Source organism: Staurois parvus, unplaced genomic scaffold (genome assembly GCF_062004578.1).
Source record: "Staurois parvus isolate SC_StPar_1 unplaced genomic scaffold, SC_StPar_1.0 ptg000444l, whole genome shotgun sequence".
Lineage (NCBI taxonomy): Eukaryota > Metazoa > Chordata > Amphibia > Anura > Ranidae > Staurois > Staurois parvus.
The window spans coordinates 3,790,584-3,896,707 of NW_028318240.1; the positions used below are offsets into that span (position 1 = coordinate 3,790,584).

Consider the following 106,124-nt stretch of genomic DNA (forward strand, 5'->3'; position numbering starts at 1 on the left):
ATGACTGCAGGCAAATGAAGATTTCCAAAATGGCCGCTATATATACCTCGACCATTACACAGTGCTGGCTGGCTGGCTGCTGATTGGCTGATGCGATCACATGTCGTTGAGGAATGCATTATGGGGCAGCGCGCCTTGTCTGCGCGCCTTCCCCGACATCCCCGCTCCGTCGCCGCACATGTCAGCCGCCATTTTCGGAAAAATTTCGATTCGCGCGTCCGAATTAGGCTGTTTTTCGGATTCGGCACGAATCGAAATTTTTCCGATATTCGACTCGAATTCCACTTCGGATGCTTCGATTCGCTCATCTCTAATAGTAAGGAAACTCATTTACAGTCACAAAAAATATCCTATACCTTAAGGAGTGGCGTTTTTATTATCTTTATATTGGGTAGCTCACCTATTTTTATCTATATATTTATTTACGAAATATATTTATTAAAGGTTGTCACCTATAGGTGTGAACATAAATATAAGATATGCACTGAAGAATAGTTTTTTACATAACCAATATTGAGTACATCATTTTATATCTTTTAACTATTATGTAATTTCATGTATGTATGTGGAGCGTTTTATAATCTTATTATACTCATACAGATATAATTTGGATATTTTTTGTGTATTTTTATGGATTATTATTTTATATACACATAATTCATTATTATTATTTTATAGACATATACTGTTTTTTATATATACAGTCTGTTTATAATGTTTAATATTAAGTATTTAATGCCTGATGACTAATTATATTTGTGGTCTGCGCATGCTATGGAGATCTCTAGCCAATTGAGACTTGTAGTTCCACCACTTCATTAAACATACTGAGTAATACTTATAACAAACAAATGAGGGGATATAATTAATTTTGGGAATCAAAGCAAGAGATCTAAACAATCTCCGCTATTTAAACAAAAATATACGTGTTTATTTAACCATCTAAACACATAAGAATTAGTGGCTCAATACATAGATCCTGTATAGATTGAGTTCACATGTCCTTTCCCACTGAGAAAAATCCCCCATAGAAGTCAATGTATTTTTGGTCTTCTTCAAAATGGCCACCGCGCGGACGATCTGCGCATGCGCGAGCATCCCACGATGACGTCACGATTGTCTAATGAGCATGCGCCGCCCACACTATATAAGAGATGTCACTGAGAGCAGTCAGCTTCCTTTGATAATGTGCCATCGCACGAAACATGTCAGGAAGTTGCTCTCAGTGACTCAGCCACGTGGATCCCTCATCTGGCCAGATGCCAACAGAAATTTAAAGTGTAAGTGTCACTATTATCTTTTTATACAAATTTTTGTTGCACTATGGACCTATTTGTGCTTGGGCTCTTTTATCTTTGAGCCCACCTCCTAAAGGACCCCCTGGGATGACATATTGATCACTGGCACCCTCTGGGAGATTGCACCCACCTGATATTCATCTGTGTTTTTGAGCCTTGGATCCTGGATGACATCTAGACCGCTGGCTCCCCCTGGTGGATCTGGATCGCATAACCTGGATATATTGGCTGAAATACTACTATTTCTGGTGGCGTTCTTCAACAGATCTGTGTTCTGGATGCCCAACCCCAGATGACCTAATAACATCTATTGTATGCGCAATATTAAGCGCTATCTGGTTAGTGCATTCTACAGCTATATTTATCACCGAAGTCACCATACTATGATTTAAATATCTAAGAGACTGTCACGACTCATCACCTACCTGTATTATTGTTGAATATTCATTTATTATTTGAATCATTTTGGCTAAACAGAGACGATATTTAAGCACACTTTGAGGATATTGTTGAGTAACTTAAGCGCTGCATGGTATATGATATTTGAGTGATATAGAAGGTTTAGAGGGGATTACTTTTCATGCTAGCTGCTTCTGCCCCATAGATCTAGTGCTCGTTCTTGTCTTTGATATTTCAACATGTAGCTCCCGCTAATTGGGCAGCTGTACACAAGTCTTTTTTGTTTTGTGAGTGACTGCAACTAGGGACAGTCCATGGGTATGCAAGATTTTGAGGGCTCCTGCACATGGCTGTATGAACGTATGGAAATTAAGATCTTGCTGGCAGAAGATGGCTGCAAGACCCTGCAGAAAATTTGAAATATAATTTCAGAACTAAAAATAACAATCAGTAGCCAATCAAGTAAATTAAATATTGCATATGAATATAATTTTTTTCCAGCCAGCTGGTAGAAACTCTAGTTTCCCTTTGAGAAATGATAATTCTCATTAGCCAATGTGAGAACATGGGACTTTAGGTGTCCTTTTATGAAACAAAGATCAGCGGCGATCCTGAGGATCATTGCTGATCTCCGATCATTAGTGGTTTAGAAAATGGAGATGATCAGTGAAGAACATGTTCTCCACTGATCATCTCAGCACACAGATGGCCAGTGTATGAAGGAGCGATGTCAGCCCTTCACTGGTGATCTGTGTTCTCCCTCCAGATTCTCCAGCCCAGGCTGGAGAATCGGAGGAACCGCAAACTAAGCAGCGATAATTTACCTCTGTTTAGTATACGGTGTTTGGCTGATCTCTTCCTGCAATCTCACTAGATTATAGTAACATCAGCCGTTTTCCAGTGTTTGTAGATCGTTCTCCCTTCATTCGGAGAACTGATCTACACCGCTTCATAAAAAGGCATTCACAGGAGAACTGTGTTCTCTGAGAATGCCGGAGAACTGAGCAGCGGTCTTTTACCACTGCTTGATAAAAGAACACCTTAGTGTCTGATATCAACTGAGAGATGTATGAGGATTGTGAGATATGAGAAAGGAAAACAATTGGCTGCCAGCAATCCTATAATCTATATTAGGAATAATAGACACTTTATAATTGGCAGTTAATATACTAAATTCTTCAACCAAATATCTATAATTTATTGCACTGTTTTGTAATGTTTGCTTTGTATCTGTTTTGTGCTGGAGCATTGTATGAATAGATATGGATCAAAGTGCAAAGTGGGAGTCACCTTGGGAGCAAACTATGCAGCCAATCCATTAAAGGGAAAGTAAACTTTGAAGGAATGAGCTTTTGCCACCTCCATCTGCATTTTAATGGCCCCGTTACAATTAATTTTTGCTGTGGTTGTGAAACAAAGCATCCAGCTATAAAATGTTTTATACCAGCCTTATAAACTGCTATGTAACTATGTAAAAAAAATTAACCCTTTTCCTATACCATTGTGCAGCACTATTGGGTTAAATATCCTCATAAATGATCCAGTAATAAGAATATTTATAATACAAATAAAAAGAAGAAGGCCTGGAGCTGGAGGCGAAGCTTAAGTGAAAGGCAGACGTGACTAGGTTTTCAGTAGGATGTGTCAATTGAAGGGTTAATATTACAATTTGTTTAAAGTTGCAGGAGCTTACCTGATTGGAGAGAGAAGAGGTGGGGTAGGGTGGACAGGGTGGGATCAAGCTGGAGTAGAAGGGGTGGTGACCTTTGCCTCATGGTCAGTTGGAGTGGTGTTGGTGAGCTTTTCCCCCCCCTTTCTAAGTTTATGTGTAGGTTGGTCCATTTCTTTGTTGGTTTCTTTTTTGTGATTTTTCTCTTCGTTTACTTTCGGTATCGTGCTGACCATAGTACTCTTTGGAATTTGTTCTGAGTACTTTTTATAGCAGCTGGCTGGGGTCGCAGGGTCTTCGAAGGTAAAGGTTTGGTAAATTTGGAAAATAATTGGGTTGGGCCCATCACAGGTATAAGCGTACCTTCCCTATCTAAGCTAAGGCATTAAGCTACTAATGGTTGAGGGGCTGTATCAAGGATGGATTGATAGTTAAATTGTCCTCGAGCCGGTGTAGTTGTGGCTGATTTCCTTTAGGTGGAATTGTAGGAGATACAGCTGGTTGGTATAAATAAAGGTGCCTTCCAAGACCCTAGACCTATAAGAGGTCAGTCTTTGTTAGGATCGTTGTAATAATTTCTATAATGAAACAATTTTTGAAAAAAGGTTGTATTTTGTAAATTTGTATGTTGTTATTTAATAAATGGCGGCGATGGCCTTTTCAACCCCAAAAACCAATGTTTCTAGTGGTTTGTTTTAAGAAAAAGGGAAATTTGGTAGGGTGGGGGAAGGGCTTAGTAAAGTCCACACAGCCGCAATACATAGCAATACCTTAGTCATGTGCAATACAATTAATAATTTAGTGAATTCAACATAAAGTCCACTACAAAACACAGTCTTGTTCCTTTTCCAACACGTGCCACCATCTGTGCTTGGTCTAATAATAATAGGTGACCACACCACCACCAGATATCTACTCGCCTTCTCTATATGACCTCACATCAACTGTTCGGTCATATAGTGCTTATTTTCCCTTTCATGGGCACTTTAGATGTCACTTGTATGTCCCCGATAAATATACACAGCCTCCCGCTCACCTCCTCCTCAATCACCTCAATCACCTCAATCACCACTCCATCACATATATAAAACTTTAGATAGTGCTTTATCCCTAAAAGTTTTAATTTTATCAGAAAAACAGATGCACTAACTTGCAATGGGTGCCAGATCGCACATGATGTTTACAGCGTGTACATAAGATACAGCGGACCTGTGCAATACTGGCCCCACTGCTATGATTTCTAATCCATCCAAGGTCTCGCCCCTACACGTTTCATCACCCACACACGTGACTTCTTCAGGGGGATTGTGAATCACTGCTGCTTGCTTTTGCACCCACTTTACACTTGCAGCAAAACAGCTATATGGGTGTATAAACATGTGGCACAAATGATCCCCTGTCACGTCCACCAGGTAGTAACACCCCCTGAGCGCAACCCATGCAAGTCAATGGGGCCAAGCTGCAACCTTCCCACAAACCCATGCAATGCATGCGGTTTGGGAGTGGTGGTGCGGGATTTTAAAATCCCTAAATGAAGGATGAAAAGATGAGAACAAGCAAGGTGCATGAGGGCACCGCCACACGCCTGAAAAACGGGCTGGGCATTTTTGTGCATTTAAGGAACATGCATGATTTTGTATGCGTTACTGCAACACAAAAAATGTGAAACTACTATAAGAGAGGATGGAGGCTAAGAGAGTGGAGAGGGGAGGTCACAGCAACCCACCCAGAGCGAAGTCAGCCTCTCCTTCTTTGCCTCCACATTCGTGTCCCATGGCAAGGTGAGACAGGAAGAAGAGCAGTCTACTTCACTCCCCAGCGGAACAGCACTGACTGAGGTGTGTTTTCAGCCTCAGAATTGGCTCTCTTCCGCCCACAGCAAGCAGGAGAGAGCAGACTCCTACCTTCAGCAGCTATCGGCCCCTGCTCCTTCTGACAGGAGAGACACTGCAATCACACCTGTAAGTGAGCAGCTGAATAGCCAAGCACGCCGTGGTGTCCATGCAAAGCTGCACCAGATTTTGCAGATCTTCCTTATTGTGTCCATCCCTTTGAAGTATAGTGGGGTAAATATTGTGTCCATCCCTTTGTAGTATAGTGGGGTAATTATTGTGTCCATCCCTTCGTAGTATAATGGGTTATTATTGTGTCCACCCCCTTGCAGTATAGTGGGGTAATTATTGTGTCTATCCCTTTGTAGCATAGTGGGGTAATTATTGTGTCCATCCCTTTGTAGCATAGTGGGGTAATTATTGTGTCCATCCCTTTAGAGTATAGTGGGGTAATTATGGTGTCCATCCCTTTGTAGCATAGTGGGGTAATTATTGTGTCCATCCCTTTGTAGTATTGCGGGGTAATTATTGTGTCCATCCCTTTGTAGTATAGTTCGGTAATTATTGTGTCCATCCCTTTGCAGTATAGTGGGGTAATTATGGTGTCCTTCCCTTTGTAGTATAGCGGGGTTATTATTGTGTCCATCCCTTTGTAGTATAGTGGGGTAATTATTGTGTCCATCCCTTTGTAGTATAGTGGGGTAATTATGGTGTCCATCCCTTTGTAGTATAGTGGGGTAATTATTGTGTCCATCCCTTTGTAGTATAGTGGGGTAATTATTGTGTCCATCGCTTTGTAATATAGTAGGGTAATTATTGTGTTCATCCCTTTGTAGTATAGTGGGGTAATTATTGTGTCCATCCCTTTGTAGTATAGTGGGATAATTATTGTGTCCATCCCTTTGTAGTATATTGGGGTAATTATTGTGTCCATCCCTTTGTAGTATAGTGGGGTAATTATTGTGTCCATCGCTTTGTAATATAGTAGGGTAATTATTGTGTCCATCCCTTTGTAGTATAGTGGGGTAATTATTGTGTCCATCCCTTTGTAGTATAGTGGGGTAATTATTGTGTCCATCCCTTTGTAGCATAGTGGGGTAATTATTGTGTCCATCCCTTTGTAGTATAGTGGGGTAATTATGGTGTCCATCCCTTTGTAGCATAGTGGGGTAATTATTGTGTCCATCCCTTTGTAGTATAGTGGAGTAATTATTGTGTCCATCCCTTTGCAGTATTGCGGGGTAATTATTGTGTCCATCCCTTTGTAGTATAGTTCGGTAATTATTGTGTCCATCCCTTTGCAGTATAGTGGGGTAATTATGGTGTCCTTCCCTTTGTAGTATAGCGGGGTTATTATTGTGTCCATCCCTTTGTAGTATAGTGGGGTAATTATTGTGTCCATCCCTTTGTAGTATAGTGGGGTAATTATTGTGTCCATCCCTTTGTAGTATAGTGGGGTAATTATGGTGTCCATCCCTTTGTAGTATAGTGGGGTAATTATTGTGTCCATCCCTTTGTAGTATAGTGGGGTAATTATTGTGTCCATCGCTTTGTAATATAGTAGGGTAATTATTGTGTTCATCCCTTTGTAGTATAGTGGGGTAATTATTGTGTCCATCCCTTTGTAGTATATTGGGGTAATTATTGTGTCCATCGCTTTGTAATATAGTGGGGTAATTATTGTGTCCATCCCTTTATAGTATAGTGGGGAAATTATTGTGTCCATCCCTTGAAGTATTGTGCGGTAATTATTGTGTTCATCCCTTTGTAGTATAGTGGGGTAATTATTGTGTCCATCCCTTTGTAGTATAGTGGGGTAATTATTGTGTCCATCCCTTTGTAGTATAGTGGGGTAATTATTGTGTTCATCCCTTTGTAGTATAGTGGGGTAATTATTGTGTTCATCCCTTTGTAGTATAGTGGGGTAATTATTGTATCTTTCCCTTTATTGTATTTTGGGATGAGTAATGTGTGGGGTTAATATCCTTTTGTAGTATAGTGGGGTAACGATTGTGTCCATCCCTTTGTAGTATAGTGGGGTAATTATTGTATATATATCTTTAGTATAGTGGGGTAATTATTGTGCCAATCCCTTCGTAGTCCTTTGTTGATTAGGGAAGCTGATTATGGACCACTCTACCATTGTTGATCTCTAAGAGTTTTTATTTTAATTACAGACCATTACAGTCAGTTCTAGACAACCCACCCATTTTTATTCTATTTCTAGGTTTTTGTTACCTGTTTGCCAAGTTTTTTTTTTTTTTTCCAGGAGATGACTTCTCTATTTCTACTTATCATCTCCAACTACAGATACTACATCGGAAGGCTGTGTCACCTTTTCCTCTGGGACATGCAGGTCAGGTTATTTTACTTCAAATGCAAGCAGAGAAATACACATCAGCATGTTTCCCTAGTAAAACACACACAGCACACGGTTAACCCTTTGACTGCCCCAGATGTTAACCCCTTCCTGCCCAATGTCATTGATACAGTGTCAGTGTCAGTTAGTCAGTCCCCCCTCCCCCCCAGTGTCAGAATGCCCGCCGCAGTCCAGCTATAAGTCGCTGATCGCCGCCATTACTAGTATAAAAAATAAATAATTCCAGTATATATACCACCATTTGTAGATGCTATAACTATCACGTAAACCAATTGATTTACACGTATTGGGATTTTTTTAGCAAAGACATGGAGCAGGATACACTTTGGCCTAAATTTATGACAAAATTTGATTTTTTGTTTATTTTTAATCCTTGTCACAAATAATGGAAGTGAACCCTGCAATAAAAACGCTGCAAACTGTGCAGCCAAAGTAATCCATCAAAAAGTATCCGACACTCAAAAGGGATCTTCAGTATCACCGGATCATACAGCTGCACCTCCAGTAATGTTATGCACAGGGGCGGACTGACCATTTGGAAACTCAGGCACTGCCCGAGGGCCCGGCATCAGTAGGGGGCCCCATGTGATGCCCCTGGTATGTTTTTCATAGGCTTTTTTGAGTTTGGGGAAGGACACAGGGGCCCCATGATCCCCTATTGCCCGGGGGCCCTATGAGTTGTCAGTCCGCCCCTGGTTGTGCACCTTATCCAGTGCAGAAAATGCAGCAAAGGATCTTATGTTGGCAAAACAGGACAGAAGTTGCGAACAAGGATGAATTTACACAGACATACCATCAAGGAACATAAAGAAGATGACTTCTGCCCACCTGTGGGACACCATTTCACACAACCAGACCACACAATGGGAGACCTCAATATCTTAGTTCTTAAAGGAAATTTCAAACTGTTCAGGAAAGGAAAACTTTTGAACTAAGAATAATATTTCTATTTGATACAAAAGATAACGGTCTTAATTTGGACATGGGATTCCTCACTCATTGTCCAACAGTTGTACAACCCCCTCTGTGACTGTTGTCCCCCCAGTCTTTGCTTTTGCTCTCTCTTATCTCTAGTATACTCCTAGTTTTATAACCATTGCTGTGTACACTTGTTTGTGTTCTGGTTTTTTTTTCCCCCTCAGAGACTGTTTCTTTTACGCTCCATGTACACGGGACACTTCTGAATGATGGAAACTGACTGCTGGAAAACGTAAGTTAAAAAACGTAAGTTTAGCTGCGTTTGCATACCGCGTTTATGTGTGTTTATGAGCGTTTGCTTTTAGAAGTGTTTTTTAAAGATAACCTCAGGAGACCTTCCAGAATGCGCTGAAAAACAGTAAATAATTAACTATTTTAGACATTTTGAGAGAAATAGAGAGAGCAGAAGCAGAGAGAGCAGTATTTGTTGAGATTAGCTGTCTTTTTTTATGGTGTTTGGATGTGTTCCAGCTCATTTCTGTGCAGAAATTATTGCAGCAGTGTCTAGAAAGAGTGAGGGAGAGAAGATAGATAGAAAGATAGAGGGAGAGAGATATGAAGAGAGAGAAAGAGGGAGAGAGAGAGAGAGAGAGAGAGAGAGAGAGAGAGAGAGAGAGAGAGAGGGGGGGGGAAGGGAGAGAAAGAGATATAGAGAGAGAGAAAGAGAGAGAGAAAGAGGGAGAGAAAGATATCAAGAGAGAGAAGAGAGGTATAAAGAGAGAGGGAGAGAAAGAGAGAGAGAGGGAGATATAGAAATAGAGAGCAAAAGATAAAGAGGGGGGAGAGAGAAAAAGAAAGATAAAGAGGGAGGGAGAAAAAGAGAGAAAAATATAAAGAGTGAGATAAGAGGGAGTGATAAAGAGGGAGGGAGAGAAAGAGATCAAGAGAGAAATAGAAAGATAGATAGATGGAAAGAGATAGAAAGAGAGTGAAAGAGATAAAGAGGGAGGGAGAGAAAGAGATATAAAGAGAAAAAGATAAAGAGGGAAAGAGATCAAGAGAGAAAGAGAGATAGGAAGATAGAGGGGAGAGATATAAAGAGAGTGAAGAGATAAAGAGAGAGGGAGGGGGGGAGAGAGAGAAGGAGGGGAGAGAGAGAGATAAAGAAGGAGGGAGAGAAAGAGATAGAAAGAGAGAGAGAGAGAACGATAGAAAATAGAGGGAAAGAGATATAAAGAGAGAAAAAGTTAAGCTTGAAAAAAAAAGGGTTACACTTGAAAACCAAGAATCCCGAGTGGCACAGTTATCGTCTAAACTTTTACAGCCAATGTATGATGGCAGCAATAATGGGCGAGACATACACTGAGCACTAGTTACTGACCTGTCAGATGACTAAAAAGTACTGCATATGTTTATGACACCATTTATGTCATAGAAATGTCTTTGCTTGCGTAGTTGGAAAATAGGTAAACCTTGAACATCCTGTAATCAATATACAACGATCTATAGCTGTCGTTTTATGAGCATATTCTGTTCTTAGAAGTTGACAAAGTCAGTGGGTCCTAGAAAATGAATTAGTTAATCAGCCGTCCTTAACCCCTTGTCTACCAAGACATGTTTATAAATGGCCTGGTATACAAGGGGTTAAAGCAAGCTCACAGCTGTTGCAACCATGAGCTTGGTGTGGGGTTTTAGAGCTGAGCGAAGGGCTTTCAGGTAAAAGTGATCCAGGAAGTTGATCACTTTTATGGGCTCTGAGGGAGTGTCCGTCCCAGTGGCGGAACCTGTGGATGTTCTTCTGGAGAGCCTGGGACCATGGCAAAGGGCTCCCATAGTGAGAGCAGGAGGTTATTGGGGAACATTCGTTCACTGAATCCCCCTACAACTGCATTAATTATGTTACGTCGGGTTCACAGCTGTCTTTTCTTGGCTACTGTATCTGCGGATGCAGCTAATCAAGCACAACCTGTGCTTGATTAGCTGCAGTGGAAAGTAAAGGTAGACATAGGGGGTATAACAGACCCACAATATCCTTATAAAGAGGACTTGTCATATTATGTCACTCACAACATTCTTGTATACTTTGGACTTGTTTTTCTTACTGGTATTGTCTTTACCCCTCTCCCTTTCTGTGACATGTACCCCTCACCAGGGGCGGACTGACAACTCATGGGGCCCCCGGGCAATAGGGGATCATGGGGCCCCTGTGTCCTTGCCCAAAGTCAAAAAAGCCTATGAAAAAGGTACTAGGGGCATCTCATGGGGCCCCCTACTGACCCCGAGCCCTCGGGCAGTGCCCGAGTTTCCAAATGGTCAGTCCACCCCTGCCCCTCACCCTTATGTTTGGTCCTACTGTAACTCCCCTTTTGTGCCATGATTTCATTCAATTCTTTGGTATTGGGTATTGTTCAGTACAAAGACCTTCTTAAAAGCAATGTCCTATAACATTAGAGGACAGATATCCTCAGTTAAAAGGGATGCAATTCTAAAGCTGGTCATGCACTGACAGATTTTTTTTTTGTTCATCCTGCAATTCAACAGATTCCTCCATCCATACCTAACAGTGTGGATAATTGGATATTGTATTCTGACAATCAGCACCACTGACAACCAGAATACCCAAACAGTGCCTGCACCTGATTAGATGCAGCTGCTCTTTGACCATCAGTTTTCTGCATTGGCTCCTTTGATTTTCTGATAGGACCACCCAATAATCAAATTTTGACTAGTTCAATCTATGGCTTCTATGAATGAAAAGCACTCTACGAACGGAGAAGGTGGACCTTTCAATTAATCATTCTTCTTCCGTTCATAGATCCTATTTTATTTTAGAAAGTGCGGTACTGGCTTCTATGAATGGAGGAGGAGCTGGGCAGAAATGGCAGGCATAGTCAGGCACTCTTGACAAGAGTCTGTGACAGCTCCCACAGTTCTATTACCTCACTTGACCAGAAGATTATGACAGCGGAGTGGGGGTGGAGCATGTACAGAGGAGAATTTCACCTAACACAAAGAGTATCAGCACGAGGGACACATTATAAGTTATGTCCCTTGTGATGATTTTCTGTGTATTTTATTGTAACTATTTTGGCTTTAAACATAACTACACCCCTTCCCCCATCCGAGATAACCTCTCCTGTACCTACACTTCATGTGGCAACAACACAAATTAATATACAAGTGAATACAGTACAACTGGCCACAACAATTCACAATTTATGTAAATCCCCCCTTCCTAACTAATATTACCTGGGATCTAACCTCGTCCCAGGCACGTTTGCTCATCAAAACAAAATAAATAAATAAATGAACCCTTTCATGATGCAGGTGATGAGTATTCCTCTCTTGCCTGATTAATTATGGTGTCTGAAAAGTTCAGGAAATACATCCCCACCCAAAAAGACAACCCCCCCCCCCAAATAAAACCCCATTCCCATAAACAAAAATCACCCCTCCCACATAGGTAACATCATCCCTACTTCTTACACATAAATACCTTTCCCACCACTGCACCTCCCCTTCTATCACTGCTCACCTCATTATTCTTATAGCAGAAGAATCCATCATCACACACAGTCATTACATTTCTATCAGTGCTGCTGCCTATTTACACCCCTGCTTCACCACAGTTTTCCTCTATTGCCTGATTAACTATGTTGTCTGAACAGTTCGTGAAATACACCCCCCCAACTAAAAAGACAACACCCTCTGCAAACCCCCCCAAACAAAACCCCATTCCCATAAGCAAAAATCACCCCTCCCACAAAGTTAAAATCTTCCCTGCTACTCATGCAAAAATACCTCCACCAAGAACCAAAAAATACCTCCAACACCAAAAACCAAAAATACCTCAAACACCAAAAACCAAAAAATACCTCAAACACCAAAAACCTTCCCCTCTCGTAGCAAGCAACCCTCACATCACAAATACCCCATAATGACCTCTTCACTCCCTGAAACCCTTTTCCACCACTACACCTCCCCTTCTATCACTGCTCACCTCACTATTACAGCAGAAGACTCTATCATCACACACAGTCATTACAGTTCTATCAGTGCTGCTGCCTTTTTAGCCCCCTACTCCACCACAGTATTCCTCTCTTGCCTGATTAACTATGTTGTCTGAATAGTTCAGGAAATACACCCCCACCAACCAAAAAGACAACACCCTCTGCCAACCCCCCCCCCCCCAAACAAAACCCCGTTCCCATAAACAAAAAGATTACCCCTCGCACAAATGTAAAAGTTTCCCTACTTCTCAAGCAAAATACCTCCAACACCAAAAACCTTCCCCTCTTCTAGCAAGCAACCCTCACACCACAAATACCCTCAAAGGCAAGTATACTCAGCTCACTGCTGCACCCCCTGTATCCCTTGTCCAATGTTCACCTATTCTATCTTTGTCCACCATTCTTCTCTGCACTGTCAGTACCCCTTATCCACTGGTCCCCACTGCACCTCTCTTCCATTACTGGTCACCTCTGCACTCCCTGCAACCCTCTTCCACTTCTGGCCACCTCTGAACCCCTAAACCCCTCTTCTACCACTGGCCACTACTGTACCCTTCTTCCAATATTGGTCACCTGTGCATCCCCTGTAACCTTCCTCCCCAACCAATCACCTGTGAACCACTTTTTTGTCACCTCTGGACCACCTGCAGTCTTTTTCCATGCATGATTACCTCTTCACTCCCTGTAACCCTTTTCCACCATTGCACCCCCCTTCTATCACTGCTCACCTTTCTATCAGTGTTGCCTATTTATCTCCCTGCTCCACCACAGTTTTTCTTAATAGAGCTAGGGCTAGCAGCAACCATTGACAAAGCAACAAAAATAGTGAGCAACAGTAGCTTCAGAATCAAGGACAAAAAAATTGGGGCATGAGCCCATACTGTAGGCTGAGGCAAAGCAAATTAAATTGTCTGCAGCAGCTAGAACTGAGGCTGAGTTTGGCTCCTGGCATGCATGGGCAAAGTATCAGCAACTGGTAATACTGTATTGTGCTATCACTGCCAATTGCTAAAATGCATGTGCAAGCATAACATGCAATGTACAGATAAACAAGTGTGTGCAATAAATGTGGGGGAGGATGTCACCAGCACACAGAGGATCACCAAATGTGGGTCCAAAAGTTTTAATGAACGATCACATAGTTACAGCAAGGCAACATTTTGGAGTCTCGCAGGACCCCTTCATCAGGCATGTGATCTTCATCAGGCATTGGTCACATGCCTTCATCAGGCATTGGTCACATGCCTGATGAAGGGGTCCTGCGAGACTCCGAAACGTTGCCTTGCTGTAACTATGTGATCGTTCATTAAAACTTTTGGACCCATATTGGTGATCCTCTGTGTGCTGGTGACATTCTCCCTTGCTGATTCTGTTCGGTTCCGGCCGATGGTCGCTGCAGCACCCACTTATACATACCACCATTTTTAACACAGGAACGTGTGCATTTGGATTGTACACTTGCAATAAATGTGGGGCACACTTAGAGGCAGAAGCAGAGCTTGAAGCTTGTGGATCCCTGTGGCCCCCCCCCCTGCTACCACCCACCGCTTCTGCTACGTCAAGATACTCCAAGTAGCTAGAGTTATTTCAGAGCTTTATTTACACATTGAGAGGGTAATTCAAATGATTTTGGAGAAACTGTCCACATTGCGACATACCTCTCCAATTCTTTTGAATACCCTGGAACAGGGGTAGGCATCCTTTGAGCGGTGGATATCTACCTCAGCAACATGAAAGAGATCAAAGATCACTGAGGCCCTGAGCCCTTTCTTCTAAGTAATTAAAAGGCCTAGCTAAATAGAAAAGAACACTTAGAAAAATATAATAAAACAAAGGCCACTGTAAAAACATAAACTTAGCCTACCTTAAAAATGGACAGTGTCAGTCAGTAGGGCAGTGGGTGGTGTCAGTAGGGCAGTGGGTGGTGTCAGTAGGGCAGTGGGTGGTGTCAGTAGGGCAGTGGGTGGTGTCAGTATGGTAGTAGACTTTGTCAGTAGAGCAATGAATGGGGTCAGTAGTGTAGTGAACGGTGTCAGTAGGGCAGTGGACGGTGTCAGTATGGTAGTAGACTTTGTCAGTAGAGCAATGAATGGGGTCAGTAGTGTAGTGAACGATGTCAGTAGGGCAGTGGACGGTGTCAGTATGGTAGTAGACTTTGTCAGTAGAGCAATGAATGGGGTCAGTAGTGTAGTGAACGATGTCAGTAGGGCAGTGGACGGTGTCAGTATGGTAGTAGACTTTGTCAGTAGAGCAATGAATGGGGTCAGTAGTGTAGTGAACGATGTCAGTAGTGTAGTGGACGGTGTCAGTATGGTAGTAGACTTTGTCAGTAGAGCAATGAATGGGGTCAGTAGTGTAGTGGATGGTGTCAGTAGGGCAGTGGACGGTGTCAGTATGGTAGTAGACTTTGTCAGTAGAGCAATGAATGGGGTCAGTAGTGTAGTGAACGGTGTCAGTAGGGCAGTGGACGGTGTCAGTATGGTAGTAGACTTTGTCAGTAGAGCAATGAATGGGGTCAGTAGTGTAGTGAACGATGTCAGTAGGGCAGTGGACGGTGTCAGTATGGTAGTAGACTTTGTCAGTAGAGCAATGAATGGGGTCAGTAGTGTAGTGAACGATGTCAGTAGGGCAGTGGACGGTGTCAGTATGGTAGTAGACTTTGTCAGTAGAGCAATGAATGGGGTCAGTAGAGCAGTGGACGGTGTCAGTAGTTTTTTTTAATTTTAATTTTATTTTTTACCATTTAATTTATTTTTTTTGTACAATTGTATTTTTTATCAATTTTTAGCAGGCCCTGTTGGGGGGCTTTGGTGAAATCTCAGGGGTTTAAACAGATCTCTGATGTTTCACCTTTGAGATTGAGAAAGAAGATTAAGGACACATCCCTCAATCTCCATCTCTGCAACCTCAGCTGCATACAATGAATGAACAGGAATAGCTCTGTACAGAGCTTCTTGTTCACTCACAAACTGAAGCATAGTAAACACATGCTTCTGGTATGAATGAACACGGAAGCGATCGGTACTGATCCCTTACTGTGTTTTTCAAAAAAGGAAGGAGTGGGTAAATGACATATTTACTTGCCCCTTTCCCTGCTCTCCATCCTGAAACATCCCCCGCAATGAAGGAGGGAGGGGGTCAACAGAGGAACACACAGGGAGTCCGGTCAGCAGAGATGAGCAACCTGGGCAGGAAGGGTGTCATTTATAGAAACTGATCCTCTCCATTCCTTCTGCAGCTACACAATGCAGGCAAGAGGGAGAAGCTTTTCAGCTGCTGTAGGAGAAAAATGGAGGGGATTGGGTCTTATTTGCTACCCCGCTGCCCCTCCTTTCCAGGTGTAAATCAAGACATAACAGGGAGGCTGCATGGGCCCCCTGGAGTATGGGGCTGGGTTGCAATTGCGACCCCTGCGACCCTTGACACTACACCAGTAGTTACAGGTCCAGTTAAAATAGCATGATAGCAATAAGTTCTTGTGTTTGGCTTGTAAATTATTAAATTATACAGGATTTATATAGCGCCAACGGTTTGCTCAGCGCTTTACAATATAACGGGAAATATCCATCATTCTTATTGCTAACTGTTTGAAGCTTTGACAAGTAAGGCAGCCTCTGTTGTGTGGGGGAATAGCAATGGTTATTACTTGATAAAGACATTGAGATTGATTTACTAAGAGCAAATAGGGAAAGATTCACTCCCAGAGCTTAGTGGTAAAATTTCACTTTGCAAATAATACCCACTCACATGGAAGGAAAATAAAAACAGCTTTTTTGTTTGCACATGATTGGATGATGGAGCACCTCTTTGTTCCTCCCGGGACCTCCTGCTCTCTAGCTCCCTTGTCAAAGCCTCCCATGCTCACCTCCAGGTCTTCTCCTGAGCCTCTCCCACCCTCTGGAACTCCTTTCCCAATCTGTTCGACTATCTCCTACTCTGTCCATTTTCACACGATACCTGAAAACCCTTCTCTTCAGAGAAGCCTATCCTGCCTTCATCTAACAACTTTACTTTTATCTTCTCCATCAGCACCCCCCCACCCCCCCACAGTTATTGCCTTTTATATTACTGGACCCTCCCTTTTCCCTTTTAGGTTGTAAGCTCTCTGATTCCTCCTGTTTTGGATAGTATTGTAATTGAACTGCCGGCCCTCATGTTGTAAAGCTCTGCGCAAACTGTTGGCACTATATAAATCCTGTATAATAATAATATCAAAGCAGAGCTTTGCCACATTCCCTAAACTCTGCGGACAATGCCCTTGCAAAGTGAACAGCCTATTGGACTTTAGTAAATCAGCCCCATTATTTGCAGAATATGGCTTCTTCTTAATTCCCTGCAGCCCCCTCCAAACTCTTTGGAACAAATTGTGGTGTTTCTACAAAGGGAGCATGTTGAGACTAATGTACTGTAGTAACCTGCATATGCCTCCTGTTATCTCCTGACGAAGTAGACCTTTGATCTTAGAAATACATAGAATATTTATTACAGCCTTCACAGATCCCCTCTCTCCATTGGACGCAAATTCAGGATAACATCTATTAGTTAACTATTGATTCTTAAAATACGCTGTGCCAATCACAGCCAGTTAGTCAATGAGGAGATGTGGGAGTGGAAAAACCCAGATACTCCTGCGCTTAGGGATGGGTTCTATGTCGTAAAGACCACACAACGAAATTCTTGAGATATGCACGCCATGCCGCCCTCAAAAAACCCGGGAGTCCAGAAGTACTAATAGAGAAAAACAAAACAGAGGGCGCACCGGCTTGTGCATTACTTTTAAAGTGTATTTATTAAATATAAAAAAGTATTCTACTCACAATAGTAAATAAATATAAGGCCCATCATGAAGGGACCGCTCTGTCCAATTCGCACTGTGTTTCTGTGTTATAATGAGAATGATGGACATCCAAAATGCTGACACGTTTCGAGGACTAGCCTCTTCCTCAGAGCCTCTATTAGTCAATGAGGAGAGAGAAGGGGCAGGTACTGTAAGTATAGATATGTTTGTTATTTAAAAAAAAAATAATAATAACCTTTACAATCACTTTAATATTCAAAGCAAACTCACCCATCCACCCATATTCCCATGCTTTATTTTGCTGAGAAATCATTTTGGAAAACACCCCCTGGCATTTCTGATAGTGGCCATCTTAAATAAGGGCAAATTATTTATGTTGCATTTACTTCCTGGAATCTATCTGCTCTTAGCTCAGGCATTGGCTGAACTGAGAACCCTCCCCCCCCGAAGAGTTTAAAAAAAGTAAATGTGTCATAGTTTCCTATCCATTTATGAAAGCTAGCAGCATAAGGATTATGGTTAGCACTTCTGCCTGGCAGTACTTGGGTCATTGGTTCGAATCCCAGCCACGGCACCTCCTGCCTGGAGTTTGTATGTTCTCCCTGTGCCTGTATGTGTTTCCTCAGGGTATCCCAGTTTCCTCCCACAATCCAAATACATGCTGGTACGTTAATTGGCTCCTGTCTATATTGGCCCTAGTCAGTGTATGTATGAATGTGTATTAGGGACCCTAGATTGTGCACCCCTTGAGGGTTAGGGACTGATGTGAATGTACAATATATATTTAAAAGACTGCGTAAATTGATGGCGCTATATAAGTACCTGAAATAAATAAATACAGAAATAAAATAGTCCATGTTAATTAAGAGAGTGAAGTTCTACTTTAGCAAGAAACTAATGGTGGTCCTCAATGATACTCACATTACATTTTTATGCCCTTTACAGCCTTGGCTCCATTGATTTCCATCATCACGATTGACCTCCTGTTTCTTGGAGTTGTAATATAAGCGTTGTGGAATTACATTTGGTTTACGTGAACCTCTGGGGTACTCTCTTCTTTCCCCTGTCACTTTTTCCCATAGCCTCATCTGATTCTTTCCTTCTTCCCTCTAGGATCCTAGCTTCTTTTTTCCCCCCTCATCTGTTTTCTCCTACATACAAGTGACCCTTCTCCTACAGTTAGCTGTGTAAAAACCTCTTTGAGTAAGTTTCACCTTGCTTCATTACAGTCATCTACTTATGGGTTTCTTTGTGACACTACTTTGTTTGTTTCTTAAATCTACCTCAGTTTGTTGCTACAAGCCAAGGTCCCTCTGTCCCAGGGATTACTCCTCCAACACTTGTTGATTAATCATTTGCACTATGTATCAGAGATAAACCATTATGTTGATGTTCTTTCTATCCCCCCTTCTGACGAGGGTTGAGAATTTGCATAGGCATTTTTGTAAGCAATCTGCTATATTCTGTATGTGCAATACTTTTTTCTCTCTTTCAATATAAACAAATGGAAAGAAAAGAAAAAAAAACAGTTAAAGCCGAATTTTACGTATGGAAATGTATACATAGTTACATTTGTTGTCATATATATAAGTGATGACTAATAATTATTATTGTAATTATTATTATACAGGATTTATATATTATTATTATTACACAGGATTTATATAGCACCAACAGTTTGCTCAGCGCTTTACAATATAACGGGAGACAATACAGCAACAATACAGTTCAATACAAGAGGGATAGGAGGGCCCTGATCCTGGGAGCTTACAATCTAGGAGGGAGGGGCTAGTGGTACAAAAGGTAGTAACTGTGGGGGATGGACTGATTGGAAGAGTAGAAGATTCCATTATTAGCTGAGGGCAGGATAGGCTTCCCTGAAGAGATAGGTTTTCAGAGATCGCCTAAAAGTGAGCAGAGTAGGTGATAGTCTGATAAATTGGGGTAGAGAGTTCCAGAGGATGGGGGAAGCTCTGGAGAAGCCCTGGGGACGAGCATGGGAGGAGGAGACAAGGGAGCTAGAGAGCAGGAGGCCTTGCGAGGAGCGGAGAGTTCGGTTTGGGTGATATTTAGAGACAAGATTGGTGATGTAATTTGGGGCAGAGTTATAAATGGCTTTATATGTTATTGTTAATGGTTTGAATTTTATCCGTTGGGCAATGGGAAGCCAGTGGAGGGATTGGCAGAGAGGGATGGTGGACACTGAGTGGAGGCCAGTGGAGGGATTGGCAGAGAGGGGTGGAGGACACTGAGTGGAGGCCAATGGAGGGATTGGCAGAGAGGGATGGAGGACACTGAGTGGAGGCCAGTGGAGGGATTGGCAGAGAGGGGTGGAGGACACTGAGTGGAGGCCAGTGGAGGGATTGGCAGAGAGGGGTGGTGGACACTGAGTGGAGGCCAGTGGAGGGATTGGCAGAGAGGGGTGGAGGACACTGAGTGGAGGCCAGTGGAGGGATTGGCAGAGAGGTATGGCAGATACAGAACGGTTAGTAAGGTGGATGAATCTGGCAGCAGCATTCATGATAGACTGAAGAGGGGATAGCCTACAATGAGGTAAGCCAATGAGGAGGGAGTTACAATAGTCAAGGCGAGATCTAACAAGGGAGTGAATAAATTGCTTAGTGGTTTCCGAGGTTAGGAATGGGCGTATCTTGGAGATGTTGCGGAGGTGAAGTCTACAAGATTTGGACAGTGAATGGATTTGGGACTGTTAGTGTTACTATGGAAATAGGAGTACACCAATTCAACGCAAAACTCCTTCAATCCAACCAAATTCTCTCGGAGTAACTTGGTTCATCCAGAGAGATGCATTTATTGTATTCCAGAATTAATGATAAAATCCTATAGAGTATTTGTAAATATTACAATGATCGGAAGACATTAGAGTCCCATTTAAAATACCGGTACTTGGTTGTTTTCTGTCATCACATACATAGAAAGATAGAAAGACTACACATCCAGCATATACGTCCAATCTATATTATACACCTAGGTAACTTCCATGTATGCAATAATGTACTGTATACTACACTCTAGACCTCTGCTTTCCTAATAATGATTTTTTAGATCATGATCCCTTTCTTAACAGCTGAAACCTCCCCTTGAAAAAAACAGTTATTAGTCCTGGAGAGGTTCCTGATTGGCTGATCTCACACTTTTGATCTTGTTGTTAAACAACACCAAAATGAGCCTACTTGTAATTACTGGAAATACCCAATAAGGTCACTTTAGTGTTTACTAGGTTACCCTTTGAATGCTATTTCCCATGAAGACCCCCTCAAGCCCAATTACCTTCATTTGATGATTTTTGTAATGCTTATGGTCACATTCTTTATTACTCCTAAATTGGTACACAATGTATCCTTTGAAATGTTAACTTACCACAAATAAGGACACAAACGTTTAACTTACCCCCTAGATTTTTAAGACCTCTTTCATATCTAACCCTCCTTTTACAACCCCTTGTAAAAGTTTAATTGGACAACCAGCCATAAACAGGTCCATCCACAAATGCCAAGATAAGAAATTTTCCCCTTGCATAAAATTAACATAACTCAAAGCCAATACTCTGCCCTTTTGATGCATAAAATGGACTTGTTACTGGCTTGTGCATGTACATCTAAGAATGTATCTATGTGTATGTACACATATACTGTGTATGTGTATATATATATATATATATATAAAACACATTACACATTCAATATAATACAGCATTGGCCAAGCTTGGGCCGATTTACGTTTGTTGGTACCATATCTGTGGGATCTCCGTGGAAGCTGGAAATCATCGCAGTAGTTACTGCTACTCCAGTGATCTCTCCCTAGCTTCCGGGTCACAGTTTTTCAAGGAATGCAAAGCATTCTCTGATTGGACTAGGTGGAAAGGTGGGCGGGGTGGTGACATCATGATCTCCACCCTGTCCAATCAGAGAACATCTTGTATTCATTGAGAAAGTGCATTCTCTGGTGCTTGTACTTAGCAAGCCAACTCCTTCACAATACAGCAGGGCAGCCACTCGGCATGGGACCAGGAACCTAGTGGAGATCACTAGAGTAGTGGTGCCTGTTATAGTGATTTCATCACTCTACAGGGATCACATAGGAATGGCACCTACGTACTTGCATTGGTCCAAGCTCGACCAATGTAACTATGTAAAATTTGCCACACCTGGAATTCAGATTTAACAATTTGTTCAAGCAAAAAAAAAAATGGATTAGGAAAAAAAACATATGTTTAATTTTGGTACAGTCTGAGCTACATTTGTACATACATACTGTATTTCCAAATTACAACATTTTCACCAGCACTAAGATTATTCTGGATAACCTTATCACCATTAAATCTGATCTAAAGCCAATCATTAAATCATTGTGTAGGCAGGTGCAGTCTGTACTCCCCGACCGAAGTGGCAGAAGGTGAAAGAAGTTGTGAGGAACTTGATTCCTCTATGTCTTCCTGAAGTCACCAGGAGACAGCTGTATGATTGGACACTGGCACCCCACGTAACTCCACTGGCCATCTTGCTCTAGGCCCATGGCTTTAAGTACCATCTCTGTGCTGATGACACACAAATCTATCTTCCTCCTCCTCACCTCACCCCTTCAGTCTCCTCTCACATTACTAACCCACTAAGTGACATATCAGCATGGATGTCACTCCACTTCCTCAAACTCAATCTTTCTAAAACTGAGCTCATACTATTCCCTTCAGCCCATGCCCCCTCCCCTGACTTCTCCATCAAGATCAATAATGCAACCATCAGTCCCTTTCCTCATGCCAGGGTACTAGGTGTAATCCTAGACTCACATCTGTCCTTTCAGCCCCAAATCCAATCGCTGTCCAAATCATGTAGACTTCACCTCCGCAACATCTCCAAGATACGCCCGTTCCTAACCTCGGAAACCACTAAGCAACTTATTCACTCCCTTGTTATCTCTCGCCTTGACTATTGTAACTCCCTCCTCATTGGCCGACCTCATCACAGGCTATCCCCTCTTCAGTCTATCATGAATGCTGCTGCCAGACTCATCCACCTTACTAACCGTTTTGTATTTGCCATCCCTCTCTGCCAATCCCTCCACTGACCTCCACTCAGTGTCCTCCACCCCTCTCTCCCAATCCCTCCACTGGCCTCCACTCAGTGTCCTCCACCCCTCTCTGCCAATCCCTCCACTGGCCTCCACTCAGTGTCCTCCATCCCTCTCTGCCAGTCCCTCCACTGGCCTCCACTCAGTGTCCTCCATCCCTCTCTGCCAATCCCTCCACTGGCCTCCACTCAGTGTCCTCCATCCCTCTCTGCCAGTCCCTCCACTGGCCTCCACTCAGTGTCCTCCACCCCTCTCTCCCAATCCCTCCACTGGCCTCCACTCAGTGTCCTCCACCCCTCTCTGCCAATCCCTCCACTGGCCTCCACTCAGTGTCCTCCATCCCTCTCTGCCAGTCCCTCCACTGGCCTCCACTCAGTGTCCTCCATCCCTCTCTGCCAATCCCTCCACTGGCCTCCACTCAGTGTCCTCCATCCCTCTCTGCCAGTCCCTCCACTGGCCTCCACTCAGTGTCCTCCACCCCTCTCTGCCAATCCCTCCAATGGCCTCCACTCTGTGTCCTCCATCCCTCTCTGCCAGTCCCTCCACTGGCTTCCCATTGCCAAATGAATAAAATTCAAAACATTAACAATAACATATAAAACCATTTATAACTCTGCCCCAAATTACTTCACCAATCTTGTCTCCAAATATCACCCAAACTGTCCTCTCCGCTCCTCCCATGACCTCCTGCTCCTCTAGAGACCTCCTACTCTCTAGCTTCCTTGTCTCCTCCTCCCATGCTCATCTCCAGGACTTCTCCAGAGCCTCCCCCATCCTCTGTAACTCTCTACCCCAATCTATCAGACTATCGCCTACTCTGCCCACTTTTAGGTGATCTCTGAAAACCTATCTCTTCAGGGAAGCCTATCCTACCTTCAACTAATTCCTTCAACGGAATCTTCTATTCCTCCTACCAGTCCATCCCCCACAGTTATTATCTTTTGTACCACTAGCCCCTCCCTCTTAGATTGTAAGCTCCCAGGATCAGGGCCCTCCTATCCCTCTTGTATTGAACTGTATTGTTGCTGTATTGTCTCCCGTTATATTGTAAAGCGCTGAGCAAACTATTGGTGCTGTATAAATCCTGTATAATAATAATAATATATAAATCCTGAATAAAAATAATAATAATATATAAATCCTGTATAATAATAATAATACTAGGCGCAGTCTATTTAAGATGTCAGCTCCTGGGTTTGGCACATTTTATGCAAGTGGTTAGTGTAGGGGCAGGCTCCCTGTCTGGCACGGACAATGCCAAACTAAAGATTGAGATTTTAGAAGAAGAGACAGCTGAAGTTCTGAATATTTTCATATATTTATTATATAGATGAAGTGAGACAAATAAATATTTCTTCCTGTTAATTATTAACAAAAGCTGTGATGTCCTGTATAGGTTTATAATACTAATGTCCTTGAAGCTATCTTCTAATGATTCACATGTGCATTAACCTACGCTTGAGACAAAGATCACTTAGATATAGACTATGGTCACTTTACTAGCTTTGACACTAGGCAGATACTAAGACGAAGGGATCTACTGATTGCCTAGAAGCAAGCTATGTGCAAACACCATGGAAGCCAGAACATTCATACAAATAACTCTACTAGTAGCCGGTACGTAAATCATGAAATGTATACTTTTTTCCATGTATCATTTCAGTATACTTTTTAACCATTCAAAATTCAGCTATATGTTTATTTATTTAATTTATTTATTTCAGGTACTTATATAGAGCCGTCAATTTATGCAGCACTTTACATATATATTGTACATTCACATCAGTCCCTAACCCTCAAGGGGTGTACAATCTAAGGTCCCTAACCCACATTCATACATACACATACTAGGGCTAATTTAGACAGGAGCCAATTAACCTACCAGCATGTCTTTGGAGTGTGGGAGGAAACCGGAGTACCCGGAGGAAACCCACGCAAGCACAGGGAGAACATGCAAACTCCAGGCAGGAGGTGCCATGGCTGGGATTCGAACCAACAACCCTAGAACTCCCAGGCGGAATTTCTAAATTTTGGTTATAGTTATCTGTATGGTAATTTTTTAAGGAGCCTTGCAACATTTCAGAAACATCAATTTAATGATCATTGAAGGAATATTTACAATTCTGTTTTTTATTTTTTTTCACCAGTATGCAAAGCTCAGGGTAAGGCTCCTTTCACACAGGCTTTCTGATCAGGTTCGCTTGTCTGTTTTCTAGGCGGACCTGATCGGAAACTCCATGCAGCTGTATGGGTGAATTTAAGCACTTGGCCTCCGGAAGGTTTTGCCCCCTTCATGACCAGGCAGGGGTGGACTGACAACTCATGGGGCCCCCGGGCAATAGGGGATCATGGGGCCCCTGTGTTCTTGCCCAAACTCAAAAAAGCCTATGAAAAAGGTACCAGGGGCATCTCATGGAGCCCCCTACTGACCCCGGGCCCTTGGGCAGTGCCCGAGTTTCCAAATGGACAGTCCGCCCCTGTGACCAGGGCATTTTTGTTATTCAGCACTGCGCTAATTTAACTGGCAATTGCTCAGTCATGCAACATTGTACCCAAATTACATTTACCGTATTTTTCACACCATAAGACGCACTTTTTTCCCCCCAAAAAAGGGGGGGAAATGTCAGTGCGTCTTATGGAGCGAATATGGAGCGGCCGGTCCGGTATTTCCACTGCAGCCGTGTCAGAATACCGGGCCGGCCGCTCAGCTCTACAGCGGGACCTTATAGAGATGACTGCTGAACTTTGGGGAGGGGGGTAGCGGGTACCTGAATTTGACAGATACCCGCTCCCACTTCCGTGGAGTTGTTCTTTCTTCTTACCCGTTCCTCTATCCAGCGGCGCGGTCTTCCCGGCTTCTGTAGTGTGGGCATGACAGCCGGGTGCCAATTGAGCATGCGCAGGAAGCGGTGCTTTTTGTGAATGGTAAGGCGGCACCTGGGACACATGACAGATCCCAGAAGCCGCCGGACCAATCACAAAGCGCAGCGCTTCTCGCTCATGCGCACTGGGCACCCGGCTGTCATGCCGAGCGCCATTACAGAAGCCGGGAAGACAGCGCGCGGCTGGATAGAGGAACAGGTAAGATGAAAGAACAACTCCGTGGAAGTGGGAGCGGGTACCTGTCAAATTCAGGCACCCACTCCCCCCCCTCCCCAAAGGTCAGCAGTCATCCCCTGTACTATCCACAGTCTCTGGTCATCCCTGTGCTGTCCGCAGTCTCTGGTCATCACTGTGCTGTCCGCAGTCTCTGGTCATCCCTGTACTGTGTCCGCAGTCTCTGGTCATCCCTGTACTGTGTCCGCAGTCTCTGGTCATCCCCTGCACTGTGTCCGCAGTCTCTGGTCATCTCCTGTACTATGTCTGCAGTCCATTAGTTCAGAATTTTTTTTTCCTGTTTTCTGCCTCTAAAACCTAGGTGCGTCTTATGGTCAGGTGCGTCTTATGGAGCGAAAAATAAGGTATATCCTTTTTTTCATACAGATAGAACTTTCTCTTGGTGGTATTTGATCACCGCTGGGTTTTATTTATTTTTATTATATAAATGGAAAAGACTGAATATTTAGAAGAAAAAAAATTCTGTTATAAAACATATCCAATAAAAAATCAAAAAGTCAAATTTCTTCATAAATGTTGGCCAAAATGTATTCGGCTACATGTCTTTGGTAAAAAAAATCTCAATAAGTGTATATCAATTGGTTTGTGTGAACGTTATAATGTCTACAAACTAGTGTATATACAGTATATTGAAACGTATACAGCTATGACACTGTACTGGTAATGGCAGTGATCGGCGACTTATAGTGGGACCGTGATAGTGTGGCAGGCAATCTAGCACAAACAGACCTTCGCTGGGAGGTACTCTAACTGACACTGACTTCAATACTGACACTAATACAGTGATCAGTGATAATACTATACACTGTCACTGTACTGACACTGCCTTGGAAGGGGTTAACATCTAGGGGCAATCAAGGGATTAACTGTGTGCCTAACAAGTGTAATGTGTGTAATTACACTTGTTAGGCATACTACTCCGTGTACAGAGTCCTGTATGTTTGTACACACAGGACTCTGTTCTGTGATTGGCATAAACCATTGGCCAGGACCTGCTGACAAAATTATGGTGTGTCCATCCATAGTATAGGTTGGCAGAGGATGAGCGCATGCACATCCCAAACCCGATAGCATACCAGCAACGTTTATTTACTAGGGGATCATGGGGCCCCTGTGTCCTTGCCAAAACTCAAAAAAAACCTATGAAAAAGGTACCAGGGGCATCTCATGGGGCCCCCTACTGACCCCTGGCCCACGGGCAGTGCCTGAGTTTCCAAATGGTCAGTCCGCCCCTGGTCACAGTAAATCTACTGTGACAAAGCAGAAAGTAGTTAAACATGCTCCTGTCTGTTTACATTTGCTTACCTTTACGTCCCTCCATATCTGTAAGAAAAAAACAGAGAAGGACTGCATCCATTTCCACTTCCACCTAAACGTGACAGAGTTTTGTGATAACAGTGCTCCTTGTCCCTAGTATGTGTATGTATGAATGTGAGTTAGGGACTTTAGATTGTACACCCCTTGAGGGTTAGGGACTGATGTGAATGTACAATATATATGTAAAGTGCTGCGTAAATTGACAGCACTATATAAGTGCCTGAAATAAATAAATTCACAAAAAGAACATTGGGGAACTTGAGACAGAGAAGGGCAACTAAACTGATACGAGGCATGGAGGAGCTCAGCTATGAGGAAAGATTAGAGGAACTGAATTTATTTTCTCTTGAGAAGAGGAGATTAAGGGGGGGATATGATCTCCATGTATAATACATAAGGGGGGGATATGATCTCCATGTATAATACATAAGGGGGGGTATGATCTCCATGTATAATACATAAGGGGGGATATGATCTCCATGTATAATACATAAGGGGGGATATGATCTCCATGTATAATACATAAGGGGGATATGATCACCATGTATAATACATAAGGGGGGATATGGTCACCATGTATAATACATAAGGGGGGATATGATCACCATGTATAATACATAAGGGGGGATATGATCTCCATGTATAATACATAAGGGGGGATATGATCTCCATGTATAATACATAAGGGGGGATATGATCTCCATGTATAATACATAAGGGGGGATATGATCTCCATGTATAATACATAAGGGGGGATATGATCTCCATGTATAATACATAAGGGGGGATATGATCTCCATGTATAATACATAAGGGGGGATATGGTCACCATGTATAATACATAAGGGGGGATATGATCTCCATGTATAATACATAAGGGGGATATGATCACCATGTATAATACATAAGGGGGGATATGGTCACCATGTATAATACATAAGGGGGGATATGATCACCATGTATAATACATAAGGGGGGATATGGTCTCCATGTATAATACATAAGGGGGGATATGGTCACCATGTATAATACATAAGGGGGGATATGATCTCCATGTATAATACATAAGGGGGGATATGATCTCCATGTATAATACATAAGGGGGGATATGATCTCCATGTATAATACATAAGGGGGGATATGATCACCATGTATAATACATAAGGGGGGATATGATCTCCATGTATAATACATAAGGGGGGTGTCAGGGATCGCGGCGTCCTGTCGGCCGGCGCATGCGCACTGGCGACGGCTCACGCCGGGACACAGGCACTAGGTCCCGGCGAGCCGTGGATGACAGGATGCCGCGCATGCGCAGTGGGACCCGCGGGCGCGCCTCGGGCGGCCAATGACAGCCCGGGGGCGCGTCCCGAGCGGCCAATGACAGTGCAGGGCGCAATATTTAAAGATGCCCTGCACTGTCAGTAATTGCCGCAAGGTCTATCTGAGTTCCTGAGTCCTGTACCTGTGTTTTTGACCCTGATTGACCCTGACTACGCTGCCTACTCCTGTGTTGACCCGGAGTGTCCTGACTACTCTGCCTTCTCCCATCCTGACCCTCGGCTTGTTTTGACCCCTCTACAGACTGACTTATCCTGCTGACCCTGCGTGTGACCTGACTACTCTCCGCCTGCCGATTCTGTACCTCGCCTACCCCACGGGACCCCCGCTCGTGATCCATCCTGCTAGGTCCTGCCGTCCTCCTCACATCTGGCTCTCCCGGTACCAATACATCCCCGGAGGTTGCCCCTGCCACTGGTGGGCCTGCTCGGAGGTCGTGACCTGGTCCCGGTCATTTTCAAGTCCATCCCCACCATCAGGGGCCCTGGTGAAAGCACAGACCGGGACTTAGACTCCACGCTTTGGGTAGGTCTGTCAAGTGGGCTGCCAGGGGCACCACCTGGCGGGTTCTAACAGTACCTTGCGGCCATGACAGAGCCAGGAAGAGGACCGGCGTCCCTAGAGGATATATGCCAGCACCTGGCGACTCTGACCCAGGCCTTCCAGAATTTTCACAGCCGCTGCACCCGGCTTGAGGACCGCATGGAGTCGTTTGCCACCCAGACTCCCCCTGCTCCAAGTTCCGCAACAGCGGAATCACCCGCTGCTCCAGCATCCGGAGCAGTTGCGGCACCCCTAGCTCCCGAACCCCGCGTTCCCCTGCCGGAACGATTCCGTGGAGACCGAAGCCGTTTTCGGGCCTTCCGGAACGCGTGCACTTTATTTTTTGACCTGCAGCCCCGCACGTTTTCCGTCGAGACCGTCAAGGTGGGGTTTATAATCTCTCTCCTTCAGGATGAGCCCCAGGATTGGGCTCACCGCCTGATGGAGAAGCGTGACCCCCATCTCGATTCCGTGACTGAGTTCTTTCAGGCCATGGCCGTCCTATATGACGACCCCCAGCGGGCTGCCTCTGCAGAGGCTACTCTATACTCTCTGCGGCAAGGCCGCCGGGCGGCCGAAGAGTATGCGTCTGATTTCAGGCGTTGGATGGTAGATACCAGATGGAACGATGCGGCATTATGTCACCAGTTCCGCATTGGGCTGTCTGAGTCTCTAAAAGACGAATTAGCACGAGTAGGACTACCGGACTCTCTTGAGAAACTGATAGAGTTGGCCATCCAAATTGACCGCAGACAGAGAGAGCGTCGCCTGGAAAGGAGTAGCCAGGGACAAAGGGTGGCATGGATCCCACCGAGAGAAGCAGCTCCAACCCCAGGGAGCCATGCTCGGAGCACGGAAGCAGGGGACACCTCAGAACCCATGCAACTGGGACTGGCCCGCTCCACTTTATCGGCCGAGCAACGTCAGAGGAGACGATCGCAGAACCTATGTCTGTACTGTGGGGAAGCTGGTCACCAGGTGCGCTCCTGTCCTGCAAAAATGAGTAAGTCCGCTTCCTGTTTTCCTTTACCTACGGAAAGGGGTGACCTATCTAGTTACCTGGCAATACCTGTGTCGTTACAGCTTCCCGGAGGAACCCTGTCGGTGACCGCAATCATTGATTCGGGAGCATGTAGTTGTTTCATTGATCTTACTTTTGCTCACCGGCAAAAGATTCCCCTCCAGACCAAAGAAAGGGGGTTTAACATCTTCCTGGCAGACGGGTCTAGCATAAAGTCGGGAGTGGTGGATCAGGAGACTCCCCCTATTTTTACCACGATGGCTGACCATCATCAGGAGTTCCTCCGTCTGGATGCCATCGCATCCCCCCTTTTCCCAATCATTCTGGGGCTTCCTTGGCTGCGGGCCCATAACCCCCAGGTTGATTGGGAGAAGGGAACGGTTCAGTTTCGGTCACCATACTGCCGGGATCACTGCCACGTCCCAGGGCCCGTGCCTCCCCGGTTTCTCCTATGCATGGATGGTGATATGGATCTGTCTCAGGTTATCCCTCCGGCCTACCACGATTTCTTAGATGTGTTCAGTAAGCGAGGAGCAGACATTCTTCCCCCACACCGTTCCTACGATTGCCCCATAGACCTCCTACCCGGATCTGAGATTTCATTCGGTCGCATTTTTCCTTTATCGGAACTAGAATCAGGGGTTTTGAGGGAGTATATTGATGACAATCTGCGGAAGGGATTTATTCGCCCGTCCACGTCCCCGGCCGGGGCTGGGTTGTTTTTTGTAGAAAAAAAAGACAAATCGTTACGGCCCTGTATTGTCTACCGAGACCTGAATAAAATCACAGTAAAAAATCGCTATCCGTTACCCTTAGTCCCTGAGCTCCTCCAGAGGTTAGGGTCAGCAGCGATTTTTACTAAATTAGACTTGCGGGGGGCATATAACCTTGTACGTATCAGGGAGGGGGATGAATGGAAGACAGCCTTTCGTACGAGATTCGGTCATTTCGAATATTTGGTGATGCCGTTCGGGCTCTGTAACGCACCGGCCACCTTCCAACACTTTATTAACGATGTCTTTCGTGATTTCCTCGATGTCTTCGTGGTTGTCTACCTAGATGACATCCTGATATTTTCACCCTCACTGGAGGCTCATAGGGAGCATGTGGCAAGGGTCCTAACACGTTTACGCCAACACGGGCTTTACGCCAAGGCAGAAAAATGCTGTTTTGAACAGTGTGAAATAACGTTCTTGGGACTGGTCCTCTCTCCCGCGGGGGTCGCGATGGATCCCCAGAAAGTCACGGCGATCTTAGATTGGCCAACACCCACCGATAAGAGGGGGGTACAGCGTTTCATTGGATTCGCAAACTTTTATAGAAAGTTTGTCAGGAACTTCTCAGGGCTGGTCTCCCCAATCACGCAACTGACTAAACAAGGGACTCGTTTTAAATGGACCCCTGAAGCCCAGACCGCGTTCGACACGCTCAAGAAATTGTTTACTTCTGCTCCCATTCTCTGCCATCCAGATTCTTCTCTTCCATATGTTTTGGAAGTGGACGCCTCCGAAAACGCGGTAGGAGCGATTCTTTCCCAAAGGAGTGGTACCAAGGAGTTACTGCATCCCGTGGCGTTTTTCTCCAGGAAGTTGACTCCGGCGGAGCGCACTTACGATATTGGAGATCAGGAACTCCTGGCCATCAAGTCCGCTCTAGAAGAATGGAGGTATCTCCTGGAAGGAGCCACACACCCAATCCTAATATTCACGGATCACAAGAACCTCGAGTATTTAAGGACGGCGAAACGACTGAGACCACGCCAGGCGAGATGGGCTCTTTTCTTCTCTCGGTTTACCTTTCATATAACGTACCGACCTGGGTCTAAAAATACAAAACCAGACGCTCTGTCCCGCATGTTTGAGGACCCCGACGATACGGTGTTACCTGACACAATTTTGCCATCCGGAAGCTTCCTCGTCCTGCAAACGGAACTTCGCTCCAGACTGATTGACGCTTCCGTTGGACTGCCAGTCCCGCCTGGGTCGCCTCAAACTTTCGTCCTGGGGCACTGCCACGACCATCCAATGGCAGGGCACTTTGGGGTGGCGAAGACCCTGGAGCTACTACGGCGCTCATTCTGGTGGCCAAACATGGTCAAAGACTGCGAGCGCTACGTCCAGACCTGTCCCACCTGCCAAAGGAACAAGCCCTCCAGAAGCAAGGCCTGGGGATTGTTGCGTCCATTGCCGATACCCAAACGGGCCTGGCAAATGATTGCCATGGATTTTGTAGTCGAACTCCCACCGTCTCAAGGCTACACTGCTATAATGGTGATCGTGGATCGCTTTTCAAAGATGGCTCATTTCGTGCCCTTGGAAAGAACCCCGTCGGCACCGGAGACTGCACGGATATTCATCAAGGAAGTAGTAAGGCTACATGGGATACCCGAAGACATAGTATCGGATCGGGGAGTCCAGTTCACATCTAGATTCTGGAAAGCCTTATGTGAAGCATTAGGAATCAAACTGTCACTGTCATCTGCTTACCATCCACAGACCAACGGGCAAACAGAAAGGACCAATCAAACATTGGAACAGTACCTCAGATGCTACACCTCCTATCTCCAGGACAACTGGCTAACACTGTTGCCTTCTGCAGAGTTCGCCTATAACAACTCGAGCCACTCAGCGACGGGACAATCACCGTTTTTTACCAATTTCGGATATCATCCTACGTTTCTCCCCGACCTAACGCCCGAAAGTCCGGTACCCGCATCTCAAGATGTCTTGCATTTCTTTTCTGGCAATAACAAAACGATTCAGGAGGCCATCACTAAAGCCCAAGAAGATAGTAAAAAGGCGTTCGACAGGAAGAGAAGAGGAGAGCTGTTGCTCCAGCCGGGGGATCAGGTTTGGTTGGCTACGACCAACTTGAAAATGCTGTGTCCTTCCAGGAAATTAGGACCGAAGTACCTTGGACCGTTTCCAATTAAACGGGTGATCAATGAAGTGGCCTATGAACTTGAGCTCCCGGAGTCTTTCAAAATACACCCGGTGTTCCATGTCTCTCTCCTGAAACCGTCCAGACCGGATTCCTTCCCGGATCGCCAATCCGGACCTCCTGAGGCAGTCGCCATAGGTGACCAGGAGGAATATGAGATAGAAACTATTCTCAGTTGCCGAAAGAGGGGGGGCCAGACGCAGTTCCTGATAAAATGGAAGGGTTATGGCCCTGAGGAGAATTCTTGGGTACCCATCCAGAATGTTCACGCCCCCAGGCTCGTCCGGGAATTTTTTCGTGGCCACCCGCGGTGGAGAGATCAGTGGGGCTCCCGGAGGGTGCCCGTAGGGGGGGGGGCAATGTCAGGGATCGCGGCGTCCTGTCGGCCGGCGCATGCGCACTGGCAACGGCTCACGCCGGGACACAGGCACTAGGTCCCGGCGAGCAGTGGATGACAGGATGCCGCGCATGCGCAGTGGGACCCGCGGGCGCGCCTCGGGCGGCCAATGACAGCCCGGGGGCGCGTCCCGAGCGGCCAATGACAGTGCAGGGCGCAATATTTAAAGATGCCCTGCACTGTCAGTAATTGCCGCAAGGTCTATCTGAGTTCCTGAGTCCTGTACCTGTGTTTTTGACCCTGATTGACCCTGACTACGCTGCCTACTCCTGTGTTGACCCGGATTGTCCTGACTACTCTGCCTTCTCCCATCCTGACCCTCGGCTTGTTTTGACCCCTCTACGGACTGACTTATCCTGCTGACCCTGCGTGTGACCTGACTACTCTCCGCCTGCCGATTCTGTACCTCGCCTACCCCACGGGACCCCCGCTCGTGATCCATCCTGCTAGGTCCTGCCGTCCTCCTCACATCTGGCTCTCCCGGTACCAATACAGCCCCGGAGGTTGCCCCTGCCACTGGTGGGCCTGCTCGGAGGTCGTGACCTGGTCCCGGTCTGTTTCAAGTCCATCCCCACCATCAGGGGCCCTGGTGAAAGCACAGACCGGGACTTAGACTCCACGCTTTGGGTAGGTCTGTCAAGTGGGCTGCCAGGGGCACCACCTGGCGGGTTCTAACAGGGGGATATGATCTCCATGTATAATACATAAGGGGGGATATGATCTCCATGTATAATACATAAGGGGGGATATGATCTCCATGTATAAATACATCAGTGATTCATATAGTGAACTCGGTGTAGAGCTATTCACCCTGAGGTCATCACAGAGGACAAGGGGGCACTCTTTACATCTGGAGGAAAATAAATTTAATCTCTAAACATGGAAAGGTTTCTTCACAGTGAGAGCTGTGAGAATGTGGAATAGACTCCCTTAAGAGTTGGTTCTGGCCAGCTCAGTGGATTGCTTCAAAAAAGTCCTGGATACAGAGAATATAACTGGATATAACATTTATAGGTAAAGTTGAGCCAATGAATATCCGATTGCCTCTCGGGGGGGATCAGGAAGCAATTTTTTCCCCTGCAGGAGCAAATTGGATCGTGCTTTGCTGTTTTTTTTTGCCTTCCTTTGGATCAACTGTGGGTGTAGGATTATAACTTTATTTTTTCTATGGTTGAACTGGATGGACTTCTGTCATTTTTTAGCCAGACTACCTATGTAACTATGTAACCTATGATGGTCCAATGGATGACTGGATGCATACTGTCTTGTGTCCATTTCCATCAGGCTACATCCGATCCATCACCTTTAGATCTGGAAAATGGAAAGAAACACAGTCCTTTGTTGTTTTTTTTTCCAGACCTGGATGGACTCAGAGGTAGTAAGCTGTAAGCCTGTTTATATCTAGCTATCTATAGATTCCTACAGGTCCACCACAGTCCACTGTCAAATTCCAGACAAACTGAATAGGAAACTAATATCTGTCCTGTTCAGCTCTGATTCAATGGGGGATCTGCTCATTGATGAACTGAAAGCAGCGAACCATATGAAAGGTCCCAAAGGGCTTACAAAACTAGCAAATACATTGTTTATACACTGTTGATGGCTTGAACGGTTCTAATGACTAGCGATCCAAACAGTATTGCTGGCTTCACTGAGTCTGTTGACAATAGCACTAGATTAGCAGTGATCAGAACACTAATGCTGGAGTATACTGGTGTGGGATCACTGCAATAGGGAACACTGGGTCTGTTGGCACTAGCATGGCACTGGCATGGCGGTGATCAGAACACTGTTGCTGGCTTGAATAACTTTGCTGAGACCGGAAAGATGAGGAATTAGAACAGTATTACAATGGCACTAGCAGGGGCGGACTGACCATTTGGAAACTCGGGCGCTGCCCGAGGACCCGGGGTCATTAGGGGGCCCCGTGAGATGCCCCTGGTACCTTTTTCATAGGCTTTTTTGAGTTTGGGCAAGAACACAGAGGCCCCATGATCCCCTATTGCCTGGGGGCCCCATGATTTGTCAGTCCGCCCCTGGGCACTAGTGTATACAGAAGTGTAGCTCTAATGCAAACAAATACTGTAGATAGGCTTCTTTTTTTTAAAAAAAAAAAAAGGATTTTGTGAAGGCAAACTGTCATTCCTCTATATTTACCTGTTGAATGAGGTAGGTACAAACCCTGTTCTGTGGAAGAGGAGGATGATTCTCATTTTCTTTGGAGAAATAATTTGAATTCATCAATTCAAACAACTAAATTATATTACTTCAATTTAATATTTACATTTAATGTGTCTTCTGTTTTAGATTTCTCCCATAATTAAAATAACAGTTTTAAAGTGTCACTAAACACGCATCATAAAAAAGACTATCAATAAATGCTGTATTACATGCAGGGGCGGACTTACCATTTAGGCACTTATGCAGGCCATAGATGGGTCGAAAATCGGCCGAAAATTAATCTGAAAGAATAATCAGCTGATTTCCGGATCGTTAGTGGGTGAATTTGTTGGCCATTTTTTGTGATTTTGACACATTTTTTTAATCGGTTATGTTGGAAAAAAACTGGCCGATTTTGATGATCGGACGATTTTCGCTGCAATGATGGGCAAATCGGCCGATCTTTTTACCGATTAAAAAAATGCGCATGAGCCGTGACCTGCAAGAAGAGGAAAAAGAAGCAACAGAAGAAGAAGATGAACACAAAGAAAAAGAAAAACATCTGTATCTATTTGTATCCATTTTGGACACAGATGTTTCTATTCGGATACAAATAGATACAAAGTTGCAACCGCAATACTTTTAAATGTCAAATAGAATAGCAGAGTGTCCCTGCAGAGAGATCCGCTATTATATTTGACATTTAAGTATAGCGGTTGCAACATTGTATCTAATTATATCCAAATAGAAACATCTGTATCCGAAATGGATACAAATAGATACAATGTTGCAACTTTGCTATACTTTTAAATGTCAAATATAATAGCGGAACTTTCTGCAGGGACACTCCACTATTAAATTTGCCGGCCATAGACGGGATGAAAATCAGCTGATTTTTTTTACCAATGGTGGTAACATTGGCTATTTGAACTACCAATTTTTCGTTTTTTTAAAAACAAATGGCTGGTTTTCGCCTCGTCTATGGCCTGCATTAGGCACTGCCCACGGGCCCTGGGTCAGTAGGGGGTTCCATGAGATGCCCTTGTTACCTTTTTATAGGCTTTTTTGGGTGTAGTTTGAGTGTGGGCTAGGACACAGGGGCCTCATGATCCCCTATTGCCTGGGGGCCCCATGAGTTGTCAGTCGGCCCCTGATTGCATGTTGTTCATACTCACTCAGTCACTATGGGATTCATTCTTTGTATTCTGCAAAAATCCTTGTTGATTCTGCTATTCTCTGTCTCCCCCTCCTGTCCGTGTCCTCAGTGCATTTGGGGATTTTGCACAGTGGTGTTGGCAGCTCTGCACATGCTCAGTTTTCAGTGAGTTTCTATACTGAGCATTCCTCCCTCTATCACATTTGAGAAGCCTATAGAGTCTCACATATGGGAGGATACACAGTGGTAAATGACAGCCCACTCCCTCCTTCTTCCTCCATGCCCACTAACCAGCTAAACACAATAGGGGTGGGAAATTACATGTAGATTGATGGAGGCTTCAGCTCCATCTTATTCTAAGACACAGGCTAGAGGGGTGTGACACAGCCTGTGACTATCAGAAATCCGCCCACACCATGTTATTGCTGAAAAATAAAGATTTGATTTCAAATATAAATTTATATGACAATTAAAACATTTTATTGATATTAATTATGTATTTTTACTCTGTATTTCAAAGGCCAATTTTTTTCCTATTCTTTAACATGTGACCAGCAGCAGAGGGCTAGAAGCTCCTCTGATTATGTTTCCTTGCAGACAGGCTGGGAAAGATCTGGGTCATGTGACTGCTGCATATCGATTAGGAAAAAGGTACTTAGATTTTTTTTTTTTTAAATAAAATAATTACAGTGCCATCATCCACATACAGAAATAGAAGGGACAATGCAAATTAAATAGTGTGGTATTATCAGGGGCGGACTGATAACTCATAGGGCCCCTGGGCAATAGGGGATCATGGGGCCCCTGTGTCCTTGCCCACACTCAAACCACACCCAAAAAAGCCTATGAAAGGTACCAGGCGCATCTCATGGGGCCCCCTACTGACCCCGGGCCCTCGGGCAGTGCCTGAGTTCCCAAATGGTCAGTCCGCCCCTGGTTATTAGTATCACTTTAAAGTGTTACTAAACCCAAGACCCTGCATTCACTGATCATCTGATCACATGCACTCTCTAAAGAAAAAAAAAACACCTCCCTAGCAATACACACCAAACTGAGCATGTGCAGAGTGACTCCACACGATATGTCCTTTGAGGAGATAGGAGGGGGACGCTAGAAGAAGGGGAGGATCATAGAAATCAGGATAAAACAGTGAGTATAACAAGCATGCTTTACTGCATATACAGACTGATTTTACTGTTGTGGGTTTAGTAACACATTAAGTGTGTATTCCTGTATATGGACATCGTTTATTCAGTTCCAATCACGTCCCCCGGATGAAGCCACGTGACCCTGTGGTGCAACGCGTTGGGGAGGGGCACTGATGTCACCACGCACCCGATTCCTCGGAACGGCGAGTACAGGCAGTGTGTGTAAAACGCTGAATGAGTTTAAATCTTGTGAGTGCACCATTGGCACAAATAAATATTTATCCCTAATCAAAGATAAGGCACTATCTCTCTTTCTTCTCTCCCCGGTATAAACCTGGAGCAATAGGGAAAGAACATATAGAGCCCATTGAAGGGAGGACCCATATCCTGGATTCACTCATAACAGCATTACCAGGAGTAAGGAGATGAACTATCCAGTCTGCTTTCTACAAAGGAACATACCAGAGTAAACCCACGGTTTTTGGTTTAATATTCCTTTAGCACAAACTATCTGGATTGTATGAGCAGTCGTTTACAGTATATTGAGCAAACCGCAAGTATGATGGGATTCACATCTGATTGAACTCACTTATGAATTGGACATTTATCTGCATAATATTTAATCACTACTTTGATACTAATGTTGGTTTATATTGATTGATATAAATTTTATTTGAGAATTTTTTTCACCATTAAGCAATTTAACGAATTGCTATAAACAGTTCATCATGCACATTTTGTATATATAGACACATATTTACTTAAAGGGCGTGGCGCCATTGTTATAATTTGTTTATTCAGCTGATGAGTTTTTCTCCCTGGAAATGGTCACACTAGTGATGATTTTTATCTGAATCTTGGGATTGCCGCTGGAATGTTTGCACTGTTGAACCTGAAAGACGTATTTATAGCATTTTCACCTTAAATGTACAGTATCTAAATGCTAACATGTCTCTATCTCCTTCTCCAGTAACTGGATTTTTCAAAGTGCCAGAAGTTTCTGGTGAAACAAAAACAACAACACTAAATATAGTAACTACAGCAATGTTCACTACCCCAGAAGACTCTGGTGAATCAGGAACAACATTACAACCAGAGACTGAAATATTCACAGCTCCAGAGGGTTCTGAAAACATAGAAATAACAAAAGTAATATATACGGAGATACACACCAAACCAGAAGGCTCTGGTGAATCAAGAACAACATTACGACCAGAGACTGAAATATTCACAGCTCCAGATGGTTCTGAACACACAGAAATAACAAAAGTAATACATACGGAGATATACACCAAACCACAAGGCTCTGGTGAATCAAGAACAACATTACGACCAGTGACTGAAATATTCACAGCTCCAGAGGGTTCTGAACACACAGAAATAACAAAAGTAATACATACGGAGATATACACCAAACCAGAAGGCTCTGGCAATATTAAAAGCACACTCCAAACTGTAACAGATGTTTTCACAACGCTGGAAGAGTCTGGTGAAACAGAAAGTACACCACAAACAGATACAGAAGTATTTACAACACCAGAAGGATCTGTAGGCATTGAGACGACCTCTCAAATATCTACTGAAGTCTACACGACACCTGAAGGCTCTGGAGAAGAACACTCAACACAAGAGACAGTTACTGAAATTCTCACAACACCTGAAGGATCTGTAGGCATTGAGACGACCTTTCAAATATCTACTGAAGTCTATACAACACCTGAAGGCTCTGGAGAAGAACACTCAACACAAGAGACAGTTACTGAAATGTTCACAACACCTGAAGGATCTGGAGAGATGCCAACAACCCAGCACACAGTTACTGAAATATTTACTACACCAGAAGGCTCGGTAGAGGGTTCTGGAGACCTTGAGACAACACCTCCAACTTCTACTGAAATATTTACAACACCTGAAAGCTCTGGTGAAGCAGAAACAACACAGTCACCAGTAACTCCAGTTTTCACAACCACAGAAGGCTCTGGAGAAGGTTCTGGAAGTATTGAGACTACTCCAGTAACAGTGACAGAAACAATAACAACACCAGAAGATTCTGGTGAAATAGAAACAACATCACTGTCAGTAACTGAAGTTTTCACAACACCAGAAGGCTCTGGAGACATTAGTTCTACACCAGAAACAGCAACAGAAATGTTCCCAACACCAGAGGGGTCAGGAGAAATTGAAACAACACTTCAAACAACTACAGCAATGTTAACTGCCCCAGAAGGCTCTGGTGAACCAGGAACAACATTACATCCAATGACTGAAATGTTTACAACTCCAGAGGATTCTGGAAACATAGAAGTAACAAAAGAAATAGTAACGGAGATATACACCAACCCAGAAGGCTCTGGTGATATTAAAAGCACACTCCAGTCTGTAACAGATGTTTTTCCAACACCCGAAGGCTCAGGAGAGGGTTCTGGGGACATTGAGACAACACCACAAACAGTTACAGTAGCATTTACAACACCTGATAGCTCTGGTGAAACAGAAACAACAATGTCATTGGTAACTGAAGTTTTCACAACATCAGAAGGTTCTGGAGAAGTTTCAGGAGAAGGTTCAGGAGAAGGTTCTGGAGAAGGTTCAGGAGAAGGTTCTGGAGAAGGTTCGGGACAAGGTTCAGGAGAAGGTTCAGGAGAAGGTTCTGGAGAAGGTTCAGGACAAGGTTCTGGAGAAGGTTCAGGAGAAGGTTCTGGAGAAGGTTCAGGAGAAGGTTCTGGAGAAGGTTCAGGACAAGGTTCTGGAGAAGGTTCGGGAGAAGGTTCAGGAGAAGGTTCGGGAGAAGGGTCAGGAGAAGGTTCTGGAGAAAGTTCTGGAGAAGGTTCAGGAGAAAGTTCAGGAGAAGGTTCTGGAGAAGGTTCAGGAGAAGGTTCAGGACAAGGTTCAGGAGAAGGTTCAGGAGAAGGTTCAGGACAAGGTTCAGGAGAAGGTTCAGGAGAAGGTTCAGGACAAGGTTCGGGAGAAGGGTCAGGAGAAGGTTCTGGAGAAAGTTCTGGAGAAGGTTCAGGAGAAAGTTCAGGAGAAGGTTCAGGACAAGGTTCAGGAGAAGGTTCAGGAGAAGGTTCAGGAGAAGGTACAGGACAAGGTTCAGGAGAAGGTTCAGGAGAAGGTTCAGGACAAGGTTCAGGAGAAGGTTCAGGAGAAGGTTCTGGAGAAGGTTCAGGAGAAGGTTCTGGAGAAGGTTCAGGAGAAGGTTCAGGACAAGGTTCAGGAGAAGGTTCAGGACAAGGTTCAGGAGAAGGTTCAGGACAAGGTTCAGGAGAAGGTTCAGGACAAGGTTCTGGAGAAGGTTCAGGACAAGGTTCTGGAGAAGGTTCAGAAGAAGGTTCAGGAGAAAGTTCTGGAGAAGGTTCTGGAGAAGGTTCAGGACAAGGTTCTGGAGAAGGTTCAGGAGAAGGTTCTGGAGAAAGTTCAGGAGAAGGTTCTGGAGAAGGTTCTGGAGAAGGTTCAGGAGAAGGTTCAGGAGAAGGTTCTGGAGAAAGTTCAGGACAAGGTTCTGGAGAAGGTTCAGGAGAAGGTTCCGGAGAAGGTTCTGGAGAAGGTTCTGGAGAAAGTTCTGGAGAAGGTTCTGGAGAAAGTTCAGGAGAAGGTTCTGGAGAAGGTTCTGGAGAAGGTTCAGGAGAAGGTTCAGGAGAAGGTTCTGGAGACATTAAGACCACACCACAAACTGTAACAGATATTTTAACAACACCAGAAGGTTCTGGTGAAATGGAGACTACACCACAAAAGTCTACACATGCTTCAACAACACCTGAAGGATCTGGAGATTTACCAACAACACCACAGAAAGTCACTGAGAGAATCACAACTCCTGAAGGCTCTGGGGAAATTGAGACATTTACGCCAACTATAGAGGTCACTCACCTAATAAGCAGGACATCATCCACTGGGTTTCTGTCCAGTGCACCTCTGCCAACAGCCTCTGAAAGTATGATTCCACTTACCAGTATTGAAGTAACCACTGTCAGTGGACAAATAACCACATTTTTACCATCCACAATTTCAAAAACCTCATCTCAAACAACTATATCTCTAATAACCACACCAACAACTGTAACTCCAACCACCATATCTCCAACAACCACAACTCCATCAACTACACTTCCAACTGTATCTCCAACCACCATATCTCCAACAACCACAACTCTAACAACCACAACTCCATCAACTACACTTCCAACAACCATGACTCCAACAACTGTATCTCCAACTACCACATCTCCAACAACCACAACTCCAACAACCACAACTCCATCAACTATACCTCCAACAACCATGACTCCAACAACCATATCTCCAACAACTGTATCTTCCACATCTACACCTCCAGCAACCTCATCTCCAACAACCACAACAAGACCTGTTGGCCCAACAGCATGTAAGCAATTTTATATTTTTGTTGTATTACCAAATTATTATACATCAAGAAAAGACAAAGAGTCAAGAAGGGGTTTTCCTAGTGTAGTAGTTTTTTTGTTTTTTTTAAAGGTTTTTATTTATATTTTTTTTATTTTCCTTATGGTTACAAAACAGAAGCCATCCAGCACAGGTAATGGCAAAGAGGTCGGCTGTGCAGAGCCTAGCAAACAAATAAAAAAACATTAAAACTGATGCCGTTGTTACATCCCAGACATGACCATAAGAGAGAAATGCAGGGAGACCCCATATGTTTAACAAGTATTGCAGCTGACCATAAAAAGAAGAACAACACATTTCCAACCAGCAGTCACTCACAGTCACACACACAATCCTACCCATGTTCTCTGCAGGCTCAGAAGACAGCATATAGACAAATAAACAATGCAGACATTAAATAGGGGATTGTGAAGCAGACAAGTCAGCGGTTTGAGAAGCTGGGATATCCAGCCAAGGCTGCCACACTCTAGTAAATGTTTTTTACGTAGGCAGTGCCTGATAAATTAAGCGACAAGCATATGTCACCATAGGTGGAGAGGGGTCTTTCCAATGCAGTAGAATTGCCTTTTTGGCATAAAAGTAGATCAGATGAAACATAATACAGTTACAGGTGAGAGGAACATATTCATCAAGAACACCCAGGACACACCACTGGAGTCCACGGAGCCCGCAGGCCCAGGTGAATTACCAACATATCAAACAATTCAGCCAAAAATGGAGACAATTTAGGGCAGGGCCAAAACATATGTGAAATATTTGCTGACCCGGACATCAGGAAACTTCCAATGCCATATATCTACATAGTTGTAGGCTGCACACCAGTTAGCTAACAATCTGCTGTCACATGAAAGAGGTTTCAGTATATCAGCGTAGGATCCAACACTGCATTAACAACTTGAAGACTGCCCTATAGCAGTTTTACTGCTACAGGGCGGCCCTCCTGTGTAAAATCAGGTATATATACATCATTTTGCACTTCCGGCTCACAGGGGCACAGGCACGCCAGGCGGATAGCTCCTGCTGTGAACTGTCAGAAGCTGATCTCTGAATCCCAGTGGATGGATGTTCGCCTGCACCTGAATAACATCAGGCAGGGAGGAACAACAGAGCTCTGCCTATGTTTACATAGGCAGAGCTCTGTTTGGACAGGGGGGAGTGATCGATCGTGTGTCAGAGCAGAGCTGGGAACACGATCCATCACTTCTCTTGTACCAACACCACCTAGTGTACACCAAACACAAAGCTAGGCAAATACTTAACCCTTTGATCACCCTAGATGTTAACCGCTTATTAGTACAGTGATCAGTGTACAGGGGCGGACTGACAACTCATGGGGCCCCCAGGCAATAGGGGATCATGGGGCCCCTGTGTCCTTGCCCAAACTCAAAAAAGCCTATGAAAAAGGTACCAGGGGCATCTCATGGGGCCCCCTACTGACCATGGGCCCTTGGGCAGTGCCTGAGTTTCCAAATGGTCAGTCCGCCCCTGTCAGTGTATATTTCTAGCACTGGTCACTGTACTAGTGTCACTGGTTCCCGCAAAGTGTCAGTTAGTGTAAAGTCCTACATAGTCGCTGATCTCCTCCATTATTAGTATAAATAAATAAATTTTAAAAATCCTTGTGCACAAACTAATCAATATACGCTTGTCGGGATTTTTTTTACCAAAAATATGTAGCAGAATACATTTTGGCCTAAATTTATGAAGAAATAGGATTTTTAACATTTTTAATTGGATGTTTTATAACAGAATATAAAAATTAAGATAACCCTGTCATCTTGACTAAGGGAATCTGGCAGTGAAGCCTTGAGGCTCAATAAAGGGATTACTTGGCCTGGATGCTCCAGTCTGACATATTCTGCATAAGTCACCTTCCTCTTCCTCCGAGTCCTCTAACAGGAGACTCTCTTTAATTTTCTTCAGCTTCTCAGGATCCCTTAAGGAATCTTAAGACTTTTCACTTTCTTGTCCATCACTTGTTCTACATGAGGGAACAATATCTACAGTTATCATGACATTGTCCAATAGGGAACTTCCTTGCGGCTTCACTGCTGGTTTCCTACTGCGCATGCGTGAAGCGGGCTGCACTTTGTGGATGAGCCGCAGTCCTCTGTGACCTGTGAAGTGTCCCAGAGAGCTGTGGGGGACCGAACTTCCAACCCAGAAGTAGAATTGGGTACCTGTAAAAAACAGATATCCACTCCCTCCTCCACCTAAAAGGTGCCAAATGTGGCAGCGGAGGGGGAGGAGGAGGCAGATAAGCGTAGCTGCTGGTCCCAGGAAAGTGGTTACGATGGCTTGACACACTGTGCGGCCGTGTGCACAAAGTCTTAATGCTTGTTCAGAAATAGCGTATTGTACATGATCTTGGCACAGGTTCACTTTAAATATCTAAATACACCTCATAGGGTGTTAATAAATAAGGTGCTAATAAATAATAACCTACAGGCACACTGTAAAGAAATTATTTAAAGCTGCATTTATTTATTGCATGCAAATGACTGCTTACAGAAGTTACAATTTTAGTACCAGCCCAGTCCACTTGCTGGCAAGACCTATGACCTGCTGTCATGTAAAGCTCTACAGGTCATGATATTGATGTTTTGTGACATCTATGATGATCTTACTATTGCTGGGTTCTCCACTACCACATTTGAAACATTCCAATATTGTTTTATGTACTGTTAGGCTCAAAATGCTCAACCTCCAAAAGCCCACACTACACTAATATGTAAGCAAAGTAGGACAGCTGATGGACTGTTGTTGGGCTTTCAGGTCCTTTCATGAATACGCCAGTTTAGACAAGAGCAAAATAGTGACAAAATGTGTTCCACTGATTCAGATCGCATTATTTTGCCTAGCATGTTAGTAAAAAAATAAAAAGATCTAAAGGTTGATTTACCAACTTTTTAAATGCGCAGTGGAATGGAGGACTGGTTGACCTCAGGGGCAGTAGATGAATGCACTGTACTTATAACATTAATAAAAAAGACTAGAAAAGCTACAATTTCTGGGGAAATTGTGTGAAGTGTTCTTGCCTCCACCAGTAGTCTAGGGCTTGAAAATGAGGGAGTGATGGCAGTTTAGAAATCATGTCCTGATTTTTCAGCTCACGCTCTAGCTTTTGTCACTCTGCTGCCTGCTCACAAACCTGGGTTCCTATGGAAACTCACTCTACAGCAAGGGCAGAAAAGAGCGGTTAAAAACAAACTCTATTCAACTTGCTCACTTCACTGGCGGTTGCCATCTTCAAACGGTTAAATTATAAATCCTACACCAAAGAGCTTTATATTGTGAGAATCACAAGACCTAGACCTACATTTTGATACATAGTATATCTCTAAAATATTAAAAATGAAGGCACAGTCGCAGTTTAGCAATTGCCCTTCAAATTTGAGGTGGCTAGAGTAGAGTTTCAATGAATGTCAATGGGCAGCGTGAGTTGCAAACAAATGGTCATATTGTGAAAACTATCAGGACTATGGCTTAGCCGTGGACATTTTTAGTGGCAGCAGGGATAGCTGAACGTTTTGTTATAAGATTTGTGTAGGTGGGTCTGAAAATGAGGGAGTGATGGCAGTTTAGAAATCATGTCCTGATTTTTCAGCTCACACTCTAGCTTTTGTCAGCACCCACTCTAGTTTTGAACATTCTGCCATTCATTCCTATGGGACCAATTTCACCACAAAAACGCCGATATTTTGTGAACCATTCAGCGAAACGTTCCACAAAGTAATAGCACACCAATTGGGAACAATCCGCACGTTTTGGTGTATTACTGTCTATGTAGTGTAAAAACTGTGGGAGGAGTTAGGGTGGTAAATTTGGCTATAATAATAAGAATATATATGTGAGATAACAGTAAGTGGTCTTGCCATGCAAGAACACTTAATAACAAATAATATATGGTGGCATCAAAAAATTTCAAGACTAGTTTTGTAACACACCAACAGAGGGCAGCACCAACCTTCATAAAACAGTGTGCCAAAAGACAGCATCCTGTGTACATCGGGAGCTGTGCAATTGGTGCTATTCTGACCATGTGCATTACCATGTCTGCTATTTAATCACGGACAGCAAGTTAGAACAAAGAGCAAACATGACATTCTATGTGAAACTGGGCAAATCTGCCACAGAGACATTTGATATGATTCGACAAGTTTACAGTCATTACAGTCATTCAAGGTGTTTTGAGTGGCATGCATGCTTCAGAGCAGGAGAACATCACTGGAAGAAGATGAGAGATCAAGAAGACCTTCAATGAGTTTAGCCCCGAAAATGCCCTCTTGCCTAAGATCCAGCTCCAAGGTTGCCATTTTGACAACACTGAGGAGATCCAGCAATTTGCCCAGTTTCAAAAGAAGAAAAATCATATACTAGAAAAACATCTAATTCTAGCAAAAGCGGGTTCACCAGGACAGGAAGTGAAGGGAATCTCCCCAAAACAGATGTAGGCTGCAAAAACAATCCTGACAATGGTTCTAACCCTGAATCCAAATCCAAGCTTTAAAAACTTGTAAGCTCACCAATAAAAGTTTTTTTACACATTTCACATCTGAATCATGTTGTACTAAGTTGTGCCTATTTAATAGTTTTGAATTGTTTCCCTAGCCATTTGTCGAAATGGAGGTTACTATGATGGAATTAAATGTATTTGTCCAGAAGACTACTTTGGAGAAGTTTGTGAGACTTTCATAGGTGACAGAGTTGTCATTGGTAAGTCCTTCCAAAATGGTTAAACTATTGGCTTGAAAACAACAAACATGCAACTATATCGTGTGAACTTTTTACAAAATGTTTTATTTATGTCTATTTTTTTCAATTATAGTGCATACTGTCTCAATAACATTTTTACTTTACTTTGCTTGCTTTCAATTTTGAAATAAATAAAATACACTAAAAAAACACACAAATACATTTTCTATCCTTTAACTTGTTTTTTGTGCTATTTAATGTTCTTTCCACAGAAAAATTAGAAAAAAAAGTCAAATAAAATGACTGCACACAAATATTCGATTTATGTTCTTCTGTAGCCCAAAGTTGGCTGATATCTATATATCTGACTATCGTGCCCATCAGCTGACAGACAGAGCCACTTCAGGCTCAGGAAGGAACCTGACAATATTGCTTGAATCCTCCCAACTGTCTGATTGACAGGTGGCTCCATCTTTTGGCACAGGACTGAGAGTTGGAGCCAGCCACGCCTGGTTCCTTCCCAGCTTGGTGCTCGCCCTGGGTACAGTGACCCACAGTACAATTACTGCTCTCCACTCAAAGCAAACCAAGAGCTGAGTGATCAGCAGTCATGATCACTCAGTTCAGTCTTAAGGTGGGAATACACGACACACGAAAATCGACCGATTGGTCATCCAACGACCGAGAGGCATTTGTTCGTTGGTCAAATCGTGGCCCACATTAACCAATCTAAAAAAATTGTTCGTCGGGCAATACGTAGTGTTGACGTCTTCCGTACAAGTGGAAGTGATGCGGTGTGCGTGTGACCTTGTAGCCACGCCCTTCCGGCCAGAACGATCGATATACACAACAATGACCAGCAATGAGTATAATATTGTTTATTACATGACCTATATACATAAATAGTGATACATAAAATATAATCTGCAGAACTCTGCTTTCATGATCTCATTGGGCCGATCTACTTTTAACATTTGGATTTTTAGTTCGTGTTTACGAAGATTCCTTGGACATAAACATCCGGGTCATCTTCTGTTTCCGCTCATGCGTGAAAGCGCTTGATAGATTTTTTTTCGTACGACCGTCATACCACCACATAGAAAATCGATCGTTCATTTGCAAAACAACATTTTTTTCTGTTGTTTAACTGGATTTTTTCATTCACAATATTGTTATCGGTTAAAACATCCTGCTCATCAATGAAGAGAAAATCGTTCCATCAGTGGTTCCTCAAAATTTTTCGTACGATTTTCTTATCGTGTGTACAGGGCATTAGAGCCAGCAAGGGGCAGCTGCAGTGTCACAAAGATTTTGCAGCATGGAGGTGAGTATGTAGATTTGTTTCTTTTATAATCCCAAACTTTTCCTTTAATACCTCATAAGCATTAAGGCATCTCCCAGGCATGTAAGTTAAATGATTGCTTTTCCAATGTCACACTCAAAGCTGCATTAACCTCCTTAGCGGTATTCCTGAGTGTAGCTCGGGGTAAAATTTCAATACCAAGAGCGGTAACCCCGAGCTACACTCGGGCTTACCATGCGGCGTTCTCTGGGGGTCCCTGCAGCACTTACCTTGTCCTTCGCTCCCACGATGTGTCCCCTCCAGCGTCCCCGGCCATCTCCTCCGGCCGATGCCGGCATCTGGCTTCTGTGTTTGGTCAAATTTGAAATTTTTAAAAAATTTCATTTTTGCTGTCATTGCTGTTTCAATGCATTTCACATACATTTTGTCCCGAGTGCTTTGTCCGGCGCCCTGCCTGCATTTTGACTGTTCTTTCTGCCTGGAAACTTAGAAAAGTCCATGGCGTCCAAAAAGCGTCCCTTTAGGTCAAAAGCGGTTTTAGACCGGCTAGAGAACAGCGATAGTAAATCAGAACCACTTGCAGAATTGAGTGATAATGATTCATGGGGGAAATTCGTTATCAGACACTGAAAATGATTTTGCAACTTTGCTCAGTGATGTACGAATTTGCCTCTGTATTTCAAATTTCAGTGTTTTTGGTTTGATTATATTATTGAATTAAATTTATTATTATTATATTATTATTTTTTATGATTATTTATTAAATTATAATTTATTATTTCGTGTTCCAAGTTTTATCATATCCGGAATGTTTACTAGACTCTTGTTCGGACAGATTTCAGTGAGTTATTCCTAAAAATTACAGCCTACAATAAAAAACTACATATTTCCATGCAAAAAAATGGTACCGCTTTCAGCACAAAAAATCGGAAAGAATCATACCGCCGAGGAGGTTAATTCTTTCTTTGGTTATTTTTACCAAAGAAATGTAGCAGAATACATTTTGGCCTATATTTATGAAGAACGATTTTTTATTTGAAAAATGTTTGTAACAGAAACTAAGAAAAGCAAGTTTGTTTGCTTTTTTTTTTTTGCTAAAAAAAAAATCAGTAGTGAATAAATACCACCAGAAGAAAGCTCTATTTCTCTCAAAAAAATATTAAAATGTAATTTAGGAACAATGTTTCAAGTAATTAGCATTCAAAGTGTGATAGAGCTGAAATATGAAAACTGACCTGGGCAGGAAGGGGGTGAAAATGTCCAGTATCAAAGTAGTTAAAGGATAACTAAAGGCAAAACTTTTTGTTTTTTTAAGTTTTAGATAGAGTAGAGAGGAATTAGGACCCCTGTCAAGTTTTTATTGCTGTCTGTGCCCCATTAGTGAGATTCACCCTCTCTAAAAAAGAACAGAAAATCCCAAATTTTGGGTTGCCCCCAGAACAGTAATAGAGTGGAAATCTTCAAAATGGGAAACTAGTTCTGGTGACCTAGAAGGGGGGGGAATTCCCCTAATTTGCAATGATTTCCCTTCACTTCCTGGTTTGGCTATTGGACAGGAAGTGAAGGGAAATCCCCTCAATGGGACACAGATGGCAAAAAAAACCTGACAGGGGTTAGATCCTCCCTTACACTATCCAAAATTAAATAAAATATGGTTTGCCTTTAGTTCTACTTTAAAGGGAAACTATATAGCATTTTAGTGAGTATCTGTTCTAATCTGTTTTTTTGCATCCCTACTTGGTAGTACATTTTTTTTGGAACCTATATATTTTACATGCATGCTGTTGTGTAGTTTAGGCATCTTTTAGCTCTACTAAACTAAAATCCAAGCATGAATATGTAATACTCACTTATAGCTCCTCCACTGTACATACACCGCGTTCCTCTCCAGGTTTCCATCTCACTGAGAAGGGTGCCTGCATGGAGAGAACCATCCCGACATACTTACAAGGCAAACAGGAATCCAAACCGCCACACACCAGAGAAAGCCCGTGTATCAGATAGATGAAAAGCAGCTGCTGTCCCGCTCCATCCAGGCCATGCTCCGATGCATTTCACTCCACCCACTGGGCTTAAACCTCAATGACTAATGCAGGCCATAGATGGGGAGAAAACCGGCCGATTTTTCTTTAAAAAAATGAAACATCAGTCGTTCAAGCGGCTGACGTTACCAGGAACGGTAAAAAAAATCAGCCAATTTTCATCCCGTCTACAGCCGGAAAAAAAGTGTCCCTGCAGAGGGCTCCGCTATTTCTTTGACAGTTCCTTGACATTTATAGCGGTTGCAACAATGTATCTATTTGTATCCATTTTGGATACAGATGTTTTTCTTCGGAAACAAATAGATACATTGTTGCAACCACTATAAATGTCAAGGAACTGTCAAAGAAATAGCGGAGCTCTCTGCAGGGACACTTTTTGCCGGACTGGAATTCTTCTTCTTCATCATCCTCTTCTTCTTCTGCCTCTTCTTCTTCCTCTTCTTCTTCATCCTCTTCTTCATCTTCTTCATCCTCTTCTTCATCTTCTTCTTCATCCTCTTCTTCATCCTCTTCTTCATCTTCCTCTTCTTCTTCCTCTTCTTCATCCTCTTCTTCTTCTTCATCATCCTCTTCTTCTTCTTCTTCATCCTCTTCTTCTTCATCATCTTCTTCTTCATCCTCTTCTTCTTCTTCATCCTCTTCTTCTTCTTCTTCTTCCTCTTCTTCTTCCTCTTCTTCTTCCTCCTCTTCTTCTTCATCCTCTTCTTCATCTTCTTCATCCTCTTCGTCTTCTTCTTCTTCTTCTTCATTCTTCCTCTTCTTCTTCTTCCTCTTCTTCATCTTCTTCTTCATCCTCTTCTTCTTCCTCTTCTTCTTCATCATCCTCTTATTCTTCTTCCTCTTCTTCTTCCTCTTCTTCTTCTTCCTCTTCTCCTTCTTCATCCTCTTCTTCATCCTCTTCTTCATCCTCTTCTTCCACTTCCACTTCTTCTTCTTCTTCCTCTTCTTCCTCCTCTTCTTCTTCTTCTTCTTCATCCTCTTCTTCTTTTTCTTCTTCTTTTTGTCTTCCTCTTGCAGGTCACTGCTCATGCGCAGATTTTTTTATTGGTAAAAAGATTGGCTGATTTGCCCATAATTGCCGCGAAAATCGGCCGATCGGCAAAATCGGACGATCTTTTTCCAACTTTACCGATAAAAAAAATCTGCCAAAATACCGAAAAATGGCCGAACAATTAGCCCACTAACGATCTGAAAATCGGCCGATTTTATTTTCGGCCGAAAAATCAGTCGATTTTTGACCCATCTATGGCCTGTATAAGTCCTGCAGGAGAGGTGAAACGAGATGGAGGGTGTGGACTGGATAGAGTCGCTTTTCTTCTGTCCTCCACTGTACATATTTAAATATAAATTATACCTGGAAAGACCACCATCAAACCACCAACAGTCATCATTAGGATTTCATTAGGCTGATCACATTTACCTATCATATACAACAGTATATCTAAAAAAAAAATGGAGATAGCACCATAAATAAACAATAGATATCCTTTAAGAAAATACATTGTATAGGATCAGCATGTGTATGGTTGTATATACATATTTCTGTACCTTTGTTAACCCATTGTTTATCCTTCCTATAGGCAAAACAGTGCCAGCAATAGTAACAGTGGAACTGAAAATCACTAACAGGGTATTTCAGCCTGAGCTCACAAATCCCTCATCTACTGTATATAAGGAGTTTGAGTTGGAATTTAAAGGGCAGGTATGATTTCATTTACATTTAATACCTTATTAGAATTATTTGTAAAAGGTAACCCAAAGAGCATTTCCATATCTTATGACATAATTATGGTATATTTCATACTTTAGCTGTGTAGGGCAGTCAGAACAATAAAATTAGTTGAGTTTCCACTGGTTTTCCATTGGAATGTTCCCTTTGTTTATTGAATGTTACCATTGGTTGCTGAATGTTTCTGTTGTTCTCTAAATGTTGGTCACTGCATTTTTCCCACTGGTTTATAAATGTTACTATTGGGGGGGTGGAGCCGGCCTCAGACTAAGATGACCACGTGAGCATGCTGCTCTGTCAGACTGAGACCCACCAGAGCGATCGTAATCATCAGCCAGCCTCCTAAATGGCACCAAAAACACCTGAACACAGCAGGAACAGGATGGGGGCATCGAGGAAGCAGAAGGACCCCCCACAGCCAAGTAAACTTTGCATTTTCTTCAGCCCACCGGGCCGCCATCAATCCCAACATGGCGGCCCAGTGGGTAGTCCTTCATCCTCCAGGAGCCAGCCACAACATGAGGGAAACATATCTCCTCAGGGACAGGGCACACGGCGCTCTCCACAAAGCTATGTGGGCTCCCCAGCACAGGCTTCCTCTCAATCTCACAGCCCAGCTAAGTCTAAAGAAAAGATGGCATTCCCTGGATGATGCTAGAGAACTGTCGGACTCCATCCTGGCTTTCCCTACTACCAATCAGCCTGTAATGGACATGACTAGTGTAGAAGAGATGTTAAGACCATAGCTACTGAACCATCCCCTACACAACTCTCTCTCTCTATATCACCCTCCCTCCAACTCTCAATATACCAATGAAGGAGATCAAAACACCATTGGAGTAAAATGGCCATCACAGCCTTTTATTAACAATTCAACTTCAATACAAAAAAAACATTGCTTAAAACAGAAACATGCAGAAGTTGTTGGTCTTCGAAGTCACCAAGCAATACTGATATCCCCCTGCGGAACCTTTACCATAATATTAATCCTAAGCCTCCAGCCACAACGCACCGGCTTGGAGACAAAACACACCATCCGCAGTGCAGAACCTCCACCTTCCAGTTAAACCTCGGTTAACCGGAATGCACCCGGGCACACCATACCACCGACAGGTCCCAACCATTCGCTTTAGCTTAAAATTATTTGCCGTAACCAAAGACCAACAACTGCCCCCAAAACCAGAACAAACCGGGAAGTGAAAGACCCAAACAACCCAAAGTGAGGATGGGAGGGAAGATTCCTCTTCCTCTGCCATTCCTGCTCTGGATCGTCCGACCCTCCACCACTCCCCAAGGTGCCGAAGACCCTACCCCACACTACCCAGCACCAATCAGGTAACCTACATGTTTTACAAACTTCCCACCTTTACTTAACCCTTTACTGTCTTTCCTACCCCTCTTCACATAGTCATGTCTGCCCTTCGCTATATTTTTTGTTTCCGCTACGGGCACCGCTCAACTCTCAAAGATATGCTAGTCTCACTGAGAAGCTCTATTCAATCTGATCTTATGCAATATATGCGGCAGTTTAAATCAGATATGCAGGAAATGGGCGACCATGAATTCCATATAGAAAACAAAATGGGGGAATTCGCAGGAACTTTCAATGAACTTGTGGATGCCCATAACAATAGGGAAGATGAACTAACCTGGATAAAAGGGAAACTAGCGGACCTGGAGGACCGCTCTAGGCGCAATCATGTAAAAATGAGAGGAATCCATGAGGCGGTCAAACCTTGAAATCTGAGAGCTTACTTTACAAATCTATTGGCAGAAGCCTTGCCTGAATCATGTATTGAGGAAAGGGCTATCAACAGAATTCCTTGTCTCCCTAAACCTCCTCATCTCCCTGATAGACTTCCACGAGACACATTAGTAAGGATCCATTTTGTACCACATTAAGGAAAAATTCCTAGCGCTGACCAGAAGAGCTGACAAAAAACTTGTGTGCCTACAAGGCTTGCAATTATTTGCAGATCTCTCACAATATACTCTACAACAACATCACAACTTATCCACAATAATGAAACCACTACGCAATCACCAAATTCTATACCGCTGGGGATACCCAGCCAAACTTATTGTCACCAAGGAGGGCAGGGAATACGTGATCAATAATCTGGAAGACGGTCTGCGCCTCCTCACAGAGTTTGAAATTTTAGAAGCTGCAGACCATGCACCAAGAACACGTGCCTCTCCTAAAAAGGCTCAGCAAGAATGGTATGAAATCAAGGCTGGCTAAACATCTGGGGCACTCAACCCTAATAAGTATTAGCTCCTGCGGGTCCTAAACCTAGAAGACATACCACCACTTCTAGATATAACCCCCATACTTTTGGGACAACTCTGCCCACCCTTGCACTGCGGAATGGCAGATTAATTTTTTTTGCTTCAAATATATTCTTTTGTTCGTCTAACACGTTGTTCGATCTTCAACATTTCTTATTACATGGTCCATTAATTTTTTTCCTTTAGTTCCAGGGTGCAAAGCCTGTTTGTAAAGTAGTACTTGTTGGGAATACAACAGCATGTACTATATAGTATTGTGTGTTAATATCACTTGACCAGTAGATGGCACTGTGCACTAAGGTTACTAGTTGTGCATATGTGTAAAACTTGTTGGTTCTCTCTCTCTTCCTCTCTCTCTCTCTTCAAAACCAATATGTCTGCTGTCACACATTACTGAAGTGTTCTGTATGTTTGCAACTTAAGCCACACAAGTAAAACAGAGTTCTGCCTCATCGCTACCAGTGTCTTCTCTAACACATAACCAACAGTACTAAGTAATATTCATCCTTATAACATCCTTTTTGGTCGATCAGAGGCAGGGGCGGACTGACCATTTGGAAACTCGGGCACTGCCCGAGGGCCCGGGGTCAGTAGGGGGCCCCATGAGATGCCCCTGGTACCTTTTTCATAGGCTTTTTGAGTTTTGGCAAGGACACAGGGGCCCCATTATCCCCTATTGCCCAGGGGCCCCATGAGTTGTCAGTCCGCCCCTGATTAGAGGGGAAAACCTCTTCCTTCATTATGGAAAACAACCTCATATTGAAGAACCCACCAAACAACAATATCTTTCCTTATATCTATATAACACACCTACCTTGCCATCTAATGGTACGTTCTGGAATCAGGAACTACTAAGTGATAATGTAATTTAAAATCTCTTCCTTAAATGTAAAAGGTCTTAATAGTCCTGAAAAATGATATATGTTCTGGAGAGAAGCGCTGAATCTTCACTGCAATATTTTATGCCTTCAAGAGACACACTTTCATAAATCCAAACATCCCAAATTTTCAAATAGTTATTTTCCACATATCATTATGTCCAACACAGATGCAAAGAAAAGAGGAGTATTGATCGCGGTGAGGGATTCTGTTGCCTTTTCTCTGATATCTACAACTATGGATGACTCCGGCAGATTCATAATTTTGGTATGCAAGATCAATAATGTTCTACATATCATTGTCAACATTAACTTACCCAACGCTCGTCAACTATCCTACTTGAGAAAAATTTGGAAGAAAGCATTAAAAATACAGCAAGGCTCTGTTATATTATGTGGTGACTTCAATGCCATTCCAGATACCACAATAGACATCTCTGATAGAAACTCCCGTATTCCATATAGAGTTACTTTGAAATCTTTTCTTACTACCTCTCAACTATTCGACGTCTGGAGATGCCAACACTCAACAGAGAGAGACTTTACATATTTCTCACAGTCTCAATGGACTTATTCTAGAACTGATTTAATGCTAACCGATAGATTTTTATTACAGTGCATAGAAAAAACAGAAATTCACTCCATATCTTGGTAAGACCATGTGCCTATCTCTATAGCAGTAACAGGATCCAGGGGCGATGATTCATGTAAATTCCGGAGAAATAAATGTTACTATTGGTCGCTTTGCTTTTCCTTTTTGTCATTGACTGTTTCTTATTGGTCAAGGAATGTTGCCATTGGTCAATTAATGATCGCCTTGGATGCTAAGTGTTTCCCATGTGTCGCTAAATGTTCCCATTAGTCGTTGATTGTTTCTCATTGGTCACTGAATGTTCCCATTAGTCATTGATTGTTTCTCATTGGTCACTGAATGTTTCCATTAGTCGTTGATTGTTTCTCATTGGTCACTGAATTCCTATTAGTCGTTGATTGTTTCTCATTGGTCACTGAATATTCCCATTAGTCATTGATTGTTTCTCATTGGTCACTGAATGTTCCCATTGGTCACTGATTGTTGCCATTAGTAATTGAATGTTTCCCATTGATCGTTAAATGTTCCCAATGGTTACTGAATGTTTCCTATTGGTCGCTGAATGTTTTGCATTGGTCAATGAGTGATCTCACTGTTCAATAAATGTTCCCAATAGGTCACTAATTATTCCTATCGGCCACTGAATGTTTACCATTGGTCAATAAATGTTTCTCATTGGTTGATGAATGTTTTGTTTGGCAACTGAAAGTTTCCCGTTTGTCCCTGAATTTTTCTCTGAATTTTTCTCACTGTTCATGGAATAATCTCATTGGTGTGGAATGTTCTCATTAGTCACTGATTATTCCCATTATTGAGTGAATGTTTTCATTGGTCAATAAATGTTTCTTATTGGTTGGTGAATTCCCTTTGGTAACTAAATGTTTCCAACTGGGGCAGCACAGTGGCTAAATAGTTAGCACTTTCAGCCTGGCAGTACTAGGGTTGTTGGTTCAAATTCCAACCACGGCACCACCTGCTTGGTGTTTGCATGTTCTCCCTGTGCCTGCGTGGGTTTCCTCTGGGTACTCTGGTTTCTTCCCACACTTCAAAGACATGCTGTTATGTTCATTAGTTTCTGTTTAAATTGGCCCTAGTATGTTTATATGTGTATGTATCAATGTGAGTTAGGGACCTTAGATTGTACACCACTAGAGGGTTACAGACTGATGTGAATGTACAATATATATATAAAGATAAAAAAAAAAAAAAAAAAATATATATATATATATATATATATATATATATATATGTAAAGTGCTGCGTAAATTGATAGAACTATATAAGTACCTGAAATTAATAAAAATTGGTAATATATTTTTCTTACTGGTCATGGAATGTCTCATTGATCGCTGAACGTTCTCATTGGACATGCATCATTCCCATTGGTTATTAAATGTTTCTCATTGGTGACTGCTTGTTTCCATGTTTTGGTCACAAAATGTTCCCATTGTTTTTTTTTAATTAAATACTCCAAATTGAATGTGTTCAATGAGACAAAAATAGTGAACCGGAAATCACTTTTCAAATGCAATGCTGCAAACAGCTGTAATTTGGTTATTGCTCAGACTTGCCTTAAATGTTATATTCTGCATTTTTCACAAAAAGGTTTTACCATTTCTCTTTTCCCCCCTCTATAGATGGACATCTATTATTCAAATGTTGATGGGTACATTGGAATGGAGATTAAACAGATAAGGTGAGGTACTCAAATCAACACAACTTAGCTTCAAAGTCTCAAGGGAAAATTACATAGAATTTGTGTTCTAAAAAATGGTGGTTTGGAGCATATATTGCTGGTTCTACCTTGATCAGAATGCTCTCTAGTTAGTGAAGGACTTTTTTCCACTTTTTACACCCTGCTTTCACTGCTCCCACCTCTTTCCTTTGTCCTTCAGCCTTCTAATATCACTACGCTTCCTCTATACCCTCCCTTTTTTTCTCCTTTTTTTCTCATAATGGGGTCAGTAGTGACATCATGGGGTTGATTTACTAAAGGGAAATAGACTGTGCACTTTGCAAGTGTAGTTGCACCCACTTTCCCCATAACTTAGTGAACATGGTAAAGCTCTGCTGGTTTCCATTATCCAATCATGTGCATGAAAAAAATGCTTTTTTTTTTCTTGCACTTGAATGGGTATTCTTAACAAAGTGAAGGTTTGCCTCATTTACTAAGCTCTGGGGAAAATTAGTGCAACTGCACTTGCAAAGTGCACAGTCTATTTTCTTTTAGCAAATCCACCCCATTGTGTATTTTGCACCATTTTTATTTGCACTTGCATATGCATGTATCATGTGTTAAAACTGTACACCAATTGGCTAAAACTTTATGACCCTTAAAGAGTTAAGTGAGTAACATTGATTATCGCATTACAATGGCATCTGAAAGTTGGTGGGATATATTAAGCAGCAAGTGGGCATGTTGTCTCTGAAATTGAGGTGCTGAAAGCAAAAAAATGGCTTAGTAGTTTCTGGCATATGGGGTTGCGTAGCTACAGACCAGTTAGGGTCCCATGCTGACCTAAGTCCATGGCCAAAAGTGCCTACAATAAATACATGAGCATCAGAACGGGACCATGGAGCAATGGAAGAAGATGGCCTGGTCTGATGAATCCCATTTTCTTTATCATCATTTAGATGGCTAGGTGCGTGTGTGTTGTTTACCTGGGGAATACTGTTTCATGGAAATGGTAATTCCTTATGGCAGTGACCTCTTTCATTAGGATAATGCACACTGCCACATCACAAAAAGGGTTCAAGAACGGTTTGAGGAAAACAACAACAAGTTTGAGGAGGTGACTTGGTCACCAAATTCTCCAGAACTCAAGCCAAGAGACCATCTGTGGGATGTGCTAAAAAAGACTGATCCATGGAGGCCACATCTTACAATTTACAAGACCTAAGAGATCTGCTACTGACAGCTTGGTGCCAGATACCTTGGTATAACTTTAGAGGTCTAGTGGCACCCATGCCTTGGTGGGTCTGGGCTTTTTGAGCAGCAAAAGGTGACCTACTCAATATTAGGTAGGTGGCCATTAAGTTATGGCTGATTGGTGTATATACACATGTATCATGTATTGAAACTTGTTGAGGGTCAGCAACTTCAAAATGTGTATTTACCTTTCCCACATTCAAGATAAAGATAATATAAAAGATAACTGTACTTCCTTACAATTAATCCTGTTCGGCCCATAGGTAGCGGCACATGTCTTTTGAAAACTCTGTTGGCTGTGTCCAAAGTCTATAAGACATTGAGGGGGTATTGGTGGGAAGGGGGTTGGAGGAGTATCATTTAATAGATAAAAAAACCACATGCTCACCTTTATATGTATATGGCTTTTTTTCTTAGAGAATAGGTGCAGGAACTCCCCTTTTCTGAATTACCCCTTGTCTCCATCCCTACCCACCTCTGAGCACTGTCCAAACAAGAATCAAAAACAAGTATCATTTTGTGGTGCTAAATAATTACAATAAAAGCAGTAAGATAGATCCCTTGCAGTTAGCAACAATAGACCCCCCAAAGCAACAATAGATCCCCCAATAATAGACTCCCCCAGCAACAAGGGCCCCCGCAACAAAATACCATCCTGGAAACAATAGATCCACCCACAGCAGCATCAACAGATCTCCCAGCAACCAGTATCAATAGACCTCTTCCTCAACAGTTGATTCCTCCCAGCAACAATAGAAACATAAGATCTCTCTACCCCAGCAACTATAGATTCCCCACCAGCAACAATAGACAACCCCAGCAACAACAGACCCCACACAAAGATAGAGCCCCTCCAACTACAATAGATTCCCCCAGAAGGAAGCATCAATAGACCCTCCAGCACATTCCAGCACCCCTTGTCATTACATACACTCAGTGAAGCCCTTATGCTGAAAAAAAGCCATACATATACACTGCTCAAAAAAATTAAAGGAACACTTTGAAAACCCATCAGATCTCAATGGGGAAAAATATCATGCTGGATATCTATTCTGATATGGACTGGATAATTTGTTAGGAACGTAAGGATGCCCCATCGTTTGATGGAAATTAAAATTATCAACCTACAAGTGACTGAATTCAAAGACACCCCGAAAATTAAAGTGAAAAAATTATGCAGCAGGCGAGTCCATTGTGCTGAAATTTCATTGCAGCAACTCAGAATGGTCCTCAGTAGTTTGCATGGCCCCCACGTGCTTGTATGTATGCCTGACAACATCGGGATGTGCTCCTAATGAGACAACAGATGGTGTCCTGGTGTATTTTCCTCCCAGATTTGGACCAGGGCATCATTGAGCTCCTGAACAGTCTGAGGTGAAATGTGGCATTGTCAGATGGACCGAAACATGATATCCCAGAGGTGTTCTATTGGATTTAGGTCAGGCGAGCATGGGGGCCATTCAATGGTATCAATTCCTTCATCCTCCAAGAACTGCCTGCATGCTCTCACCACATGAGGCCGGGCATTGTCATGCACCAGGAGGAACCCAGGACCCACTGCACCAGAGTAGGGTCTGACAATGGGTCCAAGGATTTCATCTTGATACCTAATGGCAGTCAGGGTGCCATTGTCTAGCCTGTAGAGGTCTGTGCGTCCCTCCATGGATATGCCTCCCCAGACCATCACTGACCCACCACCAAAACAGTCATGCTGAGCGATGTTACAGGCAGCATAACGTTCTCCATGGCTTCTCCAGACCCTTTCACGTCTGTCACATGTGCTCAGGGTGAACCTGCTCTCATCTGTGAATAACACAGGGTGCCAGTGGTGGACCTGCCAATTCTGGTGTTCAATAGCAAATGCCAATCGAGCTTTACGGTGGTGGATGACCTGACCAGATCAATATCCCAGGAGTTTCATTGAATTGATGCTATACTCTGATTAAAAAGTGTTCCTTTAATTTTTTGAGCAATAAATATATATATATATATATATATATATATATATATATATATGTGTGTGTGTGTGTGTGTGTGTATGTAAGCAGACTACTCACTAGCTCTTGGTTAAAACATACACAGCATCCTTTATTGGCCATCCCTAACATTTAGGCTTCACGCACATTGGGCTTAAAAAAACACCAGTTCCCTTGGCAGAAAAAAAAGCTGATATAGAGCATTTTTGTACACAGTTTAGGTGAGTTTAGGAGAGTTTAGTGTTTTTTCTGCCAGAAAGCTCCAATCAAAAACTCAAACCAGAAGGGTCCTTTTTCCTGCCTCTAAACGTTGAGCTTAAAATATGGCTCTAATTGTCCTAATGTGCACAGACACATAGACAACACTGAGCTGCTTCTATAGGCAAAACACAAAACTACTGTAGAAGCAATGTCCTTAAAAAAAATATTCAGTATATCATCAAACATTAAAACCCCACTCTGGGCTCCACCCTCCAGCCCAGCACTTAATATACTTGATAACTGCGTATCCTGTTCACAATAATGTAAATACAGATTCTCTCAATTGCCCTATGTGTTTCTCTGTTAGGCCTGGAAGTGGCTCAGCTAGAAAAGGGAGAGTCTTTGCAAGGAGTGCTGATGTATCTGCGAGGAGTGGAGAAGGTATCTTTGTGGAACATGACGTCATTTTGGAGTTACTATTAGATGAAAGCTTGGATGTGACCACAAAATACAATGAAGCATTGAAGGCCATCACAAAACAATTAGAATTACTCAAGGGACAACATTGCACAGATACAAGCTGTAAGTATATATATCTGTAAGTCAAATAACTCCTTCCTTTCAGGCAGTGGCCTTTGCATTGGGAAGTCTTTCGATCTGGTCAATTTGCAGGTTTCCCCAGAACCATTGTCCAGATCAGGGACGGACTGACAACTCATGGGGCCCCCAGGCAATAGGGGATCATAGGGCCCCTCTGTCCTTGCCCAAACTCAAAAAAGCCTATGAAAAAGGTACCAGGGGCATCTCATGGGGCCCCCTACTGACCCCAGGCCCTCGGGCAGTGCCTGAGTTTCCAAATGGTCCGTCCGACCCTGGTCCAGATTATCATTGTAATGTAAGCATGTTGATTTATAATAATTTTCTACAATGTGCAGGCCCAGAGAAATGCCTTGACTTCACGCTAAAACTGCTGCTTACTTTGAATAAGCAGCATGAACCTAAAAAAGAAAATAAGAAATGCACAATAAAAAAGACTCTTCAGAAACCTAAAGTGTTACTAAACTCTGGACCCTGCATTCACTATATCTGCTCTCCCCGGACCCTGCATTCACTATATCTGCTCTCCCCGGACCCTGCATTCACTATATCCGGTCTCCCCAGGACCCTACATTCACTATATTCACTCTCCCCGGACCCTGCATTCACTATATTCACTCTCCCCGGACCCTGCATTCACTATATCCGGTCTCCCCAGGACCCTACATTCACTATATTCACTCTCCCCGGACCCTGCATTCACTATATTCACTCTCCCCGGACCCTGCATTCACTATATCTGGTCTCCCCGGACCCTGCATTCACTATATCTGGTCTCCCCGGACCCTGCATTCACTATATTCACTCTCCCAGGACCCTGCATTCACTATATCTGGTCTCCCCGGACCCTGCATTCACTATATCTGGTCTCCCCGGACCCTGCATTCACTATATCTGGTCTCCCCGGACCCTGCATTCACTATATCCGGTCTCCCCGGACCCCGCATTCACTATATCCGGTCTCCATGGATCCTGCATTCACTATATCCGGTCTCCCCAGACCCTGCATTCACTATATCCGCTCTCCCTGGACCCTGCATTCACTATATCTGCTCTCCCACAGTACAAAGAACATGGAAATGGAATTATTTTAGTAAATTTAAACTGCTAAATACCTTTTCTCATCAGCAGTTAGAGCAGTCTTGTGACTTCTATCAGTGTGCAGCTAAGCACTGGGTAAAGCTTCTAGGAGGAATTTTCATTCTCTTCTGACTGTCCTATGAACCTGCATGACCACTGACTTTCTGGACAGTGCTGATTGGCCCTGTGCTGATCACATGCACCCTCCCTCACTAGCAATACACATTAAACTGAGCATGTGTGGAGTGACTCCTAGAGTTCTGTACTATCAGCAGATGGACTGGGGACAGTAGAAGAAGGGGAGGATCAGAGAAGTCAGAATCAAACTGCCTTATATACAATACAGAGGATTAACCCCTTAGGTTCCCCAGTGAGTATAACAAGCATGCCTTACTGCATATACAGACTGATTGTACTGTTGTGGGTTTAGTGACACTTTAAGCCTGCATGAATAAATTCCTGAAACATCACAAAATACAACAGTATACATTTTCAGAAAAGCTCTGCTTTTTGTTTTAAAATGCCTTTCTTAAAGTAACTGTAACCCTAGGTTCACATCTGTGCGGGTGGTGCCACTGCGGATCCGCACAAAAATCCGTGCAGCCGCACCACCCGCACAGAGAAATGTGGACTCGCGGGTGGGTGCCATTAGTTCTAATGGCATGCCGTCCGCACTGGAAAACGCAACCGTACTGGGAACCGAGGTTCCCGTGTGGGCTGCGTTTTCCAAAGAAGTGCAGGGACTTCCTCCCTGATTGTCACGGGCACAGAAGTCCATTCAAATGAATGGGCTCTCGTGCCCATGTAAAACGCGGCCCGCACGTCCACGTATATGTGAACCAGGGGTAAAGGTTTACATTTTACTTTCAAAAAAATAACAAACATGTTATGCTTTCCTGCTCTGTGCAATGGCTTTGCACGGAGCAGCCCTGATCCTCTTCTTCTGGGTCCCCCCGCCAGTGCTCCTGGCTCCTCCCCCCCTGCTGAGTGCCCCCATAGCAAGCTGCTTGCTCTGGGGGCACTCATACAGGCTCACTCCCATGCCAACTCTGTGTGTGCATGTGACATGTCAGAATCCTTAGATGTTATCATTTTACGATTGGGACTTATTATCGCAGAGGGCCTTAAATATTTGCTCATAGTGCTCTTCCATACAGATGGAATGGCCCTGTGATGTGAAGATGGAAACAACAGTTACCTATACATACTTGGCCATAATAAGCAAAATTCTGCCTTATATCATGTTATGTAAACCACAAGAGCATTGCTGTGATTGTGAAGGTTTTTATTGACCAAACCACAAGAGCATTGCTGTGATTGAGAAGGCTTTTATTGACCAAACCACAAGTGCATTGCTGTGATTGTGAAGGCTTTTATTGACCAAACCACAAGAGCGTTGCTGTGATTGTGAAGGCTTTTATTGACCAAACCACAAGTGCATTGCTGTGATTGTGAAGGCTTTTATTGACCAAACCACAAGAGCATTGCTGTGATTGTGAAGGTTTTTATTGACCAAACCACAAGAGCATTGCTGTGATTGTGAAGGCTTTTATTGACCAAACCACAAGAGCGTTGCTGTGATTGTGAAGGCTTTTATTGACCAAACCACAAGTGCATTGCTGTGATTGTGAAGGCTTTTATTGACCAAACCACAAGACCATTGCTGTGATTGTGAAGGCTTTTATTGACCAAACCACAAGAGCATTGCTGTGATTGTGAAGGCTTTTATTGACCAAACCACAAGAGCTTTGCTGTGATTGTGAAGGTTTTTACTGACCAAACCAGAAGAGCATTGCTGTGATTGTTAAGGTTTTTACTGACCAAACCAGAAGAGCATTGCTGTGATTGTTAAGGTTTTTACTGACCAAACCAGAAGAGCATTGATGTGATTGTTAAGGTTTTTATTGACCAAACTACAAGAGAATTGCTGTGATTGTGAAGGCTTTTATTGACCAAACCACAAGAGCATGGCTGTGATTGTGAAGGCTTTTATTGACCATCTTTTCTTATTTTAACCTTACAGCTGGACTCTGTTTTGATGGCGAAAGCTTGACTATCACAGGAGTAAAACCACCAACTGTCAAGGGTTAGACATTTTTTATTGTTGATTTGTGTTCGCCAATGCAATGTTTCCAATGTGAGTAGCACCCTAAATGTGCCTTGTCTTCACAGAGCTCTGCATGGAAAAAATTCCCTATGGTCTCAAAGAATTTTATAGCCCGTACTTCTCCACTGATAGACTGACCTGCATATCCGACTGTGATCCTTTCTCTAACAAATACATAAGCTGTAACAGCGGCATTTGTCAAATACAGAATCTAACTGGCCGTGCCTGCTTGTAAGTATTGACTCCATATCGCTGCAAAGCTGTACTCTTTTACATCCTTACCAACTTTTTGAAAGGAGCATGAGGGTCGCGTAAAGTGCCAAAAGAAGTATGTTGTAAAATGTCACATGGTCATAATTTCATGTCGAATGGACGACCATGGTAATAATTCCATGTTGAATGGATAACCATGGTCATAATTCCATGTTGAATTGACAACCATGGTCATAATTCGTCATTGAGGGTGCCTCGTAGTGCAGGAGCTTTCGAGAGGCAGCTATCAAAATGGTGCGCAAATACCAGTGTTAGGCTCTTGGATCTACATATCATAAATACAAGAAGGAGAGCACCCCCTCCCCATAATTGATGGTCATTGACACTAAATTCTCCTGAAAACCTTCCCAGAACTTTGGTGGTCAATGGTCCTTTAACCCTCCTTCCCCAATCATGAATAACATCCTTCTCTGCTTCAGAATGAAGAATTTAATTTAGAACCTAAGGAAAACGTTTTTGGGGTGATTTTGGATAGAGTAAGGGAGGGTTATACCCAAGAAAGGGTTATAACCCTGGTCAGTTTTTTTTTTCTTCTTTTTGCCATCTGTGTCTCATAGACAAGATTTCTCTTTACTTCTTGCCCCATAGCCAAAACAGGAAGAGAGAGGAAATCCCTCCAACATGACAGAATCCATGATTGTCACCAGAACTAGTGTCCCCATTGGAAGATATCCCCTCTGTCACTGTGAGGTGGACAACCCAAAATTTGGCATTTTCTTTCGCTCTTGGTAATAATGGTAACAAGGGGTGGCGATATGGGAAGTTAGGGACGTAGGGACGTGGCTCAACCAGCCTGTTAATGAGTGTATGACCTCAGCCAGCACTGCTCCGCTTGCCACTCCCCCTGGTGGGTCTTACCTCGCCCACCAGTGGCTCAGTCATAAACGCCTGCTGCCCTCTTCTGAGTTCCGGCGGGGAAGTGCCATACACCTCGATCTTTAGGAAAACACTACAACTCTTTCAGGGTTGCAGTAAGGGGAGGTGGTTGAATTGACTTTGTCACTAAAAGGCTCCAAAATGCTCCAAATACAGGGGCCCCCAGCAAACTAGACAGTGAATGTTCACATCTTCTGCCGCCCACACTGTTGATCTTTGTAATACTGAAAAGGAAGCGAGGTATGCTTTTAGTATAACATATCCAAAGTTGCAGGATATTTCTAAAACATACTGCAGTGCATCACTCAGATAAGAACAGGCCTCATTGATTTCTACTCATCCTTTAGCACTTTTTTAATAGTATTTCACAGTTTGACAGCATTACAAAGCCCAGCAAACTGTATGACGTTTCATCTGTGAAGTAGTCCTGAGAGCCAATCGCTTTCTCTTACAGAAAGAAACTTTTCTAAAATCCACAATTTGTTTTATCAGAAAGAGGAAATCTCGCTTCCTGTCCAGGTGAAAAGACAGGAAGTAAGAGGAAATCTCCTAGGGTCAGAGTATTCATGTAGTGGATTTGTTGGAGGGTCTCTCCATTGGTGCAACAGGTTACCTGCAGCCTGTTCTCTTACCCTAGGTTCATATCTATACGGCTGTGCGGGCCGCGTTTTGCACAGGCACGAGAGCCCATTCATTTGAATGGACTCCCGTGTCCTTAACACGCAAGGAAGAAGTCCCTGCACTTCTTTTGAAAACGCAGCCAGCACGGGAACCTTGGTTCCCAGTACAGTTTTGTTTTCCAGTGCGGGCGGCGTGCAAAAAAAAACTAATGGCACCCACCCACGGGTCCACAATTCTGTGTGCGGGTGGTGTGGCTGCATGGATTTTTGCTCGGATCCGCAGCGGCACCACCCACACAGATGTGAACCTGGGGCAAGGCTCTCCTGGCTGCAGTTGCACTCCTTCTTCCTCTAGAAGAAGCAAGGAAGTACCAGTGCCAGTGCCACTGCTAGTGCACCCCCAACAGCAGCTAAGGATGACTGCTGATCAAAAGGGTTTCTTGGAGTGAACCATTTGGAGTTACCACTTATCAAGTTGGTCTTCAGCCCTCATGCACATGGGACGTTTTGATAACGCTGGTAACGTTAGCTATGTAAATCCCCGTTAAAAAAGCTTTTTTTAGCATTTTGTGTGTTAGTTTGTAGTGGTGCCTTGCCGCGTTTAGTGGCGTTTTTCAGCGTTTGCGTTTTTTAGCATTTTTTTTTACCAAGAAAATTTTTTTTTGGGTCAAAAAACATTCAAAAATGTCAGTGTTTTACCACGTTTTGCACCGTTTTTCAGCGTTAGAGCGTTTTTACAGCTAAAACCTCCTCTAGAAGCCCACTAGTCCTGGGTTTTTTTTTCCAGCCAAAAAACGTCGCTGCCAAAAAACATTGATTACAGTCTATGTGTGCATGGACACATAGGATAACATGCTGGGGGGTTTACTGGCTGTAGAAAAAAACATCAAAAACCAAAACCAGCCGCTGTAAAAATGTCAAGAGGGCTTAGAGTCCAAATACTGGGACCAAAAGTGCGGTTAGTCCAAATATTATATGATGTGAGGTCACACTGCTGGAGGTGAGCAGATATCGGGTGGAGGAATAGTGCACCATTTTTGTCTTAGTTGCACCTGGTGGTCACAGGAAGAATAATTGTTTAAAGGGGAGTTCCACTCACCCTGTCAAAAAATAAAAGACAGCAGCTACAAAAACTATAGCTGCGACTTTTAAAAAACAGTCACTTACCTGTCCCTCGGTTCAGGGGTGTGTCCCCCGCAGTCCGTTTCACCGGCCGTTCTGTATTCCAGGAGGCCGGCATCTTCAGTGTGGGCACCCGGCTGTGACAGCTTGCGGCTTCACAGCCGGATGCCCACTGAGCATGTGCGAGTAGCTCTGTGCTTCATGAATGGTCCTGTAGTCTTCTGGGACCTGTCACGTATCCCAAAAGACTACAGGGAGGGGGGAAGGGAGGACACCTTCCATTTCCGGTAGCATAGTGGATCGAACCGGAAGTGGGAGCGGGTACCTGTCAAATTCGGGTACCCACTCCCCCCTGCCCCCCAATGGGGAGCTGGGGAGCAGTCCTTAAAGCAGAACTTCCCAATTTGGGTGGAGCTCCACTTTAAGAAGAAATATATTGGGACTTTTGTTTTTCTTGGCTTTTCTTTTTTTCTCTTGTGATGAGTATATTCACATAACTGACACTAATTATTGTTGTGTAGCGCCGCACAGATATTATACACACATATAATATAGTATATATATTTTGTACTTGCCCATTTATGAGACAGGGGTCTGGTGCATTAGCAGCTACTTTCATATATTTTTTGTTATTTATCTTTTTGATTCATAGTAGCCCGTAAGGTTTTTTTTTCACACTGAAAAGGAAACTGCTAGCTGAAGATCAGGTGAAATCCAATGCATCTGCGAGAGTCAGATTCCAAATCCCCCCACTGCACTCAGTGATTTGATCTGCCGACACATGCTTACTATGTCCTGGGTGGCAGGAACCACAGCATGCAGCTGGGAAACAGATATTGATATTCCTAGAAGTGTTAGATTCTGCAGATTCTCCCATCTAACCATTGATTATTGAAAATATAAAATAGAATTGAACAAAAACCAAAACTATATATCTAGGGATCTTAGTGTACCTTTAAATCCGTTAGTGAGTCGACAGGTTACCTGCAGCAAACTTGATTCAGAAACTCTTTGGCAAAGTAGGGAGCTTCAAATTCTCAGCTCCATCAACCCCAGAACATAAGCAGAATAAATTACGCATGGCCCATTTTAATTATAAACTTCCCTGATCAGTCAGAAATAAATGATGTACACACACCATTCTAAGAAGGTGACATAGTCCACCATGGAATCACTGGCAAGAGACTTCAGTTCTCTGCCCACTTGGCTAGATTTCCGAGCTCTCAGAAAAATTAAAATGAGAGGGTTTTATTGGTTTTAGCAAAGTTGCAAGTATTCCTATTTCTGTTGTAATAACATTTATGACCTATTTTGTCTTTGCACAGTTGTGCCCATACAGACCTGTATTACTATATGTACTCAGACTGTAAAGGACCCATACTGAAGGCTGGTGTGTATGGAGGGGTTGGAGCAGCCATCGCTGTCCTGTTCCTTGCCTTAATCACTGCGGTTTACTTCTTGAGACGTGGTAAAGACCAAAAACTGTGAGTACTATGTATCAGCCTTTCTCAACCAGGGTGCCCATGCATTCTGGGGTGCCTTGAGGTTTCTTCAGGGGTGCCTTGGCAAAATGTATAAAAATTGCCCAAAACTTGTATACAATCCAGCGGGTGGAACAAGCCTGCCTCTTAGTTACACAAAGTCAAAGGTTTTCATTGTGCACCATGACCACCTTCTATCTGCCTGCGTCCTGACAACCAATGACATCATCAGTTGATAAGGAGGATGTCATCTGCCTGCACAGCATCCTAGTTTGCCCTTCCCCTGCCCTTCTCCATCAGTGCTGGGGTCACATTAGCTCAGTGATTGGGAAAAATGAGGGAGAAGAGAAACATAGGGATACTAGTCAGTACCAGTGTGCACAAGTGTATTTGCTGTGGAAGAATAAATTACCTCTAATGTTGGGTGTCCTACATGTGTGGATGTTGCTGCGTTATATAAAACTTTTGGAATAGTTTTTCACATTTTAGAATGGAGTGCCTCAAAATTGTTCATAATTTTAAAGGGTGCCTCGGAACTGTCCATAATTTTTAAGGGTGCCTTGAATGAAAAAAGGTTGAGAAAAACTGCTATGTATAGCAATAGCAATCTTATAATCGTATATTTTATAATATATCTTATATCTCCCCAAAAATAGTGCTGCGCTGCCCCATAGTGATAAAAAAAAATACACTAATAATAAATATACACCCACACATACTGTATATCTTATATCATTCATGGTGATCGGTTCCTCAGTATGCAGCCGCCCTGGCGCTCCTCCTATCCAGATGTAAAGGGGGCCGCACGGGCCCCCTGGAGCATGGTGCTGGGTCCTGCGACTCCTGTAGGTACACGCTGAAATGGGAGCTTATTATGGATTGAGGCTTCATTCTCCTGAGGAGGCTGTTGTGCTGCCAGGGAGCAGCAAGTGCAAGAACAGTTTAGTAGTGTACAGGGGCAGACTGACCATTCGAGCACTAGGGCAATGCCCAAGGGCTCGGGGTCAGTAGTGGGCCCCATGAGATGCCCCTGGTACCTTTCATTGGCTTTTTCATAGGCTTTTTTGGGTGTGGGCAAGGACACAGGGGCCCCATGATCCCCTATTGCCTGGGGGCCCCATGAGTTGTCAGTCCACCCGTGGTAGTGTATGTCTGTCTACATTTGATAACATTTTCTGCTCTTCCATGAATGTTTTTGAGATGACTTCATCCTTAAAAGCTCTACATTTGATGCTGGTCTTCTCAAATTACACTAGCAATTTGTGCTAAAAACAGAGGTTTTAGTTGCTTGAAGAAGGAATGGGCTCCCTCCTGGCTCACCTGTCCTTAAAGTATCCATACCACTTGCCCTCCTGAGGATTTCCCCCCCTTCCTGACCAGGCCAGTTTTTGAGTTACGGCGCTGCATTACTTTAACTGACAATTGCGCATTCATGCACTGCCGCACCCAAATGAAATTTGCGTCCTTTTTTTCCCACAAATTGAACTTTCTTTTGATGGTATTTGTTTGCCTATGCCTTTTTTATTTTTTGTCTAAAAAAAAAACACCGACAATTTTGAGAAAAAAAATATATTCTTGACTTTTTGTTATTAAACAGTAAAAAAATTTTAAAAATCTAATTTCGTCATAAATTTAGGACAAAAGGTATTCTACTCCATGTCTTTGCTAAAAAAAATCCCAATACATGTAAATGAATTGCTTTATGTGAAAGTTAGCATTTACAAATGGTGGTGTATATATTGGGATTTTTTTGCCTTTTGCTAGCAATGGAAGCGATCAGCGACTTATAACGGGACTGCAGGCATTCTGACACTGGGGAGAACTGACTTGGTGTCACTGACATCCACAGAGACACCAATACAGTGATCAGTGCTAAAAAAAAGCACTGACACTGTACTAATGGCACTGGGCAGGAAGGGGTTAACATGAGAGGCAATCAAAGGGTTAACTGTGTGCTGTGTCTGTGTGCTTCACTGTAAGCACACTGCTTTGGATGGCAGTGTGCACGAGCCGACAGGGAGAACTGTTTTACAAAGAGTGCTCCTCCCCGTCGGAGATGCTCGGTAATCACCAGGCGCAGGCGAGTAATCGTGAATGGCGGTGCGGGTAGGGCGCGCATGTGCCCCCTACCTGGAATATGTATATATATATTTATATATATGTGATTTTGCGCACCCGTGCCGCCCTGTAGCAATATTTCTGCTGTAGGGTGGTTGGGAAGCAGTTAATATATATGCTGCAGGATGGAGGCTGTCATAAATTAGAAACAAACAGACATAAGGGAGCAGCTATGTGTAGTAGTTGAGTGTTTTATTAGGAGTAAAAGATAAAACTGACTACTCACAAACATAGGGTAAGATAGCGCTTAGATCTCATAGATTAGAGTTAAGGACCGCAGAGAGGCCCTGGTAAGGCGGTGCGGCTTTCACACATATTTGAAAATGTGTGCAACCAAAACCTCTGTTTTCAATGCTAATTGATGGACGGTGTAATTTATGTATTGCTGACTACCTGGTAAGGGTGCTGGGAAACTTAGATTGATTGTTTAGTGAAAATTTTTATTATTATTATTATTATTATCCATATGTTTTGTGTTACCAGAGATCCTTTTGCTAATGATCAGGAAAAATCCTGGTATGAAGAAAGTGACAGCCAGTGGGGTTCCGATTGTGGGATCACCAACCTTTCTGTGCCACTGGATGAAACAGATGGAGGTAGGTAGCTGCAACATAGCTCACAGCTATGGTATTCTGCAGGAGGAGGACAGACTCATAGCTCCCATTCTGTCTGTATCACCCTGCAGGAGGAGGACAGACTCATGGCCCCCTTCTGTCTGTATCACCCTGCAGGAGGAGGACAGACTCATAGGGGTTTATTTACTAAAGCTGGAGAGTCCAAAATCAGACTCACTTCTGCATAGAAACCAATCAGCTTCTAACCTCAGCTTGTTCAATGAAGCTTTGGCAATGAAACCTGGAAGCTGATTGGTTTCTATGCAGAAGGGAGTCTGATTTTGGACTCTCCAGCTTTAGTAAATAAACCCCATAATGCCCTTTACATCCTTCTCCAGTTGTTGGTGCCACCTTGGACAGAATATGAGCTAAAATGGTCTCAATGGGGACATAGCAATAATAATCCATTCTGTCCAAGAAAACAAAAAAAAAATGGCGTAAAATGTAGCTTACATTTTTCTTTTCTTTTTTTAAAGTACAAACTATAATACATTCTGCATCCCTTCTTATCTGCAGACTCATCCAACAGCAGCTACTCATCTATAAAAGAAAGGTTTAAACCAGTCCTGGAAAATATCGATACAAAAGCCAAGGTAATTGCAGGTTTTATAGTTGACATTAAATATTATTTTTTTCCAAGACTGACCAGCTAGAGGGGTCTGCGCTCTGTATTCTATGGCAGCAATAGCTATGTATTGCCAAAACCACAAGGAATGCAGAGAGGAAAGCTGGAGCCAGGGGCTCACTGACCATTTTAGAAACTTGGGCATTGCCTGAGGGCCCGGGGGCAGTAGGGGGGCCCATGAGATGCCACTGGTACCTTTTTCATAGGCTTTTTTGAGTTTGGGCAAGGACACAGGGGCCCCATGATCCCGTATTGCCCGGGGGCCCCATGAGTTGTCAGTCCGCCCCTGGCTGGAGCACTAAATGGGATAGGCCCCTGTATTTGGGAGAGGATGATCCACTAATATAAGGTACTATGTACCCCTTACTCATTTACATGAAGGGGGGGATAGTAAGGTATCTGGGGGCCTCTTATTGGTAAAAGGGATTTTTAGATTCTGATAAACCCCCTGTCCCCCGACTCCCAAAACCACTGGGCAAGGGAGGTAAGGTTATAGATAAGGATATAGGTCCTTGGCCTCATTAGCATGGGTTCAAGGTGCTTTGCCAAGAGGGTCCCCCCTGGCAAGGTATCCCCTCCATGTTGAGGATATGTGGCCTGTAGTGGTTTGGGGAAGGTGGGCACACTCCCCCCCTTCCTGCAGCTAAGTGTCTGGTATGGATTTTGGGGGGAACCCCAGACTTTTCTTTTTCTTGTTTTCTGTGTGTGGTTCCACCCCACAATTCATACCAGAAAGCATTTGTAATCTTGCCCTTGAGATATTATTTAAATCGCTGTTCCCCACCAACCGTAATTTTAAAACTTTTTTGCTTTTGTTTACTAGAGCAGTGTCTAGCCCTCCATGATATTTGTTTGAAAAAAATGGTCATTAACCTCCCTAGCGGTCTGATTATTTCAGATTTTTGGTGCTGAAAGCGGTACATTTTTTTGCATGGAAATATGTAGTTTTTTTATTGTAGGCTGTAATTCTTAGGAATAACTCACTGAAATCTGTCCGAACAAGAGTCTAGTAAACATCCCGGGGATGATAAAACTTGAAACACGAAATCATAAATTATAATTTAATAAATAATCATAAAAAATAATAATAATAAATTTAATTCAATAATATAATCAAACCAAAAACACTGAAATGTGAAATATAGCGCCAAGTTCGCACATCGCTGAGCAAAGTCGCAGAATCGTTTTCAGTGTCTGATGATGAATTTCCCCCACAAATCATTACCACTCAATTCTGCAAGTGGTTCTGATTTACTATCGCTGTTCTCTAGCCAGTCTAAAACCGCTTTTGACCTAAAGGGACTCTTTTTGGACGCCATGGACGTTTCTCAGTTTCCAGGCAGAAAGAACAGTAAAAATGCAGGCAGGGCGCCAGACAAAGCACTCGGGACAAAATGTATATGAAATGGTTTAAAACAGAAATGTTTTACTATGTAATAATCGTTTTAAAAATAAATTCGTTTTTTAAAATTTGCTTACAACCTAGGAGAACTATGTGAAAAATGTGAAAGTGAATGCTGCTGTGCCTTGATAAGAATCAAAAAGATTGATAAAAATCAAAAAAATCAGTGAAACAATAAAACAGTGCAAAACATGAAATGAATCAAAAATAATTATACACAAATCATAATAAATTCTGTGGTTATAAAATAAATGTCCAAAACCACCAAAATAAAAAAAAAATTATAAAATTTGTGTCCAAATACAAAAAGTGATGAAACCAAAAACAAAGAAAGTCCCCTTTAAACATATAAGTAGTGCTCCAAAAATGTTTTTTAAGATAAGTGTAATACAGAGAAAAGACTCCACGGATCCACACCTTCCTGTGAATACTGATGTATTCCGCACTCACCAGAGATAAGAAAAAATTGCACTTTATGGATACAATATTATTTATCAATTCCCAGGGAAAATTTCCCCTCCATAGCCTCCTCCATATACCAGAACTTCCTTACATCCAACTTCAAAAAGGATTTCCCCTCATACCGACCAGCGTGCGCTCTACTCACCCGGATATGACGTCACACGCTCAACATAGGAAACTGGAAGTATGTCACTAACGCATTTCGCCCCTCCTCCAGGGGTGAGTGGAGTGCACACCGGTCGGTGCATTCCAGGGTCATCTTGTAGATGCTTAGAGTTGATCTCTTACTCAGTGCTGTCAGTTTGGATTACTTTCTGGAATCCGTTTTATACTAGGAAGTCTGTTTTGGAGGATTTTGTCAATTGGCGAATTATTTTAAGTTATAATGTGAGTAGATTGAGCGCTATTTTATTCAATTAACCACTTCCAGTCCGGACACTTTCACCCCCTTCCTGATCAGGGCAATTTTCAGCTTTCAGCGCTATCACACTTTGAATGACAATTGAGCGGTCATGCAACACTGTACCCATATGAATTTTTTACCATTTTTTTTGAGACAGATACAGCTTTATTTTGGTGGTATTTATTCACTGTTGGGATTTTAATTTTTTTTGCTATGTAAATGAAAAAGTCCAAACATTTTGAAAAAAATTGTTTTTTTAATAAAATTTTGCAAATAAATAATATTTCATTATAAATCTTGGCCAAAATTTATTCCGTTATCTTTTTAGTAAAAAAAAAATCCAAATTAGTTTATAACCCAAAAATATAATTTTTAAACATTTTTTTTTACATTTTTATTTTAATTTTTTATATTATTTTTTATTATTTTTTTTTTTTACATACTGTCACCCTAGCAGTACAGTACCATGGTGACACTGTACTACTTGAGGGGGGGTGATGAAGATTTTTTTTTTTTTTTTTACACATTGCTTTTACACCCATATAGGATGTAAAAGTAATCATTTCTCTTTCTCTCTGTGTGCATTCTTGCACTCATTGAGAAGTACTGAGTGAGCTGTGATTGGTCACAGCTTGTCACATGGTACAAGGCTGTTGTGAATAGCCTTGACACATGTGACCTCTGTGATCATTCACAGATTTCACACGTAGTAAGCAATGATGTCACAAGTGACATCTTGCTTACTACTTTGCATGTGATCACTGATTGGCCAATCAGTGATCACATGATCGGGGCCTCGTACAGAGGTCCCGTCCGATGATCGGTGTTTCACTGTGTCCGAAGGAGACAGCGGGCATTGGATCGCGGTGCTGCGCGCTCCCAGGGAGCGCGCACAAGCAGGGTGCGGGGAGGCCGTTTATAAACGGCCACCCGACCCTGCACTGCCACCGTCCGGCCGTTTATATGCACCGGCCGGTCGGGAAGTGGTTAAAAGTCTCTGCAATATTGCACTATTGGTTCTCTTTTGTCTTCCTATATAACACATAGTTATGAGGGGAAATCCCTTTTGAAGTTGGATGTAAGAAAGTTCTTGTATATGGAGGAGGCTATGGAGGGGAAAGTTTCCCTGGGAATTGGAGGATAATATGGTATCTATAAAGTGCAATGTATTTGTATCTCTGGTGAGTGTGGAATACATCAATATTCACAGGAAGGTATGTATCCGTGGAGTCTTTTCTCTGTATTACACTTATCCTAGAAAAACATTTTGGAGCACTATTTGCATGTTTAATGGGGACTTTCTTTGTTTTTGGTTTCATAACCAGTGTCTGCAGTCAATCAGCTGTACCATTTGATCAGTGTATTCTGACAGCGGTGGGTGTCATTGTCAGAATGTAATGTTCTGGTGGTGGGGAACCTCCATCAACAATCATCAATCACTTGGGTGGATGAACAAAAAGAAAAGTCAATGTATATGGCAAGGTTATGTGTATCATTAAAATCAGACAATATCGGTCACCATGAATAATAAATCCAAGATACCCCAATGTCCAATATATATGAATATTGAAAGTTCACCTTTTGCACAAAAATAATAAATGCACATTTTTTTGCAGATAAAAAAAATGTGCATTTATTATTTTTAGCTGGAGGAGCCTGTAAAGCATTGCACCAGCGATCAGCAGATCACTGGTGCCATGCAGTCTCCTGCAGATCTGTCAGTATATCTGCTTGCCCTTACAGGATGTACGGGCAAGCAGATATACTGATAGGAAGAGTCAATGAACCGCTGCGGCACTCCACAGCCCCGTGGTAGTTAATTGAGAACTACAAGCTGACAGCCGCTAATGCAGGCCACAGATGGGGAGAAAAACGGCCAATTTTTTAACAAAAAAACAAAAAAATCGGTTGTTCAATAGGCCGACGTTACATCCAACAGTAAAAAAAAATTGGCCGATGCAGAGAGCAGCTGTGCCAAGTGTTTTTCTCACTCTGTATTCTTAGCCAAGCAACCTGGCCTCCCAATTTTTAGCTTGGCCTTTCATAGTGTTTGCATTAACCAGTACCAGCCCAGGCCAATTCTTTCATTTATCTCCTACATGCAAAAAGCTACTTATAACCTTCAAACCCCCAAAGCAACAGATCAAACCAAGATCTGTTTGACAAGCCAGTAATGGCTTGTTTTTATGAGACCAAAACCAGAAGTGACTAAATCCTTGTTTCTGGTGTCACACGATGGAAGGAACAACATCAGTTCCTCTCACTGTGTCCCAGGACCATGCCACGGGTCTCATCCTTTCCAGGCACCCTGATTGGATGGGAGGGCCTGGTAAAGGATGCGGGGGGGCCCTTCTGCCACCTGTAAAAGTAATCCAGCGGTTGTATAGCTGCTTGGATTACTTTTACTAGAAAGAAGAAAAATCGTGGGCTGAAAAAACGGACTTAGGACTTTAGCTGCAGTCATGATCCTGGTATAACCACTTACATTTTAGGCCCTTTATAAACCCCTACGGAAGTGGTTAAAAATATACTTTAGTTCTGCTTTAGCATTTAGTTATTCTACAATCCATTCTAGTTGCTACTGTTTATTTTTCAGTGTACATCTTCTATTCCTGTATACATTATTATTTAATTTACTAAAGGTAAGTAGACTGTGCACTTTGCAAGTGCAGTTGCTCCAGAGCTTAGTAAATGAGATAAAGCTTCATTTCACATCAATTCCCCAATTACATGCAAATACAATTAAAAAAAAAATTCTTGCATATGATTGGATGATGGAAATCAGCAAACCTTCCCCTCATTTACTAAGCTCTGATAGAACTTAGTAGAGAGTGCAACTGTCTAATAGTAAATCAACCTCAATGTATCAGCGCAACTCTTCAAAATTAAGACACTCTCATCTTCTTTTTAGATCAAGATACAGAGACCAGAGCTCTCCTCGGTGTGATCCAACTTCCAAGATAATGCACAGACAAGGGATCACAATCACAGAAATCTGGCATAGAAGAGTCGGATTATCCAGCGTCTATGTGATCTTCAACCACAGGCGGACTGACAACTTATGGGGCCCTCGGGCAATAGGGGATCATGGTGCCCCTGTGTCCTTGCCCAAACTCAAAAAAGCCTATGAAAAAGGTACCAGGCAGGAGCAGACTGACAACTCATGGGGCCCCCGGGCAATAGGGGATCATGGGGCCCCTGTGTCCTTGCCCAAACTCAAAAAAGCCTATGAAAAAGGTACCAGGCAGGGGTGGACTGACAACTCATGGGGCCCTCGGGCAATAGGGGATCATGGGGCCCCTGTGTCCTTGCCCAAACTCAAAAAAGCCTATGAAAAAGGTACCAGGGGCATCTCATGGGGCCCCCTACTGACCCCAGACCCTCGGGCAGTGCCCGAGTTTCCAAATGGTCAGTCCGCCCCCGTCTTCAACAGCGTTCTTCAACAGGGAAAACTGCCAATGGACATTTCCCATCAACACTTTGAATCTTTAACTTTCATTTGTTATCAAAGATGTTGATTGCACGGAGCCTATATGAACACAAGTTTCCACCCAAAGTTCCATTCCCAGTTTAAAAATCTTGGCTAAATGTTTTCCTCTCAGTTCTGTACCTTTGTCCTCATCTGGCACAATCCTATCGTCCTCCTTCTTTAATCACTTTATTCCCCATGTATTTATCATATTTATCATATTTTTTTAATTTAAAAAAATGTTTATTTTCAAATATATATTATATTAACAATGTTTTGTTGGCTGTGAGAGACTGGACGAAATATTCAAAATGCTGCGCGCAAAATAAAAATAAAATTAAGATCTAACAGAAATATTTTCTTTGCTTTTTTTGGAATGTAACTAGTGCTTTTTTTTTTTCTTTTTCATTTGTTGGCAATGACTAAAACACTTAAAACAGATCTCTCCATGATTTGCAAAATATTGGAAGAAAAATGTGTTCATTATAGTAACCAACTGGAATACTGTTTATATTTTCTAACCTGCACTTTAAAAATGGCAGCTTCATTTTCATTGCTGGTTGATCGAGGTTCGTGTTCACCACTACCATGGGCTCGTTTTGGATTCAGTGTGCTTGAGATCCATGGTCCCTGCAAATTTTTTTAGAATTTTGCTGCGCTGAATTCTTTGTAACCATAAGGCACTGCATGGCTGACAGTCTGTGTAGGGATTTCGTGGATTGCAGGATTGGTGGTTATACAATATACACTATAGTTTTTGTCTGTCTCAGCATCAACTGTAGTTACTGTTTAGATGGGGAAATAAACTGATTTATCTCATTCAGCCCACAGGACTACACAAGAAAAATCCTAAAATGTATAACTAGCCTTAGAATTAAATGTAGAAGATGTATCAGAACATGTGGAACAGGATTCAGCAAATGTAAAAAAAAAGAAAGAAAAAAAAAAAGCATATTTGAACTTGCAGGAACATATTCTGAATTTACCAAAAGCAAAGGCATATCTGGCCAAGAAATTACAGATTCAGCATATGTGGAATACACATGGAGTGAATTGAAAGACTCTGCAGGGCATTAAACATTTTTCACAAGCAGTACTTGAAGAAGGCATTTCTGCACATACAATTACAGTCTCCACGGTTGTTGTAGGCATTTCTGAACATGAAGTTCTAGTGTAGCAACACCCCCTCAGGAGCCGCTGATTGTATTGGGTTCTCTGTTCTTTACTGGACCCCGCTAAAGGCCTCAGCTCCTCTAACACTCACACAAACAGCAACTCCAAAGCTTTGAGCACTTAGTGGCCAAACCTTGAAATTAGACATAAGACAGGTTAGCAAACTTAGTGGCGCTTGCTATTCCAAACACCTCGAATAACTCATTGCAGCATCGCCATAAACTTGCCAAATCATGTCAAGCGTCTCTGTGGCAGATTTGCCCAGTTTCATTCAGAATTTTACATTTGCTCTTTGTTCTAACTTTCTGTCCATGATGAAAGGATGATTTCTTTTGGCACACTGACTTATGAAGTTTGGTGCTTCCTGTGACTGTGCATGCAGCCTTGAACTGCTATCTCTTGGTGTGTTACAAAATAAGTCTAGAAACTTTGATACCACCTCGTACAAATACATTTATGTTGATTCTAGTATAGGGAGGAAACTATTCAGTCTCAGGTCACTCAAGAAGACATATGGCCACTCAATGAGGTTGGATGAAGTTGGTGCTCCCTGTGACTGTGCATGCAGCCTTGAGCTGCTATCTCTTGGTGTGTTACAAAACAGGTCTAGAAACTTTGATATCACCTCGTACAAATATATTTATGTTGATTCTAACATAGGGAGGAAACTATTCAGTCTCAGGTTACTCAAGAAGACATCTGGCCACTCAATGAGGTTGGATGAAGTCGGTGCTCCCTGTGACTGTGCATGCAGCCTTGAGCTGCTATCTCTTGGTGTGTTACAAAACAGGTCTAGAAACTGTGATACCACCTCGTAAAAATATATTTGTGTTGATTCTAGCATAGGGAGGAAACTATTCAGTCTCAGGTCACTCAAGAAGACATCTGGCCACTCAATGAAGTTGGATGAGGTCGGTGCTCCCTGTGACTGTGCATTCAGTCTTGAGCTGCTATCTCTTGGTATGTTACAAAACAAGTCTAGAAACTTTGATACCACCTCGTACAAATATATTTATGTTGATTCTAGCATAGAGAGGAAACTATTCAGTCTCAGGTCACTCAAGAAGACATATGGCCACGCAATGAAGTTGGATGAGGTTGGTGCTCCCTGTGACTGTGCATGCAGCCTCGAGCTGCTATCTCTTGGCGTGTTGCAAAACTAGTCTCGAAACTTTGATACCACCTCGTACAAATATATTTATGCTGATTCTAGCATAGGGAGGAAACTATTCAGTCTCAGGTCACTCAAGAAGACATATGGCCACTCAATAAAGTTGGATGAGGTCGGTGCTCCCTGTGACTGTGCATGCAGCCTTGAGCTGCTATCTCTTGGTGTGTTACAAAACAAGTCTAGAAACTTTGATACCACCTCGTACAAATATATTTAGGTTGATTCTAACATAGGGAGGAAACTATTCAGTCTCAGGTCACTCAAGAAGATATATGGCCACTCAATGAAGTTGGATGAGGTCGGTGCTCCCTGTGAGTGTGCATGCAGCCTTGAGCTGCTATTTCTTGGTGTGTTACAAAACAGGTCTAGAAACTCTAATACCACCTCGTACAAATATATTTGTGTTGATTCTAACATAGGGAGGAAACTATTCAGTCTCAGGTCACTCAAGAAGACAAATGGTCAATCAATGAAGTTGGATGAGAAGCTGTTTAGCCTTAAACTCCATAAGAGCTTCTTTACTATTATAGAAGTAAGGATGTGGCGCTCCCTTCCACAATCGGTGGGTTCAGCAGGAAGTGTCACTTATTTAAAAAAACTTTGAACACAATATACAGGGATATGGAAAGTGGTAGAGACATAAATAAACACACACACACATTGAACTGGGTGGATTGGTATCTTTATTCAACCTCACCAACTTTGTAACTATATACTTGTTTGGTCATCAGGTGACTGACTGACAAAACTTGACTTTGCAAAGTTAAAAATAGTTAAATGTTTTTCGGTCATAATTTTTGCTGAACAGGAGCTGCTCCTGCTGTGACTATTCCTTTTAGTTGGTGAAGTAGTTTTACATTTTTTCTTTTGGTGCATCTCTTCCATGTTATCACTTGAGAATTAATAACTTTGCAAAAACATGAAAAGTGTGAAATATTATCAACATAAAAATTAGTATTAATTGAAATTCCTCTGCAAATTGTACACTTACAAATGTGGTACCAAGTGTTTGGAAATGTCTGGAAACGTACATGAGACTAGGCCTCAAGACTGTTAATTGGTGAAGGACTTTTCCCTTTTGGCTTGAGACATGATGACCTGGTGTTCGTACTTGGGTTCAGAGGATCGACCTTTTAGGAAATACAGAAATGCAAATTTAATATAACTAGACTGTAATTTGGAACTAAACTGTATCTGAGCACCACAAATTGAAAACACTCTTTAATTCACTCACCCATCCATCAATGTCTCCATGCTTTGCATATATTCATACCTACACTCAGGTGGATATACACAGAGAGCACTCTGAGACACCTATTGATCATTTATTGCAGAGGAGTTACTGTAGGACTTTTCATTACTGTTTATACTGTTAATTACTTATACTGTTCAATGCTCATAGTGCTCAATACTAGTGCTGCTGTTACTAAGCTAACCTTCCTTAGTAACACAGTGATTTAGACTAACTGCTATGCTATAGTCTAGTATTTACATCAGTTATCTCAGAGGGTTACCGTCGTTTGGTATAGGCACCTGACCTACAAACATCAGCCAGATAAACTGTGGGGCCCAGTCTGTATGGTGGTGCACTTAATTACCCTTTCCCCTTAATTCTGAATGCAGTGATTTGTTTTCAGCATTACTAGGCAAAAGTCTCCTCCTGTCCTGATCTGCTAAACAGTGGTAAAGTCAGAACATTCGCAGCAGCTCGCAAGTTCTGGTACCCAGAGAACTTTGTCCCTGATGCTCACGTGTCTATGATCCTGAGATGTTCAGTTCCCCAGCACTCTGGTCCTCAGTGGCTCTATTCCCAGCACTCTGGCCCCCAGTGTCTCTCTCTCTGTTCTCAGCTCACTAAGCACACAGGGTATGTACCACTTCGGTCTCCACATAGCAAGATCCCCACTCTCTATCTTAATGCCTGGAAAAACTCCACACTCTCCTCCCCTTGCATGCCTGTCTCTGTGGAGATTACAGTCTGTCCCCCATTCATTCCCATGGTCTGATGGTTTTTTTAGCTACAAGTCCCATGATCCAACACTTGTGAGCAAATACACGTGTACATGCATAAAATGTTAATTTTAATGTATCATAGCTGTGCTGGTCCGTCCTGCCCCTCTGACTCCCCCTAGTGTGTGGAGGCAAGACAGCACCAGTAGAGCCAACCAGGGAGTCCCACATTGCATAGAAAGCAGCCGCAGCCAGCATCTATGTACCCGCCTCCCCTCGGGGAAACCGGGCACCTCGATTTTCTAAGGAAAATTTCTGAAAGTCTTATATTGTCTTTGCCCCCACACAGACTAAGCTATACCTTATTAACATACACTGCAGGAGTGTGCATGGTACACACACACACACACACACACACACACACACACACTTCTGCTGTGCTCTCTATTCATATTTTTATTGTATTTGTAAAATGAAAATGTGATATGAATTTTAAAAAAGATTCTTAAATGTTAGTTTAGAAACTTAGATATTTGAATATAAGTGTTACTCATGCTGACCAGGGGCGGACTGACCATTTAAGCACTCGGGCACTGCCTGAGGCCCCGGGTCAGTAGAGGGCCCCATGATATGCCCCCGGTACCTTTCATTGGCTTTTTCATAGGCTTTTTTGGGTGTGGGCGAGGACACAGGGGAACCATGATCCCCTATTGCCCGAGGGCCCCATGAGTTGTCAGTCCGCCCCTGTGCTTGACCATCATTATTCTTGCCCAAAATTTCTTGCATTTACGTTGCACAAATTTGCATGTACATGCACATATGAGTAAAATAAATTCTAGCTCCCAGAATGGAATTTTAACCTCTTCAAATTAACATTTTATGCATGCACACATGTACAGTATTTGCTCACATGCAGGTACAAATTCTGACCGCCAACTCAGATTACTATATTTTTCTTTTTTACTTATCTATACGCAGCACCTGACTGTGTGTAAGGCAGGGGCGGACTGACAACTCATGGGGCCCCCGGGCAATAGGGGATCAGGGGACCCCTGTGTCCTTGCCCAAACTCAAAAAAGCCTATGAAAAACGTACCAGGGGCATCTCATGGGGCCCCCTACTGACCCCGGGCCACCGGGCAGTGCCCAAGTTTCCAAATGGTCAGTCCGCCCCTGGTGTAAGGACACATAGAAAAAAAAGCAAGTTGCATTTACACCCAAAAAAAATGCCCAAAAAGGGTTTTTTTTTCAGCAGTGTGCAAGAGGCCCAAAAGTGACCCCAAACCTTTTTAATTTCCCTTTATGATGTAATCATTTCTGCCAACTTGATGTAAATACATGGGACTGCAGAGGCTAGAGATTTATGATGTATGGGGATCGCGAGGATTGTGAGATATGAGAATGGACACAACCTATTTATAGAGTAACAGGCACTATATATTAGTGATTTATGGATCACATTCCTCAACCACCTACCTATAGTTTAATATAACTGATACATGGTGTTTGCTTTTAGTTATATTGTGATGGAGTATTGTATAAATAGCTATGGATCAAAGTACAAAGCGGGAGTCACTTTGGGAATAAACTATGCAACCAACACTTTAAGAGGGTGCAGCCTATTGTAGCCAGGTACTGGCACAAAGTCTTTTTAGGTCATGTTTAACTGAACTACCCCAAACTGTTGTGGGACAGCAAGTCCCAGCATGTCTGTCTATAATTTTCCTATTGACTTTCATTGCTCTGATTGGCCCAGAACAGGTGGCAGAGGGGAGAATGTGCTGAAGAAAAGGATCACGTGATGTGTATGCACCTTTATGTAGAATTGTGTTCTGTTGGGGAAAAAAAACTACAGCTCCCAGGAGCCCAAGCAACTGAAGAGGAGAGGGAGAGAAAACGTTTATAAATCACCTGGGAAAGTTTGGGGCACTTGCCGTGAGACCGGGGAAAGAGACAGGTATTCAAGACAGAGTGCTGAGATCACTTCCCTCCAGCCCGTGCCCCCTCCCCTGACTTCTCCAACAAGATCAGTAATAGAACCATCAGTCCCTCCCCTCATGCCAGGGTACTAGGTGTAATCCTAGACTCCCTTCTGTCCTTTCAGCCCCAAATCCAATCGCTGTCCAAATCTTGTAGACTTCACCTCCGCAACATCTCCAAGATACGCCCGTTCCTAACCTCGGAAACCACTAAGCTACTTATTCACTCCCTTGTTATATCTCACCTTGATTATTGTAACTCCCTCCTCATTGGCCGATCTTATCGCAGGCTATCCCCTCTTCAGTCTATCATGACAGTAATATATGTTAGTTAACCCCCATGGCAGTATTCCTGAGTGCATCTCGGGGTTAACTTTCAGTACCAGAAGCGGTAACCCAGAGCTACTGCAGCGTTGTTCAGGGATTCTCTTGATCACTTACCTTGTCCTTCGCTCCCGCGATGTCCCCCCTGCAGAGTCCCCGGCCATCTCTTTCGGCCGATGCCGGCTTCCGTTCCTTGCGAGTGTCGGGACGTTCAGGCCGTACGGGGGACATAACTGGCGGGAAATTCAAAAATTTTAAAAGTGACATTCACTCAATACACTAAAACCTGATAGTATTCCATTCCTGTATCAAACCATTTCACATACATTTTGTCCCGAGTGCTTTGTCCGGCGCCCTGCCTGCATTTTTACTGTTCTTTCTGCCTGGAAACTGAGAAACGTCCATGGCGTCCAAAAAGCGTCCCTTTAGGTCAAAGCGGTTTTAGACCGGCTAGAGAACAGCGATAGTAAATCAGAACCACTTGCAGAATTGAGTGATAATGATTCGTGGGGGAAATTCGTCATCAGACACTGAAAACGATTCTGCGACTTTGCTCAGCGATGTGCGAACTTGGCGCTATATTTCAAATTTCAGTGTTTTTGGTTTGATTATATTATTGAATTCAATTTATTATTATATGATTATTTATTATATTATAATTTATGATTTCATGTTTCAAATTTTATCATACCCGGAATGTTTACTAGACTCTTGTTCGGACAGATTTCAGTGAGTTATTCCTAAGAATTACAAGCTTACAATAAAAAAAACAACATATTTCCATGCAAAAAAAATGTACCGCTTTGAGCACAGAAATACTGACATAATCAGACTGCTAGGGAGGTTACAAAAAAAATAGATTCAGTACATGCAGTTTTAATAGTGGTTAATGCAGATGCTAAAATTAGTGTATGGTAACGTTCATTCGCACGCTTGACTAGTTGATTACAAATTATATAGGTAATAAAATACTATGCAGGAACTAATCGATGAGACCATACTGACATTTCTTTTATAAAGTCAGAAGTGCCACGTTATATAATTTTTTTAACACTAGGTGGCAACAAAAACGTGATTGTCATAGGATCAAGTACAATGGTTACTAACAAAAAACATGTAATGGTGTACTAATATAATAAACCATCATGTTTACATTACGCCTAACTATTGTGTCCATACCTTAGTATATAGTGGGGTATCCATTGTGTCCATCCCTTTGCAGTATAGTTGGGTAATTATTATATCTATCATTTTGTAGTATAGTGGAGTCAATATGGTGTCCAGCCCTTTGTAGTATAGTGAGGTAATTATTGTGTCCATCCCTTTGTAGTATAGTGGGGTAATTATTGTGTCCATCCCTTTGTAGTATAGTGGGGTAATTATTGTGTCCATCCCTTTGTAGTATAGTGGGGTAATTATTGTGTCCATCCCTTTGTAGTATAGTGGGGTAATTATTGTATCCATCCCTTTGTAGTATAGTGGGGTAATTATTGTGTCCATCCCTTTGTAGTATAGTGGGGTAATTATTGTGTCCATCCCTTTGTAGTATTGTGGGGTAATTATTGTGTCCAGCCCTTTGTAGTATAGTGGGGTAATTATTGTGTCCATCCCTTTGTAGTATAGTGGGGTAATTACTGTGTCCATCCCTTTGTAGTATAGTGGGGTAACTATTGTATCCATCTCTTTGTAGCATAGTGGGGGTAATTATTGTGTCCAATTCTTTGTAGTATAGTGGGGTAATTATTGTGTCCATCCCTTTGTAGTATAGTGGGGTAATTATTGTATCCATCCCTTTGTAGTATAGTGGGGTAATTATTGTGTCCATCCCTTTGTAGTATAGTGGGGTAATTATTGTGTTCATCCCTTTGTAGTATAGTGGGGTAATTATTGTGTCCATCCCTTTGTAGTATAGTGGGGATAATTATTGTGTCCAATTCTTTGTAGTATAGTGGGGTAATTATTGTGTCCATCCCTTTGTAGTATAGTGGGATAACTATTGTGTTGATCCCTTTGTAGTATAGTGGGGTAATTATTGTGTTGATCCCTTTGTAGTATAGTGGGGTAATTACTGTGTCCATCCCTTTGTAGTATAGTGGGGTAAATCTTGTATCCATCATGTTGTAGTATAGTGGGGAAGTCATTGTGTGCATCCCTTTGCAGTATAGTGGGGTAATCATTAAGTCTATCCATTTGTAGTATAGTGGGGTAATTATCATGTCCATCCCTTTGTAGTATAGTGGAGTAGTGAATATGTAGTACCCTCCTAGTTACACTAGGTGGAGCTAAATCCCTGATGGCTAGAGAGGGGCTGAGTAGCAGTTCTGGTGAGATAGTGAGAAGGGTCAAAATCTGGTTAGGACTGAGAGGCCAGCCCCTCTGGAATTTCCCTCTGCTCTGAAGTTCCAGTAGAGGGCCTTGGAGCAGTGGGTGGATCTGAGAAGTGGTTGACTGCTTCTTTGAGGGACCTCAGCCAATCCCCAACAGGAGGTTTGGCAAGGGGCAGGACTACCGTAAGAGGAGTAATTGGAGGAGGAGAGTGTGGTGGTGGAGGAGAGGAGTGTGAGTCAGGAAGATGTGAGGCTGCCAGGAGGTCTGCTGGGATGGGGCCTAAGTGCGAGCCTGGAGACAGAGAGAAGGAAACCTCAGGACTAACTGGTTCCCACACGCGTGTGTGAAAAATGCTGATTGACTGGCTGTGCAGGACTATAGGGGGACCCAAATTCAATAGCAACCCTTAAAAGGGTAGTGCTACATTTATATCCATCTCTTTGTAGTATAGTGAGATAATTATTGTGTCCATCCCTGGTTGCATAGTAGGTAGTAGATAATTAATGTACCGAGTCCCCGGTCACACGGGTGCAACTTTTCATGCGATTTGATAGCTTCTAACAGGGGCGGACTGACAACTCATGGGGCCCCCGGGCAATAGGGGATCTTGGGTCCCCTGTGTCCTTGCCCAAACCCAAAAAAGCCTATGAAAAAGGTACCTGGGGCATCTCATGGGGCCCCCTACTGACCCTCGGACAGTGCCCGAGTTTCCAAATGGTCAGTCCGCCCCTGGTTTCTAATCGCATGACAAGTCATGCCCTTCCGCAATGGAAGCAATCATATCAGTGTGATTCCAGCTCCATCGGAGTCACACTGATTTTGAAAGTACTTCATGAATTACTTTTTGCAAGATTCAGCTGTGACTTGCATAGACATCTGTGCATGAAGTTGTACAGATGTCTTACAAGTCGCACCTGAAGTCGCACTGACATCCAACTTTGAAATCGTGTGATTTCAACTGAAGTCGCATGATTTCAAAGTCAGATTTGGTGTGACTGAAGACTCATCCTTGTTTAACTAGTGGAATCGATTGAAGCCCATGTAGATATCTACAACTAGATTGTTGATTCCTCACAGATGTTTTTACATTTTATTGATTTTTTTTTCATTCAAACATTACAGTTAGTTCTAGGCAACCCACTTATCCCTACTAAAACCCAACACAACCTAAACTTCAGACAGTTCAATGGACCAGTTGTGGCAGTGCTTGGCAGTCTGTAACAATGAGCAAACCGAGGGAAGTTCAACCCTCTGAATGTTTGCTGATCCCAAGAAAAGAATTCAATAAACCCAAACATAGCCCAAATCCCACTGAAGTCAGTAGGGAAATCTTGTAATTTTTTAATGTCCTTTTTTGAGGCTATTTTACAAGTTTTTGTAAAAAAAAGTGTCATGGGTAGATGGGCACTGCCACAATAGACATGAACCAATCCAAAAAAATGTAAAAAAAATACTGTTATTTAATGAGCTTTAAAGGGCAACATTAAAAATACAAAAATTCTTTAAACGACACACTTGGAGGATGCCTTAAACTTACACATGAATTTGCTCACCAGTACGATATACTCCTTTAACCACTTCAAGTCCGGACACTTTCACCTCTTCCTGTCCAGGCCAATTTTCAGCTTTCAGTGCTGTCAGACTTTAAATGACAATTGCACGGTCATGCAACACTGTACTCATATGATTTTTTTTAGCATTTTTTTGAGACAGATAAAACTTTATTTTGGTGGTATTTATTCACCACTGGGATGTTTATATTTTTTGCTATATAAGTGGAAAAGTCCAAATATTTTGAAAAAAAAAATGTTTTTCTTATAAAAGTTTGCAAATAAATAATCTTTCTTCATAAATCTTGGCCACAATTTATTCCGTTATCTTTGTAATAAACAAAAATCACCCAAATTAGTTTATAGCCAAAAATTATCATTTTTCAAAAACATTTTTTACATTTCTATTTTTTATATTATTATTCATGTTTTTTTTACATACTGTCACCCTAGCAGTACAGTGTCACCATAGCGACACTGTACTACTTGTGGGGGGTGATGAAGATTTTTTTTTTTTTACACTCATTGCTTTTACACCCATAAAGGCTGTAAAAGCAATCATTTCTCCTTCTCTCTGGCTGAATTCTTGCAGCCATTGAGAAATACTGTGTGAGCTGTGATTGGTCACATCTTGTCACATGGTGCAAGGCTGTTGTGAATAGCCTTGTACCATGTGACCTCTGTGATCATTCACAGATTTCACACGTAGTAAGCAATGATGTCAGAAGTGACAATGTACTGCGGCCAGGAGGCAGCTACAGGCAAAGCGACGTACACGTACATCGTTCTGGCTGTTACTATGGTAACATTGTACTATTCTGATAAAAATATTAAAAATTAAAAAAAAAATAAAATAAAAAATACCATTTTGAGATTTTCTTTTTTAAACTGCTTGCCAACTGCTTACCCTCATTTTGCAGGTGAGCAGCAGCTCTTGGCAAAGCGTCATAATCTTGCGTTGCTTCGTATTTTGGGGTGTGAATGCATCCACGCCCCCTGCTCCCCCCCTCCCCCCCCCGGTCAGTCCAGGGAGAGAATAGAGAACACGGCACCGAGTAAAAGCACTACATTTTACACGCACACATTCGATTAGCACATTTAACCCTTTGATCGCCCCTATTAACCCTTTGATCGGCCCATCACCCAGCCAGTGCCATTAGTACAATGTCAGTATATAGAATTTTTCACTGATCACTGTATTACTGCCACTAGCAGATAGTGTCAGGGTAAGTAAGCGCCCCACCCAGCCAGGGTCAGCTAACATGAGATTGCCCGCACGCTATTGCCCGCACGCTATTGCACTCACTCTATAGGTCACTGATCACCGCCATTACTAGTATAGTGTTTGTACAGATCAATATATTGATCACGTACAGAACTATACTAGTGCCTCCTTTGTATAGTGTCCCCAAAAACGCAGAGTTAGCAGGATCAATCCCGTTAGCTGCCAGCACTAGCGTTTAGCCCCTCTGCTGCTTTTCATGGAAGATTTGTACCAATTTATTGTGGACCAAGGCAATTTATACACAATACATCGCCACCCAACCAAATTCAGCTCTTGCCAAACAATTCGCATGGAAACCTATCACGGTTTCTGAATTTAAAACTTTATTGGGCCCAACCCTCAACATGGACATTACAGAAAAGAATGAATTGTGGTCATATTGGTCTACAGACCCGATTCATCATATGTTCTCTGCTATTACATATATGCCCAACATGGACCAGCAATGTACTGGTATGTCGCTGGACTTTGAGTGGTTGTACCGGGATGATGCCTGTAGCTACAGGCATCATCCTGATATAATTTTTTCAGCTGGTGGTCGGCTTTCATTTAAAAGCAATCCTAGTGGCCAATTAGCTGCTGAACTGTTTTTACGAGCAGCGGGAAGGGATATCCTCCCCCCCCCACTCCTGCTACCTTCCACAGTTTTCTTGGGCTCTCCTGTCCCACAGGGGAATCTGAGGATGCAGCCAGCAGATCCGCTGGCTGACTATAGAGCTGATCAGAGACCAGAATTACTTCAATCATCTCTATAGTCTAAGAAATCGGAAGCTACGAGCATTTCATCACTTCAGTTTCGCAGGATATTAACAGCGCCATTTGTAAATTGGGAAAGCATCTGATCACACTGATCTTGGTCTGATAGACCCCAGATTTCTCAAAAATGAAATGGATACCTGTCAATGCCTATTGCAGCCAGAGGGCTATTTACTTTCCCTGTGATAGCAATAAAAGTGATTAAAAAAAAAGAAAGGGACAGTGTAAAAATAATAATAATAAAAGAAAAACCCTTTGCCCCTCCTGCGCGCACGCACCTGAGTGTGCAAGCGGTAACCCCGTGATGGTATGTAAACAGCGGTTGCACCATGCATGTGAAGAATGTTATTCTCTAGGGCCTCTGCTTTAAAAAAATATATAATGTTTGGGGGTTCAAAGTAATTTTCTAGCACAAAAACAGTTTTTTCATGTGAACAAAAAGTGTCAGAAAAGGCTTGGTCTTCAAGAGTGGGTGATGTGTGGCATAAGCTTCGAATGATGGCCCTGAAATGCCAAGATAGTAGAAGCAACCCCTCCAAATGACCCCTTTTTGGAAAGTAGGCACTCCAAGGCAGGGGCGGACTGACAACTCATGGGGCCCCCGGGCAATAGGGGATCATGGAGCCCCTTTGTCCTTGCCCAAACTCAAAAATGCCTATGAAAAAGGTACAAGGGGCATCTCATGGGGCCCCCTATTGACCCCGGGCACTCGGGCAGTGCCCGAGTTTCCAAATGGTCAGTCTGCCCCTCCTCCAAGGTATTTGCTAAGAGGCATGGTGAGTATTTTGCAGATCTCATTTGTTGCCACGTTTTTGGAAAACAAAGAAAGAAAACAAAAATTGACCTTTTTCTTTTCTTTCTTTTTTGAAAACCCTGTGACAAAAATGATATCTGGAAAACACTCACTCTGCCTCTTTTCAAATTCCTTGGGGTGTCTACTTTCCAAAAAGGGGTCATTTGTTTGTACTATCCTGGCATTTTAGAGCCTCCAAAACTGTGATAGGTAGTGCAGAAGTGATATGAGGAAATATGCCCTTTGAAAGCCTGGAGGTGGTCATTGGATTTTGGGGGCCTGTATGGAGCTAGGCTGCCAAAAAGTCTCTCACATGTGGTATCCCCATACTCAGGAGAAGTAGAAGAATGTGTTTTGGGGTATAATTCCACATATACCCATGGCTTGCATGAAAAGTATATCATTAAAGTGACAACTTTGTGTAAAAAAAAACAAAAACAAAAATTGTCATTTTGAAAACATTTGTGGCAAAAAATAAAATGTTCCATGGACTCAACATGCCTTTCTGCAAAATCCTGGGGGTTCTATTTTACAATAAAAGGTAATTTGGGGGAGGGGGTTTGTACTGCCCTGGCATTTTAGCACCTCAAGAAATGTGATAGGCAGTCAGAAAGTAAAAGCTGTGTAAATTCCAATATACAGTGTATACCATAGTTTGTAGACGCTATAACTTTTACACAAACCAATTAATATATGTATTGAGAATTTTTTTTATCAAAGACATGGAACAAAATACATTATAACTAAATTTTAGTTTTTTTGGATATTTTTTATAACCAAAAGTGAAAAATATAGGGGTTTTTTTTCAAAATGTTTGGTCTTTTTTTTGTTTATAGCGCAAAAAGTAAAAACTGCAGAGGTGATCAAATACCACCAAAAGAAAGCTCCATTTGTATGAAAAAAAAGGACATAAATTTTATTTGGGTACAGCATTGCACGACTGTGCAATTATCAGTTGAAATAGTGCAGTGCCGAACAGCAAAAAATGGCCTGGTCATGAAAGGGGGGTAAATCTTCTGGACGGCAAGTGGTTAAATTAATATTACTATTATTATCATAATAATAATAAATAAACACCTAAAATCAAACAAAAAAACCCCAAAAATAATAAAAATACATTTTTTAAAAATACACAAATGAATACAAATTATTATAAATAGATACTTATAATAATAAATTAATAAAAATTAACCCATAACTTTAACCCCCTAAAACCTAAAAAAGTTAAAAAACATCAACAACAAAAACAACCAAACAACAACAAACAAACAACAACAAGCAACAAACTAAGGACAAAAACAACCAAGCAAACAAACAAACAAACAAACAACAACAGCCAAACAAACCAACAACTGCTAACAAACAAACCAACAACAACAACAACCCAACCAACAACAAACAAAAACAAACAAACCAACAACAACAACCAATCAAACAAACTAACAACAAACAAACAAACCAACAACAACAAAGGAACCAACAATGTGTTTCATGTACAGTGGAAAATAAAAGTCTACACAAATATGTTCAAATGTCAGGTTTCTGTGATGTAAAGATAAATCATGTCAGAACTTTTTCCACCTTGAATGTGACCTATAAACTGTACAACTCAGTTGAACAACAAACTGAAATCTTTTAGGTGGAGGGAAGTAAAAATAAAAAACTAAAATAATATGGTTGCATAAGTGTGCACACCCTTAAACTAATCCTTTGTTGAAGCCCCTTTTGATGTGATTCCAGCACTCAGTCTTTTTGGGGAGGAGTCTATCAGCATGGCACATCTTGACTTGGCAATATTTGCCCACTCTTCTTTGCAAAAACACTCCAAATCTGTCAGATGACGAGGGAATCTCCTGTGCACAGCCCTCTTCAGATCACCCCACAGATTTTCCATCAGATTCAGGTCAGGGCTCTGGCTGGGCCATTCCAAAACTTTCATCTTCTGGTGAAGCCATTCCTTTGTTGATTTGGATGTATGATTTGGGTCGTTGTCATGCTGAAAGATGTAGTTTCTCTTCATGTTCAGCTTTCTAGCAGAAGTCTGAAGGATTTGTGCCGATATTGACTGGTATTTGGAACTGTTCATAATTCCCGATACCTTAACTAAGGCCCCAGTTCCAGCTGAAGAAAAACAGCCTCAAAGCATGATGCTGCCACCACCATGCTTCACGGTGGGTATGGTTTTTTTGGTGATGTGCAGTGTTGTTTTTGCGCCAAACATATCTTTTGGAATTATGGCCAACAAGTTCAACCTTGGTTTCATCAGACCAGAACACATTGTCCCACATGCTTTTGGGAGACTTCAGATGTGTTTTTGCAAAATTTAGCTGGGTTTGGATGTTTTTCTTCGTAAGAAAAGGCTTCTGTCTTGTCACTCTACCCCATAGCCCAGACATATGAAGAATACAGGAGATTGTTGTCACATGGACCACACAGCCAGGACTTGCCAGTTATTCCTGCAGCTCCTTTAATGTTGCTGTAGGCTTCTTGGCCGCCTCCCAGACCAGTTTTCTTCTCGTCTTTTCATCAATTTTGGAGGAACGTCCAGTTCTTGGTAATGTCACTGTTGCGCCATATTTTCTCCACCTGATAATGACTGTCTTCACTGTGTTCCATGGTATATAATGCCTTGGAAATTCTTTTGTACCCTTCTCCTGACTGATACCTTTTAACAATGAGATCCCTCTGATGCTTTGGAAGCTCTCTGGACCATGGCTTTTGCTGTAGGATGTGACTAAGAAAATGTTAGGAAAGACCTACTAGAACAGCTTAATTTTATTTGTGGCTAATCAGGGGCACTTTAAATGATGGCAGGTGTGTACTAACTCATATTTAACATGATTTTGAATGTGATTGCTTAATTCTGAACACAGCTACATCCCCAGTTATAAGCGGGTGTGTACACTTATGCAACCAAATTATTTTAGTTTTTTATATTTTTCAATTGAGTTGTACAGTTTATAGGTCACATTAAAGGTGGAAAAAGTTCTGAAATTATTTATCTTTGTCTCATTTTTTTACATCACAAAAACCTGACATTTTAACAGGGGTGTGTAGACTTTTTATATCCACTGTATGTAGTCTTGAAAACAGTCATGTAGATTCTTATTTATACCAAGGGCAACATACAAGGATGTACAGTATATACTCTTTTTTCTATTAAAGTTCACTTACTTTAGTGTCAAAAAAGTTCAATGTACATTTCATGAATCATAAACCCTTTATACAAGGAAGTGATGCTCAGAATCCATGTGTATTATCTGCAAAGCCTCATAAATGAGGTTGTTCATGGATATGTACGTAAGTCTATTATTTTTATTGGTTGTGTCTTAGAATCTAATTTAACCACTTGCCCTCCAGAGGATTTACCCCCCCTTAATGACCAGGCCTATTTTTGCTACTCGGCGCTGCACTATTTCAACTGATAATTGCGCGGTCATGCAATGCTGCACCCAAACAAAATTTATGTCCTTTTTTTCACACAAATAGAGCTTTCTTTTGGCGGTATTTGATCACCTCTGCACTTTTTATTTTTCTAACTATAAACAAAAAAAGACCAAAAATTTTGAAGAAAAACAATATTTTTTACTTTCGGCTAAAAAAAATATATAGTAAAATCAAAGTTAGTCATAAATTTAGGCCAAAATGTATTCTGCTCCATGTTTTTGGTAAAGAAAATCCCATAAGTGTATATTGATTGCTTTGTGTGAAAGTTAAATTAGATTCTAAGACACAAACTATGGTATAGATATTGCAATTTACGCCATTTTTTTGCTATACAGCGTTACACTAGTTTAACTGACAATTGCGCGGTCATACAATATGGTACATAAATTAAATGTATGTCCTTTTTTCACACAAATAGAGCTTTCTTTTGGTGGTATTTGATCACCTGTGCATTTTTTATTTTTGGCGCTATGAACAAAATGTTTTTTTTTGTCATTTTCCAAAAACTTGTGGTAAACAAATAAATTATTCTATTGATTCAAAATGCCTCTCAGCAAATAGTTTGGGGTGTCTACTTTCCAAAAAGGGGTCGTTTTGGGTGGGGGGTCTTTTTATACCCAGCATTAGAAGTTTATGCCACACATCATTCACTCTTCTTTTGTTTACAAACGTTTTTATTCAGAGATAGACTAAAAAAAACGCACAACTTCATATTTTAGAATATACAACAAGAAAAAGGCACATAGGTAATGAACAGTGATATAAAACACTATCATAAAAAAATAAAAAACAAGTACATGAAAGAGGTAGGCAGTAAGATAGGCAGAACAACCACATAACCAACAAAAATTAAATTCACATCAATCTACGATAGACCATCAATCGAACAATAAGTGTTGATGTGTTTTCCAAGCATCCCCTTTTCTGTTGAATAAATGCATCCTATTAAACAATGTATATTGAATATGCTCCATGAGCATGACCATATCGACCATATCGACTCTCCGCAAAACAAAGGGACCACTGGTGACTTCCAATGAAGGGCCCATAGGATAGAGAAAAAAATAAAAAACAAGTACATGAAAGAGGTAGGCAGTAAGATAGGCAGAACAACCACATAACCAACAAAAATTAAATTCATATCAATCTACGATAGACCATCAATCGAACAATAAGTGTTGATGTGTTTTCCAACCATCCCATTTTCTGTTGAATAAATGCATCCTATCGAACAATGTATATTGAATATGCTCCATGAGCATGACCATATCGACCATATCGACTCTCCGGAAAACAAAGGGACCACTGGTGACTTCCAATGAAGGGCCCATAGGATAGAGACTCAGATAGTGTGAATTAGCCTCATTGGGTTGGCTGAAACCCCCGAAATGGATGCACCCACTAAGCAAATCTGCAGAGACAAATCCACTGAAGAACCCGCCAGGGCCGAGGCCATCTCTGAAATCCTACGCCAGATCAAGGAAAGACCAGGAAAAGCCCAAAACATATGCACAAGGGTACCAGCAAGGCCACAACCCCTAAAACAGAGTCACGACATTCCTGGAAACATGACATGTAGTCTAGAGGGGTATAATACCAATGGGTTAAAACCTTAAGGGCTGTCTCATGGTCCGAGAGAGATCTAGAGCCCCTACGTATATTATCCACCATGGAATCCCAGTCCTCATCTGAAAATGTAATACCACAATCAACCTCCCATTTCTGTCTATACAAGGGAGGTAAGGGAAACATGGTATTCAAAAAAGAGCAATATAAATCTGAGATAAGACCCCTACCCCTCGGCGAGTTGCAGCTGATATGTTCAAAATAAGTAATCGGGGACGGGGGTGTCAATCCAAAATGAGAACTAAAAAGTATCGTATTTGCCAAAAACGATAATGTTCACGAAGCGGGTTATCAAAAAGTGTATGTATCAAAGGATATAAAAGACCCACTTCTCTGAAAATCCAATAGTCTAATAAGAGCTCAACCATACCACCAGCGAAAAGCTTGTGGAGACAAATACCCTGTGGCAAAATTCGGGTCACCAAAAAATGTCGAACCCAGCAGGACTGAAGAGATAAGACCGAATTTAGATTTGTAACGGGACCAAAGAGTGAAACACAATAGAATTGTAGTTCAATAACGAGCGAGGGGGAATATTTGTCCATAATAAACCCAGTAAATAAAATGGGCGTATAGATTGGGATTCAAATCGGACCCAGGGAGCCGGGGAGTTAATAGTTGCCCATTGTGCAAGTTGAGAAAAATGGGCAGATAGATAGTAAAGTTAAAAATTGGGAAAGCCTAAGCCCCCCATTCGTTGCGGTTTATATAGGACAAGTAAGGTAAAGCAAGGACATCTATTTCGCCAGATGAAGTTGTTAAGCACTTGTTGAAAATGATCAAGAAATGTTTTAGAGACCGCGATTGGGAACGCTCTAAATAAATAAAGAAGTTTAGGTAACACAATCTAGGAGGGAGGAGCTAGTGGTACAAAAGGTAGTAACTGTGGGGGATGGACTGGTTGGAAGAGTAGAAGATTCCAGTATTAGCTGAGGGCAGGATAGGCTCCCCTGAAGAGAGAGGTTTTCAGTGCTCGCCTAAAAGTGAGCAGAATAGGCGATAGCCTGATAAATTGAGGTAGAGAGTTCCAGAGGATGGGGGAAGCTCTGGAGAAGTCCTGGAGATGAGCATGGGAGGAGGAGACAAGGGAGCTAGAGAGTAGGAGCGGAGAGTACAGTTTGGGTGATATTTAGAGACAAGATTGGTGATGTAATTTGGGGCAGAGTTATAAATGGCTTTATACGTTATTGTTAGTGTTTTGAATTTTATCTGTTGGGCAACGGGAAGCTAGTGGAGGGATTGGCAGAGAGGGGTGGAGGACACTGAGTGGAGGCCAGTGGAGGGATTGGCAGAGAGGAATGGCAGATACAGAACAGTTAGTAAGGTGGATGAGTCTGGCAGCAGCATTCATGATAGACTGAAGAGGGGATAGCCTGCGATGAGGTAGGCCAATGAGGAGGGAGTTCATTAGCCTACCTCATAGGCGAGATATAACAAGGGAGTGAATAAGTTGCTTAGTGGTTTCCAAGGTTAATGGAGAAGAAAGAGAAGTGCGCCAGACTAAGTGCAGTATGAATATAAAAGTTTATTGCACACAAGATTATAAAAACTCACAAGACGTGGGTAGATATCAGGCATCAATATATAAGGATGGATTCCATTTTGTGATGTTTAGAATGGAACTGTGTAATGAAACGGATATTGTTGTTGTTCGATGATTGCGGCTTAGGTGGGGGGATCGTGTCTGATAAGTAGTGAGATATGCTTGTTCCACTAACTCAGAGGGATATCCTTTTTCTGTAAATTTAAACAAAAAATGAGATACACACGATTATTTAATTTTTTTTAAAAAATTATTTTAATTCTTCATATCTTTTTATTATTTATTTTTTATAGCATATACTTCAATTCCCACCACTTCCTTTTCTTTTTTTTTTTTTTTCCCCTGATTGTCTCCCCCCCCCTTCATATTCCACCTTCTTACCCTTTATAATCCACATCATAGTAATAACGTTTATAATTAAATATTCCCTGTGTAATCTTTTACCTTCCACATGCGTTTTTTTTTTTTTTTTTCCCATTTCTTTCCTTTCCTTTCCTTCTATTCTTCCTATCTTTCACATGTTCTACAGAAAGCAGCTGCTCACCGTTTATTTCTTATGTTTTCCACCACTGCTTGTTAAGCCTGTATGCATTATAAAAAAATTTTTTAAATTCACTACCCCGCCCCTCAGTTGCCCCACCCCTTCCTCCTCTCCTTATTTATTGGCTCATCCCACTAGCCAATCAGGTCTGATGAAAAGGCAGGTTGCCTAGAAACGCGTCACCGCCCCCTTGGAGGATTCCCAGCAACGTCCTGATGTCATTTCCTGCCCGGCGGCCATCTTGGATGTGCCTCAAGCTGGCTACTGTACCCACGCTGATGTGAGAGATCAGCAGTGCCTGCCCTGGATCCCGGTTCTTATCTGCGCCGTGACTCCCGGTTACTGCGCCTGCCATCCTCGCCTCCTCCTGTGGGACCCGCCTACAGCGCCAGCCGTGCAACACCTTGGCATTGTAGCCATCCATTTTTGAGGTGCAGCACAGATGACATCCTCCTCCTTATATATTGATGCCTGATATCTACCCACGTCTTGTGAGTTTTTATAATCTTGTGTGCAATAAACTTTTATATTCATACTGCACTTAGTCTGGCGCACTTCTCTTTCTTCTCCATTTACCACAGAGTCCGGTTTACTCTAGAAAGTGCAAGCCTCACGACGGTGTCTACATTGCAGCGTTGTATATATACAGTTGTGTCCAAAATTATTCAACCCCCACTGAAATTGAGTGTTTTGGCCAGTTTGACATTGCTTTTGATCATTCAGTCATCTTGCTTACATTTACATTAAAGAGGCACTTGTAGGTCAGACAAATATAACATAACAGTTATAATGAAATAACCACAAATGTCTTTTCTGTGCTCACAGCATTATCAGTTTTATTCAACCCCCAAGTGACATTCAATCTTAGTACTTAGTACAGCATCCTTTTACAGTTATAACAGCTTTTAAACGTGAAGCATAGCTTGACACAAGTGTCTTGCAGCGATCTACGGGTATCTTCGCCCATTCTTCATGGGCAAAGGCCTCCAGTTCAGTCACATTCTTAGGCTTGCGCACTGCAACTGCTTTCTTTAAGTCCCACCAGAGGTTCTCAATCGGATTTAAGTCTGGTGACTGCGATGGCCACTCCAAAATGTTCCAGCCTTTCCTCTGCAACCATGCTCTAGTGGACTTGGAGGTATGCTTGGGATCATTGTCCTGTTGAAAGGTCCAACGTCTCCCAAGCCTCAGGTGTGTGACGGACTGCATCACGTTTCCATCCAATATCTCCTGGTACTGAAGAGAATTCATGGTACCTTGCACACGCTGAAGCTTCCCTGTACCTGCAGAAGCAAAACAGCCCCAAAGCATGATTGACCCTCCACCATGCTTCACAGTAGGCAAGGTGTTCTTTTCATCATAGGCCTTGTTCTTCCTCCTCCAAACATAGCGTTGATCCATGGGCCCAAACAGTTCTAATTTTGTTTCATCAGTCCACAGAACACTATCCCACAACTTTTGTGGTTTGTCCACATGGCTTTTGGCATACTGCAGTCGACTCTTCTTATTCTTTGGAGACAGCAAGGGGGTACGCCTGGGAGTTCTGGCACGGAGGCCTTCATTACGCAGTGTGCGTCTTATTGTCTGGGCTGAAACTTCTGTACCCACATCTGACAAATCTTTTCTCAGTTCCTCAGCAGTCACACGGGGACTTCTCTCCACTCTACGCTTCAGGTAGCGCACAGCAGTCGAAGTCAGCATCTTCTTTCTGCCACGACCAGGTAGCGTTTCAACAGTGCCCTTTGCCTTGAATTTGCGAATGATGCTTCCTAAGGTGTCTCTTGGTATGTTTAACATCTTTGCAATCTTCTTATAGCCATTGCCCTTCCTGTGAAGAGAAATCACCTCTTCTCTTGTCTTCCTGGACCATTCTCTTGCCTTCACCATGTTTGTAACCACACCAGTAAATGTCTAGAAGGAGCTGAGTATCACAGTCATTTTAAAGCTGCCTAATTGGTGCTTATTATGCTTGATTGCTGCTCGGTGACATCCACAGGTGTTTTCAATACCTGATGGAAAGCACCTGTATGAACCTCTGTTCTTCAGAGTGGTAGTCTTTAAGGGGTTGAATAATTGTGGCAATGAAGAAACCACATAAGAACCATTTACTACTGTATTACATAAACAATTGATGTCATTTTAGTTGCATTTGGGTAGTTACAACGTCCTTGTAGGATTTGATTCTGAATACAATTCCAAATGTACACTATAGTCCCTAAACCCCTTTACAGCATTGGGGGTTGAATAATTTTGGACACAACTGTATGTATACACATATATATACCATCTATCTTAATCCAGTACTGTTTGCATCACAAGGCCTTTTTTCCCCTCCTTTCCCTACCCCCCTCCCCTCCCCCCTTCCCTTTCCTCACCACTAAAGCTGCATCATTTATTTGTTGTCCCTTTATTACTAGCATATATGATTATATATTTTAATTTCTGTTTACTGGATTATTTTGTTTAAGATTTACTGAGTGAACGTTATATCAACTACAAATTCTCTTGCGCCAATTGCATTTTTATTTTTGTTTCCAAGGTTAAGAATGGGCGTATCTTGGAGATGTTGCGGAGGTGAAGTCTACAAGATTTGGACAGTGATTGGATTTGGGGCTGAAAGGACAGATGGGAGTCTAGGATTACACCTAGTACCCTGGCATGAGGGGAGGGACCGATGATTGTGTTATTGATCTTGATAGAGAAGTCAGGGGAGGGGGCACGGGCTGGAGGGAATACTAAGAGCTCAGTTTTGGAAAGATTGAGTTTGAGGAAGTGGAGTGCCATCCATGCCGATATGTCACTTAGCAGGTTAGTAATACGAGTGGAGACTGAAGGGGTGAGGTGAGGGGTACAAAGATAGATTTGTGTGTCATCAGCATAGAGATGGTACTTAAAGCCATGGGAGTTTATCAAGTGACCAAGGGAGGAGGTGTAGATGGAGAAGAGAAGGGGTCCAAGGACAGAACCTTGAGGGACCCCTACAGAAAGAGGGAGTGAAGAGGAGGAGGCAGCGTTATAGGTAACACTGAAGGAGCGCTGCGATAGGTATAGGGAGAACCAGGAGAGAGCAGAGTCTCTGAGGCCAAGAGAGTGGAGTTTTTTTAGGAGGAGTGGATGGTCAACCGTATCAAAAGCCAAAGAGAGGTCAAGTAGTAAGAGTACGGAGTAGTGGCCATTTGTTTTAGCAGTTAGTAGATCATTAGGGCAGTTTCAGTGGAGTGGAGTGAGCGAAAGCCAGACTGTAAAGGGTCAAGAAGGTTGTTGTCAGTGAGGTAGGAGCTCAGGCGATTGTAGACTAAGCAGTGAGATGGGTCTTAAGTTGTTCTGGTTGGTGAGGTCCAGGGAGGGCTTTTTAAGTATGGGAGTGATGTGCGCATGCTTTAGAGGGGAGGGGAAGGCACCAGTAGAGAGGAAAAGATTGAAGATGTGAGTGAGGGAGCATAGGATGGAAGAAGAGGGTTACCGTAGTAGTTGTGAGGGGACAGGATCCAGGGGGCAGGTAGTGAGACGGGCTTCTGAGAAAACTTTAGTGACCTCTTTGGTAGTAGCAAGGTCAAAAGAGGAAAGTGTTGAGGGAGCTTTAGTATAAGGTATGTTAAGTGGGATGGATGTCTGTGCAGTGGCGATGCCCCTACGAATTGCATCAATCTTGTTTTTGAAATGATTTGCAATCTCGTGAGAAGTGAGTGAGGTACTGGGTGGAGGTAAGTAGAGAGATAAAAGTAGAGAAGAGATGATGAGGACTGGATGACAAAGTATTAATAAGAGTGACAAAGTAGGCTTGTTTGGCAGCATGAAGGGAGGAATTATATATACATATATGTAGCAAGGAGATCCACAAAATTGTGTATGACTACAATCATGTATCAAAATAGAAAAAAACAAGAGCATAAAATGACAGAAGCAGGGCCCGAACAGCCCCTTAATAACTAAAGAGATCAAGACAAGCCATGGATCGGGTAGGCGAGCTGCCTCACCTGAAAAGACAGAAAACCATAATTTTAACAGTCCAACAGGGCCCAGACCCCATCGCCACAAAGCACAGAGAGCAGAGCAGCCAGTCCACAACAGGGCAGTGACACCTCTGACCATGCCTGGCAACAGGGTGGGGTAGCAAATCGACAGCTCCCGCAGACCCAGCCTGCAAGCCAAAAAGAAGGGCCTAAGAACCCATAGAAAGCATGTTGAACATCAAGGTATTTAAGGAGTTAACCCAAAATTAACGGACACAACTAATAATAATGCGTCAATGGCATGTCCCAATAAGTGATCAAAGTTGGGGAGAGTAGCCAAAAGCTAGAATCCCCATCACCCAGCCTCTTGTCTGACTCTCCTCCTATCATGCCGTGGAGATGGAATGTTCCAAATGGAGATATCCGGGGGGTTGAGGGTAGGCGTTGTGGTGTGGGAGCATCTGCTAGACCCAACTTCACCAGAATGTCTTGCCCTTCAAGAGGAGTAGTAGCCATATATGTGCTGCCATTGTGTGGAATAATCAACTTAAAAGGAAAGCCCCATTTGTAATTTTATAGCGCAAAAAATAAAAACGCATAGTACCAATGCTGGGGCACTATTAGTTACCATAGTTATCAATGCTGGGGCACTATTCCTCCCATTGATACCAATGATGGAGCACTATTTCTCTTACTGACACCAATCATGAGACACTATTCCTCCCACCTATACCAATGATGGAGCACTATTCCTCCTGCTGACTACAATGATGAGACACTATTCCTCCCACCGATACCAATGCTGGGGCACTATTCCTCCCATTGATACCAATGATGGGGCACTATTCCTCCCATTGATACCAGTGATGGAGCATTATTCCTCCTACTGATACCAATGATGAGACACTATGGGGGAAATTTACTAAAGCTGGTTCACTCAGAATCTGGTACAGCTGTGCATGGTAGCCAATCAGCTTCTAATCTCAAATTGTTTAAGTAAGGTTTGGCAATAAAATCTGGAAGCTGATTGGTTTCTATGCAGAAGTGTACCTGATTTTGCACTCTCCAGCTTTAGTAAATAAACCCCTATTCGTCCCACCGATACCAATGATGGGGCACTATTCCTCCCACTGACACCAATGATGAGACACAATTCCTCCCACTGATACCAATGATGAGACACTATTCCTCCCACTGATACCAATGATGGGGCACTATTCCTCCCACTGACACCAATGATGGGGCACTATTCCTCCCACTGATACCAATGATGGGACACTATTCCTCCCACTGATACCAATGATGGGGCACTATTCCTCCTACTGATACCAATGATGTGGCACTATTCCTCCCACTGATACCAATGATGGGGCACTATTCCTCCCACTGATACCAATGATGGGGCACTATTCCTCCCACTGATACCAATGATGGAGCACTATTCCTCCCACTGATACCAATGATGGAGCACTATTCCTCCTACTGACACCAATGGTGAGACACTATTCGTCCCACCGATACCAATGCTGGGGCACTATTCCTCCCATTGATACCAATGATGGAGCACTATTCCGCCCACTGACACCAATGATGGGACACTATTCCTCCCATTGATACCAATGATGGGACACTATTCCTCCCATTGATACCAATGATGGAGCACTATTCCTCCCGCTGACACCAATGATGAGACACTATTCCTCCCACTAATACCAATGATGGGGCACTATTCCTCCCATTGATTCCAATGATGGGGCACTATTCCTCCCACTGATACCAATGATGGGGCACTATTCCTCCCACTGATACCAATGATGGGGCATTGTTTATTCATGATTGACTTCTCCCACTGGCCATAGTCCGGCCCCCCTAATGTTTGAAGGACAGTAAACTGGCCCTTTGTTTAGAAAGTTTGGAGACCCCGATCTAGCTGTATGGAGCAGAAGAGGGACTTATTACATACATTAGCTTTGATGATGGAAGCACAGGAGGTCTTCTATGATGTAGTCTGTGGACCTCAGAGCTTTAGGAAGCATAGATGATTTCTGTCATGGTACAGACTATTGCCAGTTCTGATGTATATTATATTCCTGATGTAAGCCAGGACCACATGACATTTGCAGGATTAGTTAGCTTTTTTCCCAGTTTGTTTTCAAGAGGTTTGAAGTTTGAAGGAACTCTGATAAAACTTTAAAGAAAAGGAAACAAACAGATATTTTTCTTTCCTGACGTAAAAACTATAATAAAAGAAATGGAATAGATTAACTTATCTTTATGTGTTGAACTATTACCAATGTAGTTTTATTGTTTGACGTTACTAGAAGAACAACACTTCACTGACGCTAAAGGACTTTTAAGGATGTAGATCTTATCACTGATTCATACAAGATAATCGCTTGTTGATTACGTCACATAGAAGTATGGAGGTAAAGCAGCTCTTCTGCACTGGATCATGTATCTAATATGTGATCCAGCTCTTCTGGGTAGGGGGGAGCGCACATGCACAGCACAAGCCGATCAGCGGGTCCTAGCTAATGATTGATAGCCAGGACCCACTGTTCGGCAAAGAGGACAGCAGGACAGAGCTCTGTGATTGTAAACAACACAGACATGTGTCCTCTCAGTGGGGATGTGCAAAGCAAGGGATAAAAACCAACACATTACTTAGTAAAAACAGTTAAGCACACAGTTAACCCTTTGATTTCCCCTTGATGTTAACCCCTTAGCAGCTAGTGTCAATAGTCCAGTGTCAGTATATATTTTTAGCAATGATCACTGTATTAGTGTCACTGGTTCCCACAAAGTGTCAAAAGTGTCAGTTGGTGTCAGATTGCCAGCCATACTATCACAATCCCGCTGTAAGTTGCTGATCACTGTCATTACAAGAATTAAAAATAATAATAATAAAAATTCCAGTATGCATCCCATAGTTTTTAGATGCTATAGCTTTCGTGCAAACCAGTCAATATACACTTATTGTTGTTTTTTTTTCCCAAAAATATATAGCAGAATACATTTTGGCCTAAATTTATAAATCCTTTTTCCAAAAACCTTGTAGCAAATTCCTGCCTTTTTCTGTTCTGAAGAAATAGCTGCTTGTTTCACCATGTCCTGTGTAGACTGAATGGGAGAGTTTTGTTCATTATAACCATCTTGTGCACTTTCTGATGAGGAAAGTTGCAGTGTCTGTGTTCCTTTAGAAGTATTTAACCCTTATGGAGTATCTTATCAAAAATGAAACTCCTACTGCAAATGATGCCCAAAATTCTACTTGTATTTTAGTACAGATGTCTAAGAAAATCCCACAAGCAGAGATTTCTGGGGCATTCTGTATGTTTGGTCTGTCAAGGGGCATGCAGATCCTGGGAAATATGGGTAGGTTTACACAATCATGGTAAGGGCTCTGTGAAGGCCACTCGAGTTCCTCCATACCAAACTCATCAAAAAATGTCTTCATGGAGAAGGCTTTGTAAACAGAGACACAGTCACACTGGAACAGAAAATGACCCGCCACCACCGCCGCCATAATAAGTATGGTGGTAGAAGAAAAAGTGTTAAAACAATACCCAGTGATGCTGCCCAAAAGAAAGATCTTTGTTCAGACACATCCTGATATACACTCACCGGCCACTTTATTAGGTACACCTGTTCAATTTCTTGGCAACACAAATTGCTAATCAGCCAACCACATGGCAGCAACTCAATGCATTTAGGCATGTAGACATGCTGAAGACAACTTGCTGAAGTTCAAACCGAGCATCAGAATGGGGAAGAAAGGGGATTTAAGTGACTGAATGTGGCATGGTTCTGGTTAACAAGCAGGCTGGTCTGAGTATTTCAAAAACTACTTATCTACAGGGGATTTTCAC

The 106,124-nt window shown here is 42.6% G+C and overlaps 1 protein-coding gene across 1 annotated transcript; it reads left to right on the forward strand.

Moving 5' to 3' along the window:
- The first annotated feature begins 38,480 nt into the window (after positions 1-38,480).
- Positions 38,481-78,191, forward strand: LOC149453963 (uncharacterized). Its single transcript, XM_089687996.1, has 11 exons — positions 38,481-41,916; positions 46,566-46,670; positions 51,575-51,696; positions 57,120-57,178; positions 60,956-61,170; positions 64,289-64,351; positions 64,438-64,603; positions 68,589-68,747; positions 71,346-71,458; positions 71,993-72,069; positions 77,280-78,191. The coding sequence occupies exons 1-11, from the start codon at positions 38,481-38,483 to the stop codon at positions 77,313-77,315; spliced, it is 4,551 nt and encodes a 1,516-aa protein (XP_089544122.1). The 3' UTR covers positions 77,316-78,191.
- Positions 78,192-106,124: the final 27,933 nt, after the last annotated feature.

What these genes read in the sequence shown, in the direction of transcription:
- LOC149453963 (XM_089687996.1), top strand. Translation starts at nt 38,481, where the DNA reads ATGTCTCTATCTCCTTCTCCAGTAACTGGATTTTTCAAAGTGCCAGAA. An exon ending in ACATTGCACAGATACAAGCT is followed by an intron (nt 61,171 to 64,288) that starts GTAAGTATATAT and finishes TTAACCTTACAG; the next exon opens with CTGGACTCTGTTTTGATGGC. An exon ending in CGTGGTAAAGACCAAAAACT is followed by an intron (nt 68,748 to 71,345) that starts GTGAGTACTATG and finishes TTGTGTTACCAG; the next exon opens with AGATCCTTTTGCTAATGATC.